Genomic DNA, 144,179 nt, shown 5'->3' on the forward strand with positions numbered 1-144,179 from the left:
GGGGCAAGCTTACGGGGCGGGGGAGAGATGCTAAAATGCCCCCAGCTCTCCAGAAGCCTAGGACTCCTCAGCCCGCGTGCTGAAGACAATGGGAAGCTGAGGCCTTGGGCTTGGTGGCATCCCCGCTCCGCCACTCTTGCCCTTCCCCCGCTCTTCTAGGTCCGCGGCACCTGCGGAACCACGCGGTTCTCCTCTGAGAGTGCTCCTTCGCTCTCGGGCCTTTGTATTCATTCAGTAACTAGACCAGCGCCCACAATGGGCCACACCCCATGCCAGGAGCCACAGTGGATCCCCGGGCAGGCATCGCCCACAACCTCGCAGGACGCGCCCATCGAGAAAGCGTGCGTTCTTTATTTTTAATTGTACAGGTTATGCACGAAGTGATTCTCTTTGTAAAATGTTCCAACATTGTATTTGCTACTGAGACCACTTGACTTTTCCCAGCCAGGTCCTCCCTCAAAGTACCCTCAGTTGTTCATGTGGTGCAGAGCTGTGAAGTATTTTCTGCATACGTACATCCTAATATGTGCACATGCAGAAATGTATAGCTTTTGCTTTGTTGACATTTAAAAAACTAAATCCAAAAGAGTACACAGTGAAGACTCCCTCTTACTCCATGCCCCAGCTGCTCAATACCCTCCCGGAACAGCTTCCGGGGTCACAGGTTTCCAGTGCTTTCTTCCAGATAAGCTAGGACAGAAGTCAGCAAACCTTGTCTGTAAAGGGCCGGATCATAAATATTTTAGGCTCTGTGGGCTTATGGTCTCTGTCACAACTAATCAACTCTGCCACTGTATTGAGAATGCAGCTGTAGACAATACATAAATGAATGAGCGTGGCTGTGTGCCAATAAAACTTTATTTAAGGACATGGAATTGTGAATTTTATTTATTTTATTGTATTTTTTTATTTTTAGGGGGGAAGGGTAGAGGGAGAAGCAGACTCCCCACCGAGCAGGGAGCCCCATGTGGGACCAATCCCAGGACCCCGGGATCATGACCCAAGCCGAAGGCAGACGCTTAACTGACTGAGCCACCCTGGTCCCCGGAATTGTGAATTTTATATCATTTTCACATGTAATGAAATATTCTTATTCTTCTTTTGATTGCTTTTCAAACATTTAAGAATCTAAACACCAGTTTTAGCTCCATGGCTACACAAAGACAGGCAGCAGGCTGGATTTGGCCCTTGGACTGAAGTTTGCCAACCCTGGGCTACACATACAAAAAACAAATACGCCTGAACATCCTTTCCCCTCTTCCTTACATGAGGACAGCACACGACACACATTGTTCTATGCCTTCATTTTCATTCCATACAGAACTTCTCCATTTTTGTCTTTGGCGCACTATCACATTTCATTCCATGCTAGTGCATTTATCACAGTTTCCTTAGCCAATCACTCGTCTGTGTGTGTGTGTGTGTGTGTTTTGAGCTTTATTGAGATCTAATTCACATACCATACAATTTATCCATTTTAAGTGTACAATTAAATGGCCTTTAGTGTGTCCGCAGAGCCGTGACACGGCAGTGGAATCAATTTCAGGGCACTGTCATGACCTCACAGTAAACCCGCACTCCTTAGCGATCAGCCCCTCCCCTCAGAGCTCCCCCAGCTGTAGGCAACTACTAATCTATTCTCTGTCCCTCTGCCCATTTTGGGTATTCCCGTAGAATCACACAATCTGCGGTCTTTGTGACAGGCCTGTTTCAGTTAGCGTGAGGTTTTCAAGGTTCATCCGTGCCCTAGAAGGCGTCAGCAGGCGTCGCGCCACAGAAGGTGTCATCCCTTCTTCCTGCACGGTGATACTCTGCTGTATGGCTGTACCAACATTTCATGTATCCATCGGCTCACGGACATTTGGGTGGTTTCCGCTTTTTGGCTATTGTGAATAATGCTGCTACAAACATCCGTGCACGGGCTGTTTTGTGAACATATGGTTCCATCCCTCTTGGTTATACATCTAGGAGTGGAATCTCTGGGTCATATGGTAACTCTATGTTTAACCATTTGAGGAACTGTCAGTATGTTTTCCAAAGTGGCTACACCGTTTTATAGTCCCAGAGGCAATGTATGAGGGTTCTAATTTCTCCACAGCCTCGCCAAACTTTTTCATTATCTGGGTTTTTTTTTTTTTTTTTTTTCCATTATGGGTGTAAAGCAGGATCTCATTGTGGGGCACCTGTGTTTTCAGCCAAATATATTGTTCTAGGATTTAAAAAATTCATTTCTAGAGCTTGGACTTTTCCCCATGTGATTACATGTAGATCTTTGTGCTTGTTAAATGCTATGTAGTATGCCAAGCACAGCTGGAGGCCGGTCCAGCCGATCCTTCTGATGGCTAGCTAGGTTGTTTCCAACTTTTTACCAGTACAAACAACAAAGCAATGAACATTCTCGTTGTGTCTCCTCGTGCACAGAGCACACATAGTCTTAGAAGTAGAATTGCTGGGGGGCACCTGGGTGGCTCAGTCGGTTGAGTGTCTGCCTTCGGCTCAGGTCATGATCCCAGGGTCTTGCATCCTGGGATCGAGCCCCATGCTGGGCTCTCCGCTCAGCAGAGAGTCTGCTTCTCCCTCTGCCCCTCCCCCTGCTCATGCTCTCTCTCTCTCTCAAATAAATAAATAAAATCTTTAAAAAAAAAAAAAAACGAATTTCCAGATTAAGGAGTATGCACATTTTTAAAAATTCTTGAAGATCTTATGAATTACCCTCTGCAAAAGCTCCACCAATTTATTCTCCAGTATTCATTTCACTACCGCATGCCAGCCCTGGATATTAACCTTTTTATTGGTGCCAACAGCCTTTTCCTCCCATTTGCATTTCCTTCATCCAGTATCAGGTTGACGAGGAGCCACATCCCAGCACATGGCTGTCCTCCTCTTTGGTGCTAGGGGGCTGCCCTTTTCGTCTCTGTGTCCTCCAGAGCTGAGAGCGGCAGCTGCTGATAAATGTGAGTGAGGCACTGTGATTTTTGCAGTCTTACATGACTAAAGTGTGTGTGTGTGTTTTAAGATTGTATTTATTTACTTGAGAGAGACAGAGAGAGCGACAGAGATAGCGAGAGAGAACATGAGCAGGGAGGAGAGGGAGAAGCAGGCTTCCCGCTGAGCAGGGAGCCCGACGCGGGGCTCGATCCCAGGACCCTGGGATCATGACCTGAGCTGAAGGCAGACGCTTAACCGACTGAGCCACCCAGGCATCTCTAAAGTGTGTTCTGAGACCCTACAAAATTCTGTAGTGTCTCAGTTCTCCAAGATTTCATTGTGAATGTTAAAGCTTCTGTCTGAGCTGTGTTGTCTTCTAAGCCTTAAAGAAATCAAAAGTCTTCAACTGGTCTAGGGAGAAATTCTTTAGTAACCAGCAGAATGACTTGAACACCTGGTCAGATTGGAACACTGGCACGTGTTTCAAAACAGGTCCTAGGATCCTGGGAAGCAGGTTCTTCTGCTGGAAAGTTTCTGATACCATCATCCAAATGGAACAACAACAAAAAAACAAAAAACAAAAACACCTTGGGGCACCTGGGTGGCTCAGTTGGCTAAGCTTAAGTGTCTGTCTTAGGCTCAGGTCATGATCCTAGGGTCCTGGGATCGAGTCCCACATCAGGCTCCCTGCTCAGCAGGGAGTCTGCTTCTCCCTCTCCCTCTGCCCCTCCCTCTGCTCGTGCGCGCGCGCGCTCTCTCTCTCAAATAAATAAATAAAATAAAATCTTTAAAAAACCCAAGCAAACAACCCCTAGGGGTCAGCTAAAGCCATCCCATTGTACAGACCGGGAGATGGAGGCTCCAGCTGGGGAGGTGACTTGCTCCAGGTCACACGGCTAACGTGGAACTGAGTGTGGCTCAGGTTCTGATTCCAGGTCAGTGGTCTTTCTTGAAAACACGTGGAATCCGAGGAGTCCCCTCCAAGCCCTGTCCCAAGCTCAGTAAACCGTGCCTGCCATTTTTTCCCTCCAGTTCTCTGCCTCTTGGGTGAATCAGGCAGGCTGGGGTGCCAGGTGGAGGCGTGGTAAAGATTAATTTATCACAGGCAGGAGATTCCCGGTTCAGACTCCATGCAGTTGGCTGGGTCGCATGTCTCCCGAACACTATTGTTTCACTTGGCTTGGCTTGAGTTGTCACCTCCTGAGTCATTGCTTTAATAAACTGCCGCTCACAGCAGAGGGACTGTCCACATCCTCATTTATCGCCGCTATGGAAGTTAGAAGGAGCTGAGAACAAGAGTTCCTTTGAGCTCAGAGGTTCTTTCAATCTCGGCTATCATTAGAATCACTTTGGGGAACATTTTAAAAATCCCAAGGACTGGACCCCATCCCCTCCCTTATCCTGATCACATTGCGTGGGATGGGGGCCAGGCAGCTTAAAACTCCCTAGGTGATTCTAATCGAAGTCAGGTGCAAGATCCACTGGTCTACATGAGTGGTCTTCAAACTTCACCATGCCTCCAAATCCCCTGGAGGGCTGGGTGCTGTCCATCCCATAGGTCTGGGGTAGGGCCTGTGAATCTGGGTCTCTAACAGATTTCCATGTGATGTCGATGCTGCCAATCTTGGAGTTGCGGGGGAGCACACTTTGATAACAGCTGATCTAGATGAATCTGAGTGGGCTTCTGGAGGTCCCTTCCTTCCCAGCATTCTTTCCCACTCTAGCAACAGCCCCTGACTTGTCTTTAGTGAACTACCCTACCCTTCTTCACCTCTTAGGCCATAGGTGTGAGTGGTATTCACTTTGCCTCTCAACGTTAGGAGCAGGAACGTGACCAAATCCAGCCAATCAGCAGAATCTACACCCTGGCTCCAGTGAGTGAGTGGTTCAGTGATGGGCATGTCATTTAATAGAGTCAGCCCTATGACTTTTGCTGGAATGCTTGGAAAGAGGCACTAAGTGGGCAAGATGTAAGCCTGGGGCTGCTGCATCTCACCTTTGCAGAGGAAGAGTCTGTCTGACGGTGAAGCAGGCCACGGAGAACAGAAGAGACGAATAGAAGGGCACCTGGGTGGCTCAGTTGGTTGAGTGTCTGCCTTTGGCTCCATTCATGATCTCAGGGTCCTGGGATCGAGCCCCATGTTTGGCTCCACGTTCAGCTGGGGTCTGCTTCAGATTCTCTTTCCCTCCCCCTCTCTTTCTGCCCCTCCCCCTGCTCCCACATGAGTCTCTCTCTCAAATAAATAAAAAAAATCTTAAAAAAAAAAAAGAAGAGATCAATAGAGACCAGGTACCATGACACCCTTGTACCCCCTGGATCCAGCCAAGCCCAACTCTAGACCTAAGTGTTTCAGCTACAGGAGCCAATCAATTCTTTTTCACTTAAGCTAGTTGGAGGTGGGGGTTTGCCACATGCAGCTCAAGAAGTGCCAAAACATGGGACATCTATAAGAGCCTTCTTGCCCAGAGTGGGATTCCAGCGTTCTTTCCTGGGTGCTGCTTCCATCAGGCAATGACCTTCAAAAACACCCCAGAACTGAACAGCAGAGCTCGTCATTTAGTTCCCATCCTCTGCTTGTTGATGTGGGGTGACCTGGGGGCCAAGACGGGCGGGAACTGGTCCTGAGTCATGCGTACAACAAAGCCAAGGGGATATCAGCCCTTGGCTCTGTCAATAAATCCACCCATACCAGTGGGACAATAACAGCCAGCAGTGCCAAGATGCTGAGCAGGTCCCCTGCTCAAGGGCACCCACGCCAGGACAGGGCTCGCTCCTTTAGCACCAGAAAGGGCTTCCTTGCCCTTTGCTCAGGGTCTCGGTTTCTCTGATTGCAATCGAACAAACACACTCATGAGTGTTGTTGTCATGATAAAAACCATAAATGGAGTGTATGGACATAGGAAACAATTTTTCAGGAGACAAAGATGAGCTGAAAGGGGAAAATGAAGCCTCCAGTAATCACCACCCCGCACTACCAGCGACAGCATTTGGGGAGCATATTCTTTTGTGTTTGTTTGCTTTTTCTATGAGGATTTCTATGAGGCAAGGTGGGGACCTGCCCTGGGGGACCCAAACTATCCTCTGAGGAAGGAATTGGGGTGAGTCTTGGAAGAGAAAGTCCATCCTTGGGGGTTGTGTCAGACAGGGTTGGTGGAGCAAGCACCAGAATTTAGAGAATAGGGACTTTTGGGGGGAAGGCCGGTGGAAGCTTATACAACAGATGAAAGACTAGAAGAGCAGGTTTGGGTTAGCGGGAATTAAGGGAACTCGGAGGGCCAAGAAGCAGGAAGTAGGAAAAGCAGCCATTGCCTTTCATCGGGACAGGGACATGGATGTTTTCGGCCACCCCAGCACTGCCTCTGCCCAAGTAAACTATTCCCTTGCCCTTGTCAGAGCCAAAGTCCAGAGAAAGAGCATTTTAGGTGGTATGTTCCCCACTGATTCACCCAGGTGAGTGAATCCCTTTGACTTTAACTGGAGGAGGCCAATGGAAAGAGGATGGAGCCAAGAATCACCCCTGCCCAAGACAGCCAGGGAGAGACAACTTCCCTTAATGAAACCAGGGAGGGAAAGGGTTTCCCAGTCTCCGGGCTCAGCTACAAACCAAGAGCTACCCTCTAGTGAGCCTAGAGAGGGTACTTCTAGGGACAGTTTGTAGCTGAGCCTGGAAACTGGCTCCAATCCGGCCCCCCCCAGGGCACTGTTGGCATACCTGGGAAAATAAATCAGTTGTGTTTGAGTATCTGTGTATAAATAAATAGTTGCAACACTGGATGTCCTGGTCTTTGTGTCATGGAGCGGCCATAGGCATGTGGGAGATGTCTTTTCCCTTCCCCGGTCCCCCTGAGAAACACCAGCAGGACCAGCCAAATGGAATGCACCTTGATCAAGAAAGTGGTCTTGGGGACGCCTGGGTGGCTCCGTTGGTTGGGCGACTGCCTTCGGCTCAGGTCATGATCCTGGAGTCCTGGGATCGAGTCCTGCATCGGGCTCCCTGCTCCGCGGGGGGTCTGCTTCTCCCTCTGACCCTCTTCCCTCTCGTGCTCTCTGTCTCTCATTCTCTCTCTCTCAAATAAATAAATAAAATTAAAAAAAAAAAGTGGTCTTGTCAGGGAGTAGGGACTGCACCTGGGGCTGGGCCGATAGTACTGTGGCCTGTATTTCCAGGCTCCTGCCAATGGTATTAGAGCCCTGGCACCCCACCTCAGCAGTAGGGCAAGATTTTTGATTCATGGACTCTTGAAAAGGAGTTGAGGGTGGAGGAGTTCTCCCCAGGTGGGAGACGGTTTGGAGGACTTGAGGGGACTGGGGGGAATATAATATAGTGGCAGCATATGATATCCATTTAAATGCAAAACATAATGTGCTGTCACCAAAATGAGTACAATCTCAGGCCGCATTAATAGAAGTAGGTCTTGTGGAAAGAGGGAGGAGAAGTCCTTTGCTCCACTCTGGCCAGCCCATATCCTATTCCAGGCAGTTTAACAGGGATGTAGACACAATTGGTGGCATCCCCAGACCTTCTCATCAGCTGTACTGGGTTTCTCCTCACCCTCATCATCCCTGGCCCCTAGAAGCTGCTGATAATCCTCAACAGTTCCTTTCTTCCAAGCATTTTCAATTATGCAGAACTCTCCCAACTGTCCCCTGGTGAGAGTGTGCCTGGAGGATGAGTCCTGTACAGGTCAAGAATCCCGCTTTATCAGAAGCTGCAAAAACATTAACCTGTTCCCGAGGGCAAAGCTTAGCCTGTTTGGCAACTCCCGGGATCACCTGGCCTCGGGAGATCGTGCATCCCCCAGTGGTCGCAGAGACTGGGTGGCCGGTCTCAATGTCTTCAAGCCCCGTGCCATGGTGTCTCTGGCCAAATTTCCCAACTTCATCTCCCATTACTCCCCTTGACACACATATGACTCAGCCAAAGGCGAGCACAGTTCAGCTTTTCAAAAACACATGCTATATTAGCTGTTTTTTTATTACAAGGGGCAGAATGCCCACTGAGACCAGGTTGACCAAGAAAGGAAAGGGCGATGTACAGGGTTGTCTGGCACCAGGCCCAGTTGGATCCAGCAGCTTAGGGTCTCTTGGTCTCCATCTCTTGGCCTTGTGTTAGTTTCATCCTCAGGCCAGCTTTCCCCTAGGAAGTTGCAAAATGGTTGCTGAAAGCTTGCAGCTCAACAACCCTGGTAGAAATAAAATTTCTCTCGCCTCAAGGGTTAGAGCCCAAGGCCCAGGAATTGACTTTCTGGAGTTACTGTCCATCCCAAATCAAGTCCTGTGGCAAGAGGCATTGAATACAGTGATTGGACAGGCCTGAGTCTCCTGCCCTAGGGTGCAGGGGAAGAGGTGTCCTAAGAGCTGGAGTTAGCGCAAGGATCAGCGTGGCTTACATCACATAGCTTGGGAGTGGGAGAGGGTGGGTCCCTAAGGAACAATGTGCATTCTGTAATTAGAAGCAGGGGAAATGGGGGATGGGCAGGCAACAGTACTTGCCCACCAGTACACATGCCCTATCCATCCTCGCAGCAACCCAGCCAACTGGTATCAGTCCAGCAGAAAGCCAGGGAAGTAAAGCCAGGCAGAGCAGCTCTGGGTGTTGGAGGGAAAGTCCTGTGTTTTCCTCAGGACGTCTTACTGGCTGTGGGAGAGGACAGGAAGAATGGATGTGGAGGATTTTGAACTTTGAAAATTGACGTTCCTGTAAGGATCATGCCTAATGAAAAGACAGATGCTTCTGGAGCATTCTGGAGCATTCTGGGCTTAGAATCAGGAAGGGAGACCCAGCGAGCAGGAGAGGAATTGTGTGGCAAACACTGCTCAACACCTTTGTCTCCTTCTTTCCTCCTGGAAGAGCCCTGTATTGTTCAGGTGTCTGCTCAGACCAGCTTCAGGGTGAATCGTGATTGGTCCACGCCCATTGTGATGTTCCCACCCCTCCTGCCAACCACTGGACTAGCTATAAACATGTGACGCAATTCTGACCAATGATAGGAGGGGTTTTCGGGGAACCATTTTTTTCACTGATGAAAGGACCCACAGAAGAAACAGACCATCCACCTGTGCTGGTCACTGTCATGTTTTTTGTTTTTGTTTTTCCTTTTTTGAACATTTTATTTATTTGAGAGAGAGAGAAAGAGCACAAGGGGGGGGAGGGGCAGAGGGAGAAAAAGACTCCCGGATGAACAGGGAGCCCAACCTGGGGCTCGATCCCAGGACCCTGTGAACATGACCTGAGCTGAAAGTGGCCACTTAACCGACTGAGCCACCCAGGCACCCCCGGCATTGTCATGTCTTCAAGTGTAGCAGCTATCTTGTAAACAAGAAGAAAGCCAGCTTGAAGGACAGTTGACACCCGAAGAGGACTGAGCAGAAAAATGCAAAGAACCTGAATTCTTGATTATGACACTGAGTCACCAAATTAACCTGGATCCATCCTACTTTGGGGCATCTTAGAATGTTGCCTGGGTGGCTCAGTCAGTTAAGCATCTGCCTTCAGCCCAGGTCATGATCCCAGGATTCTGGGATCGAGCCGTGCATCAGACTCCCTGCTCAACAGGGAGTTTGCTTCTCCGTCTCCCTCTGCCCCTCCCCCCGGCTCGCACTCACTCTCTCTCTCTCTCATGCTCTCTCTCTCCAATAAGTAAATGAAATCTTAAAAAAAAATGCAGTGTAATAAATTTCCCTTACTGTTTAGGTCAGCCATATTGGAATCCTCTCCTATTGTAGCCATACACTAAGTGACTCAAATAGGCTTTGCTTATAATGAAGAGAGAGGACATTTTCAACACCAGCTGTTGAGGCTCTAGGCAACCTGAATAACTATTCTGGGAAGTGTGGAATCCTGGAAAGAGGATAAGCCTCAGCTGCGTGCCCTTGAACACTTACATTCATCTCTCTCAGCCTCAGTGTTTTCATCTGTAAAATGGGAAGAACGACACATTCATTTGTCACTGAGGTGTGCTGAGGATTGAGACCACATGTACTATTCTGACATACAATTACAATGGCTATTTATGGAAGGATCACTTTTATCTGTACATCACTGGACCAGGATCTCAATGATGTCCAAACAATGACTCATAAGGTGGTGGCACTTTATCAGAATTCCTTTAGAAGCCTTTTGAAAAATCTGGATTCCTGGAATCCATCCAGGGAGCTCATGATTCAGTAGATCTGAGATGGGGGTCTATGTAGTAGTCAGGACTCTCCATTGCAAGTAGCAGAAAACCCAACTCGAACTGGCTAAAGCAAAAAAAAAAAAAAAAAGCAATTTACTGGCTCATGTATATGAATAGCCTAGGGGGATAAACTTCAGACATGGCTGGATCCAGGTGCTCATAACATGCCACTAGGAATGTTTGTCTGTCTCTCTCTGGTCCCTTGTCATCATGGTATGCCTCTGTGTTGGCTTTATTCTTAGCCAGGAGTTCCAAGCTGACAGCTACAGCCTAGGGCCTCTGAGAAAAGAGAACATCTCTTCCCCTACGGCTCGGCCAAAATCCTAGGGCTGCCAGAGCAACCATGCTTTGACCTGGGCTGACCACTGTCTGTATTGGCTAGGGAACATGCTCGCCCCTGGAGACCCAGGGGGGTCTCCACCCAAACCACACAGGGTTGCATGTGGGGTAGGGATGGCTCTCTAAGGTGACATCGGGGCTCTCCTTGTGGAAAGAGAGAATGGGTGCTGAGTGGGCAAACACCCGACAAGGCTCAGAATCTGTATTTCTGACCAAATCACCCAGTCGGTTCGGATTCACGGGCAGGTTTGCGAATGACTGCTGGATAGATTGCTGGTTTTAGGCCTTATTAGAGTCACGGAATCCCTTTCTTCCTAGGAACTCTTAAACAGGAGCCAATAAACAAGGTTGACCCCAAAATGGCCCTGTCCTAGCGGAAGGAGGGGTTTAGAAGCCTCCGGTTATTCCCCAAGCAGCCCCTAAGGCACTCCAGGGGCTCCCCTAAGCTCCCCCATCTCTTTGCTCTCTGAGGTCCCTTTGGCTCTGATTCTCCAGCCCTGCATTTGATGCAATGGGGGGATGGGGTTAGGGGAGAGTCTCAAAGAGCTCACCTAATGCAGAGTCCCCCCCTCCAACCCCTGCACCTGCGTTAGAAGCCAATGCCCGAGGAACAAATCAGGACAGGAGAGGCCAGGGGCTGGCTCAGAAGGTGCGTCAGACATGCCACATCGGATGCTTCTGGCTTTGAAAGCCTCTCCTGGCCCGAGGCCAAACAGCCTCACGGGCTCTGCAGAGTGCTGGGCCCTGGGGCTGTGTGGGCGTGTGGCCCGCCTGCCTGCCGGGGACAGAGGGGCTGCAGACGGTGCCGCACCCGTTGTGGCCGACCGAGATGCCCAGGGACACACTGGCTGGGAGATGTGGTGGAGGATGAAGCCAATTTCACACTTTATTAGTCAGTTCGGGGCCAATTAAGGCCATCCGGAAACGGGGCTGAGGCCCCTTCTCTCCCTCCTCCCTTCGCCAAGAAGAAAGGCCTGCATGGCCTGAAACGCTTCTTGTTGAAGGAGCACTATTTTTTTTTTTCTACTCAAAACCCCACAGTATTCAAACCAGGAGTCAAGATCCCTCTTACTCTGCCAGAGACTGCAAAGCAGGAGAGGTGAACAAATCCAGTGTGTGTTGGGTGCAGGGGGTGGGGGGAGAAGGGGAGAGGAGTTGAGCCATGTTGTTTATTACTTCATTTATTCATCCGGCATCCCTTCAACAGATGCGTACTGGGAGCCTACTATGTGCCAGCAAACTGAGCTTGGCGCTTAGTGTGATCAACCGTAACGTCCTCAGGGAAGCCTCATTCATTCCCCTGCTTTTCACTGAGCACAAGCCCTGTAGGACCCTTTGCCAGGCTCCAGGGGTGCGGTGCGAATAGGCAAACACGGCCCCTGCCCTTGTGGAGCTGACCCAGTGGGGGAGACCCTCAAGTAAAGAGGCAATTTCAACAGAGAGGGGAAAGGACCCCAGTTAGAGGTACACATGGGAGAAGCACCTGAAGCAAGCAAGGAAGGCTTCATGGAGGAAGTAACGTGTTCCTGAGACTTGAAGAAGGACTTAGCAGGGTGAAGGGGATGGGGAAGGGTGTATCACCCAGATGAAAGAGCGAGTGCAAAGGAGGCCAGAGAGGGCAACATATCCAGTTCAGGGAGAGTGCAGAGGTCAGGGAGGGGAAGGGATAAACAGGGGCCACACCATGAAGCCATGGTTGGGAACCTACCTGGGAAGGACCTTCCAAAGCTTGGCTTCAGGTCTGTGTTTCTGAAAGCTGGCCCTGGCAGTGGCCTTGTGAAGAAGAGAGGGAAGGCAGGAGGAACTGGAGGCGGGAGCCACAGTCAGAGGCTGTTACAAGATGGCAGGTGAGCACGTGGGGGTCCCCCCAGGGGCAGTGTTCAATGGCAGTGGGGCTGGTGAAAAGTGGGTGACTTTGGGAGATCCATACTCTATGGGGATTCTCGGTAGGTCAGAGGGTGAGTTCAGGGAACAGAGACGGGATTGGGAGTCAGATGAAGCTAGGTATAGAACCTGCTCTGTTCTTAACATCTATGTGGCCCTCAGCAAATCCCTGTACTTTTTCTCTCTTCCCTTCACAAGCTTCATTCTCATGGAATCATGTTCCCAAGATGTGGGACCATGGGCCTCAAGTAGGGTTACCAGCTAAAACGCAGGGCACCTAGTTAAATTTGATTTGCATATAAACATGAATAACTTTTTAGTATAAGAATATCCCATTTGGGACATACTAACACATACTTTGATTTAGGATTGAATAAGACCGATAAAATCCCTACCTTTGAGGAACTTTCTTTTTTTAAGATTTTTTTTTTAATTTTTAAGTAATCTCTACACGGGGCTCAAACTTATAACCCCGAGATCAAGAGCCGTGTGCTCTACAGACTGAGACAGCTAGGCACCCCAAGGAACTTACTTTCTAATGGGGGGAATCAGACAACAAACAAATAAACCAGAAAATAAGAGGGAGTGATAGAGTCTGTCATGATGGTAAGACGGGGTGATGCAGGAGTGAGTGACGGGGGTGGGGCGGGGAGGGCTGGAGGCCCCCCAGAAGGAGTGATCAGCAAAGGTATCACTGAAGAGCTGCCCTTCCTGGCAAGAAGTTAAGCCTGGGGCAGATCTGGGGGAAGAGCGGCCAGAGAAGGGAAGGGCCAGTGCAGAGGCCCTGAGTCAGGAGCGAGCTGAGAGTAACTGAGGGATGGAAAGAAGGAAAGCAAGCGCAGCCTTGTGCAGTGACCAAAGGGCAGGGAGGTCCGTGATGTGGTGGGAAGGGGGCAGGGGCCCATCACCCAGGCCTTTTAGGTCAGAGTAAGGAGTTGGGACTTTGTTCAGTTTTAAGCAGGGGCGTGCCATTCTCTAATTTACTGTTTTGAGGAATCACTCTGACTGCTCCGTGGAGAGTGGGCCGAGGGCAAAGGACAAGGGTGGCAACGGAGTGGCCATCAGGAGGCCCCTGCAGGAGTCCAGCTCCCAGTGTCACCGGACACTGGAAGTGGAGCAACTGCAGGAAGGTTGCCTGGCCTCGCTGAGGGGTGGAACGTGGGGGGCTGAGAGGAGGAGGCAGCAGAGGGAATATTCGGTACTGGGCGTGAGCAACCGAACGGATGGGGGTGCCATTCCCCGGGAGCAGAAGGCCGTGGGCTTTGGGGTGCTGGTTGCAGCCTAGGTACTTGTTGCCGCTGTACTTCATAAGGAGGCAAAGAAGTACGACAGTCTCTTGGGGAGGAAGTGATATAAGTCAAATTCCATATTCAATTTTATTAAAAATAACGTGGTACCTGCATACGGTGGTACATTAACAAAAAGCACACTATCATTGCGTTACGACTGCAGAAAGGAAATTTGCACCAAGAGTTTTTGGCTGGTGGCTGTGACTCTGCAGGTGGGGGTGGGACCACAGGACTCCCAAGGGGTGTGTCATTGCTTGGACTCTCTGTCCTGGGAGGGGGCCAGGGTGGGGTGTAAAGGAGAAGATAGATGTTGAGAGATTTTTCCCAAGTGTGTGTGTGTGTCATTGTGCTTGTATTTTTATTTTATGCTTGCTGTTCTGTCCCGTAGCTTTTTGGGGGGGGGTGAGGGGAGGAGTGTGGGGGGGTTGGGAGGAGGAGTGTGAAAAAGAATTTGAGGTAAAAACATTTAGGAGTTTGAAAAAAAAAAGGGGGAAGACATACTCGCCAGGGCCGGCTGGATCTGCATGGGCAAGGCTATCTGCCGCGGCTCCCACCGGCTGCCGGGGAAGCCTCCCCAGCGCATGAAGTAATTCAAGATGGCCGACTCCAATCACCACAGAGTATCTGAGGACGTGGTCCCAGTTACCTTCCCCGGGGAACAACCTTTGGCCTCTTAAGGCATCCCCTGGTTTTCAGTTTTGAAAGTGCTCACACAGTGAGGGGATAATTTTCAGAGTTAGAGGTGGTGAAGGGTCAGGAATACAGACATTAGAGGAAAGGTGAAGGCACAGGGGGTGTGAGCCCAGAGAAAAGAAAACTTGGGCGCAAGGTCACTGCCTGCCAAGTTTGGAAGGGATCCCATGGAGGGGGTGGCTGGTGTGCTCAGGGATCCACCACTTATTCAGCACTCAAGACAGTGCATCATCAGATACAGTGCCAGATGCTTCCATACCTTATCCCATGTCAACGTCCCAACAACCCTTTGAGGTAGGACCATTTCCTTATTTGCCCACAAAGAGGAAAGTGAGGTTTTAGAGGGACGGAGTAACTTGTTCGTGGAGGTCACACAGCTGCTAAGTGTTCGAGCCGGGATTTGAACTCGGGCATTTTGCAACAGGAAGCCTGGGCCCCTGACCGCCACCACCTCTTTCTCCTTGGTCCAGTCCACTGTGCTCACTAGGTCCAATTCTGCCCTCCGATAGGGGGGTTTCAAGCAGCTCTAGGCCAGACCCCAGGGTTCAACATCAAGTCCCAGGTGCTGCAATCTTCTGACCTTGAGCCCAGCTCTTAGTCCTGTCTCCTGCCGGGATCTCTGTATCCTTATCTGGCCTGATCCCTGAGTCCCCACAGCCTGGAACTTGAACCTCAACCCAAAGACTAGGCCCCTACTGCCCCCATCTCTGACCTGACCTTGATCTCTTTCCTGCCCAGGCGCTAGGAGATCGCTGTCCTCAAGTGCCCCGTGGAGGCTCTGAGCGCCTGCTGCACACCTGAGGTCTCCCCCACATCCCCCATGGAGTGTGCCCTCCCACCCTCACAACTCCTTCACCCAGTTCAACCCTCTTTCTTGGCCTGGCAGCTGGATCTGTGCTCCAGCCCTGGCTCTGTCCCAGGGGAGGAGCTCGGGGCTCAATCCTAACTAGGACACCAGTGTGTCTTGTGAAATGCCTACAGAATGAGTTCTTCAGTGCTGGCTGCTGGTGAGATTTGTGTTCGTGTTTGTTTGTTTGTTTGTTTGTATGTTTTTAGCCTGCAGCACTTGAGAGCTTGCTATGTGCCAGGCACTGAATTAATCATGTCGAATGGATTCCCTCATGGAACTCTCTAGCAGCCCTGTGAGTCGTGAATAGATGCTGCGGTGATTACTATTCATGCCCTGGTCCTTCCCCAGGCCAGAGGCTCTGCTGATATACTCAGAAGCCTTGAGACCCCAGAATCAAGATAAGCAGCCTCTTCCCTGGCCACGAGCTCCACCTCCACTTCCTATCTCCCTGACTTGGGGCTCACTGCCCCTCTTGAGACAGGACCGGACTCCAGGCACCGTGGCTGGAGGGAGGTGACCCTCTCCTGCCCATGGCCTGGCTTTGCTCTCATACAGCTAGCTGCCTTTGGGTATCTGTCTGCCTAGGGCCCTGCAGGAACACCCTCAGCTGGCCAGGACCAGGGGCGGCCCAGCAGATTCTTACAGCCACTGACCCTGTGCATCACCCACTCAGCTGCTGTCTGCTGCTGAGGACACTCCCAAGAGCTCCAAGCAGGAGGGCCGGACAGCCTCTTGAGCCAGGGAAGGTGCGGCAGGCCTGGTGATGGGCCCCATCCTCCCTGAGGGGCAGGGGCACCTGGGAGCCCAATACTTCCACTGCCCAGTCCCTGCCTGCACCCCTAGCTACTGAGCAACCCATCAGTCACTAGCTGGTCGGAAGGAGAACCACTCTGCATTTTGAACAGAAAAATTTAACATAGGGAGGAGGCTACACAGGTGCAAGCAGGCCCAAGAGCACCCCAGAGATTTGCAACAAACAGATGCTCCAGTCCTCAGGCTGGAGAGACACAGTGTTACGAGTGTCCAGTATCAGAAGCTACCTGACAGGACCTGGCCGCATAGCCAGGCCTGTCCAGGGGGACTGCGGACCACCAGGGAGGGCCCGGCTGACTTGTCCGGGTGCAGTGGAGAGAGGCAGGAGAATCCGGGCCGCGCATGCCCGTGAGCATTGCCCTGGATGGGAAACACGTGCACCCTGACCCAGCCTGGCAGCGCCATGGATGGCAGAGCATGGAAAGTTCCAGCAATGCCTTTGGGGTGTGACAGCAGCTTCTGAGGGAAGGGCTGTGCCCAACTGCAGCCAGGCCCTGAGGAGCCAGGGTCAGGGGTCTTCCTCTCCGTAGGCGAGTAGCAGGTCTTGCCAGCCTCCCACATACAGGGAGAAAGGCCCTAGGAAACTTCCTCCAAATGTCATGCCATCTCTGCTAAGGTCCCCATCAGAATGATAACTGTGTTTATTGAGCACTAATGTGCCCCGTGCCGGGGTAAATGATTTTATATCAGTTTCTCATTTATCCTTAGAAGAACTTTGTGGGATAGGTACCATGGAGATCCTCATGGGTGGGTCAGAAAATATGGCCCACAGATGGCCCACAATCTAATAAAAGTTTGAAGATGGCAATAGGAACATGAGCATAAAAGGAAGCAGCTCTCCGAGAGACCCAAGGAAGGGGGATTCGTGTCTGAGTAAAGTGGAGAAACATGAAGGCATTTCACAGGAAATAGAAAAATATGAAATGAATTCTTCAGAGGAGATTCTCCACCCACAACAGTCCACCCACACTCAGCCAGAAGATACAAAGGGAAGCCTGTCATGGCCCACACAATCCCTACACAGATTTCACATCAAAAAATAAAAACAGGGGCACCTAGGTGGCTCAGTCAGTTGAGCATCTGCCTGGGATCGAGGGTCCTGGGATCGAGCCCCACGTCGGGTTCCCTGCTCAGTGGGGAGTCTACTTCTCCCTCTCCCTGTACCCCTCCCCTGCTTGTACTTTCTCTCTTCCTCTCTCTCAAATAAGTAAATAAAATCTTTAAATAAATAAATAAATACAGACAAAACCCTGGTTTCTGGCTTCTCTTGAAAAATCAGAATGTCTGGCACCACTGGGCCCTCATTCTGATGTGGAATGTTGGCTGGAGCCAGGAAACTACTAGCTCCTTTGGACCGTGGGTGAGTGCTCTGGTCCAACGCAGTCCCCACCACTCCCTAATGTCTTTCACCTGGGCCTTCAGCTCAACTGCGCTCCCTGCCCAGCCCCACGGGCACTTCAGGCGGACCCTCAGCGGACTGGTAGAGCCCCGCTGCCACCTGGTGGCCGGAGCTCACACTTTCTGTCATGGCGCGGCAGTGAGGCTCCTGACATGCCGTGTCACCCATGACCATCCACACTGACTGTTCCATTTAATCCTCTCACCCACCCTGTGAGAACAGGAATTGCACCCATCTTACAGATGAGAAAACAGAAAAGGCAAGTTCAGAAATTACCGATGAGAAAACAGATGAGCAAGGTTAAGTGAATGGATTGTTCAGGTTACCTGTTCTTCCTGATATTGCCAGGAATGGGAATGGAATCCTGCTCTTTCCATAACCCCGGCCCCAGGTCCTTGCGGCTCCGTCCTGCCACAACAGGCCCTACAATGACTTCCACGCTGGAAGGGACGTCCCGGTGAGGGAGCCAGTGGCTCACTGGGATAAGCCAGGACTCTACAAGGAGGACTTTTAGAGGACAAGGCAGGCTGGGGACCCTCATCATACTTCCTTCGCATGCAGAAACCATAATACGTGCATTTGCTACCTGTCTCTGGTTAAGTAGGCCTTGAACTCAGGACTTCTAAGGCCAAGGACGGGGCCACCACCATGCTGCCTCCCTCGGCCCGAGAAGGCCTCTTTCCCTTTTGCTTTCCCCAATCCCAATTGTCCCAAAGAGCCCAGCACCTGCCCTGCCTCCTCCAGGAAGCCTCCCTGACCACCTCAGCCCCTAAAACTCCCCCTTACCTGAGCACCTACAAGCCTGGTCCATAGTACCACTCTGGGGCTGACAGCATCCTGCCCTGTGGTACCAGGTAACTGCCTGATGCCCGTGTGTCTTGCCTCTCCAGCTGGCGGGGAGATTCCATCGAGGCAGGGCTTCCCATCCCCTCTGGGATGTTCATATAAGCAATGTGCATTGAAAATCTATTCCTTGAGCCATGTGACAGAACCTTGGGGAAATTCCAGAATGAACTGGAGCTCGCATCCTAAAATACGACCCTGGGCATGTCACTCCTCTACTTCAATCCTTTTGGTGGCTCTCCACTGCCCTCAGAATACAGCTCAGAGCTCCTTCCCATGCGGACATCTCTAAGCCATCTCTCACCACACCTAGCACTCCTCCACACACCTTGTGTTCTAGCTCTACAGCATTTTGTTTCCCTGATGAAACATGCTTATGCCTACCTCTGGGCCTTTGCATGTGCCCTCCCTTCCACCTTCACCCAACCCAAGTTACCCGTTAACCCTCAGCTCCCATATTACTTCTTTCAGGAAGCCTTCCTTAGCTGCCTAGGGTCAGTTAGGGGCTGACCCCTCCACTGGACTCCAGTGGTACCTGCCATTGCCCTATTCTAATACCTACACTGCATGTAACAGATTACTGACTTGTCTGTCTCCCTCCCGAGACTGTGGGCTTTGGGAGGACAGGGCCCCCATCTGTCTGACTTCTCTGACTTCTCCCTGTATCCCAGCAGCTGAGGCCAACTCCTAGAGGCGTCAGCAGTGTGTGGTAGACCCTCCTCAAATGAACACATGAGGGGTGCCTGGGTGGCTCTGTCGGTTAAGCATCTGCCTTTGGCTTGGGTCATTATCTCTGGGTCCTGGGACTGAGCCCTGAGTTGTGCTCCCTGCTCAGCGGGGAGTCTGCTTCTCCCTCTGCCTCTCCCCACCCACCCCTCCACTTGTGTGCACGCGAGCTCTCTCTCAAATACGTATAGTCTTTTAAAAAAGAAAAAAATGAACGCATGAACAAATGAGGTCCCATTTTTATGAACAGTAGGTGTCCAGTGAGCACCTGTCACACTGGGGCATCTGACTATCCAATGGTTAGAGTTCTGCAAACTCCAGAGACATTTTCATCTTTGAAGTCCTTTATTCTCTGTGGTTCACGTCACTGATTCACCAAGCTAGAGCTCCTCACAGTAAGCAGGCGTTCATTCATCTTTCCTCCATACTGTAACCTTGTCCTCATGTTCAAACCTGAGCTTGGGCCCAAAAGGTTAAAGAGGACGCACCCTGTGGCAGGGAGCAAGGGCCACCCTGGGGATCAGCCTTGTTTGGTTCCCAGGCAAATACCTTAGCAAGTTTAGCATGTGGCAGCCCCGAAGTGCAATACATAAGACAATGCAATGGCTCCAGGCACCGGGGGGGGGGGGGGGGGGGGAGGGAGGCACATTACATAGAGGCCCCTGGAAAAAATCCAGGCCATTCTCTCTCTCTCAACATGCATTTTTCTCAGCCCTCCGTGACTCTGGACCTCCTTCCCTGGTCTACAAGAAACCACAACCCGTGTGCTACTGAAGACATTTTCATTTTCCCCTCACGAGATAGATGTGGTTCCAAGTATATTCCAGGTTTCTCCCTTCCGCCTTCAAGAACATCCAGTTTTGTTCAGGTCCCTCTTAATGGCACTTAATAAATATACATTCTGGGACCGACAGAACAGGCTGTCCTCTTTCAAAGCACCTTTAAAACTGCCTGTTCAAAACATCTGAGCTAGGACAGAACTCAGAAGGGGCACATCCTAGCTTATAGCTGGTGGCCGCTTCTGATCGCAGGCCTGTCTCGTCCACTACTGCGTGTCTAGGGTTGAGGTCCCCACTCCTGGTGACACACCAAAGCACCTGGGGAGCTTTCTGAGTTCCTGAGGGCCTGGCCACACCCCAGACCGACTCTATTACAATCTTTGCAGGGGGCAGGGGAACGGGCAAGCAGCCAGGTTGAGAAGCCTGAGCTGGGGTTCTAGTCCACAGGAAATTCTCAGTAAGCACTGAGGAACCCACAAACGGATTTCCTATGTTATTATCTGCTCCCCTATGCCTCCTATTTGTATTAGAAATCTGAGTAGGAAAAAGAAAGGAAAATGAGTCAAGAGCATCTTAAAGAGTGAATTTGGTGCCAGGACAGGGCCGGTGGGGACTGAGTTTCTCTTGCATGATGCATCTTCCCACTCTCACAAGCCGAGGAGTGAGGTGAAGATCTCACACAGGCACGTATGTATTTCTTCAAAGCCCTGGAAAGCCAGAGCTAACAGCGTTACGCACTACAGTTATAATACCATGGAGATGTTCTTGGAAATAAGTCTAAACTACCACTGGATTTTCCCCCACACTCTCCAACTTGGGTCGGTCCCCAAATATATAATTTGTATTACAGATCAGACTGGACCACCTTTTCCCACTTCTGTGAATCTTGAGATGTATCTTAGCCAAACCGACAACCCAGAGAGGATGATTCAACAGGGGCTGCACCCAAAATGGCCCCGTTGGGTCAGTCTGCCTTGAACAGGAACTGTTTTTCCATTTCCAGGTCCTAGAAAGGGATGACAATGGGTTTGATCTCACCAAGTTCAAGAGACTGGCTACCTAGAACGCAGCATGGAGAAGGGTCCTAAGGTGCCCCTGGGCTGAGGGGAAAGGTCACCACGCTGATTCCCAGTGTCCGCCATGGCCCGGGCGGGGCCAGCAGCAGCACGCAGGCTAGTCTGCAGCCGGGCCGCTGGAGGCTGGAGCCATCCTGAGACCACTTCCGGGTGCATCCTGCTACCAGTGGCCATTTACATTTTTATCACACTTCCCAATTTACAAGGAGCTTCCCTCAGGCCATTCTCACCACAACCCTGTGAGTTAGGTCTTTGTGGATGGGAAAACTGAGGTTGTGTCCTATGGCTAAGGCCCTACAGCCAACTGACATCACACTCACCTGCCGCCTCCAGGCCCTGAAACCACCTGGGGATCCCCCTGGCTCCCGACTTCCAGAAACAGGAAAGCAAACCAACACCCAAGCTCCCCCACCCACCAGGCTGTTGATCACCTGCTGCACAGAGTTGCCTAAGCAATTTGCATGCCCTTTGTTCCCTAGTCCAGAGAACACAACAGCCTCACACACCCCACATAACACACCCTCAAAATCTCCCGGTCCCTGGAACAGCCTCTGAATTTGCCTAAACACATTCCAGAACTGTGACCTGGCCACACCTGCTCCGAGACTCAGCCAAGAATCTCCTGAGAACCTTTCCGTTGCCCACAAGCCCTTTCTCCTCAGCTAGAGAGGGCTCCGAGGGGGTTCACTGCCCAAGATAACTCAGCTGCCAGTGTGGGTCGGCTGCGGTGTCTCCTGATGCCACACGGAGGGAGTGAACCGTTAGGCCAGGCAGCTCTGGACGTGTCCAGTGCCCCCCTCCCCGCAACCCCATCGCACACAGGTAACATTCACCTGGGTGACCCACTCTGGTGGGCAGGGCTGGATGAGAGCACAGCTAAGATGGGCCATAAGCTACAGCAAGTTCTCATCACCTTGACCTGCCATCCAAGCTGTTGTGACTTCAGATGGGAACCACCTTTTCTGCAGACCTGACGAGCGGTTCTGGCTGGAGCCTTTCATGCTCACCCATGCCAGGCACTCCTGCAAGGCCCACCCACCTCTTCTGCTTGCCCTTCACCCTACCTCGGCCTGATCTCCCCTTCCGCCCCCACAGGGTCCTAGCATCTAAGCCTCCCTGTCCCTTGGCAGCATGGGCTCCGCGGCGGGCCCCCTAGGAGGGCAGACCCCAGCCCCATGGAGCTGGGCTTGCGGCCCTGGCCAGGAAGCTGGAAGGCACATATCCCCGCTGCTCGTTCACTTCCACGAGGCTCCATTCCGGGTTCCCCTTCTTGTCCTGGGCCTCCAGGACAGTCACCAGCTGGCCCGCCTGCAGACTCACTTCATGGCTGCTTCTGGCCACAAAGGGGTACACTGCCACCACCTGAAACACATGGGGAGCGACACAGAAACGGTCAGAGCGGGCGGGACAGACAAACCCAGCGCAGAGACGCTATTCATCCTGCTCGCCCCCTGCCCCGACCCGACTCAGTCCCCAAGGCTGGGCAGTCGCCGCCTTCCAAGGACATCCTCGTGCTAAAGATGAAGCCTGCTGCTTCGTCTTCCGCCAGCAACACCAACTGCGTGCCAGGCTCTGTTCCAGGTGCTACTTGGCCTTGACTTTCGCAGTTCTATAATTCAATTTGCCCCATTTTTCAGATAAGGAAATCGAGACTCAGAGAAGTCAAAGAGCTTATTCAAAATCACATGGCAACGAAGCCAGGCCTGTCAGAATGGGTGCCCTCGGTCCACTGCTGCCACCCCACTGAGCAGAGGACATGGCACCCTCTCCCCCAACACCCTGCCCAGATCTGAGGGTGTCATCCGCCCAGGCCTGCTTCCCAACTTGGAGTAGAGACTGGGGGTTGGGGGACTTGGTTAATTTTTAGGGAAAGTAATTGAACTGGACAAAAAACTAGAAGGGAGGGCATTTATTAGGCTAATATTTCACTTCCCTGGCCTCAGTTTCATCATCTGCAAAATGGAAGTAATAACATCCTCCCCTCCAGGTAATTGTGGGAATTCAACAAATGATGTATGCCCGTGCCTGGTACATGCTCAGGGCTCAGTAAATGCAGGCTGCTCTGATTCTGTTTACCATTCCTGTTGTCAGAAGCTGGGGAGGACTGGGATGACCCCACAAGTGTGGACCCATGAACAGAGGAAGCAGCTGATGTGTCTGGGAAGATGGACAGCTGGGCTCACCCGCAGCAGGGTTCCTAGAGACGCTGCCCACACTGGGTGGAGCTGGGGCCGAGCTGGGTGGCCAGGCCCTCTGGGGAGCTCCTTGTGGGTCCTTTGCTGAAAGTCAGGAATGCCCAGCAGGAGGCAGCCCCGATGCACCACGTGTGGATAATGCTCCAGGCACTGGCCCTCGGAGCCTTCCCGGACACGTGCCGCAAGCCTCACACCTCAGATTCCACAGGCTTCTTGGCAACCCACACACCGCCCCCCCTGAGGCTCCTCCCTGGGCTATTCAGCACCAGCCTCTGGGTTCTGCCGCTGCTCCCCGCCACTGCTCCCCGCCACTGCTCCGGCCCTTTCTGCCGCTTACCTGTCACCGGTGAAGCCCTTTTCTAACTGGGAGCGTGGCTGCCGTTTACTGAGGCTCACTTTGGCCCCGCCTGGCCTTCCTATCTCATCCAGCCCTCACAGCGACCCCACGGAGCTTCCCCTCCCTCGAGGACTCCGTCCCAGCAAAGCCAAAGCCTTTCATGGCTTCCCATCACTTTTTGTTTGTTTTGAGACAGAATTCAAATACCGTAACAGTCATCTTTTCAAAGTGCACAATTCAGTAGTTTTTAACATGTTCAAAGGCTGTGCAACCATCATTACCAATTCCAGAACATTTTCATCCCCTCAAAAAGAAACCCCACACAAGATAGCAGTCCTTTCCCAACCCCCCACCCCGCAGCCAACCACTAATCTACTTCCCGTCTCTATGCATTTGCCTGGTCTGGACATTTCATATAAACAGAGTCATACAACACATGGCCTTTTGTACGGAGTTGCATGTGACAGCACGTATTGGCCCTCCCTTCTTTTTTATGGCTGAGTAATATGCCATTGTATGGATATGCCACATTTTGCTTATCCCTCCACCCGCTGATGGACATTTCAGTTGTTTCTACTTTCTGGCAATTATGAATAATGCTGTTGTGAACATGCATGTAGGTTTCCCATTGCTCTGAAGCGAAGGCTGACACCCTCTCCAAGTCCACAAGGCCCTGCCCACCTCTCTAGCAGTACCTCACCCCTACTCTCTCTCCCCGGCCACAGCCCCTTCATTCAGTTCCTCACGCACCCCTCCTTTGTACACACACACACACACACACACACACACATACACACACCCCGGCCCCTTTGTGTTCACTAGGCATGCTTTCGGGGGAGCTCTTCCCACTCACAGCCTGGCACAGTCCCTTTATCCAATTAATCTCTGCTCACCCTTCAAATCTGAGAAAAAGCATCATTGCTCTTAGAAAAGCCTTTCCCGAACCTCTCCCAGCTAGGGCTCTGGCATTTATCACTGCTCTAACTTTACAATGATTCACATGATTATTTTATTAATTGCTGTTTTCCCCACCCCCAGATTATAAATCTGAGGAAGGCAATGACCAAGATTTACTTTTGCTCATTATTACATCTCTCATCCAGCACATTGCCTGGCAAATACTGAATGAATGAATGAATGAATGAATGAATGAATGAATCCCACTTGCCCTGCTGATACGGAGCAAGGGTTTGTTGATGTGGCAGGGATGGGAGGCTCCTTTTCCCAGGTTCACTCCTGACCAGGACACTGGTGAGGCCACTGACCAAGACCGTGGCCTCACAGGATGGTAGCCTCTTCCAACAGGAGGGAAATCAAAGCCCCACTCCAGGTGGCCATGGGGAGGCAAACCCCACCCCTCTCCCAGACTCACCTGGGTCACCACTGGGACAGAGGGGACGGGGGCTGGTGTTAGGTGACGGGAGTCCTTGTGAGGCCACTCCTGCTCTTTGACCTCCTCCTGCCTGGGGATGACACGGTACAGCTCCAGTTTCCCAGCCGGCACATACCCTCGATGTCCTACAGGACATGCAGAACGTTATCTGGTTGCAGACCACCTTCCCATCCCTTTCAGTGATAATCAGCACCATTCAGGGATGTGAATACCTCCAGCACAGCTTCCCAGCACTAAAGAGGACCTGAAAAAGTCATCCAGGAAACTCACAAACCCACCCCTAACCAACCCACACTCACTGTTTCCAGCTTCTACTTGCACACCCCCGGTGACAGGGTGCTTATTCCCTACTGAGGCAGCCCACTCTGTTTTGAACAGCTTTGACAGACATAAGAAGTTCTTCCTTGGGCTGGTATAAACACAGCTTTCCTGGTGCTGGGCCCACTGATCCCCTTCCCCTTGAGCAGAGGCCTAGAGTAGGGCTGTTTCCTCACCCAGGACAGCCTTTTCCAGGAGGCAGCACTGCCTTTCTCTTCGCTGAGTGCCCCCAGGCCCTGCTCATGAACAGCTACCCCAGGACTGTTCTGGTCACTATCCCCGCCCACGGCCGACACCTCCCGAGGGCTTGCTAGGTGCCAAACCGGCATTCAATTGTCCAGTCTTCACATCAACCCTCCAGGTCAGTACTGTTGTTTCCATCTGATGGCCGAGCCACTGCAGCTCAGAGAGGCTCTGTAACTTCTCTGAGATCACACAGTTAGTAAAGTGGCTGATTTGGAATCCAAACTCAGTCCTCTTGACCCCAGTGGCCAGCCTGAATCCCCGTTCAGCTGTTTGTCAACTTGAGTCACGAGACTGCCCTTTCACAGTTTCTGCTGGATTTGTACTGTTTTCTTAATTTCTTTTTAAAAGTAGGCTCCATGCCTAGCGTGGAGGCCAACATGGGCTTGAACTCATGACCCTGAGATCAAGACCTGAAGCAAGATCAAGAGTCACCCACTTAATTTTTTGATAGACTCACTTTTTAAAACTTAGACTTGTTCTATTAATATTATGAATAAAATCACAGGTTTACGTACTAGCTATGGTTTCTCTCATATGCAGAAAAATATTTCAATAACAATTATGATAAACTGTCTGAAGGGGGAAAACTGTCTGCGGGTCCCCTCCCAATAATCCTGTGTGACCCTCATCTTGTGGGTCACAGGCCCCTTTTTGGAACACATGGCTGCGCCATCTCCTCTTGGGTTCAAGGTGCCACCTGCCTCCTGCCCAGTTACACTGCGGCACCCAGACCTGAGCGGCACATCCAAGGGTGGGACCAGTGCATGGGAGACAGGACCACACGTCCCTCGTTCTGGATACCAGATGTCTCCCTGCAGCTGGGATCCAAGCGCGCCCTCTCTGCCTTTCCACACCTTTCAGGGTGATGCTGGACTCTCTCCGTACACCTCTGTCTACCCCAACGGCCTGTGAGGTCCCCAAGGCACACAGTAAGTGCTGAATAACGGATGTAGCAATGTAAGACTCACTTCCTCTTTGTGGCATGTCACGGGCCACACTAAGCTGGCTGTGCCCCAAGCCCTGCACTTTCACCTGTGTCAATTCCCATCCTGGATTTGCACAGCCAGACCCCTGCCCACACCTGGATCTCCCCACTGGTTCCTGTTGGGGGGTTTCCCAGAGGGAGGGGAAGAGCCCATGAAGCCCCACGTACCCCCAGTGTCCACCAGCCAGCGACTACTGTTGCCTCTGGTGTCCTTGTTTTGAAGGAGAGCCACGATTTGGCCCCGCGGCAGGGTCAGGTCCAGAGTCCCAGCCCCACTGACGCCGCTCGTCACCTGGTACAGCTTTTCAGGGCCATACCTGCTCAGGAGAGCCTGCACCTGGCGCTCAGCCCCTGGAAGGAGTGGCTGGGGGGGGGGGGGGGGACAAAGAGAGACACACGTGCCTGAGTTGGCGTCTCAGAGCTGGTGCGCCAGCATATGCCCACGTGCTGACAGCCAGGAATCCCACGCCGATCCTACCTCTGCTGCCAGTGGGCAACAGTCTCCTCGCTAACAGATGGCTGGGTTAGAGGAAGAACACACTCTTGGGATCCAAATGGATCTCAAAACAAAACAAAACAAAAAAAAAAAAAACAACCGCACAAAACACCCTCTCATTTAACCTCTAACATCCCTCCTGGGTCTAAACTTCTGGGATTTTCTAAAATCCTAATTCAGGTTCCAAAAGTTCTCAGTTACAGAACTCTAGGATGGGGCCCTAAATTCTGGCCACAGCATCAAGCTAGATTATCCCACAGGAAAAAGCCCGGCACAGGTCTTTCGGCCTGAATGAGCAGGACCGTGAGCTTCACGCGGGCACCAGGCGTATGGCTGCTTTGAACGCTGGCGGAGGGTGACGCGTGCAGACCCTCCCTCACGTGTGAAGGGAGTGCTAGCTTTTATTCCACAAGTATTTATTGAGCACCTACTGTTTACAAGGCACAGTAAGCCTTGTGAATGGGGTAAAAGAAACACAGAAGACAGCTCTGCCCTGATGGAAACTGCCATCTAGCTGGGACGAATGACTCAGTGGCGCTGTCCATGCATCCAAAAATCTCCTGGCATTGCCTTTGTTTTCTTGTTCATTGCTTCCAGCAAAAGTATCACCAAGAAGAGACTCAGGGGTGACTGTCTCTTTTTGTAAAACAAAGAAGAAACTAAAAATGTTGAATATAGATTTACTATACACTCTCTCTCTGACTATATGTGTGTGTGTGTGTGTGTATATAGAGATCATATTCTATGTGGTTATTTCTGGGGGGAGGTGGTGCTTGGTGTAGGAAAAGCAGACAGAAGTGCCCTTCGGGGACGTCTGGGCACAGACTCTGCCATTACCCCTACTCCAATGGGGTTCACTAGTCAGGATCAAGAACTAGGAGAACCTGATGTTTCTAAATGGGCCCTTAGGTGGAAGTGGAGACAGGGTAGCTTTTTTTCAGAATGGAGGTGTTACCCTGCGTATGAAAGCCAGCGGTGTAGAAACATTTGCCTTCTTTCTCAAGTCTGAGAGGCCCCGGGCAGAGAACAGCAGTATTCCCTGGAGGGACCAAGGGGAGACATGGGAAAATATCACGAGGACTGCTTCTGTCTTAGGTGACCACCTCACTTCTGTGGGTTCTGAACCCTTAGCCAAAGTAGTCAGGAATTTATAGGAGGGGTGTGTGGGGGTGGGGTGGAAACAAAGGTGGAAAAGAGGGGGCATCTCTTCTCTTCCTACCAATTTGCAACACACACTGGGATTATGCTGTTCCCATTTGTTTCTCTTTTTTGTTTCTCTGTGTCTTCTCTTTTTTCTACGATCAGCATGGAATACTTTTCCAATAAGACAAATGTTATTGTGTCTCAAGTAGCAAGAGAGAGGAGCTTCCCAGGACTCATCCCAGTAGCTGCTCTGCTCTTTACTTTCTGCCCCATCCTCCCCCCACGCAGCAGGGCCCATGCCGCCCCCCCCCCCACCATGGGACTTCTGGCTGGGACAGCCTCGGTGTGGGGAAGGAAGGGGGATGGCTGTGGCCCAAGGAAGAGTCCACCCTCCTCCTGCATCCCTGATGGCCTTTGGCCTTCTCTGCATTCCAGTCAGGTGTGCAGGCCACCTCTATGGGCCAGCTCTGCTGGGCTCCTTTCCTTGTCTCTCTAGGTCTCTGGAGCCCCCTTCTCCCTTCTGGGGAATCCTGGCCATCTCCCGGTCCTTCACTTCACATTTCACATGTGACTGAACACACAGTTTCAGGATCTTCTCATCCAGGTCTGTCCCCATGTGGGGCCCCCTCCTCCCTTCAGCTACTTCAGTTCCACTTCTGAAATATACTACCCGGGGACATCCTTCAAGTCCACTGGAAGATTCCCTTTCCTTCTATTTTAGAGAAAAATACTTTACTGCAAAGAAGGATTTGGCCAGCCAAAGTCTGTAAACCATAATGCAGCTGAAATACTGTCTCTTGCAATTAAAAATTCCATAGCAAAAAGAAAATTTAAATGATTTGTTATTCCAACTTTTTATTCATCCTGAATGCTGGTATCTGAAGCCAGTTCAGTGAGATGGTGAGGAAACAGGGGCTTTGATTAAAAAAATGTGAAGTTCCAGGCTTGGGGATGCTAATGCCACTTGTCTGTTATTATGTCTAATTTCACTTAATATTCTACTGTTCTGCCCTTATGTTTGTTGGTCACGAAGAGCATGTGTGTAGGTGGTGTGAATCCCAACACCTCCTCCAGCTCACAGACAGAAAGAAGAGAGGGAAAGGGTACAGGGAATCCTGGGGGAGGAAAAGGAAAAGGAAACAGGATCGGGCCTGACCCCACTGGCAGGGGAAGGACTGGACAGTCTGCGGGGTGAGGAGACTTACTTGCACAGTGGGAGGTGGCAGCACTTTCTCAAAGTTCTCTTGAAAGGAGCGAAGCTGGTGACCAGTCTGGCCCAGTGCGTCCTCCACCAGCTTCCTGAAGGCCGGCTCCGAGAGGTGGTAGTGGGGCAGCTGGGTGGGACAGACACTGTTCTCAGAGCCATCTCCAGGAGAAAGGGGACAGAAAGACTCTGGAGCCTACATTCTAGCCCCAGATGTGTGGAGATGGGTCTTTATGACTTTGTCAGCTGTAGTTTTTGCCTGCTGACTGCCCCACTTGGTGTCCTTCAAGAAAGCGTCCCTCCGTGGGGTCCAGGAGTATTGCCCACCGTGGGGCGGCAGCCACAGGCCTGGCAGGCACGGCCTCCCTCTCCCATCCACCGTGAGCAGCCCATGGACTAGACAATGAACCAAAGCAAGGCCAAGCAGAAGCCTCCCGTCAGAGTTAGTACATGAAGGCTGAGAATGAGAGGAAAACTTTTCCTTTAGATGCTGAGGCATAAAAGCGGTCTCTCCTACCGTGCAGAAAAAGGTTGGCCTGACAATGAAGCCAGCCCAGACAGGGAAACAGAACTAGGAGGTGGAGTGAAAGCCAGAGCCCTGACAGCATTATTTGTACTGAATGCACCCTGCCTGGGGCTCGATCCCCTCCTGGGCCTCCCAGTTATGCAAATGAGGACGTCCTTCTTTATGCCTCAGCTGGTTTAGAATCCAAGGAGTTCTGAGTAATGCTCCATCCTGAGACCCTGGCCCTGCTAGCCATCTCCTGCATTCTTCCCACACAACTTAGGAACGAGTAAGACCCACAGCTAACAGAGACATGTCCTCTCTGCTTGTCACCAAGCTCGCTGCTGTCTGACTCAGAGCCTTTCCCCCTGCCCCCAGGATGCAGACAGATTGAGGTTCTACCATGCAGGCCTTTCCCGGGCTCCACAGGACTGGTCCAGGGGGATGGGCCATGGGACACAGACAAAGAAGCTGGCACCAATCACCGGCAGGCTCTAACATTCTAAACAACAGGCCCAACCAGGAAAGGCCCTCTTTCTGCTTTTATAAAGTTATCTTCCTGCTCCTGGCATCCTGCAACACTCCCCAGCCCCGCACATCCCATCCTGAACACAAGGGGCCTTGGCAGCCCTGGAGACGGAACTAGAGGGCGGGAAGAGGATGACAAGATCATCTAATCAGATTGACCCTCTGCCTTCAGGAAAGAGAAACGCTTCTTTTTGCAGATGGTTCAGGCTTAATTAAATTCAAAAAGGGTGTCTGAGACAGAACTCTGTACTAAATGCTTTGAAGGCCAAAAAGAATAAAAGCCTATAGTTCCAGCCCTCCTCAATAAGGAGAAACGGCTTCATCCAGCATCCCAGCTGAAGGCAGGCTCTGTGAAGTGCTTAGCACAGTGCCTCCTACGGGCTGTTGGAGTACGCACGATGGGGAGATGGGCTCTCCCAGCTGCAAGGAGGGGGGTTCTGAGAGCTTCCCGGAGAGATTCATTCATCTGTCACATATTTGGGGAGTTCCTACCATGCACCAGGCACTGTGAAAGGCATGGGGGGGCACTGGGCTGGGGGGCATTTCAGGCCAAGGAAGCAGTCTGTGCAAAGGGACGTGGTCCCACTCAGAAGCAGTGTGCTGCAAGTGGGAGCACGGGGTGGACTGGGACCAGGAGCCACCAGGGCAGTGGCGCATGTGCATTTCAGAGGAAGTTTCATGCAACACACTGCATGGGGGTGGCTCAGCTGGGGGCCACGAAGCCCAGGAGACAGCGGCTGGTATGAAGAGTGCTGGCCTGCCCTGGGGGCCAGGCCCACAGCCCCTCAGCTCTGACGCTGACATCAGAGACAGATCTGAAAGCAGCTTGGGCTTCTTCCCCACGTCAACCCCGGTCTTTTTCCCTGTGTCAACCCCCGTCTTCAAAGCTCTGAATTCAACGTTTGCACTTGGAAGTTTGTCCAAACTTCTTTGCAGTCTATTTCTGCTTTCAGCAGACAGCTCTTCTAAAATGCTGCCAAGCACTGTTCAGAGCCCAGGCTGTGGGATTTGAACTGCCAGGGTTCAAATCCTGCTGTCGGCTGTGTGGCCTTGGGCATGCTGTCTAACCTCTTTTGCAGTGAGGATGCTGATGATACCTACTCTGTAGGGTCAGCGTGAGGATGAGCTGGGATAACACAAGGAAGGTACACCGTACGCGCTCGCGAGGACGCAGCTGCTAAAAGTAGTAACAGCAGGGGGAACGCCAACTGGAGACACTGACTCCCGACTGTGTAGAAGGGGCCTGGCCTCTGTCATTGACTTCTAATACATTCCAAGGACGGGCCCCAAGGTCTGCTATTTTCCCAGCAGAGCCTCCTCTGCTTCTGAATCCCAGAGCCCAGGAATTGCCTGGAGTCCCAGTTCTCTCCTTGTTTGCATGATCGGATCCCATTGCTGGAGGGACAACTGGCACAAGAGAGGTCCAGAAGGTCCCCGGGGCTGCCTGCTGCGCACCCAATGGCCTAATGTCCCTCCATCCCAGCCCCCGAGAACAGCTAGCTGCAGGTGCCCTGAGGCCCCGCCTGGCCCTCCTGCAGGGGTGTCCCGGTCCCAGAGGCCTTACCTGAGCCAAGCTGCCCTCCGCCCTCTGCAGCACTTGCTGAGCAAGCTCCCTCTGGAGGCCCATGAATGTGCACAGGATCTGGCCCAGCCAGCGCATGGCCAACTGGTTCAGCTGTGGGAGCTCGGCCACTAGCAGGGAGTTGAGGGCCTGGTAAGTGTGTCGGGCCTCCTGCTCCTCGTATGTCACGCTGCCCACCTCCAACAGCTTCTCTTCCACCCTCTCGAAGTCCAGTAGTTTGTCCAGACGCTTCTTGATCAGGTTCTGAGGGCCAGCCAGGGCTTTAGCCAGGCTGCACAATGGCTGCCACACCAGGCCTTTCAGCCTCTGCTTCTGCGGGGAGAGGCGAGCTTGGGGTTGGGGAAGGAAGCGGCAGAGGCCAGGCACTGGGAGAAGGGGTTTTGGAGGGAGCTAGGACTGGGCTGTAGTCCCACCCCTGCCAACTCGCTGTGACTTCTTGCATGTTATCTAAACTTTCTGGGCCTCAATGTGCCCATCTGAACAATGGGGACAGTGCATGTATGAGCTTAGCAGAGGGCCTGGCACTTCCTAACATCTGTGCACAGCTCTTAAAAGATTTTGTAGAGAGGGGTGACAACAAACACAGTCTTTGGGGCTCAGATCACATCTTGCCACCGACCATCTGAATAACCTGGGAAGTCACCCTCTCTGATCCTCCACCTCTCACCTGCAGAATGGGACTCTTAACAGCATCTACCCCCTAAGCTGTGTTGTGAGGATTAATGGAGATGAAGAATGTAAAGGGCTGAGCAGCTTATCTGCCTGGCAGATAGTGAGGCACAGCAAACATCAGCTGGGGCTATTTTTATCAGTAAAATGCATTAATAATAATCTCCGCCCTGCTGACTACTCTGGGCGGTTATGGATACGACAGTCATATAAAGGGCCTGGCTTCTAAATATTATTCCTTTTTTTTTTTTTTTAAGATTTTATTTTTAAGTAATCTCTACATCCATCGTGGGGCTCGAATTCACACTGAGATCAAGAATTGCATGCTCTACTGACTTAGTCAGCCAGGAGGCCCCTAAATATTATTCTTTTTTTTTTTTCCTAAATATTATTCTTACCAGGCTCTGCCACCTGCCTCACAAAGAAAGGAGAAAGGAAAAGCTCCACTCACAAAGTATGGGAAGGCCTGGAGCTGGAGGTCTCTCATCAGGCTGCAGTACTGTACCACAGGCCCGCCAGGGATGTCCAGATCGTATTCCTGGGGCCTGAAGCAGAGGAAAGCCTGGACCCAGAGCAAATCAGAGACAGCCAATCAGGACCCATCATAGCCAGCTCACGCCCCCCGCCCCCCCGCCCCGCCCGGAAGAGGCTGTCCAGGTTCTCTGCACACCCACCATGACAGGGAAGCACTTAGCCTATTCCATCCTTGCACAACTTGGGTGATTAGAAAGTTCTTCCTGGCGCCTGGGTGGCTCAGTTGGTTGAGCGACTGCCTTCGGCTCAGGTCATGATCCCAGGGTCCTGGGATCGAGTCCCACATCGGGCTCCCGGCTCAGCGGGGAGCCTGCTTCTCCCTCTGACCCTCTCCACTCTCATGCTGTTTCTCTCTCACTCGCTCTCAAATAAATAAATAAATCTTTAAAAAAAAAAAAAAAAAGAAAGTTCTTCCTTAGACTAAACCAACATCTTTCTCCCTATTCCAGTGCTGCTCAAACTTCGTGTTTGCATAGCACCTCTGTGATTTTACTGCCATGTCTATATTCCACATATTCTATTAATAGCTGAAATCAACAAACCATTCCTATTTATATCAATGTATTTTTTAAAATCACCTTATGACACTACCATAATGGGAAAACCAGCAATAACTGCCACAAATAGGCATGTAAGAATAACTGCTATAAAAACAAACAATGTCATTAAGTTCTGTCTGGACATCCCTGCCTACAGAAGGCTCCCAGCCCAAGACTTGCTCTGCCTGTGTTAAAGACATACCAGCAAAAGCAGCTTCTCCTGCGCTCAGAGGATTAAAAGATGGAGTCACGTGCTTGCTGTGGGATTCCATGTCAACAACTGTGTTGTCACGAAAGCCTGCATCTGGGGGAACATAACCTAATACTTCCAAATATCTGTCCTACCCTGCAAAGCCAGATGGGTCTTCCACATGCCTCTGCTTTCTCTCTCATGGCTTCTCCATCCTCTCTTGCGCGGGCTCAGGGAGCCGCCCCTCCTGTCTCGCTGCACTGTAACAGGATCCTGCTGCCTTCTGCCGGGGGGGCCCAGGAAGGAGCCGGAACAAGCAGAGGCATCTGCCCCACACAGAGGGGCCTGCAACTACGGCCTCCTGCGTTTTCCACAACTCCCCTAAGACCACCCCAAATCCCATTATCCAAAGAGCCCATTATCATCTGACCAAGCTGCTTTGCGCAAATGGACATGACGGAAGACAAAACCACAGAAAAGGGACGGAGTGGATGGAATGAGTCAGCATCGATGACAACAGTGAAGGATTTTGGCACAAGGAAAATGATGTACCGGATGGCATGCAAACTGGTGTTCCTGTGGGCTGAATTCAGCCTGTAGAAATGTATTTTCTTGGGCCTGCATAGCATTTAGGTTTTCATTAAATTCGTTGCTCACGTGGACATACCATGAGATTTCATCTGAAAGGTTTTTTTTTCCCCCCCTAAAATCAGAACTGGCTATGCTGGGTCCACATTCCCAAACAGCAACAGCTTCTCCAAGCCAAGTAACAGCTGCCCCTTTCGATTTTATTCATCCATGCATTCAGTCAAATTCTAAATATCAGTATGTATTTAACTCTACTGAAAAGTTTCGTGAACAACCTGTTAGACATTAAGCCTTGGACACTTGCACATTTCACTCAATATTATTACCTGCCTGACTTTCTCAGGCACCTGAGTGTGTCACCTGCTCCAGGTGCCAGACTGGCACGGTCCCTCTGGAGGGCTCGGACCCCAGTGAATTTTAAGCCCACTCAGTGGGACCCTCACCCCCTGAGAGCTCAATGGGCTCAGAGGTTGTGGTCTGGGGAGTGCTTGCCTGTGGCCCTTCTTCTGACCCGCAGCCAGTGACCCGGTGACCTCTTCCCTTTGGGTTCCTGCAGCTGATGCGTTTGCCAGTTTGTCGGATGGGCCCCGCACGCCTCCTGCCTGGGGGACCCAGCCCAGCCCAACCATTATTAGGGGCAGGATCCTCACCTCCAGATTATCCAGGTAAACAGCCACGTTGTTCTTCATCTCGGTCACACACAGCGACACACAGTGGAACCTCTCTTCTAAATCATCAAATTCCTTGTCTTCTGTCTGAGAGGAGAGCGACATTTGTGAGAGCTGAGAATATCCATGCCCAGGGAGAGAAGGGAATAGCGTACGCCCACATCCCCGTCCCAGGCTCTCACTGGGAACCACCTTTACCACAGCCCTGCCCATCAGAGCCAGTTCCTCCAGCCCCAAAACTGAGTGGACCGGTTAGAGGCAGTGAGTGCTGCTTAATGGTTTTGTACTCAGATCATGGAATCAGATACACAAGCATCCGAGTCCTGGCTCCCTAGCTGTGTGACCTTGGGCAAGTGTTTCACCCTCCCTGAGCCTGTTTTTTCAGGTGCAAATGGGGTAATAAAAACACCTACTTTATTGTGTCGATCAAATAATGCCTGGGGTAGAGTAAGTACTCTATCACCCTGAGCTGCTCCTAGTGGCTTTTCCAAGCTGGTTCTTTGCTCAGACCCAGAGATTAGCTCTCCTATCTGCATACAAGGATACTCAGAGAAAGAGCACACAGGACGCAGTGGAGAGAGCCCTACCTGGCCCTTCAGAATCACGTGAGGGTGCCGACTCGGCCTCCTCCTGGCGATGCAGTGCTGAGAGGTTACTTTGGTCCCTTGGCGCCCGCCTCCTCATCTCTGAGAGGACTCTATGCCACCTGCCCCATCCACTGCCCAGTCCTGCCCCGTGGAACGGCTGGGATGCCACCCGTCCTCCACCTGTGCTCACCCTGGGCACGAGCCCCGCCTCCTGCTTCAGCAGCTGGCTCAGCCGGGTGGTCTTCTTGGAGAGGGTGTGCGTGTTGAGGCGGGCCAGCCGCTCCCGGAGGGTCAGCTGCTCCACTTTGGTGTACTTGGAGGCTGCACCAACAGAGGAGAGGGAAGGCACGGGGTCCAAAGCTGACCCAGGCAAGCAGGCATCCCGGACACCCCTGGCTAGGCGCCCGCTTGGGCCCTTTTCTCAAACATCAGCAGTACGCCTGTCTGAACGGCCGCTCGCAGAGGGAGAGCCCAGGTCTTGCTGCAAGGTGTGAGCCCTGGCTACACGGCTGCCCGCCTGCCCAACTTTGGCAAGGCGCCACTCGTTGGGCCTGTTTCCTCATTCATAAGTGAGACCAGCCACCTTATATGGTTGCTGGGAGGATCACATAAGATAGTGGGTCTGAATGTACTTTCTAAAGAACTCAGTGAGAGGTGAGTTGCGTGAGGCTCCTGGGCCAGTGTCATCCAGGCCAGGCTGGGAACCACACTCCCCTACTCGGGTGCAGGGCTTTCCACTGATCTGTCACCCCGGGCCTGAGTCTGAAAGCCAGCTCTGCCTCTCACCAGCTCTGGGATCTACAGCAAACGATTTAAGCTTTCATTTGACCTGACTGTGAGATGGCGCTACCAGGGACAGCCTCTGAGGGTGACCGTAAGGATCAAACCAGATAATGAATGAAAGATGTGTCACAGGAACGAAATTATCACTATTATACCATCTAGATCATGCAGTTGAGTTTGCTCTCCACTTGGGACGCTGCTTCATTTTCCAAACCTTTCTGTTTTGACAACCTGAGAGTTCCCCACCCACTAGTTGTCCTTCCCAAGGTGTATTTATATATACTTGGCCTCCTCCGTATTCATTTCTCTTCCACAGTATAGCAGCCATGTGGTTTGCATGGGACTGATCTCACTTTGGTTCAAAAGGTGGGTGCTAGCTGAGATAAGCCAATTCATAGAGTCCCAAACCCCTGGCCACAGTGATTGATACATAAGCCGGGCCCAAGCCAATTAGCTCATGGCATTCCCCTAACCATGGTAACTGGTTCAGGGTGAGCACATGACCCAAATGGGTCCTTTCAGAATGATGCTCCAATCTAATTTATGACTAAGGGGAGAAAGGCCCTGTCTTATCCTAGAGGGTATGGTGTGCAGATGTGAATCTTGGAATGGCAATAGTCATTTACTACTATGAGGGAAGCCAGCCTGAAGATGAAGCTGACACACAGTAAAGAGCAGAGATAAGAGAATTATTGGGAAATGGAGCCATCACCCTGATCAAACCCTACCTAAAGTCCATATTGCCTCTGGACTTGTGGTTACATGAGCCACTACATTTCCTTTATTAATGAAGATAGTTTGAAATGAGTGTTCTTGTAGCTGGAAGCATTCTCACTGATATAGTCCCTAAATTCCCCAAGTCCTTACCCACTTCCTTGCGCCTCTTGTACTCATTGATGTTGGTGTTCACGTCCTGGAGGGCAGAGACAGCCCTCTGAAGCACAGGGTAGGCACTGGCATCAGGGACTGTGTTCTCCAGGATTTTCTGCAGCAGCAATGGGTACTTGGTAATCCTCTGCAGAGGGATTACCAGTAAGAAACTGAGGCCAGAGGGCCCAGCTTGTGGCCTGAGGGAGAAGGCTGGCGTTAGGTAGGGAAAGCCCACCATTTCGGGCAACAGGAGTCCTGGACTCTAGGCCCAGCTCTGCCTTTTAACTCACTGTGTGCTCTCAGGCAAGTCACCCTCCTTACATGGTTCTCAGTTTCCTCATCTGTAATGCATGAGGTCTAGATGCTAGACAGGCACGGCTAGTTCTCATTGTACCCCTTTTCTGGGCCCTGGTTTCTCATCTGTACTAAATGCAATGGTCAGTTCTGTCCTCTGCTTCCTTGGCCTCTCAGCAGCAGACACAGCTGACTAGTCCCTGCTCTTAAAACACTTCCTTCTTTTGGCCCCAGAGATGCCCTTCATCCTGCTTTTCCTGCTCCATGGGCCATTCTCTTGGCCTCCTCTGCTGGCCTCGCTCCAATGCCAGAGCGCCCTGGGCCTTCCCTCCCCTCCACTCACTCTCTTACTGACTTCATTTAGTCTGATGGCTTTAAACACAGCCCCATACCCAGACCTCTGTTTCCAGCTTCTGTCCCGAGCTCCAGACTCACACAGTCAACTGCCTGTGTGACATGTCCATGGCTATGTCCCAAGCACAACTCTGTATGCTGGACATCCATTTGAGATTTCATTCAGTAAAATGGTTCTGTGGCTTTAAAAGTTGAAAGTTTAAAAAAATAATCACAGGAACTTTATATGTTTATAGAGATGCATTTAAATTATTTAAGGGTAGGGCGCCTGGGTCACTCAGTCGGTTAAGCATCTGCTTTCGGCTCAGGTCATGATCCCAGGGTCCTGGGATCGAGTCCTGTGTCAGGCTCCCTGCTCTCCAGGGAGTTTGCTTCTCCCCCTGCTCCTCCTCCCACTTGTTCTCTCAATCTCTCTCTCAAATAAATAAAATCTTAAAAAAAAAAAAGGTATTTTTTTAAAAAATGTAGTTAATGGTAAAAAGTCATGATGTCTATTATTTGTCTTTAAACAGTTTAGCATAAAAATAGATGAAGCAAAATATTAATACTGGTTAATTTTAGGTAGTGGTATATGTTTGTTACATTCTATTTTACTCCAGGTGTGAAAATTTTCACTAAAAAAAAGTAAAAAATAAAACAAAACACAAGAATGAGTAGTGTCAAGATCCCCTCCAGATGCACTATTCGATGAATGGATGACTTTTTCCAGTCCCTTTCTTGTTGATATCAGGGATTTGCAGAAAAACTACCCAAATCAATGGCATCTGGGAATAGGCTCCCACAGTTTTCCCTTGATCATGACCAGAAGCCCTCAGACCTGCCTTTCAAGAAGCCCACGAGGGTTTCAAGTCTCAGTGTCTAAGCATGCCTCATCCAAGAAGACTCACAGATGCTGCTCACAGCCCTTCTCTGGCCCCTCTCCATGGTACCCTTGCCTCTTGCTCTTCCTCCTAAGGAAATATTTCCAGACCAAATGTCCAGGAAAGATCAGTCATGAGGCTAAGAATAGGTAGAGCAGGTGGGTGCCCTCTCATTAGCTGCGGGGGGCTGTGGGGGAGGCAAAGGTAGGATTACCTGTCAGGACATGCCTAGTTGACCATCTGCTCTCACCACGGGTTTCCTAGCACTTGGCTGACCACAGGCAGGGGAGATGGAAAAAGTCACCAGATATTTGCAAAACTCTGTCCTCTGGGCTTACTTTCCATGGGAAAGGGCCAACTGCCTCATGGGAACAACTGTCCACAAATAAGAGCACAGGGCATCTTCAAAGAGAGGATCACAGCTCTTCTCCACAATTATCAAGGAGTCATGATAGAATTACAGCAGCCTTTTATGATTACAGCTTTTCTAAGGTAATCTGAAGGAAAAAAAAAAAATATATATATATATATATATATATATATTTTTTTTTTTTTTAAAGTAGGCCCAACAGGGGGCTAGAACTCACAACCCTGAGTTCAAGACCTGAGCTGAGATCAAGAGTCAGATGCTTAAGTGACTGAGCCACGTAGGCACCCCTGGAGAAAATTTTTTAAGTGGCCTTTCAAACAGGCAACAAAAATTGAAAGATAATCCCCCACCCCCAAAAAAAGGAGAGGGGAAGGGAGGGGAGGGGAGGAGGGGAGAGGAAAGACCAAAGCAAAGCAAAGCAAAGCAAAGCAAAGCAAGACAGATAATCCCCAGAGCTGGGTGGGTATGCGGAGACAGGCCCGCTTACATTTTCTCAGTGGGGGCCGTGATTGGTAAGATCTTTTTAAAGAGCAGTTTGGCAATTTGTAAAATGTACAAATCCTTTGCTCCATCAGTCCCACTCCAGAAATCTACCCACAGAAATGTCAACTCAAGCGAGCAAAGATAAAGGCAGAAGTTACCAGCAACTCTACTTATCACAGTGAAAAACTGCAAACAAGCCAGATACCATCAGCAGAGGGTTGGTTAAACCACCGTAGTCTGTGAGCTGCCTTGGAAAGGAACTCTGTGCAGCCATTAACAAGAACATGGTAGAACTATTCCTAGTGTTGTGAAAAGATATTCATAGCCATAGTTAGGTGAAAAAGTTGCTGGGGCACCTGGGTGGCTCAGTCAGTTAAGCGTCCGACTCTTGACTTCAGCTCAGGTCATGATCTCAGGGTCCCGGGATCGAGCCCCATGTCGGGCTCCCTGCTCAATGGGGAGTCTGCTTCTCCTTCTTCCCCTGTCCCTCTCCCCTGCTTGTGTCCCCCCTCAAATAAATTTTTTAAAAACTTAAAAAAATAAAATAAAATGAACGAAGATTGCCCATAAAGGAAAACAAAGATTATTTGCCTTCCCCAAACACTGCCTCAGCCGTCATTCTGAGATAGTGGGTGCTTTGTGCGGGACCGATCAGCCTCTGCAGGGCAGCCTCTTCCCCACTGATAGCTGCAGAGCTTCCTGCCTACTGCAAGGGCAAGCCTTTGATCCCCTTGGCCCGCAGGTGGGAGCTGCAGTAAGAGACAGGATAAACTGAACACCCTACCCACTCACCCACCCAAATAAAAGGGTAGCAGGCAGCATGCATTTTGGAATCACAAAGAATCCGATTAGTCTCATCCATCCTAACTGGATAAGAAGAACCACTTACAAGAACCACTTACTACTGGTTGGTCTGGTGATTCTAGTCGGCTAAGCTCCAGAAACAATCCCATGATCATAAGCACAAGAAGGCCAGGATTACTGTTTCAAGAGAGAGGAGATAGAAAGCGATGCTGGCAGGAAGAATGACATTCCTGGGGCAACATTAGACCAGGGGCTCTCATCGAGGGCACGGTGGAAACTTGCAGGCACTGGGCTGCTCCAGGCACTTAGTGGGCAGGGACCAGGGCAGCAGCCATCTGCAAGGACTAAGCACTAGAGTGCTAAGTCTCCTAGGTCCCTCTGGATGCGCACAGGCTGAATGAATGCCTCAAAATGTGCTGCAATTGCAAGAGCGGAGATGTTTTTGTGACACTCCGACTCCATCCAGTCACTTACCACAGCACTGCAAATTATGATGATGCTACCTTTCATAAACAAGACCCAGATCATCTACTAGAACATCATACGTCCTACTTCCTTACTTCCTCTGCCCCCCAGAGCGTAATGTTATCCCTATGTCATTTATGTTGTTGTTTGCTGCTTCTTATCATGCACAAGTAGGTCAAATTTGCTCTCATTGCTACTTGTCATTCTAGGGCACGCACATTCTCTGTTCTTTTTTGATACGCGTTACATGGAATGGCTTCTGACTCTTCTTTCCTTGAATCCAAGCTTATTTATTATGTGTAGGTGCCAGCGTCTGATTCCTTCATTAGGTCTTCCAGGGTAGTGGTGCCCAAACATTGGCACACTGAAATACATTATGACTTTACTAGACATTATTTTCCTTTTACTTCTTTTTATTACAGTTAAGCCATTAAATTTTCTTTCCAGTTCCATATACAGGTAGGATATTTATATGTATTTTGAGACTGTATGTCAGGATAATAATTTAATGTTTGTTATAAAAAAGGAGCATTGAGGAGCACCTGGGTGGCTCAGCTGGTTGAATGTCAGGCTCTTGATTTTGGCTCAGGTCATGATCTCAGGTCATGAGATTGAGCCCTGCATCGGACTCCGTGATGGGCGCGGAGCCTCCTTAAGATTTTCTCTCTCCCTCTCATTCTGTCCCTCTCCCCTACCCCTCACTCCCTCTCTTAAAAAAAAGAGTGGGGGTGCCTGGGTGGCTCAGTCAGTTAAACGTCTGCCTTCGGCTCAGGTCATGATCCCGGGGTCCTGGGATCGAGCCCCGCGTCAGTCTCCCTGCTCAGCGGGGAGCCTGCTTCTCCCTCTGCTGCTCCCCCTGCTTGTGCTCTCTCTCTCTCAAATAAACACTTAAAAAAAAAAAAAAGGAAAAAAAGGAGCATTGAAACCACTAGAGCCGAGAGCCACAGTGTGGTTTCAGAGAAATACAACCCCTGCCTAGTCAAGACAAGGATCATAGCGGGGGTTTACAGAGTGTCACTTGGGTACAATTGAGTCCAAACCCCCATGAGGTATAGTTATCACTCCCCCTTTACACATAAGGAAACCAGGTTCTGAGTCATGAAACGGCTCTGCTCAGGTGAGATAGGGGCACAGCCGGATTCGCCACTGGGCAGTGTGGCACCAGAGCCCATGGAGGCCAGGCTGGTCTGGCCGGGAAAGCCCAGAGTGTGGAAGGCGTGACAAACCGCAGCCTCTGTGCCAACCAGGGCCCCCCAACACTGCTTCTAACATGTCTGAGCTAGATGCCAGTATTTGGCACCTGGGAGATGTTATATCAAAGTTTCTGACTTCTTTTGAAAAATCAGAGGCTCCAGCCACACTGGACTCATATTCCTACATGGCAATTGAAGCGGATGGTTTGTAAAATAGGGCTGTAATTACTCTGCTCACAGTATGCACACCCTTTGTTGTGGTGGCTGCTGTATCCACTTTGAATAGGACCCCGAAGCCCCTCCCCTTGAGAAGAAGGGTCTATTTTTCCACCCCTTCATTCTGTCACAGAATGTCAATTCCCAGCCAAGACCTCCAAAGGCCTTCCCCTGTCCTCCACCTCGCTTTTCCCTCCCTCCTGCTCTCTCCCTGTCTCAACCCTGTGACCACCATGTGAGCAAGCCTGGGCCACCTGCCAGATGATGAGAGGCTGTATGGCCAGAGCTGAGTCAGCTCACATGTCTCAGATACACGAGAGAGCCCAGCCAAGATCAGCAAAGCTGACCTACAGCTGATCACAGGCATGTGAAGGTGCTCAGCCAGGGCTAGAAGAATCGTTTACTGAGCCCGGCTATATTGCTAACGTGCAGGAGAGTGAGCCAAATAGATGTCTGTCTTAAGCCGTTCTGTTTTGGGGCAGTCTGTTACACAGCGAAAGCTACTTGATAGAGCAAACATCAGCAGAAGCAGGGCTGCAGCTGCCCTCTACACAGGGTCTGTTGGCTCTGGTTGGCCACAGTCTACACTGCTCCCTTTTGCCCCACACGTGCCACCGGGCTTCCCTCATTTTCGTTACCTGCCTCTCTCATATTGACATGTATTTAGTGACCCTTGCAAAAGCCTAAATTTGTAAGACTCTCGGAAGGATGAATCAAAGGGGGAAGTGAATGTAGTTTTTTGGGGGGTAGAGGGGGCCAGGACATGGGTAACTTAAAAGGAGGCTTCAGGAGGTTGAGGGGATAGGCAAGGGAGAGGAGGAGGGGAGATAGCAGGAGCTCCCACAGGAGATAACATCATCTTCAAAGATCTAAATCTACAGTCTTTCTCTTGAGTGTAAAGGGAATGTCTAAATAAGATAAAATAATAGTAGCCTCTCATCCTCCTACACTATTCTGATTTCCAGAAAATGACCTTCATCTATCTCCATTTGGGGAGCTTGTCCTGGGGAAGATAGAAGCCTTTTTGAAACAGAAAAGAAGCAGAACAATTCCAGGCAAGGAAATATAAACGACTCTTAAATATACAAAGAAATGACCAACTTTAATCATGAGAAGTAAATGCAAAAGGAAACCACACTGAGACACCATCTGTCACCTCTTTCAGTTGCAAATATTCTAAAGTTTAATGACACACTCTGGTGAGGCTATGAGGAAACAGACATGCACACCTTGCTCATGGTATAGCTTTTATAGAAGGAAATTTTGCTATATTAGCAAAATTATCCAAACATACTTTCTTTGACCTAGAGAGTCTATGACTGGACATTCACCTTACAGAAACCCTTGCACCTGTGGGGCACCTGGGTGGCTCAGTTTGTTGAGCATCCAGCTCTTGATTTTGGCTCAGGTCATGATCTCAGGGTCATGAGACCAAGCCCCGCATTGAGTTCCACGGTAAGCATAGAGTCTGCTTGAGATTCTCTCTCCCTCTCCCTTTGTGCACACTCCCCCCACTCATGCACACACTCTCTCTCTAAAATAAATAAATAAAACCTTAAAAAAATATTTGCACTTGAGTAAAATGACATATGCTCATGAATAATCACTGAACACTATCTGTAATCTCCAAAGAAAAGAAGCACATCAATGTCCATTAATAGAGACCAGTTAAATAAACTGGGAAGCAGCCATGTGGTGGCAGAACATGCTGTTCAAAGGCTCACACATGTATGTATTGAAATGGGAAGATGTCCAAGATATATGGTAAGTGGAAAAAAGATACAAACGTTCTCTAAAAAGGCAGTAAAATGAGAGCATGTATTTGTATTTGCTTCTATATGCATAGAGGAACTCTGTAAAGATTCACAAGCAATTTACAAGTGGTTAGCTTGACTTTGGGGCTGAGAGTAGTATTTGGGTAGATGAAGGGACAGGATTAGACAGGACATGACAGGATTGTGCTGCATAAATTTGGATGTTTTAAAGATTCTGAACTACGTAACTGTTCTCCATTCAAAATTTTATTTAAAAAATATCTGTTCTACATATCTCTATCTAGAGCTTCTACCCACTGGTGCTAGCTCTGGGTGGTGAGGCCAGCCAGGGCAGCTTTGATCCCATTTCATGGGGCAGTTTTCAGCTCTCTGCGGAGAGGCCTTCCGAGGTGATCTGAACCTGCCTCATGCCACTGTGCCTACAGCATGTGGTTCCCCCCCAGCTCACCACCCTTCCCTTGGGAGACATGAGTGCTGTCCACCAAACGTTTCTGCTTTTCCACCTCTGGACACCCAGGCAGGGTGGCACACCCTGGCCTCTGGGCAGTTGGACAAAGTCATGGGATTTGTTCTGGCCCATGAATTATGAGAAGTGATGAACATCCTTTCTGGTCTGAAGCACCTGATTACTAGCATCAGACCCCCCAAAGCTCTCTCTCTCTCTTTTTAAGGATTTTATTTATTTATTTGAGAGAGAGAGAGAAAGTGAGAGAGAGCATGAGAGGAGAGAGAGTCAGAGGGAGAAGCAGACTCCCCGCTGAGCAGGGAGCCCAATGTGGGTCTCCATCCCAGGACTCCAGGATCATGACCTGAGCTGAAGGCAGTCGCTTAACCAACTGAGCCAGCCAGGCGCCCCACCACCCCCGGAGCTCTCTTGCCCTTTGCCACAGTTACTGGCAATAATCCAGAGAGTGGCTGCTCTCTGGAGTGAGGATGGCACAGAGAAGAGCCTCAGGTCACCCGCACTGGAGCACAGGAAGGTATAAACCTCTGTTACTGGAAGCCACCGAGAGTCGGGAATTGTGTGTCTCTGCAGCCTGATCTGACTGAGACACTCCTGCAGCAGCATGAGCCGCACCAAGGAGGGGTGGGACCTGGACAGCTCCTGACCCCAGGGTCAATGGCAGCAGGGGGGGGGGCGAGCTCACTGGTCTGCTACTCACAGCACTGCCTCGATGATGCTCTGAATCTCTCGCTGCAGCTCTGGCTCCCTCCGGTAGGTGTCAAGCAGCAGCAAGGCCTGGTCGTAGCTAGCACAGTACACTTTGTAGACTCGCTCCAACTCTTCGTGGCATTCCAGGAATAAGTTACCTGATGGTGCAAAAGCAATAAGGAGCCCTCAAAGGCATGTCTGCACGTCCCCTCACTTGGGACATGGAGGTGGTGAGTGAGACAGCTAAGCCCTCAGCTCGGGAGGGAGACTAGACTGATAGGCCCAACCAGTTCCGTCACTCTGGGCAAGTTACCTCTTCTTCCTGAGTTTCCATGTTTTCATCTCATTTCAAAAGGCTGCCATAAGAATTATGTGACAGAATGATGCAGAGCTCAGGCTGGTGCCCTGGGAGTCTTAATAAAGTGTAGCGATATTTACGGCAATAATATTCATAATTCTTATATTTGTACAGAGCTTCACAGTTCACAAAACATACTCATTGTATCTTTACAATCACCCTGTGTGGCCAGTACAACTTCAAACCCCTGGTCTACAAAGACACCCTCGAGTAGAGCACAGGTAGTCACAAGCATGGACCGGGAGTCAGAGAGAACTAGGAACAGATCTCCAGCCAACCCCTCCCCTGGGGCATAACCGAGGGCAAGCACTTGACCTCCTGGACTCTCCATTTCCTCATCCATAGATCGGAATAAAAATAGTATTCACCTCCAAGTGTTTTTCTGTTAGGACTAAATCAAATAATGCATGTAAAAATACCTGACGCAAACTTTACTCAAGAGATATTTACCAACTGCTTATTTATGGATTATACGCCAGGCACTCTTCTACGCTCTGTGAACAAAACAAAAGCCCCTGCCTGATGGAGCTTACGTTCTCGTGGCGAAGCCAGACAATAAGTAAATACATTACATATGTCAGAATGTGATGATACCAAGAATCAAAACAAAGCATTAGAAAGTAGAAGATCTATGTAAGGAAGGCCTCCATGAAGATGTGCATGTTTATCAGAGACCAGAAGTACCTGGCCCTGGGCATGCAGACTGGAGGCAGCACTCCAGGCCAATGGAAGGAAAATGCAAAGGGCTTTAAGCCTGAGGCAGGAGCGCACTTGGCATAAGGGCAACAGGAGGAAGGCAAGAATAGCCAGAGCAGAGTAAACAAGGGCACAAAGCAGAGAAAATAAAGAAGAAACTGCAGACAGATCACACAGGGCCTCAAAGTAGGTAGGTAAGATGGAGTAGTGTTTGGATTTTATTCTAATGGTGTCAGGAAGCAACCAGAGGGGTTTGGGCAGGGATGATCTGCTTTCTGTTTTAAATCGATCACTCTAGTACTCAATTTCAGCAGCACATATATGAAAGTTAGAATAATATGGAGAAGATTAGTGTGATCCCCTCACAAGAATAATAGGCAAATCTGTGAAGCATTCCATATTTTTATTTTTTATTTATTTTTTAAAGATTTCATTTATTTATCTGACAGAGAAAGAGAGAGCACACAATCAGAGGGAGCTGCAGAGACAGAGGGAGAAGCAGGCTCCCCACTGAGCAGGGAGCCTGATGTGGGGACTTGATCCCAGGACCCTGGGATCATGACCTGAGCCAAAGGCAGATGCTTAACCAACTGAGCCACCCAGGCGCCCCACATTCCATATTTTTAAATCAGAAATTTATAAGATTGGTTACCTGCAGCAGGTGGATGGGATAGGGTGGAAAGAATGAGGGAATGGGATAGGGTAGTAGGGATGAGAAGTGAGCATGGATTGGATGGACTGGAATTGTAGGTATCAGTATGAGCTCATGTTTTTAAATATATAAATACAGAGATAGATAGATAGATATAGAAAGAAATGTAGGGCGCCTGGGTGGCTCAGTTGGTTAAGCAACTGCCTTCGGCTCAGGTCATGATCCTGGAGTCCCAGGATCGAGTCCCGCATCGGGCTCCCTGCTCGGCAGGGAGTCTGCTTCTCCCTCTGACCCTCCCCCCTCTCATGTACTCTCTCTCATTCTCGCTCTCTCAAATGAATAAATAAATCTTTAAAAAAAAAAAAAAAAAAAAAAAAAGAAAGAAATGTAGATAAGTGTATATGCATACATTAGTGTGTGTGTGTGTGTGTGTATTTCCCAGCTCTATTACCTGAGAGGGCCTAGGAACAATGACATCCCAGGGGCAAAGAGCACACTTACAGCCTAGAGCTTGGTGTCTAAATACTATTCCCCGCAAATAGGAACCAGGGCTCCTAGGAGAAATGGTTGATTCCAAGGATGGGGCAGGGAAATACGAGATGAGCCAGGAACATCCTGTGGTGTCAGAAAATAAGAATGTGCTCAAAAATTGTTGGAGGCATACCAAAAGGACACAGGAACCAACTTGAAGGAGTTCTCAATGGCCAACACTGGTACAATTTGAACAAGAAAATAAATAATGATAGTACTGGATTCTGACTCATGGAATAAAGTAAATGTTTAAGAGTCCATAGTGTCATAAATAAATAATTGAACAAATGAATGGGCATGAAGGGACAGTTCTTGCTTATAGAAAAATTGCAATTAATAAAGGTAGAAGTGGGCGCCTGGGTGGCTCAGTTGGTTGAGCGACTGCCTTCGGCTCAGGTCATGATCCTGGAGTCCCGGGGTCGAGTCCCGCATCGGGCTACCTGCTCAGCAGGGAGTCTGCTTCTCCCTCTCCTGCTCCCCCCCTCTTGTGCTCTTTCTCTCTCTCACTCTCTCTCTCAAATAAATAAATAAAATCTTAAAAAATAAATAAATAAATAAAGGTAGAAGGAATAAGTGAAATTGAAATTACCATGAGAATACCAGTAATAATTATTGCGGGCAAGAACCACTGATGGATGCTAAAACTAATGGGTAAAAGTTAGAAATGAATTATGACATTTGCATAATATCAAAGTTTTTCTCCATAAGCTATTTATTAATAACAAGTGGGAAAAATAGTAACTTTATAGTGGAAAAACACAGAAGATATTACCTTCTATCAACCATGTGATCAAAATTAACATTATTCTAAGTAATAACATATAGCAACATCACATGCCCCTGTTCTGAGGCACTAAGAAGGACAGGACAGTGGCTATATTGCCAAAAATGTACAATGTCAATTTAAGAATGAAAATAATTTTAATTTCATAGATATATAAAATGTTTATAAAATATGCACTTTTATAATTTATAAAATATAGATTGTACATAAACTTTTATAAAATCTATAAAATCATTTTAATTTTAGTAACTTCAAACTTCAAACTGAGGGATATACTACAAACCTGGCTCAGACTCTTCAGAAGTGTTATGGTCACAAAAGACAGACAGACTAAAGAAGCCAAGAGAACATGCAATAAAATGAACTGTGGTAACCTAGATTGGATCCTGGGCCAGAAAAAAGACATTTGTAGGAAAGCAGGCAAAATGTGAATAAGGTCTTTAGAGTTAATAGTGTTGCAATAATGTTAATTTCCTGGTATCAACAATTGTACGATGGATATCTGAGATGTTAAAGTTAGGGAAAGCTAGATCAAGGGTTATATAGGACCTCTGTACTATTTTTGCCACTTTCCTATAAATCTAAAATTACTTTAAGATTAAGAAAGTTTAAAAAGAACTTTGAAGACATTATGCTAAGTGAGAGCCAAACACAAGAGGACAAATACTGTATGATTCCACTTCTATGAGTTTACCGAGAGTGGGACTATATGAGAGTTCCCTGTACATTCTACTTACTTTGTCTGTAATCCTAAAAGCACTCTAAAAAGTAAAGTCTATTAATTTAAAAAAAAAAAAAGATCTATACTATGTTGAGACTAAACTAGGGGTCAAAAGTGGTTACAGGAATGGCTGTTAGAACACTACCTCAACTATCCATAAGAGTCTTTGGTTGTCCATCCAGGGGGAAGTGGTGAGGATAAAGAGAAATGTGTTAGCCATTCAAAAGGGGGTGGGGAGCTGTGGACCACAGGAAACCCAGCAGACCCTACTGCCTGCTGAAGCTACAGGCTGGCCTCTGACTTGGACCAGACCTCGTCAGACACATGGGATGGTGCGTAGCCCAGTGTGGTCCAGCTTGCAGCCACCCAGTACTTCTTTTCCTCTTGCCTAATGGTCACAGACCAGGCTAAACAAGTCACAGTAGTGGAAAAGTTACTCTCAGCATCAAAAGAATACCTGTAGCTGGGATGAATCAGAAAGATGAGAAAGAGAGTCAAGATGGTCAAGAGTTAGGGCTCTTGACTCTGCCTGGTCAAGCTGTGTGACCTTGAGGAAATAAATTACTGAACTTTGCTGAGCCTCCGGTTTTTCTTTAGTAAGATAGAGACAGTAATAATAGTAATCAACAAGTCACAGCACTGTGAGAATGAAAGAGCTAGTCCGTGTTACTCAGAGTCGCGGCTGGCACGTTTCAAAGAGGCAGAAACTGAGGCTCAGAGACACGAAGGAACTGGTGGGTGGCAGAGCCTTGCCAGTCAGACTCCAAACCATTAGACCCGCACCGCCCAGATGCAGTAGTCACCAGCTACACGTGGCCTTTGGGCACTTGAAATACGAGAATCTAGACTGTGAGGTGCTGTCAGTATAAAAGACACTGGATTTCCAAGACTTAGTACAAAAAAAGAAGTAAAGTATCTCATGAATAATTTTTACATTGATTACATGTTGAAATATTAGTTTGGACATACTGGGATAAATCAAATATAATCATTAAAATTAATTTCACCTGCTTCTTTAATTTTCTAAATGGAGCTACTTAAAAATTTTCAATGAAATGTGTGGCTCGAATTACATTTCTATTGGACTGCACCATGGTGCCTTCTGGTGAGACAACCCGGGGTCGATACTCCTGTGAATGTCAGAGTTGTGTTGGACTCATTCGAAAGGACAAGGGACCTAAGTCACCTGGGAGGAAAAAAAGCCTGTTAAAGACAGCCATGCCTAGGGGCACCTGGGTGGCTCAGTCGGTTAAGCGTCTACCTTCGGCTCAAGTCATGATCCCAGGGTCCCGGGATGGAGCCCTGCGTCTGGTTCCCTGCTCAGCGGCAAGCCTGCTTCTCCCTTTCCCACTCCCCCTACTTGTGTTCCCTCTCTCGCTGTGTCTCTCTGTCAAATAAAAATAAAACATCTTTAAAAAAAAAAAAAAAAAAGACAGCCATGCCTGAGGTCCAAAAATCTTTTAAAATGCTGGGGCTACAGGATTGGGAGAAGGGCTTTCCTTGCATAGGAAGGCATGGGGGCCGGATCAGGAATACAGAGCTGGCAGAAGCCAGGGCAGTCTTGACCCAGCACACAGGGTACCAAAGAGAAGAGCCATGTGGATTCTTTGTGCCTCTTTTTGGCTAACCACAAGGGGCAGAGGATGAGAAGGCTATTTTCTGTAGACTCTATGAAGGTCAGGAAATAGGACTGCCAAATTAGAGGCGAAAAAATATACAACTGAATTTTAGTTAAACAATGAATACATTTTTAGTGTAAGTATGTCCCAAATGTTGCATGGGACATACTGATACTAAAAAAGTATTCATTGACAGGGGCACCTGCGTGGCTCAGTCAGTTAAGCATCTGCCTTCGGCTCAGGTCATGATCCCAGGGTCCTGGGATGGAGTCCCGCGTCGGGCTCCACACTCAGTGGTGAGTCTGCTTCTCCCCTTGAGAATTCTTGTTAATTTTGTGTTCACCTGTCTTGTATAGGCAACAGTGACTCATCCACATTGCTGTTTCAATAAGGAACTCTATTTTCAAGGGAATAATAAACACGTAACACACAGGCTCTACTCCATGGAAGCTGTTCAGTCCACAACTGATAGCACTGGCTACGGGGACCGACGGCCGAGCTCAGATCCTGGCTCTGCCACCAGCTGCGTGACCTTGGCAGGTCACGTCTCCGCTCTGTGCCTCCGTGTCCTCACCTGTAAAATGAGGTAACAGCATCTACCTTTCAGGGTTGTTGTGAGGATGAAATGAGTTAATACATGGACATCGGAACAGTGCTAAGCATTTAGCAAACACTCAGAAAGTGGGCTGTCTAAAAAATATCTGTCCTTGCTATTTTTAATCCCCATCATCATTCATGTCTCAGAAAGGGCAGACTGGTGATGTAAAGGCCAGGGAACTTGGGTGGGCCCTGTGCGGGGTGCCCTCCCCTCCTCCTCCCCTTCTCTACTCGGCACCCCTACACCTTACCTGCCTGACTCCACTCAAAAAGTGCTCGCTTCGGCAGCACATATACTGACTCCACTCAAAAACCCCTGACCCTGAGGTTCTGTCAAGTGACCCAGGGCAACAAGTGAGAAGAGACTGAGGGACACAGGTGTGAGGTTTATACCCACGCGTCCCTCCTCCTTTATGCTCTAGAGGGTCCTCCTGACCATTCCAGAATGAGGACACTCCCACCATCGCTCACCGGGGTGACAGTAAGGCCCCTGCCGGTCTCATGCTTCCGCGCTTGCCATTCCCTCACAACCCACTGTCCACAATAGCCAAAGAGGTCATCAAAAACATAAATGGTACCATATCGCTCTCCTGCTCAAAACCGCCCAATAGTTTCTCATCACATTCTGAATAAAATCTGAAGTCCTTACCATGGCCTAGAAAGCCCTACATGATCTGGTCCTTCTCCACCTCTTCCATCTTATCTCCTAACACAATCCCCTCACAAACTCCCCTGGAGTGACACTAGACTTCTTTCTGTCTGTCCTTCAAACATTCTAGGTTTATCCCTGCCTCAGGGCCTTTGCATAGCCATTCTCTCTGCTCTCCCTCCACATCCCATAGCTGTCTCCTTCCTAATATTCAGGTCTCAGCTCAAATGTCCCCTTCTTAGGAGGACTACTCTCATGCCTAAAGGTTACTACATTTGTTTCTTTAATTCAAATTCTAAATTATTACCTAAATTCTCGTTTATCTGTTTATTGTCTGTCTCTCTAACTTGTCAAGCCTTAAGAATGAGAACTTGGACTCACTTGATGCTGTGACCCCAGCACACAGCATAATGACTGGCAATGCTCAGTACATAACTAAGCTTAGTAAATAACTAAAGGCTCAGCTGGGTCACTGACCAGTTAGTCCCTCCTTGTCTCTGGGCCCCGGTCTCCTCTTCTGTAAAGTGATGGGATGGGCCTGGATATTATTTGAGGGTCCTACCGGCTCTGACATGCTGTGTTTCAGGGATTCCCCCAAACAAACTCCCATTGAGCTGCATTTCCCTGGAACTCTGGGGACAGTGCAGCAATGCCCACATGCTGAGGACAATTCCATGGGAATCCAGGGCTGACGATGGCCTTGTCTTTGCTCACCAATCAAGTGCACTTGTTCCTCCTTCCTGGATGCTGTCTCTTGCAGATCATGAAGAAATCTGCTGTTCACCTCGATGACATCATCGATGTTTGAGAACAGGACATCCAGATCTCTCTGGGGCAGCTAGAAGGAACAAAGAAACCATAGGAGTCTCTGGGAGTTGAGAAGAGTGACTTTATTTGCAGGCTTTGGAGATCAGTCCAGAACATTCACACCTTCAGGGTCCTATTACTCCTGGGCAGATTGCCCCAGTGGAATGTTTGCAAGGCTTTGAAAAACCTTATAACTTAGGTATAAATTAGGTGTTCTCATTACTCTACAAGAAGAGAGGAAGAGACGGAGGGATCAGCATGGAATGAAAGCTGAACTGGGGTTTTAGCCTAGATCTGCTGGCAGCCATCATGTTTCTTGCCTCAGTTTCCCTGTCTGTCATATTAGGGTGGAAAGCTGGACTTCCTTCCAGCTCTGACATACTTGGCACCTGCACTACCATTACCTTGAGATGTATTCTGAACTCCACTACTATAAACTGGCAATACCACTGCAGGACATCTATATATGTGCATGTGTGTATATGGGAGATTGTGTGTGTGTGTGTGTGTGTGTGTGACTATCCTGGATGCACAATCAAGTAGGAAAACCTAACTGTAGAAAAATCTCTAGAGTACGCTCTTATTTTTGTTAGAATAAGTAACAATCTGTAGTTGTTTGTTTAATGCCTATAGAGAAAAATCCTAATTTCTGGAGGGTAAAATATGAGAGGACATTCACCTTCCACATTTCCTACTTGAGTATTCCCTTCATTCATTCAAGAAACACTAATTGAAGTCTCTGATTTATGAGTCCAGAACTGGGGTTTTATTGAACTAAACAGTCTTTGCCCTAATGGAGCTTACATGCTAAGGGATACTTTACATTTTGTAGAGAGAGCCTGTATTATTTTTGAAATCAGGAGGAAAAAAAAGATGTAAAAACCCATCATAGTGATAACTTCTTCCTGTTGCCATCTCCTAAATGAGACAATTAGAATATAGGTCAGTTTAAGCAATCTGTTCTAAATTTGATAAAGGGCTACTTTATCCATTAGCTCACTTAATTCTCTGAGGTGACTATTCCTCTCTCCATTTACCAGATGAATACGCTAAGGCACCGATGTGTTAAAGGCCTTGCTGAAGGCTGCATGGCCAATAAATGGAACTACCCCGGCTTACATACAGGTGACTTCCAACCACCACACCTTCCCCTCTATCAAGCCTGCCCCTGGAAGAGATGTGGGGTCTCAGAAGCCAGGACCCACGTCTGCCCCTATTACGGGAAGCTATGTGCAGCCCCAGTACCTGCTGCAGGGAGCTCCTGATGTCGGAGGCACAGAGGCGGAGCACGTGCAGGTAGGAAAGCTCAGTGTCAATGAGCTCCCTGACAGCCAGCCTCTGATGCAGCAACAGTCTCTCCCCAGAGACCTGGCCTTCTCCGTCGGGACTCCCTGTCCTGGAGGATGGCTCATCAGTCCCAGGTTCAGCCATATCAGCAGGTTCTAGGAAAGGCAAACACATCCCAACTCACTTCCGGGCGAGCTACTGGAATACGCTGTCTCTAATCCAAAGACAACTACTCATCAAGCAGCCTAAAAACATCTCTAGCTTGCACACTGCAAAATGAACTGTGTATTAGCATCTGTGGGCAGTATCTGAACAATCTTAAAAGGTAGAACACAGGGTGCCTGGGTGGCTCAGACGGTTGGGCGTCTGCCTTCGGCTCAGGTCATGATCCCAGGGTCCTGGGATCGAGTCCCGCATCGGGCTTCCTGCTCCTTGGGAGCCTGCTTCTCCCTCTGCTTCTCTCTCTCTCTGTCTCTCATGAATAAATAAATAAAATCCTTAAAAAAAAAAAAAGTTAAAAGGTAGAACACGGCTCATAATTGTTGACATTTTCCAGGATTCAGATAATGTGTTTGCCTAGCTTTTCTTCTATTTTTCCCCCAGCTCTTGACCCAGATTTATTTGGTTCAGCCAAGTCTCTCCCACCCTCTCTCCCAGGGGTTCCCTTCTCTCTACCCCCACTACCCCACTCAGGCCTCACGACCCATCCCCTGGGCTCTTTCCACAGCCTCCAGGAGCACCTTTCCAAGTCTAAAGCCCTCTCCCTCTTGCTGCCACCAAGCATCCTGGAGGTGCTTCCAGCTTAAACTTCCTGAAATAAATTTTTTTAGATTTTATTTATTTTATTTGACAGAGAGATAGAGAGAGAGCACAGATAGGCAGAGCGGCAGGCAGAGGGAGGGGGAGAAGTAGGCTGTCTGCTGAGCAGGGAGCCCGATGCGGGGCTCGGCCCCAGGACCTTGGGATCATGACCTGAGCTGAAGGCAGACACTCAACCGACTGAGACACCCAGGCGCCCCCTGAGATAAAGCTTTTGACCTTGGCATTCCATGCTGTGAGGCTTGAACGGCTCCCTGCTTTTCTGTGGTCCGGCTCCAAGCTCATTTTCCCTTCACAGACCATCTTCCAGCCAAAGAGAGCTACATGTTTTCCTCCAGGCCTGCACGGTCATTTCCTGCCTCTGTGCTTTTGCACCTGCTGGGCCCCCTCCCATGTCTCTACCCTTGGACATTCATCTTCCCTTCCTTTTCCTGATACTCCCAGCCAGATGGACTTCCCATCCCTGAAACTCCCACAACCCCTTTATCTCTAGGCTTAAAAGTACAAGTGACAGTACTGTGGACAACATGGCCTGAAAACCCTCCCTGCTACAAAACATCCTAGACATGCTGGATCAGGTATAACCAACTTCCTCTTCATAGCCCAGCAGGGCTTGCAAGAGAGGAAAGGAAATAGCAGGGTCCCCAAACAGAGAGAACTGGAAAGCAGAGCAGGAGCAGCTGAGCGGACGTGGCTGGGGCCCGGAGCAGAGGGGTGGGCAGGGAAAAGGGCATCGCCAAGTTCAGGCAACCAGGGACTTGGGCGCAGGTGTTCAGGCAGGAACAGGAGATAAGCTTCTTTAGAGAACTGGGGCCCCCAAAGACTCCAATGAAATGGTGAATCAAAAAAATGTCCCCCACTCACACAGAAGATGAAGTCCTCTTGGCTTGGGTCCTACATGAGGACAAAAAGTCCCCTCTGAAAATTCATAAAAACAGGCTGGCCCTCACTGGGTTTTAGGTTCAAACTGATACTACACATGTGGCCCAGGTAACCCAAAGCTGAGAAATCAACAAGAACAGTTCTGGACTAATGCTACTCTGCGTGCTCATAGAAATAAAATGTCTCCAGCAGCTAACCCTGTGTCCTGAAGATGAGTTTGCAATCCAAAATTACAAGAACTCCACAGCAATGAGCAGGATTAGACCCCAAGAACATCAGAGAGTCAAACTATCAGGTAAAAACTAAAATAAGCAGGGAAAAAAACCCCATATTATAAAAAAAATAAAGACCTGTATGATTTTGATTTTTTAAAGCACCAAGCAGAACATATAGAAATTAAAAATTAAGCCTTTGAAATTAAACACTGAATAGGCAGATTAAACAGATATCTAGAAAAGAGAAATAGCAAAAGGGCATACAGATCTGAAGAAATTATCCAGACTGCTAAACAGAGAGAAACGCATGAAAAATATGAAAGAGAGTTTAAGGGATCTGGATACTGAAATAAGAAGGTTCATGCATCAAATCTGAGTTCTAGAAGGCAAGAATAAAGAAACTGAGGAGAGGCAATATTCAAAGAGATAAGAGTAAGAATTGTCCAGAATTTATAAAAAATATGCATTCTTAGATCCAGGAAGTACAAGTCCTTAGCAGGATAAGTTTTTTAAAAATCCACACCTAGACGCATTGAGGAGAAATTGCAGAACCTTGAAGGCCTAGAGAATTTATCTTTGTATGTTCCTCTTCTCAGGAAACTATGGGAGAATGTGCTCCACCAAAATAAAGAAATAGGAAAGAGGAAGACATAGGGTACAGGGGACTGGTGATTTAATGTGAGAGGGGCCAAGGAAATCCCCAGACAGGGGAAGGAAAATCCTAGGATTGACCGTTGGCTACAGGCAGATGGCAAGCAGTCTACAGTATTTCAGAAGGTGCTAGAACGTCTTGAGAACAGATTTATTGAATTGGTAAAGAATATGGTACATCTTTAGGGATAATCACACAGATCATACATACAAAACTAAGAGACAAACCATCAAACAAACACAAAACAATTGTTAAAAAAATTGTGTAGAAAAAATAAAAGTAATTGTATGTTACTGCCTGGTTCAGTTATAAATACGATTTACATACATTATAATGCAAGTGATCTAAACAGTATTATGTGTAACTATACTGGGAGAATAGGGTAATGGGAGGGGCATATATGTGTTGTAGAGGGGGAGTAAAAAACCCACTAAATCCTCATCTTCCGCAGCAGAAGGTCAAACAATACCTAAACCAAAAGCTCAACAAACAATGGTACCTGCATGCTCTTTAACGACATGGAGGGACGGCTGCATGGTGCTGTCGGCTGAGCCTCCAACTCTGGTTAAAACAGAATGCCTTATGTTCTCTCCAACTAAACTCCAGCTGATACAGGTATGGACAGGTAATTGACAAAGGAAGAAATTTAAATGGCTAATACACAAATGAAAAGATGCTCAGTTCACTAGTAACTAGGCAAATGTGAGTAAGTAAAACCACAATGGGGGCACCTGGGTGGCTCACTTGGTTAAGAGTCAGACTCTTGGTTTCGGCTCAAGTTATGATCTCAGGATCAAGGGATCAAGCCCAGCATTGGGCTCCATGCTCAGCATGGAGTCTGCTATGGACTCTCTCTCCTCTCTCTGCCCCTCTACCCTGCATTCGCATGTGCTCTCTCTCTCAAATAAATAAATCTTTTAAAAAAATCTTTCAAAAACAAAAAAACCACAGTGAGATACCATTTCATGCCCATCAAATTGACAAAATATAAAAATGTTGCTGAGACTGTAATGAACGGGAAGTCTCATGTATGGATATGGTAATGTAACTTGTTGCAACCACTCCAAAGAGCAATTTGGCAATAACTAGAAAAGTTAAAAATGCTCACAGTGTCAAGCCAATCAGTTCTACTCCTAGATATATCCTACCTTTAAGAAACGTCACCGATACACGAGGAATGGAGACAAGAATGTTCACTGCAGCACTGCTGATAACGACAGGAAATTAGAAACAAGTTAGATGTCCATAACAGGAGAGTGGGTTATTAACTTGTAATATATCCATACCATGGAATTCTCAACAACAGTGAAAATGAACAAACTACAAAATCATGTATCAACATGGGTAGCCTGACAAACACTGTAAAGAAAAAAAAGGGAAGTTCCAGAAAGGTAGATAGAGTAGAATACTATTTTCTTAAATTCAAAATATGTAAAACAGGGGCGCCTGGGTGGCTCAGATGGTTAAGTGTCTGCCTTCAGCTCAGGTCATGATCCCAGGGTCCAGGAATCGAGCCCCGCATCAGGCTCCCTGCTCAGTGGGGAGCCTGCTTCTCCCTCTCCCTCTGCCTCTCTCCCTGCTCATGCTCTCTCTCTCTATCTCTGTGTCTCAAATGAATAAATAAAATCTTTAAAAAAATAAAAAATAAATAAAATATGTAAAACAATACTAGATAGTGTTTAGAGATATATACATATGGAGCACCAGTATTAAAAATTTTGTGGACATGATTAACAATAAATTCAGGATGGTAGCACCCTCTGGAAAGGGAAGCAGAGAAATGGAATTGAGGACATATCAAAAGGGATTTAATGGCATCTGAAGGTGTTTTGTTTTGTTTTGAGTTACATTTTTAATTTTGAGATAGAGATTCACATGCAGTTATAATAAATAATACACTGGTTCCATGTACCCTTTACCCAATTTCCTCAATGGTAACATCTTGCAAAACTCTAACACAATCTCACAAGCCAGGATACTGGCACTGATACAAGCAAGATAGGGATCATTTCCATCACAAGGATCCCTCATGTTGCCTTTTCACCCACTTCCCTCCATCCCCACCCCATCCTTAACCCCTGGCCACCAGGAATCTGTTCTCCACTTCTATAATCTGGTCATTTCAAGAACATATGTGAACAGAATCATTACAGTGTGTAACCTTTTGAGGACTGACTTTATTCAATCAGCATAATGCCCTGGAGATTCCTGTAAATTGTTGCATGTATCAATAGTTCCTTCCTTTTCGTTGCTGAATATAGGAGAGGTTTTATTTGCTTAAAAATAATGAAGCACATCGGGCAAAAATGTTAAAATTAAACAAAGATAGGCGGTAAGAACGTGGTATTTGTTTCATTGTTCTTTGTTCTTTTCTGGATGGGTAAAGTATTTCCTAATATTTAAAGCGGCACACATCCCATTCAAACGTGGACTTGGTTATTTAGGGTAATTTAGGACCAGGCCTCAGATTCCTGGCCAGACACTAAGCGCTTAGAGATAAGATGAGCACCCATTCACCTGGTCCTTCACTATTCCTCACAATACCGATGATACTTGCATATATAAATGGTCCTTTGGGAGGGACTAGTAGCAGCAGAAGTTTCTGTCCTGGGCCATAAGCACTGTGGATCAGATGATCTGTAAACTGAGCGGGGAGAGCAAAGGGCCTAGAAAGATCCCGGAATGCATCTGTCTAGTGCACTGCTCTATTCCAGCTCTCGAACACTGTGGCCTGCTGACCTGTCCCTGGCCTGAGTCGCTGACACTCACCACCCTGTGCATAGGTTCTCTAGAAAGATCCCAATAGGCTTTCAGGAGAGCTACTCAGAACCGCTGCTAAATAAACAAAAAGCATACTTTATAGAGAACTGCTAAATATTTAAAATAGCATTAATTTGCCCTTAGGTTAATTGCAAGCTAGACCTCCAAGCAGGCCCAGCAAAACCTCTCTCTGTAACTGCATTTTGTTATCTTATAGTCTGTATAATGGAAAGAAACACACTTTTCTTCTTTAAAAATACTATACATTAGGGACACCTGGGTGGCTCAGTCGGTTAAGCGTCTGCCTTCAGCTCAGGTCACGATCCCAGGGTCCTGGGATCGAGTCCCGCATCGGGCTCCCTGCTCCGCAGGGAACCTGCTTCTCCCTCTGCCTCTGCCTCTCTCTCTCTCTCTCTCATGAATAAATAAATAAAATCTTTAAAAAAAATACTATACATTATTTGGCAATGAAGAGGACTGAAGTACTATGTGCTCCAACGTGGATGAATCTTGAAAACATTATGCTAGGTCAAAGCAGTCAGTCACAAAGGACCACACATTTTATGATTTGATTTACATGAAACGTCCAGAAGAGGCAAATCTGTAGAAAAGTAGATCACTGGGATCCTAGGCTCAAGGGATAGGGTATGGAGCATGGGGGCTACTGGGTATGGGTTTCTTTTGGGGGTGACGAAAATGTTCTATATTTATTGTGGTGATGCCTGCACAACTTAGTGAATATACTAAAACCACTGATGTGCCCACTTTGAGCAGGTGAAATATATGATATGAATTACAGCTCAATAAAGCCATTAACCAGGAAAATATTATATAGCATTAGCTGCTGGCAAGGATGCAGGAGAAACGAGATCACTCATATATTACTGGTGCGAACGCAGAGTGGTACAACCGCTCCGGAAAACAGTTTGTCAGTTTCTTTAAAAAAGAAACATACACTTACCAGCAATCATACCCCAGGGCATCTATTCCAGAGAAAGAAAACTTATGTCCATACGAAAACCTGTCCACAAATGCTCATAGAAGCTTTATTTGTAATAGCCAAACTGGAAACAAGCAAATGTTGTTTTAATAGGTGAGTTTAACAGGCGAATGCTTTAGGGGCACTGACTGGCTTAGTCAGTAGAGCATATGACTCTTAACCTCAGGGTCATGAGTTCAAGCCCCATGTTAGGTGTGGAGCCTACTTAAAAAAAAAAAAATTAAAAACAGGCGAATGTTAAAAAAAAAACAAAACAACTGGTAGATCCAATACAACTGAATACCCAAAAAGAACAGGGAATGAACTATTGATAAACTGCAATAACCTGGATGGCTCTTGAGGGTATTATACTCCCTGAAAAAAAACTAATCTCAAAAGGTCACACACTGTGATTCCATTTAGGTCATGTACAAAATTACAGAGACAGGGAACAGATTAGTGGTCACCTGGTTAGGGGTGAGTGTGAAGGGCAGGTCGGTGGGACTATAAAGAAAGAACACCAGGGAGGGACGCCTGGGTGGCTCAGTCGTTAAGCATCTGCCTTCAGCTCAGGTTGTGATCTCGGGGTCCTGGGATTGAGCCCTGCATCAAGCTCCCTGCTCCGTGAGAAGCATGCTTCTCCCTCTCCCACACCCCCTGCTTGTGTTCCCTCTCTTGCTGTGTCTCTCTCTGTCAAATAAATAAATAAAATCTTAAAAAAAAGAAAGAAAGAAAGAAAGAAAGAACACCAGGGAGAACTTTGTGGTCATGAAATAGTCCTGTGTCTTTTTTTCTTTTTTTTGTTAAGATTTTATTTATTTGAGAGAGAGCAAGAGAGAGTGGAGGGCTAAACTGATTTTAGTTCTAAATTTCCTATCATGGGGACGCCTGGGTGCCTCAGTCAGTTAAGTGTCTGCCTTCAGCTTAGGTCATGATCCCAGGGTCCTGGGATCGAGTCCCGCATCGGGCTCCCTGCTCAGCGGGGAGCCTGCTTCTTCCTCTGCTTGCCACTCCCCCTGCCTGTGCTCTCTCTGACAAATAAATAAAAATTTTAAAATAAATAAATAAATTGCCCATCATGGGACATGAAAGAGATCCCAGGACTGCACATGACTGGACTACAAGGAAAGCCACGTTTCCCAAGCTTGTCCTCTGAGACAAGCCTCCTTATCAGGCCAGACCAGGAAATGGAACAGGAACACCCAGCCTGCTCTCCCAGGCTTTTGAGCCGTACTTGTCCAGAGAGAGCTGCAAAGATAGTGGATAAGTTAAGCTATGTAATATTTTGTTTAACTTTTTATTTTGAAATACTTACAGACAGGTATAAGACTTATAGACTTATTCAACAGGAAGTATCAAGGACAGTACCAGAATTTCTGTGCACCCTTTACCAGGGTCCTCCGATGGTTACCTATTATTTAAATATAGCACAATAACAAAACCAGGAAATTGGCATCGGTATACGTTTCGTGAATGATTGCTTTATGCCATTTTATCACATGTTAGATTTGTGTAATCACCACCTCAATTAAGACACAAAACTAGGGGCACCTGGGTGGCTCAGTTGGTTAAGCGTCCAGCTCTTGATTTTGGCTCAGGTCATGATCTCAGGGTGGTGGAATCAAGCTGTGCGGTAGGGAGTCTGCTTGGGATTCTCTTCCTTCCCTCTGCCCCCCTCTCAAATAAAAACAAAGGAATCTTAAAAAAAAAAAAAAAGAAGAAGAAGAAAAGAAAATCAAAGGGAGGAAATGCCTATAGAAAGAAGAGTGGCCACACCGGGGTCCTGCCTGATGTGCCTGGTTTATAAAGACATATACAATAGTCAAGGAGAAGGGTTTTGTACAAAGAGCTTCCAAAACTCTAAAAACCCAGAAGGATCTGAGATTGACAAAATTATAACTTCCAAAGCTCTGCCCTGACTATGATTGCCATTTGTATTTTAAGACTGATGTTCAGAAAAAGTAAGAAACAGGCACACTCTTTGATGGCTTTGCTTTGCTCTTCTTAGCCCTACACGGGGACTTCAAGAGGCATTGTGAAGTCTTGGAGCCCACACCCCAGAGCCAGAAAACCTGATTTCAAATTCTCATTCTGCAATCAATTGGCTGGCTTTCCTGGGATAATTATTAACCTTCTTTACAGGGTGGTTATAAAATTTTATAAGATAATCCATGTAAAATATCTAACAGAGTCCTTGGTACAAGATAAGTTCTCAGTAATTGTAGCAGTTGCTTTTGTTACTACTACTATTAAACTGTAAAGGATAGCATTACCATGGATCCAATGGATCAAGAAATTGTCTAAGGACACTTGGCTAATCATATTCAAGCAGATGGTGAAAACAGCTGATCATGATGATAATAATAAGTAATAGGAATGACACACCAGAGCCTGACTCAGAATGCAGCTAACACCAAAGAAATGGAGCTAAGGATTGAGCCCTGATGACATTACTCAGTCCAGCCAGGATGGAGACTGACTGTCTTTGGATTTTTTAGAGTGGGGGGAGAGGGAGAGAGAGACTCTTTTTTTTTTTTTTTTAAGATTTTATTTATTTTGACAGAGAGAGAGACACAGCGAGAAAGGGAACACAAGCAAGGGGAGTGGGAGATGGCGAAGCAGGCTTCCCGCTGAGCAGGGAGCCCGACGCGGGGCTCTATCCCAGGACCCTGGGATCATGACCTGAGCTGAAGGCAGATGCTTAATGACTTGGCCACCCAAGCGCCCTGGAGAGAGAGACTCTTAAGCTGACTCTGACACAGGGCTCAATCTCACAACCCTGTGATCACGACCTGAGCCAAAATCAAGAGTCAGACACTTAACCAACTGAGCCACCCAGGTGTCCCTGCCTTTGGATTTTTTTAGGAGCCAATACATTTTCTTTCCCCACCCCTCTTTGGCCTTAGCCATTCTGAGCTGGGTTACTGCCATTTGAGTAAAACAGATAGCCCCTCAGCCTTTAGAAAGGGAAAGAGACATCACTGGGAACCAGCACAGGTTAGCAAAAAACAAAAACAGAATAACAGGTCGTACCAGACTATCCTCATTCCCTTACTGAAAGGCAACTAGGCCAGTAGATCAAAAGAATGCTGTATGCTAGTGTAACTGGCTCAGCAAGGTGCTGATGTCTTTCTAAGGAGTCTCTCTAAGGAGCAAGACTTGGGTGATGGAGGCGGAGAGCTAGGGGTGGGGGTGGAGGGGACCATAGGACAGTAATATGAACTAAAAACTGATAAAACTAGGGACGCCTGGGTGGCTCAGTCTGCCTTTGGCTCAGGTCATGATCCCAGTGTCTTGGGATTGAGCCCTGCATTGGGCTCTCTGCTCAGCAGGGAGTCTGCTTCTCCTTTCCCCTGCTCTTGAGCCCTCTCTCTCTCTCCCTCTCAAATAAATAAATAAAATCTTTTAAAAAAACTGATAAAACTACACTATTCAAAGAATGTTGATCAGGGTCAACCTCTGGGATCTGCCCAGTTTGATTAAGGATATCCATCAGTTTTCTTTCAGTGCTTTCCATCTCCAAGACCACCTGAGTCTAAACCTCTACCACCTGTCTCCTAGACTAGTGTAACAGAGTCCTGATTGGATGCACAGCAACAGAATGGAATGGTGTTTCAAAAACATGAAACTGACTGCTTTCCTTCTCTGCTTGAAACCCAGACAAGTTTTCTCTGATTCCCATTCCCCTTCCAAATAAGCACTCCTTTCCCCCAGTAATTATTTTTCTTATCCTATTTGTTTTACTGGTTCATTCAATAAAGGGTAAGCTCCACAAGGGAAAGGATCATGTCTATATTTTTTTAAAGATTTTATCTATTTGTCAGAGAGAGAGAGCTCACACAAGCAGGGGGAGCTGCAGGCAGAGGGAGAAGCAGACTCCCTGCTGAGCAAGGAGCCCGATGCGGGACTCAATCCCAGGACCCTGGGATCATGACCTGAGCCGAAGGCAGACGCTTAACCGACTGAGCCACCCAGGTGTCCCTATGGATCATGTCTACTTTATTCACCAACACATTACCTAGTGTCTATTTAGATCAAGCACATGGTAGGTGCTCAATTAATTGAATGAATGGTGTGGATAAACACTGGCAGATCAAATTGCCAATGACACTGTAACAAGTGGAGGTGGACTAATATAATCATACACAACTCTTAAGAGCCACCAGAAAGTTTAAGATCAGGGGAGTGACAGCAACTCCCCTTGAATTTTATATAAGTGGAATTATAGAGTATGTACTCTTTTTGGTCTGGCTTCTTCTCCTCTTTCTTTTCAGCAAAAGTATTTTGAGACCTATCAATGTTGTAGCAGTTCATTACTTTTTAATGCTGAGCAGTATTCAATTGCAGGGACATAGCACAGTTTGTTTACCTATGCACTGGATAAACAATTGGTTGTTTTCTACTTCTCTAATTCAATAAAGCCAGACGTAGGGATGAAATGTCTGGATCACATGACAGGTATATACTCAACTTTTTAAGAAGATGTCAAACTTTTAAAAAGTGGTTGTACCATTTTACATTTCCACCAATAGTGCATACAAGTTCTAGTTCTTCCACATCCTTATCAACGCTTGCTATAGTCAGTCTTTTTAATTTTAGCCGTCCTCATAGGTAGGAAGTGACATCTCAATGTGGTTTTGATGTGCATTTCCCAATTATCTTGAGCATCTTTTCAAGTGCTTACTTGCACCCATATGTTTTCCCTGGACATCATGGTTTGTTCAAATTACAAAAGAGGCTCTTACTCATTACATAATTTAGACAAACAATAAGGAATTTATAAGGAGTATATAGTCCCCCACTACCAATCCCCACCCCCAACACCCACACAGGTAACCAAAGGTGCGTAAGAATCACTGGGAGCACTTGTCAGGCATGCAAATTCTCGCCTCCACACTTGAAGATTCTGATTCAGGTGGTCAGGGATGGAGCATATTTCCACAAGCCCCAAGGTGATTCTTTTTTTAAGATTTTATTTATTTATTTATTTATTTATTTATTTATTTATTTGACAGAGAGAGAGAAAGAAAGCGAGCATAAGCAGCGGGGAGCAGCAGAGGGAAGGGAGAAGCAGACTCCCCACTGAGCAGGGAGCCCCATATGGGACTCGATCCCAGGATGCTGGGATCAGGACCTGAGCCGAAGGCAGATGCTTAACCGACCAAGCCACCCAGGCACCCCTGTTACTAGGTGATTCTGATGCAAGTAGTCTGCAGATAATTTCTTGGGAAATTCTGCTTTTAATCTCATCCTACTAAGAAATGTTGAAGGAATGAAGGCAGCGAGTCTGGAGGGAGAAACATGAAAGGGGTCCATGGGCTGCATTCAAATAAGGAAGAGCCTTGGCCTAAGAGAGTATGTTTGCTCTATGTCATCCTATGGAGCAACAAATGTTTAGAATCTAAAGGTCAAATTAGAGAAAACTTTTTAGGAGTACCTGGCTGGCTCAGTTGGTAGAGCATGCGACACTTAATCTTGGGGTCCTGAGTTCAAGCCCCATGATGGGTATAGAGCTTACTTTAAAAAAACAAAACAGGGGCACCTGTGTGGCTCAGTTGGTTGGGCGTCTGCCTTCGGCTCAGGTCATGATCTCAGGGTCCTGGGATCAAGCCCCATATTGGGTGCTCTGCTCAGCAGAGTCTGCTTCTCCCTCACACTCTCCCTCTGTGCTCTCTCTTTCTCAAATAAATAAAATCTTTAAAAAAATTTAAAAATAAATAAATAAAAAACAAAACAGGGATGCCTGGGTGGCTCAGTCATTTAAGTGACTGACTCTTGATCTTAGCTCAGGTCTGATCTCAGGATCATGAGTTCAAGCCCATGTTGGGCTCCCCACTGGGCGTGGGGCCTACTTAAAAAAACAAACAAAAAAACCAACAAAAAACCCACAACTTTCTAACAGAGTTAATGCGAAACAAAATCAGGCCACGGAGCCAGGAAAGGGAAGGAACTTGCCAAAGTCACTGAGCTTGCAGAAAGAGGACTTCTCTGGGTTGAGAAATGACTGGGTCAAGGGGAGGCAAAGAGGGGGCAAGAGACATCACACACATACACATTCTCTGTTTCTGAGGAAAAACTCCTTTATAAACACCTGGAGAGGAATGTAACCCACCAGACAGGTAATGTGTGTCTTAACCCAAATTAAATAGCAGCTATTTGCCCTAAGCCATATTTCCCTGACTCTATTTGCAAGGCCTAAAATGGCAGAGAAAGGAGACAACACAGTATTTTGTTTTTTGGTTTTTTTTAAAGATTTTATTTATTTATTTGACAGAGAGAGAGAGAACACAAGTAGGCAGAGTGGCAGACAGAGGGAGAGGGAGAAGCAGGCTCTCCCCTGAGCAGGGAGCCGGACGTTGGGGCTCGATCCCAAGACCCCAGGATCATGACCTGAGCCGAAGGCAACCGCTTAACCGACTGAGCCACGCAGGCGCCCTGACAACACAGTATTTTGTAAGAGCAGTTCTTTTTATAGGCAAGTAGACCTGCCCAGGCCCTCTCCTCACAATTTTGGATCAGCAGATTTTAAAACTCTTAAGCCTGGGGCGCCTGGGTGGCTCAGTCAGTTAAGCGGTCTGCCTTGGGCTCGGGTTGTGGTACCGGGGTCCTGGGATCCAGTGAGGGCTCCATGCTCAGTGGGAAGTCTGCTTCTCCCTCTCCCTCTGCCCCTCCCCGCCTTGTGCGCTCGCTCGCGCGCGCTCTCTCTCTCTATACATAAATCAAATAAATAAATAAAATCTTAAAAAAAAAAACCTCCTAAGCTTGTCAATAAACAAGCAATAGGCTTTGGACAATCAAGCTCAACAAATGCCATTTTGCTTCAGTTATAGCACTCACACACACACACCCCCATTGGTTAAATAAAAAGCCATTTATTTGACCTAGAACACAATCAACCAAGGCTCTGTTTACCACGACAAGCTGCTGATCCAAGAGGGATGAGAGCCAACTGCTAGCAACTCCTGTACCCTGGCAGAAAGTCAGCTGAGCCCCCATCACCTGGCAAGACTGGGTGTTGCCCAGGTCCCCACATACGCCCTCCTCTTTCCCCTCATTTAAAAACAAGCTATACAGGTGCTGGTTCTGTTCAAAAGAGGCAAGCAAGGCCCAATAAACAGTCCTTGTTAGAATGTTTGGTCGCTTCTGCTGTCAGCATTTCACCTTAGGCCAAATACTGATGTGGTGCACTGTTGCACTTTTATTTAGATGATCATCACCAACATCTGTGCTGTCGTTTGTAAGTCATTATAGGGCTCACTTTATAGTTTCATGTTTGTAATTTTTAAAATTTTGTGTTTTATTTCAGAGACAGACCAATTTTTTCCGGGTCATCATCTTTCCTAACTGGCACAGCTATGAGCCACTGGGTTCTGAGCCCCAGCACGTTCACTGAGCACTCCCTACGTGCCAGACACTGGGCTCGGCATTCATTCCCAAGTCTGACAATAACCTGAAGGATGGGAGCGCCTGGGTGGCTCAGTCGTTAAGTGTCTGCCTTCGGCTCAGGTCATGATCCCGAGGTCCTGGGATCCAGCTCTCTGCTCCGCGGGAAGCCTGCTTCTCCCTCTCCCGCTCCCCCTGCTTATGTTCCCTCTCTCACTGTGCCTCTCTCTGTCAAATAAGTAAGATCTTTAAAAAAAAAAAAATAATAACTTGAAGGATGAAACAGATAATCTTATTTCTATTTTACAGCTAAAGCCGGGCCTTGGACTGAAATGAATACTACACTATATAAATGAACTAACTTGAATTTAAATAAAATCTTGAAAGAAAAAAAACCAAAAAAAACCCAAAAAACTGGGCCTTGGAGAGGTTAAACAATGTGTCCAAGATCACACAGCTAGAGGGGTCAGGACACTGTCTGGACTGACAGCCGGTACTTCCCCCTGGCCTCCCTTTAAAAGAGCGCGAGGGCCAGCCTTCCGTCATTTCTTACAGCAGAATGCTTCATGTCAAATCTGAAACTGTGCAAGGCTATGTGTGAACCCCTCTGTGGGGAGGGTCCCAGATTTCTAAGGGGTCCAGGATCCCAAGAAGGTGAAGCCCGTGGGCAGGATGCTGTTTCTCTATCCCCCTCCAAGTTCTGGGCGCTCACTGTGCAGGGAGCCCTGTAGCCCCGGGGGAGCCCTGTAGCCCCGGGGGAGCCCGACAGTCAGGCTTCTGGTCCCCAGCTTTGACACTACTTTGCCCGGGGTCCTTGGCCAAGGCGGCTCAACATAGGGACTGCAAATTTCCTTTCTCTTTTCCCCTGGCCTGTAGTCATAATTATATGTTCCTTGGCAAGGATTCTTTAATATTGTTTGTATTTATCTTCCCATTGTTTTAACCTATGGGTTCTTATTAAAAGTCACCCCAAATCCTACACCGAAGCGGGCAGGGATAAACAAACCGACGCAAGAAATAAGTTTTTTCTAGACCACCTTACCTCTCTGGGCCTTAGCTCCCCACCTGTAAAAGGTCACGTGGATCAGGTTGCTCGCATTTCCGTCAGGCCCAGGACACAAAGCTCGACCGCGCCACCTGGGACCGGGACGTCGCGGCCCCCGCGCCCCCCCCCCCACCTCCCCGCTCGGCCCCGGGAGCGGCGGCGGCTTACCCGCGCCCCTCGGCGCCCTGCCCGTCGACCCCACCCCTATCGCCGCGCGGAGCTCGGGTGCCAGGGACCCGCCGCCGGGGCGGGAAGGGCGCCCCGCTCACCGACACGCGCCGCACCTGGGCCTCTGCGCCGCGGGTCCCACCGAAGGCGCGGGCGGGCGCGACTCTGCCCACGCTGCGTGCGTGCGTGCGTGTGCCGCGAAGGGGCGGCCCGCTCGCGCGCCTTTGTCAATTGTCTGCGGCCAGGTTTTCCGCTCGCTGCTCCCGGGACCCGGCCCGGCCCGGCCCGCGGTGGCCCTGGCCCGCCGCCAGCGCCGAGAGCGGCGGCGGCTCTGAGCGCCGCGCCCCGGGGAGGGCGGGGGGCACCCACCCGTGCCTTCTCGTTCAGCCGCCTTCTCGCCCGGACTCGACACCCCCAAAACACCGGCCAGCGCTTAAGCCACCCGGTGGGAATGTTGACCTCTGGGTCACTGAAAATCTGTATATCCGTGACCCTGCTCGAAGCACCAGATTTTAGGGCGGGACCTCGATTTCATTCCTAGGGTCCGCTGCCTAAGACTTCTGGGTTCTTACCCAGCTCTCCCATGAGCGCAGTCTTAGACAAATCTGCCAGTCTCCCTGCACCCCAGTCTCCTTTCCTGTGATATAAAGTATTCGTCCACTCTCTCCCTGCTGTGAAATGGGACAATGTTCTAGGCCCTAAGTACCACGGCAGACAAGGTCCCGCCCTCTTGGGGGGAGGGTGAGGGTGGTCAGACATTGAACATTGACATTGAAAAGTGAAAATTGCTATGAAAAAGTTTCCTATCAGGGAAGGCAAACCTTGTTTGTGGGGTGAGGAATCGACTAGACTAACTTCCCCAAATCTTCTTGGTTCTAATTCTTATTCTTGTTATTAGGGCTTAATATTTATTATTATTAGTGATAGCAATAGTAATATTGCTTCCTAAGTGCCAGGCGCTATACTAAACATTTTACTTGTGTTTTCTCATTTATCTCATTCACAACTTCTCTATAAAATAGGCATGCTTCTTAGCATTACTGTTACTATTATCCTCATTTTAGGAAAACTGAGGCCAGAAAAATGAAAGTAACTTGCCCACTGTTAAGTAGCTACTAAGCGACAGGATCAGTATTCAAATTCAGACGGTTGGAGGCCTCTGTCTCCTCCGTTGCTTAACCACTATTCTACACCCATAAAAACATGAAGACCAGGGGCACCTGGGTGGCTCAGTCTGTTAAGCCTCTGCCTTTGGGTCAAGTCATGATCTCAGGGTCCTGGGATCAAGCCCCCCCCTCCAGCTCCCTGCTCAGAGTGGGGAGTCTGCTTCTCCCTCTGCCCCTCCCTACCGCTTGTGATCTCTCATGTGTGTGCTCTCTCTCTCATAAATAAAAAAAAAATCTTTTTAAAAAACCCCCCAAAACTAAAAAACATAAAGACCAAAATAGGGCTGTGTCTTGAATGTGATGGATGAAAACAATAGAAGGGGAGAGGGGTGGTTTAGTCTGTAGACAAGAAAAGCAAAGAAAGTTGAGAGCATTCTGATCCATGGAACAGACTTCATGTGTATGACCTGAGAAGTCACTAGCATGGGGAAATCTAGAAGGCCCACACTGCAACATGTAAGGAAGAACTTCTCTAACAGAACATTTCAAAAGTGGCATCAGTGCCTGGAGAGAGCGAGCACCTTACCACTAAAGGTCAACATTCAAAATATAACACTGCAGGGTGCCTGGCTGGCTCTGTTGGAAGAGCATGTGACTCTTGACCTTGGGGCTGTGAGTTTGAGCCCCACGCTGGGTGTAGAGATTACCAAAAAATAAATAAATTTTAAAACAACAAAACCCCAAATATAACATTGCATGTCAACTATACAATAATAATAACAAAAAAAATTTTTTTTAAGTCCGCATTCAAGGGATGCCTGGGTGGCTCAGTGGGTTAAGCAACTTGCTCAGCGGGGAGCCTGCTTACCCCTGTGCCTGCTCCTCCCCCAGCTTGTGCTGCCTCTCTCACTCTGACAAATAAATAAATAAATAATCTTAATTTTTTTTTTTTAAGTCAGCATTCAAGCAGAGAGGCTTATCAGGAATGCTTCAAAGAGGGATGCCAGAGGTGGTGGTAGACCCTCATCAAATGAACACATGAGGGGCGCCTGGGTGGCTCAGTTGGTTAAGCATCTACCTTCAGCTCGGGTCATGATCTTAGGGTCCCGCAACAGCTCCCTGCTCAGCAGGGAGTCTGCTTCTCCTCCTCCCGCCCCCAACTCATGCTCACAGTCACGCTCTCTCTCTCAAATAAATAAATAAATAAAATCTTAAAAAAAAAAAAAGGGATACTTCAAAGAAGAGTCCCATAAAAGATTGGTTTAAGGATCTCTAGGTTTCTTTCCCATTCTGTAGGAATTCTAAAGGGAAATGGAATCCTAGAGTGGTTAAGTGACCTATCCAAAGCCCCCTAGGGAGTAAAGACCTGACCCCAAAGCAAGGCTGATTCTAAATGGGCTTCCTGTTTGTGGGAAGGATCTTGAGTGTTCAGCACCTCAGTTCTGCTCCTGTAAGGTGTGTGTGTGTGTTGGGGGCGGGGTGTGACCAGTCTTTTCTTGGGAGTATGGAATCATCTGCTCTGCCTGTTTCACTTTACATTACTAATGTGTGCCCTTCTTCCTTGCTCGTGTTGAGTATTCTGTGATTTCAGACACAAGTGCCAACACTCCCAGGGCAATTGCTATATTACTGGGGTTCCAGAGGTAGCAGGGTTCCACACCCCCAAGAAGTACTTATTTGGTAACTTAAGGAAAAGGAGACAAGCTGGCTAGTATTTTCACTTGAAACAGATGTTTCTTAGATTCTGTTTGAGAACTCTGGGTTATCTTGAATTAAATTCCCAAAGTACTAACACTAGTGCCCCATCTCTTATCCTAGTCACAAATACTTTGATGGGTAGCAATCTAATGGCCAACTTCAGAAAAGTCATTCTTTTCTAACTGGAAACCTCTAACAAAGGAAACCAATTATTTGGGGGGGGGGTTGGTTTCTAGAACATTTACGAAGAAATGGACATCACCTTGCCCCCAGTGACACAACTCAAAGATAGAGTTCCTCTTCACTTCTACCCTCCACAGAGTGATCAAGTTTTAAATTTCTTTTTTGAAAAGAAAATACATTTACCTGGTTCAGAATCCTAAAGTATACTGTGAGGTCTCCAGCTTATCGATCTTTGGGCTCCTCTCAGTGCCTGGCATCTTGCCTTGTATACAGTAGGTGCTGAATAAGTTTTTATTGACTGGATGGATGAATGAGTGTGAATTAAGAAGTTGTGAGAGACAGGGGCACCTGGGTGGATCAGTCGTTAAGCGTCTGCCTTCGGCTCAGGTCATGGTCCCAGGGTCCTGGGATCAAGCCCCGCATCAGGCTCCCTGCTTGGCGGGAAGCCTGCTTCTCCCTCTCCCACTCTCCCTGCTTTGTGTGCCCTCTCTCGCTGTGCCTCTCTCTCTGTCAAATAAATAAATAAAATCTTAAAAAAAAAAAAAAGAAGTTGTGAGAGACAGAGGAAGAAGTTGGCTTAGGATGGGACAGCAGACATTGTGCCTGAGATGCATGGACTTCAAGGGAGCCCAGATAGAACTCCCAGGCCATTTGCAAATTTGACCATGACTTTATCCAAAGATCTGCACTAAAAGCAGTGACATCAGGGGCACCTGACTGGCTCTGTCGGAAGAGGTTGCAACTCTTGATCTTCGGGGTTGTGAGTTCGAGCTCCACCTTGGGCATAGAGATTATGTCAGTAAATAAAAACTGAAAACAAAAAATCTTAAAAAAATAAAAAAGCAGCAGCATCAGACTCTTGAGTTAAGCATTACTTAAAGACTATGTGCCCCCCACCCCCGACAAAAAAAAGATTATGTACCAGCCTGAGTCTTTTGGTTGCAAGCAATAAAAACTAATTCTGGTTGACTGAAGCAAAAAAAGGAATTTATTGAAACAGTATTGAGCTCAAAGAATCAATGGACAGGCTGGAGAAGCAGGCTAGGCATAGAGGCAGGCACAAAGGGAGGCTGGGGGCCGGACCCACAGAGGAAACACACCGCAGGAAGAATGCTGCTGTCGGACACTGGCAACACATGGAGGATGGGGGCCCTGGTTGCCCCAGCTGCCCCAGCTGCCCCAGCTGCCACCACATGCCGCGTGCTTCCGATCCCGGGGTAAGTTTTGCACATTGCCTGCTTCTCTGGGCTCCTATCTCCTGAATCACGATCCAGGTGGGACTGACTGAGTCCCAAGTAGTCAGTGATCAGGGAAAACTGATACCTGTGCCTTTTGGCTTCCATGAGTGAGATGCAGGCCCACCTCACACAGTGGACTGTACTCCAAACTTATAAAGGCAATTTAGAGGCTGAGCAATCAGGAAAATGATAAATATCCACTATGTAGTTGTCTACTAATCATTTGTAGGCCCCGAACAGAAAGAATTAAAGAGCAGAATCTGTATAAAGTGCTGTATAATATAGCATCTGAGCTGAACTCTCAAAACCAGAAGAGGTAGCTATTATACTTGTTACTCAACCTTCCATTTTTTAAAAATTTTTTTAGAGTAAGCTCTATGCCCAACATAGGATTTGAATTTTCAACACTGAGAGCAACAGTCGCATGCCCTACTGACCGAGCCCGCCAGGCGCCCCTTACCCAACCTTTTAAAATTTCATCTACTCAGAGAACTTCTTTACAGCACCAGTATTTTCTTCCCAAGCCTTTCCTTTTCTTTCTCTCTGGAATCACTTATAATTGCACAGTTGAGCAAAGAAAGGTTGAAAAGAATTAAATTTGTGCCAAATTTGTACTTAGCAGCACAATAACAGCAGTGCCATGAGCCTAATAAATACGATTTGGTTTACCTTTCTTTTCTTTCTTTCTTTTTTCTTTTTTTAAGAGAGGGAGGCGGGGGAGGGGCAGAGGGAGAGAGAATCTTAAGCAGACTCCACGCCCAGCATGGAGTCCAACACAGGCTCCATCTCACAACCCTGAGACCATGACCTGAGCCAAAATCAAGAGTCAGACGCTTAGTTGAGCCGCCCAGGCACCCCCCAATTTGCTTTTCTGATAAGTTTTTTTTAAAAAACTACTTACCTCTTTTAGAGAGTCCGTCTTAAGATCATATCTATTTTTTCATTCAACTTTGTGAAATCTACCCATCTGATTTCTACAGTAATAATAAAAACAGGTGCCCCTTACTGAATGCCTAATACATGTCAGAAATTTCTCACAGATGATCTCTAATCCTGACAATCACCCTATGTGATAGATATTATTATTTGCGTTTTACAGTTGCAGAAACTGAGGCTCGGAGAGATTAAGTAACCCATGCAAGATTACACGGCTCATAGATGACAAGTCTATAGCCAAGTCTACCACTATACCATTCTGTCTCTCACATGGTTGCTTTCTCCAAAGTTTCTCATCACCATTCCAAAAAAAGTTCTACTGGGGCACCTGATGGCTCAGTCAGTTAAGGGTCTGACTTCAGCTCAGGTCATAATCTCAGAGTGCTGGGATCGAGCCCTGAATGGAGCCCCCAGTCAGGCTCCCTGCTCAGCGGGGAGTCTGCTTCTCCCTCTCTGTCCCTCCCCCTGCTTGTGCTCACTCACTCTCTCAAAGAAATAAAAAAACAAAATCTTTTAAAAAAATTCTACGAAGTCTGAATGTCATTATTTATTTTGTCTTTGAAGATACTAAATCATCAGAAAGACAAGTCAAGAAGTTGTTAGTTGCTGTGTCTTTAGCAGAATTAACCTTTATCACATTAACAGGCTAGTTTAATAACCTCATTACTAATGTATAAAAAATTTTATAACAAGAGTGTCTGCTTTATTGAGCCCATATTATAAGCCAGTTACTATGCTAGTTAGCTCTAAAAGATAAGTTCACTGTGCTCTATCAATGAGAAACCTGAGATTTTCAGAGACAGAAACTCGCTACGGTCCTTGCTGCAAGGAAGGGGCAGAACTGGGACTGCTATAGGCCTCCTTCCATCGTCCGGAATGTCACACCATCTCTGGGCCAGTTTTATCATTTGTACTGAGCAACACCACTTAGCATCTCTTCTGTCTCTTTCTCTTCCTGGTTTCCAGGGGCTCCCACCTGTGTTTCTGGCTTGTCACAGGCATCATCACCCTTCTTTAAGACAGGGCTATTTTCTCTTCCCTTCCAGGTTTCCCAGCTCCCTTTTCCCCCAGGCAAGACCACAACCTTCTCACACAGACTCAGCCCCGAGCTCTGTAACAGTCCTGTTCTTAATCTGTAGAAAGATGTGGAAACTTAGCTTCGAGGTTCAGGAGATACCCTCTCGTCTACTTTGCTGGAATTCCATCATGAAATAAGTGCCTCAGTTCTAGAAATTGACCTTAACACATCACCGTCATGATTTTTTAGCCCGGTTTCGGGAAACTTGTTTCGCTTTTACTATACCACACTCCTTGTATCAGTCAGTAGTCCTTTGGTTCCAGTGCCAGAAATCCAACTCGTCTAGAAATTACAACGTCCATTAGAAGACAAGACCATCTCTGTCCAAGTGTCTCTTCAAGAGAACAAGCCCTCCAAAAAGCTCTCCAGCAGACCTTTCCTCTTATCTCATTGAGTAGAACAGCATGTCCATACCAAAGCATACCTAAACCAGTCACTGACTGGCTTAGATGGATGAGGACCCAACACGGGGCCAGCCCCCTCTGAACTATATAGTCATGTATCCTGAACAAAATTGGAGTCTTTTGGGGAAGAGGAAGGACAAGGGGGAATGCCATTGGGTAGGCAGCCAAAAGCGTCTGCCGCAGGAGGGAGTGGGCAATCTACAGGGAAGATGGGCAGCCAAAGATAAGGTGACCCTTCCTGCTGAGTCTTTAAAGAGAGAATCCTTACCAAGCAGATAGGCGTGGAAAGTCATGCCAGGTAGAAAGGACTGCAGAACATGTGCATAACATGCACATCAATACGCAACTCCCTTGTGTTTTCAGAAAATGCAATCACTTCGTTATAGCCGCATTGAATGCTGTATGTCGGGCGGTGCTGTGACAGCTGTCAGCAAATACCACGTTTGGGAAGGCGCGTAGGCCATGCTGAGGAATTTAAACTATTTCTGTAGGCGATGGGGAAGTCATTGAGGAATGGGGACCACGTGCTATTATTTGAATTTTAAAAACATCATCTAGTAGAAAATGGTGTCAGCCTTCAAAAGTGTGCGAGTTCAAGCTCAGCTGAAAGTTAAAAACCAGACCCTGATAGAGCACCAAGTTGCAGAACAATATAAGGCTGAAGGCGGGAGACTAGTTAGAAAGTCGTAGTATCCAGCCAGGGGAGAGATAATTAAGGCCTCAGGTTAAGGCTGCAATAATAGCGAAGTAGAAGAGGAAAGGATAAGAATAAAATGTTGAAGGAATATCTGATGACCTACAGGATGTAAGGGGATGGAGGGCCTAGGCCAACTTGGAGATTTTTATCTTGGGCCACCAGGTGCATGGTGGGATCTTCACTAAAGAAGGGGCATCCTAGAGAAGGAATATGTTTGGGGCAAAGGTTTGGGGGAAAGTAATGACAGCACTTTTAAACTAGCTGACACCTGGAGCAGCTCCAAATGAAGGTGTCTGGTGGGGAGATGGATATAAGGTTCTGGGAGAGGGAAGTTGGGATGGGTAACCCAGATTTGGAAGTCACTGGCAAAACTGTTTTACATGAAGCTATAAGAGCGAATGAGGTTGGCCTGGGAAAACAGGAAGGACATGAAGAGAAGGAGGCCAAGGATAAAGACGTGTGAGCACAAGCAAGGGGCAGGCAAAGGAAGGGGAGCTGGCCAGAAGGTTGGGGCAGGGGCAGTAAGAGTGGGGAGGTGAGCCGGCCTCTTATTAAACTTCCTTGTGAACAGTTTCTTTCGACTCTTGTGCTTCAGTCTGGTCCCACACCACCAAGTCAAACCACAGTTAAAATATTTGGCTAGTACCCTTTCATTCAAGTACTGTTTGAATTATTTTAATACCTGATTTTTATTTATTGGTTTCTAGTTAGAAGTCCCCTTGGTCAGTGCGATGCTTTCCTGGAAACTGCATGAGAAAAAAAAAGGTCTGGTGAGAAAGGGAAAGTCTTTCTCCTGCGATGTTCATTTCCTGCCCTGGAATACAGCCTCAAGGGCTTGTTGCTGCACATTTAAGGATCTGTGATTGCGTGCACAAGCGTATAAATGACTTGTAAGACTGTAAGTTGATAAAACCTTTGTGACTCAGCAATTTCACTTCTGTTCATTTATCTTATAGAAATCCACACACAAGGGCACCTGGGTGGCTCAGATGGTTAAGCGTCTGCCTTTGGCTCGGGTCATCATCCCGGCGTCCTGGGATGGAGTCCCGCACTGGGCTCCCTGCTCCTTGGGAGGCTGCTTCTCCCTCTGCCCCTCTCTCTCTCTCTCTCTGTCTCTCATGAATAAATAAATAAAATCTTAAAAAAAAAAATCCACACACAAGTGCACAAAGACACATGCATAAGATTGTTTATTGTGACTTTTAAAAAAATCAAAGTAAAGATCTAGAAATAGCCCACATAATTGTCAGAGGAGATAGTTAAATAAATTCCAGTGTGTCTACACCGTGGACTACTATGCAGCCAAGAAAAAGAATAAGGTTTATCTATAGGCACAGGTATGTAAAGATGTCCATGTTACAGATATTGTTATAGATGTTGTATATTAACTGGAAAAAGAAACAGGTTTCAGAGCCATATGCTTAACATGTACATAGGTAAATCTACATAATGCATATATATAATCCATTAGTCATTCGACAGATACTATTGAGTCAGGCACTATTCTGGGGATTCATTAGTGAACAAGACAGAAAAAGTTCCTGTCTCAGTGAATGAATGTTCTACTGAAGGAGGTTAAGTCAAAAAGAGTAAAACAATAAATATATAGATTTACACACTAATACGTGCTATGAAGGAAAATCAAGTAGGGTATAGACCTGAAGAGCCGTAGGGTATGGTGAGGAGATGTGGGTAAGGGGTTATTTTAAATAATTTAGTCAAGAAGAGTGTTTCTCAGGAGAGAACATCTTATCTGTGATCTGAATGAAGTATGGGAATGTACTAGAGTTCTCCAGAGAAACAGAACCAACAGGGATGTGTGTATGTGTGTGGAGACAGTGGGGGAGGGAGAGTAAGAGAGAGAGAGAGAGATTTATTTTAAGGAATTGACTTATGTGATTGTCCAAAATCTGCAGGGTAGGTCACAAGCTGGGGACCCAGGGAAGAGTTGCAGTTTGAGACTGAAGGATGTCTGCTGGCAGAATTCCTTCTTGCTTAGGGGAGATCAGTCTTTGTTCTAGTAAGGCCTTCGGTTCTTTGGATGAGACCCACCCACGTTGTGGAGGGTATTCTGCTTTACTCAAAGTTCACCCATTTATATGTTAATCTTATCCAAAAAACACCTGCACAGAAATATTCAGAATATCATAACGTTTGACTAAATCTCTGGGCACCATGGCCCAGTTCAATTGGCACCTAAAATTAACCAACACAAGTCCATCCCTTGTCAACTTGGCACCCATCTGCATCTCCTTAAACCATGCTGAGTCTCTGAATACACAATAACAAGGTCACACTTCCATCTAACAGGACACAACTATCTTGTGTACAAAATGAAAACATACTCTCTAGCAGAGGATACAAAGTTAATAATAATGCAGTGTTTGATCTTGTTCAGAAAGCACCATAGGTTCGCTCAAACTCTTGACACTTGCCTAGCCCCTCAAATGTTATTCTAAGTTACCCGATTCCAGCCCTTTCCTGGGCATTTTACATTTGATTGTTCAGATTACGCTGGGTAATCCTGGTCATGCATTATGCTAGGCTACAGAGGTCGGCTAAGTAATAGAAAATGACTACATCCACAAGGTGGCAGTATTGTATAAGTATTGAAAACCATGACGCAGCATGTGCTCTTGAACATCCCCTTCTGTGGCATATTCTGTGATCTATTAAGTGAATGTCTGTTTTTATATCTTCACTTAATCTTGAAATAAATGAGCAGTTTCCTTCCCAGGGTGTTTTACAGTTCTGAGATGCATGGGCTGGAGAAATAAAAAAGCAGGGTTTTTTGGAATCAGAAAAGTCTGAGTTCAAGTGCAACATGCACCCCTAGCTTATTTAATGCACTTGGGCAAGTTAACTGAGAGCTCAGATTTACAGATCTGCCTCAGCTGCCCTATCTAAATATTTAGAACAGTTGGGGGCAACTGACTAGCTCAGTCGGTAGAGCATGTGACTCTTGATCTTGGGGTCCTTCGTTCAAGCCCCATGCTGGGTGTAGAGCTTATTTTTTAAAAAATGTAAAACAATGAAGGGGCGCCTAGGTGGCTCAGTTGGTTAAGCGTCCGACTCTTGATATCGGCTCAGGTCCTGATCTCAGGGTCATGATCTCAGGGTCATGATCTCCGGGGTCATGAGATTGAGCCGTGCATCAGGCTCCACGCCTAGTATGGAGTCAGTCTGCTTGAGATTCTCTCTCTCCCTCTCCCTCTGCCCCTGCACCCCCTCGAATAAATAAATCTTTTTTTTAAAAAATAAAACAATGAAATTACTTCTTCCATGAAATCTTTTTTATGACATAAGATAATATAGGTAAGAATACTACTATACAAAATGCCATATAAATGTTAAAAGTAATTATTATCTTAGCATTGGAAAATCAATCAGGGTAGATGTCATCTGAAAACTCAGTATCTTCAAGTTGATTCAAAGAAAGGTTCTGAGGCCTTTAGATTAGCCTAGAATATTTCATTTCTGTTTCCTGTGATACATCTTAGCCGGCGGTGACCTTGTCAAAAGTAATCATCTACATAACGAGATCAGTTGTGGTACTGTCATAGTTATTACACTTCTCTTATTTTTGGCTTTGGACAAGAATTGTGACGTTCCTGTTTCAGCTGACAGCCTATCTCCTTCCACCGGGAAGGTTAGCAAAAGTCACCTCTGGCTTGAATTACCTAATAATAACAGCAGCAGGGTATATTTGTATGAGGTTTATGGCTTAAACGAAGTACTTCTACATATCCTATTTCAACTAGGGCAGAAGCTATGGCAGTCAGTGATACAGTGTGAGACAAGAGAATATAGGCTAAGAAGGTCAATAGGATTTGAAATTCTAAGCAGCAAAAGAAAATATAAAAATAATTGAGTCTTGGGACACCTGGCTGGCTCAGTCAGAAGAGCATGTGGCACTTGATTCTTGGGGTCGTGAGTTCAAGCCCCACGTTGGGTGTAGAGATTACTTAAATAAACTATATATATATGTATGTATATATATATATATCTCATGTAGGTTAAAAGGAGCCAAAAGGTAAGTAGAAAGGGTGTATGTGTATCATTTGCCTAGCATAGAGAACACAGAAAAGAAACAGTCATGGGAGTTCAGATCAGGTTCAGGGTGCAACAGGAAGTAAGGAGAGGCTGGAAAGTCTGGTAGATAGCTAAGATTTAAATAAGTCAATTGGCTTAAGAATCTGAAAGGGAAAGAGGCAGAAGAAATTCACACAGGAATTAGGCAGGAATAAACTGTTGTTTAAGAGGGATGGCTGATGGGGCCAGGAGGATGGAGTTAATAACTGAAATCAGGTAGCCAGGATCAAGGAAGCCGCTAGAGAGCCAGGGACTACTGGGCATGGAGGAGATGGGTGTCAGTCTTCAAAAGTGTGGGAGTTCAGGCTCAGCTGAAAGTCAGAAACCAGACCCTGATAGAGCACCTAGTTGCAGAACTTCAACATTGAGAGGTCAATTGAGCTGCCGATGGGCTGGGCCCACCTGCTGGAGGGGGATGATTGCAGTCAAATGTGAATCTACTGAGGTAGACCTATTGCTAATTGCTGCCGATTCAGATGTAGAGCAGGCTCTGGGTTTTGGACCTGACATGCTCACTGTGAAAGTGAACAGGCACTCATCATAGAACACGGGTTTGATTGTGGGGAGTTCTCAAAGGCTGGTGGTGTTGGGTAAATCACCAGAGCTTCACCTTCCTCACACACAAGATAAAGTAACAATAGATGCTCTGATACAGGTCATGAAAAGCAATAGTGCATCACAAAATACTTTATGAACCGGGCGCCTGGGTGGCTCAGTTGGTTAAGCGACTGCCTTCGGCTCAGGTCATGATCCTGGAGTCCCAGGATCGAGTCCCGCATCGGGCTCCCTGCTCGGCAGGGAGTCTGCTTCTCCCTCTGACCCTCCTCCCTCTCATGCTCTCTGTCTCTCATTCTCTCTCTCTCAAATAAATAAATAAAATCTCTAAAAAAAAAAAAATACTTTATGAACTGTAATGGGCTATATAAATACAATTTGACTTGCTTTGCCCTACAATCCAGAGTTCTTTTTTTGTCCAATCAGGCCTCTGGCTCTGCTCACTGCAGGAAGACTTTTTGCGGCCTTGGGCTTGGCCAGGATCAAATGGAGCAGCTATGCTATTTTCTGTGATCAGTATCGGTACTTCCTGGCATTAGCATGGGGAGTTGAGAGTTAACAGGATGTGTTTTAGGACCCACTCTCCTCAGGAATGGCAACTCAAGCATCTTCCACATTTAGTCTCACAAAGGAGAGTAGATTACTATAGTGAGTAATAATGAGTCACTGGGAGCACAGTTTCGTGCCCTTGCCAGTGAACAATACAGAGGAAGAGAGCAGGGGCTGAGAAAAGGAAGGGACATAGAAATGGCAGAAACTCCAAAACATAAAATTCTTCCAAATAAAAATAGCCAACACAAATATCCCCAAATGTGATGCATGACAGCACATTTCCAGGAATTAATGGCTTGTGTGATTAAAAGAGAAATTTTGAAATATAATTTGATTACCAAAATATTGCCAGGTCAGACCCACTGGACCAGAACGAGATAACTTGGGTGGAATGGGGAACTTGGGGGAAACTCAGGCATTTCATCTCTTCAAGTCCTGCCCTTAGTATAGTTTCCAATGAGTACATGGAACATAGGTGATTTGAATTTCCTCCCTGGCAGGACATATCCCTGGCATTTAAATATGACACTGCAGAATGTTCTTTGCAGACAAATGAGTTACAGCCTCAGGCATTATTTCAAAGCAACTAGGAGAGGAAGGGGTGGTGCTAGTGGAAACAGTATTTTAAGAAGACAGGAAACAAGCTTTGCTTGATTTTCACTGTTGAATCTCATTCCTAGCCAAGAATAAGACTGTGTTGAAGAGTAAAATCATTTCATGATTTCCTTCTATGAGAATGTGACGGAAGGATTTTTTTAGGCCAAACAAACAAACAAACAAAACCCAACATCTACAGAGGTCATTTCACTGAGGCCCTTCCCCACCACTAGGGAGAGCTCTACCTAAAACTAAGATTCAATTATTGCCTTTCTTAAATACTTTAGAAGATTATTTCCCAGTCTCTGATTTGGGAGCCTCCTCTAATTTCCAACCATGTATCTATTGCTATATTTCACTGTTAGAGAATCTGATTTTCCTGACAAGTGTTAAGGAGCACAGGAAAGAACCTACCCATCCGAATTTTATGTATTATCTGAATTTTAAGAAGCTGTAAAAGAAAAAGAGCATGCACATTTCCTTCTCTTTCAAAATGTAGGAGTCATTTTCAGTAAATAGCACAATATATTTAAAGCTAGAAGGAAACTTAGAATCTGACTTTTCTTTTAAAAGATTATTAACATTGAAGCCTAGGAAAATATTTAAGGTAGAGTTACAACTAAAATTCAGATTTCTCTGACTACATAGGTCAGGATACGTTTCCTCATATCATTTAACCTAGTCCTTAAACACCCTACTTTTGTTTCTCCTCTCCCACCCCAACTATTTTTTAAGAATAAAATTATTGGGGGCGCCTGGGTGGCTCAGTTGGTTAAGCGACTGCCTTCGGCTCAGGTCATGATCCTGGAGTCCCGGGATCGAGTCCCGCATCGGGCTCCCTGCTCAGCAGGGAGCCTGCTTCTGCCTCTGACTCTCCCCCCTCTCATGTGCTCTCTCTCATTCTCTCTGTCTCAAAAAAAAAAAAAAAAAAAAAGAATAAAATTATTGGGGCACCTGGGTGGCTCAGTCGTTAAGGGTCTGCCTTTGGCTCGGGTCATGATCCCAGGGTCCTGGGATCGAGTCCCATATCTGGCTCCTGGCTCAGCAGGGAGTCTGCTTCTCCCTCCCCCTCTGCCTCTCCCCCTGCTCATGCTCTCTCTCTCTCTATCCCTGTGTCTCAAATGAATAAATAAAATCTTTTAAAAAAAAAGAATAAAATTATTTTCCGTTACTCTGTTATTGTTTCCATGGGCTTTTGCTTAAAGTTAGGGAAACTTCCAGGTCTTCTATTACTCTAAATGTAGATGGCAACGATTTACATAGGTGAAGAAGGACACATTCTCATTTAACCAAGTACACTGAAATGCCTAACTTAAGCATTTAAAAGATTTCTGTAGTAAATTCCAGGTTAATCTAAGTTTTAGAACACTGATGAGTTGAATTCTTCCCCATCTCTAAGACCTTGCACACTTATTTTGTGGGAATACTTGAGCTCATGCAAAATATGGGAGATGTGAAAATATACGAGATTATTCTGGTTTTCCTATTTCGTTAACTGCAGTCTTGATTTTGAGAGGCCTTTGACCTCATTCTCTCTTACTGGAAACTAATCTTCCCCTCTCTTCAACTAAATCTAAATATCTGTAGAATAGAATTGCTTCACTAATGGCCGACAAATGTGTCTTGTTAGCTGTGTCCATAACCGGGCCACTTTCAGTTGTATGAGCACATCCTTGTACCCCACAGACTTGAATTCTTGAGATTTTGAAATGGATGGGGAAAGGAATTAGAGAGCTGCAAAGAAAAGGTATCTTCTAATTAAATTTATTAGGTTTTACAACAACAGGTGGTCAGAAAAGAAAACCTAAAACCTCTTTTAAGGATAGACTGAAAAAATAAAGATTTAAATTTGTAAAGATAAATATAAGAAATGAGAGGATAGCTCACGATTATGGGTTTAATCATCACAAACTGTACCAAAACAGAAGATTTTGTGATACAAGGGGTTTTAAGACTCATAGTATTTCTAGAAATATATTGCAATCAATTAATTTTGGATGTGAGCAAAGATTTAGCTACACAAATATTCATTAAAGCATTGTTTATACTAGCAAAAGTTTGGAAATAACCAGAATACTCAATTGAGATTGGTCAAATGCTGGTCCATCAATACAATACATACTTACAGGTTTACGTTAAAAATGATTCTTTGGGGTGCCTGGGTGGCTCAGGCATTAAGCGTCTGCCTTCAGCTCAGGTCATGATCCCAGCATCCTGGGATAGAGATCCCGCATCGGGCTCCCTGCTCTGCGGGAAGCCTGCTTCTCCCTCTCCCACTCCCCCTGCTTGTGTTCCCTCTCTCCCTGTGTCTTTGTCAAATAAATAAAATCTTTAAATAAAAATAAATAAATAAATAAAATTTAAAAAAATGATTCTTTGGGGGGAAACTGGGTGGCTCAGTTGATTAAGTGTCCAGATTCTTTATCTCAGGGTTGTTGAGTTCAAGCCCTATGTTGGACTCCACCCTGGGCATGGAGCCTACTTAAAAAATAATAAACAAATAAATAAAATTTAAAAAATGATTCTTTGGAAGATTATTTAGTTATATGTGTTAAAAAACAAAATTCAACCCAGTAAATTTGAAGATCTAATTGGCTTTATTAAATGACTCATGAATTGGGCAGCATCTCATCTACCAAGCAGAGGGTAGCTCTGAACAAAATGGAAGGCTTTTATAGGAACGAGGGTGGGGGAAGAAAATTACAAGCAAAAGAAAAGATTGTTTCAGGAGGTATCACCTTCCCTGAGGGGGAGGGGGAGGGGTCTTATTATACAGATTACCTCATGGTCCTTTGGGAGATAGAGGAGGTCCAAGAGACAGTTTATCTCCTTGGTGGTGGTCATAAAATTCCTGACTGACGGGTTAAGACTTAACATTTCTGAGGGAGGTTGAAATTACAGTTAGATTAGGTATTAAATCCTGGTCTACTGACTTGGCGACTTAACTCAAGAGAGGTTATTTTGGGCCTGCAGTTTTCCTTTTAACCTATGGAAACGTGTCCAACAAATGATTAAGTGAAAAAAAAAAAAACAGGTCTCAAAACTGAATGTGCATTATGGCTACTTGTTGTCAATTTTAAGGAATAAAATTAAATATATGTATACACATATTTGATAGATATATATACATCTAATACACACATACAATATGCATAGAAAAGGACTGGATATTTATACACAGCAAAATGTTAACATTTGGTGATTATTTTGTTTTCTTTTTTTTTCTGATTTATCTAAATTTTCTAAATCTTTCAAATGAATATTTGTCACTTATTAAAGTTTTCTTTTGGTTGCCTGGGTGGCTCAGTCGGTTAAGCGTCTGCCTTTGGCTCAGGTCATGATCCCAGGATCTTGGGATCAAGTCCCACATCCCACATCAGGCTCCCTGCTCAGTGGGGAGCCTGCTTCTCCCTCTGCCCCTCCCCTGGCCTGTGCGCGCTCTCTCTCTCTCAAGTAAATAAATAAAATCTTTCAAAAAAATAAAGCTTTTTAAATTTATTTATTTAGAGAGCACACGTAGGGGTAGGCCTGATGCAGGGCAGATCTCATGAACCTGAGATCATGACCTGACCTGAAATCAACAGCCATAGGTTTAACCAACTGAGCCACCCAGATGCCCCAAATATTTGTCACTTATATGAAAAAGAACAGTAAACATTTTATATGTATATATGATTAAAAAGTCATTGGGTAGGGGCACCTGAGTGGCTCAGCCGTTAAGCGTCTGCCTTCGGCTCAGGTCATGATCCCAGGGTCCTGGGATCGTGCCCCGCATCGGGCTCCCTGCTCAGCGGGAAGCCTGCTTCTCCCTCTCCCACTTCCCCTGCTTGTGTTCCCTCTCTTGCTGTGTCTCTTTCTGTCAAATAAATAAATAAAAATCTTAAAAAAAAAAGTCATTGGGTAGCATACAATGGAGCTTATCAATCTTCAGGATCTTGAAGCCACATGGGTGAAAAGCATAAATAACTTCAAAGAATGAAGTTAACTGAAATAAATTTACGGCTAATGACTCCATCAAAAGTAAGAAATGGGGCGCCTGGGTGGCTCAGTTGGTTAAGCGACTGCCTTCGGCTCAGGTCATGATCCTGGAGTCCCGGGATCGAGTCCCACATCGGGCTCCCTGCTTGGCAGGGAGTCTGCTTCTCCCTCTGACCCTCCTCCCTCTCATGCTCTCTGTCTCTCATTCTCTCTCTCTCAAATAAATAAATAAAATCTTTAAAAAAAAAAAAGTAAGAAATGTTCACAGCATGTCTCAAATGTGGTTGAAGTAGCTATCGTAGGTAGCTATCGCAGACAGGTACTTCATAGGTATCATAAGTGCAGCAACCCACTTTTACAAAACCTCATGAACAATTCCGAGGGGGAAAAGAAGAACTGAGACAAGAAAGGGACACAGAAATTGCTGTCATTATCAAGGACTGGAAAAGAGACTAAATGGGTTATCACTCTGATCCAACAGGACATTTCTGATGGTCTTCTTTTCAATTACTCCACTAACTCACTTATCTGATACTGATTGTGCACAAGGCAGTATAACAATTGAACAACACCTAAGACAGTGTTTGACAGCTTCTAAGACATTCCATTTTTTCTATTTATTTGTACTAAACAACTCTGAGATGGGCAGACCACCATTGTTTTCATTTTCCTCCTTACAGCATCTGTCTATAATTGTTGTGCTTGTCTTTATCATTTTACTCAAAATGCACTCTGGTTACCATTGATCTTTCCTTGGGTAAATACTGTGGCTTTAAAAAAATGTTTTCAATTCATCTTGACCTCTCCATGAACATAGAAGTAATCACTAGGGCATGATTGTCCCAATTTTCATTCTACTCCTTTTTCTAATTCCTTTGGTTAGAGGTTGGGGTTCTAGTCCTTTTTTTGCCACTAAGGCTGGTGTGATCTTGGACAAGCCTCTTGTGTCCTACAACTGATATGTGTGAAGCCACTCTGTACATTGCAAAGCATTTAAAAATATGATTATTGAAGTAGATGATCTCTAAATTTCCCTCAAGGTCTAAAATTTTTAGTTTATATTTTTGGTTATATTTTTAGTGAATTCATGTGATCCAAGAATTGCATTTTGGCACATTTTAGAAGTCTCCTTCCATTACACCAAAGCTGCTGCTGATTCAATAAGTACAGAATGATTTAATAGTAGCACCAAAAACAGTTAATTCTTCAGTTGCTGAGGTTGAAAATTACCAGAAATGATGCATGATTTTAAGGAAAAGACTGAGTCATAGTCAACACCTAAAAACTTTATTTTCTATGTTAACCACCCCCTAACTTTTGCCCTTCTAAAATCTGACAAATTTAAATCTTTTTTTTTTTTTTGACAAATTTAAATCTTAAGATGGAAGCAACTGAAATCACATGGTATGCTCTCACACAGCACTTTTTTTTAAAGATTTTTATTTATTTATTTGACAGGGAGAGACACAGCGAGAGAGAGAACATAAGCAGGGGGAGTGGGAGAGGGAGAAGCAGCCTTTTCACGGAGCAGAGAGCCTGATGTGGGGCTCGATCCCAGGACCCTGGGATCATGACCTGAGTTGAAGGCAGACGCTTAACATCTGAGCCACCCAGGCGCCCCCTCATACAGCGTTTTGAGGCATTTTGCTGGATATTGTCAGTGTTGGAATAGTGACTACAACAGGCAGGAAACAAATGAGGAGGTTCATCACATACACACATAAAATCATCGTCAAATGTCAGAGTTGGAAGGACTTCTAAAACTCATTTAGACTGGTGGGTCCTGGAGTGTTTGATTTCAGAAGCTTATAAAAGTTCAAAATAAACAGCAACAACAAGAGGAGGGCAAACGTAAAAATGTGTTTTTAACTTTGACAAATAAGGATACCAACAAAAGAACAAAACAACCATCTTCCATCAGCACCATTTTATAAAAAAGGTCACTTTAATGACATGTGTAGGACGATAAAATCTCAGAATAAAGTACAATTTGAAATTAAATAAATGAAGGGGCACCGGGGTGGCTCAGTTGTTAACCGTCTGCCTTCAGCTCAGGCCATGATCCTAGGGTCCTGGGATCGAGCCCCACATCGAGCTCCCTGCTCATCTAGGAGCCTGCTTCTCCCTCTCTCTCTGCCTCTCCCTCTGCCCCTCCCTCTGCTTGTGCTCTCTGTCAAATAAATAAATAAAATCTCAAAAAAAAAGAGAAATTAATGAAGAAAAATGCATTATACTGCTCTTATTTTTCTAAAATCTTTATGGAAAACTGTTAGACTTGCCCCTGTCCATACACAGACCTTTGGGAATCCCTAATCTAGTCCATTCCATGCACACCTTTACCCCCCCATCCCATCTCCCACAGTGCAGCAATTGTAGCCTCACCACACCAAAAAATCCCTTTAAATTTATCCCCCACCCACTGTGGGGAACTCCTCAAGCTGTGGAATCCATTAAATTTTGGAGTCTGTGGTAGAAAATTAGCAGAAGAGCTGCTGTCTCTGGGAACTTCAAGATGCTTACACTTGGCTTTTTTTTTTTAAGACCAGAATCTAACTGCAGAGAATTTTAAGTAGGCCAAACGTGCCTTAGAGTCACTAAACGAAAATGTCTAATAGTGCTGATTTGGGAGTCAGGCAGCCTGGGTTTTGATGGTGCATCAAAACTCCATTCTAAACCTTAGGGGATCTGTTTTCACATTCAACACATCTGGATTAGAGCTTTATGAATACAAGTATTTAAGTCGGAATTAGAGTAACATGGAGGAATTTTAGTTACGATTATCTTTCGGGCTGAACTCCATTACTAATTACTTGATCAGCTTTCATAGTTGTAGTTAAGTCTACATTTTTTTCCATTTCCATTTTAATGAAATTATTTTGAGAGATTCCGTTTAAATTTTTACAACTGAAGTTTGATTCATACTACAGATGATAGCATCAACTACAGAGCTTTCTTTTGTGATCACTGCTACCAAGCCGTTTCCTCGGGTCAAATTTTGTCAACTAAAATGTGGCCAAGATTTGATTTTTTAAATCAATTTTTAGTAAAAAAAAATTACTGTATAAAGGTTTACAACAACTTTAACGTTTACTTCTTTAAACGTTATCGATTTATTTTGTAATAGTTATTTCCATCCTGTATTTTTTGGGTCAGTACTGCAGTTTTCAACATGACCAAGACATGATTATGGAGGGTTTTTTGCGGGGGGTGGGGTGGGTGGAATAAATAACCTCTACGGTGCAGTTTTTTCAGGGTTGTAAATTCTATTCTCTGTTGACTCATCCGCCAATAAAATCATGAATCGGGTATTAGGGTTTTTTCCCCCTGGGGACCAAATGTATCAGTGGAGCAACAACACAAAAGCATGAGATAATTCTACTTTCCCTCTTTTCCCTTCCCGTAAAACGAGATTCTCCAACACTCCCTAGAGCGCAGAATCCTAATTCTTAAGACTTCATCAGTTACACTGCTAAAACCCGGAGCTCTGACCAAACCCAGCCCGGCCAGGGCTGCTTTTCTCTTCCTCTCCACCAGAGGCGATAGCCTCTCGCAAAACAGAATTGGGCTGAACAGGCCGGTCTGAGGGAGTGGCCCAGGGAAAGATCAAAGGTTAAAAATCGCCTCAAAGAGCAAAGGTCAAAACTCCCAAGGAAGCCAGAAGTTCCCGTCTTCCACGAAGAATGAAGGTGACTCCGCCCTAACATGCTCTCGGGGCCCGATGTCGCGCGGCCTTTCAGAGACCAGGCGGGTCCGACGTGACTAACAGGTAGCTTGATCCGAACAGCGAACAACCGGAAATGGAAGTGAGCCCCGGGCGGGGGTGAGGAGAGGCCACCGCACGCCTGCGCAATCAGCAGGGTTACAGTACGCATGCGTATTTGGGCGATGACGGGGTGGCGCTCGGAGCGTGGGCCGCGACTCTCACGGATCCGGTTCCGCCCTCCCTCTCGTTGCCGACCCTCCGGGGCTAGCGCCCGAGATCCCTTTCCCAGAGTGCTCTGCGCCGTGAAGAAGCGGCTCCCGGGGACTGGGGGCATTTTGTGTTGGCTGGTGCCGGAGTAACAAGATGGCGGCGTCGGCGGAGTGACAGGGGTCCCTCTGGGCGGGAGCCGGCGGCAGTGGTGGCAGCGGTATCGCCGCCCTAAACCACCGCGCCCCTTTTCCAGCCCGCGACGTCGCCGTGAAAGCGAGCCAGCGGCGGCCGCCCAAAAACAAGTGGCCCAGCCTCGTAACCGAGGGAACCCACTCACAAACTGCGGCCTGGCGAAAAGAAGCCTGATTGAGCGGCGGTGATCAGGTTCCCTTCGGCCGATTCTGGGCCCTGTAACGCCTTGAAAGAGCCAACGTTTTTCGTTTCCTGCCGCCCCCCTCCGCAGCCTTGTTCCGCGGACGAGCCCCTGAGGCCTCAGTCCTCCCCTCAGAGGTGTCGGGGCTTGGCCCCAGCCTCCATCTTCATTTCTCAGGATGGCGAGCAGCAGCGGCTCCAAGGCCGAATTCATTGTCGGAGGAAAATATAAACTGGTACGGAAGATCGGGTCTGGCTCCTTCGGGGACATTTATTTGGCGATCAACATTACCAACGGCGAGGTAATCACCCGGGGTGGGGTTCACGACCACGCTGCGCCAGTCCTCACCCCCTGCCCCAATCCCCGAAGTGCTGGGGCTTTTCCCTATCACAGGCACGTACTGGGGAGGGGAGTCCAGAGAGGGAGCCAGTTTTCCTGGCTTTAGGAGCCTCCCCCGCTCTCTTTCCCTAAAAGGCAAAGAACCCGATAGAAGGGTTGGGAGAACCTATGAAGTTTCCTAGCTTGTTAAAAATGTACCTTAATCGAACTTTTTAAGCTGTCGTTTTAAGGCGAGATCGGCAAAATCGTATTTCTCTAATCCCCATGTTTTCCCCACTATATGGATTTATTCTACTGGGGTTCTTGCTTTCGATCGTCAGTTTCCTTCAAAATCTCTCATTACGTTTTCTGGATGAATCATTTTCCTGCACCTTCGAGGACGTGCCGATTTCGTCATTACCCCCTGAAGAGGCCTTTGAGGCTGGTTGCCTCGTTTTATAATTACAAAGAGAGCTTTCTCTTCTGAGCCTCTCACTTCACCTTCTAGTCTCGAGTTGGAGCTTTGCTAATGTCTCCCCTCCTCTCCCAAGTGACATTGAATTCTTAAGGATGTTGATGCCATCATCCCCTCTCTCCCCTGCAGGAAGTGGCAGTGAAGCTAGAATCTCAGAAGGCCAGGCATCCCCAGTTGCTGTACGAGAGCAAACTCTATAAGATTCTTCAAGGTGGGGTGGGCATCCCCCACATACGGTAAGACCCCGTGAGCAAACAGGCGGTGCGCCGAGGGAAGTACGGCATGAGGGAAATGGGTAGAGGAAGGCAATAGCACCAGCTGATTGGGGCCTTGGTATCTGAGTTACCTGGGTTTACTATAGCCGGTGGTTTCCTGAGAACCGTAAGACACCACAGTCACTGAGTAAATTTTTAGTTTGCCAACTTCGTTTAGAATTTCAGTTTGTTACACTGCTCCATTTAGCTTCCCTCATTCTTCTCTCGAGGCTTTCATTTGCAGTTAAGTTAGGCGAGTCATCTTTGATCCCTACGCGGCTTGTCTGCTGCTTTCTTTACGCCGACACCTCTGATGTTCTTAGGTTTATCCAGTGAAGTGGATTTGAAGGTGCCAAGTGACCGGGTTCGGCCAGTTCGGGTTGCTATTGGAGTTGGCTTGGGAAATGGCTGCTCTTTTGTTGTGTTTTTGTTCCAACATGTCTTCCTCCTCCGCTTAGAAAATGGCGGAACGACGTGACTCAACCGCATATTCCTGCCCTTTCCTAGGCTTGGGTTCACAAGTTACTCTTCCTTGCTTCCCCCTTTAGCAGCTCTGAGTGGATTAAACCTTTGAAAAGCCAAGAATAAAGGTGCGGGCGGCGGTGGGGTTCAAGGAAGGAGATGGCATAATGACAGTCTGTTTGTGATCCCTGCAGCAGATGCGACATGAAATGAAATTATACTATGCAAAATCCCTCACAGTCCCTTTATAAGTGTTAATTATTCTTTCATGAAGGGTAATGTTGGCTACATTTCAGCTTGTGTACTAAATTTTGTAATGGCAAAGGCAGTCTGACCACTACTGTGTTGAAATTGACTCAAATCAGTTGTATTAAAAAGAGAGATTAATCTCGTAACCACAGTGTGATGAGTAACTTTAACCTGTTGAGTTACTTGATCGGTAACTCCTCACATCAGGGAAATTGTGGCCTTTTGGGGGGATGGGATATTGGTGAAGGCAAACAGCAATAGTAATCAGGATAAAAGAGGACCACATAAAGACATTGGATATTTTAAATGGTTAACTTTAAAGGTTGTGTTTGACTTTGAGATTAAAAAGCATCTTCCTGGAGTAGAGGCTAAAATGTAGTGTAAAGCCAAGCCATTTTTCAACACTTAAAAATAACATTCGTAAAAAAGAACCAGAGACAGTTAAGAATTAAGTGGAGTGATAGTTAACGTAATTTCTTTTTCTATTCCAGTTTATATTCCTTAAATCTTGAATTAAGTACTGAATTGCATACATTAATTCAGCTGTGGAAGCAACCCAAGTAATACTATCCTTAAAAAATCTCCAGTGCTGATAGATGTTTTTAACGGAGAAGTTGAATGATAAAATATTCTCTTGGTTGTGAGAGAGAAATTATTTAGAAGAAACTTCCAGGTTTATTTTGTAAGGTAGATTAATGTGAAATCTAAGATGATGGGGAGATTTTAAATGATTCCTATCCCCCCCCAAAAAAAAAACCTCCTGCTGGGAAAATGAATGTTACTCTGGAAGAATGAAAAAAAATTTTTTTAAAGAATAAAAGTCTTTATTAAAATGTCTAGCTTTTTATTTCGTCAAAATAAAAAGTCCATTGCGTTAGCCAAAAAATTTAAAACGGCTTTCCTTTTGCCTTTAAACATATCTCTCCACCCCTGGCCCCCCCCAATTTGCTTTCTGTACTGTAGTTTTTCTTAGAATTACACATAAAATGCAATCATACAGTATGAGGTCATTTGTGTCTGACTTCTCTCACTTACCATAATGCTTTTGAGATTCATCCATGTTGGGAGGTTTTAGAAATTTCACAAATTATGTTGAATTTAATGTATTAGAAATAATTTTCAAAAAGCATTAAGCATCTGGCATTTTCATTGCTAAACCCTTTTATCTGGTAGCTTTTATTTAAAGGCAGTGCTGATAACAGACCAACAAGAGCCATAGGTAATATACTGAATAAGCACATGAATAAATGAAATTAACTTGTGAGCCCGGAATAACAGGCATCTATTATAAGATGTTGAGTGCAGAGAGTTGTAGTTATTAACTGGGTGGAGCTAAAGAGAGATTAACCTGGCTTTCAAATTAACGCTTCCTGGGAGAAGAGATGGGATTTCAGGATCCGGATGTAAGGAAGAAAGCTTGGGGGCGCCTGGGTGGCTCAGTTGGTTAAGCGACTGCCTTCGGCTCAGGTCATGATCCTGGAGTCCCAGGATCGAGTCCCGCATCGGGCTCCCTGCTCAGCGGGGAGTCTGCTTCTCCCTCTCCCACTCCCCGTTTGTGTTCCCTCTCTCGCTGTGTCTTTCTCTGTCAAATAAATAAATAAAATCTTAAAAAAAAAAAAGGAAGAAAGCTTGGTTGAACTGGTTGGGGAGGGCATCCAAGAATACAGTGTGGCTTCTGGGAGTAGTCTCTAATCAGAAGGTAGTAATTGGATGAGGGTGGGGAAAGAGTAAATTTGTTTTAGGAGTGGTGGAGTCTGGTACATAGAAACAATAGTGGTTCATTGGTTGTAAAGTGTGAGAGAACTGTTTTTCTACTGAAGTGAAAAGGGTAGAAAGACTTTACATAAGCATTCTTTATTTGGGTGGCAACGTCTTCCCATCCCCTCAGTTTGTTCCCCACTATTTCCACATCACCTATATATAGCATACAGGTAAATATTTGGTAAATATTGAACTATTTTGACTTTAGTTTATTGAGATTTAATGAAGCAGTCTATGTGTTATCCATTGTTTTAGATGGATGTAAATATATTTAGATTTGGGATGCCTGGCTGGCTCAGTTGGTAGAGCATGCAGCTCTTGATCTTGGGGTCATGAGTTCAAGCCCCATGTTGGGTGAAGAGATTACTTTTAAAAAACAATTTGGAGGGGCGCCTGGGTGGCTCAGTCGTTAAGCGTCTGCCTTTGGCTCAGGTCATGATCCCAGGGTCCTGGGATCGAGTCCCACATCGGGCTCCCTGCTCTGCGGGAAGCCTGCTTCTCCCTCTCCCACTCCCCCTGCTTGTGTTCCCTCTCTCTCTGTCTCTCTCTGTCAAATAAATAAATAAAATCTTTAAAAAATAAAAAATAAATAAATAAAAAACAATTTGGATTTTGCTGTAATTACACTTAACTCCATCTTCTCCCCTGCACTCCAAACCCCTTGAATTTACTAAGATACTTTCGGATATCCTAAAACAAGGGCCGAAAATGATCTAGCCCACATAGCCGACCTGACTCATTTTTACTTGGTAAGGGATCTGTTGTTAATGCAGAAGCATGGCATTCAGGGTAAAGAGCGGAATGAGGGTGGCGTTTAGTCTCCATGTTTTTAAGAAACTAGGGTCATTCTTTAGTTAAGAAACTGAAATCGTTAATTGACTTCTGGAAGCTCATTAAAAATTATTTCTGTTACAATCTTCTTTATCTTTGTGGTACTCAATTTGAATCGAAATAACGTGATCTCTAAAGAAGCACTTATGATACCAAGCTCTAGGTCTATCATGTGGTATTGACAATGATCTTGGGTCAGTCAGTCCTTTAACCTCTTTGGGTCTATCAGTTAGTTTGCTCATCTGTGAAATGCAAAGAGGACTTTACCATGTTAGTAATTTTCTAATTCTTTTGGAATAGGAAAGAAGAATACTGGACAGAAAAGTTTAGGGTTTCCTACTCTTCTAGAAAAAGTTTTGCATACTGAGCTTTCAGGTAGGGTTTTATTTGAACAGAGTTTCCTGCTTAAATAAGTCACCTGCCTCGTTGGATCGTAGAACTTCTAGCTCTGAAATTTTGAGACTTCTTTTTGGATGATGGTAGCTAGAAAGCATTTCATCACAGTTTGATGTTAGGTCTAGATCTTACCTGACTCAGTACAGAGACCCCTCTCAAGACTCTTAAAAATGCCATCTGCATCAGATAAACTGTCAGTTACCATTTAAAAGGAAGTAAATTAATGGAATATATTTTTATAGGGAAATGAATAGAGAAGATGGGAGGGGCATGGGAGAATTGTTGCCTTATTTTCAACCACTTTTTTGCCCTCTCTGAATGGCAAGTATTACAGAAGATATTTATAAAGTACTAGTTAATCCTTACTCTTCAGTGTTAAAAGCAGCTTAAATTTTAATCTTAGCTTTTTGGCACTGAGCATATGTCTTGCAAGTAAGTTCTAATGCTGTTATCAGAGAACAAAGATGACATCTGCACTGGATACGTCTTTATTTATTACAGATTACTGGGTGCATGAGAAATGTGATTTTTAACTCGTAGAAACTGAATCTATATATACTACTATATATACATACGTATTATATGCATGCAGAGTATACTAAAGGTACTTTATATCGGTTTATAATGGATTTCTAGTTGCGGAATAATGTAATGATGCTTAAGTAGCATTTGTGAGCTAAATGAAACCTGAATACAGCCTAATATCTCACAAATTAGATTACTGAGTCTCTGAAGGGTTACTAGAGTCTCCTAACTCCTAATTTCTCTGAGCCATTTTCACCTTTATGTCAAGGTCAGCATGCCTGCTCACAAACCCCACACCTTTTCATTTGATGCTACAGAGCCATACTATGCCTCCTTCACTTTATGGCATTTGGCCTCATTCAGAGAAAGTGAAAACCTCTTCTATAAATGTAAGTAACTTTATTTGACAGAGAGAGAGCAAGAGCAGGAGCACAAGCAGGGGGAGTGGGAGAGGGAGAGCAGGCTTCCTGCAGAGCAGGGAGCCCGATGAAGGGCTTGATCCCAGGACTCTGGGATCGTGACCTGAGCCGAAGGCAGACGCTTAACAACTGAGCCACCCAGGTGCCCCATAAGTAACTTATTGTTTGTGTTATTATTTAACTAGATGCTTATAAATTTTTTTTTTAAAGATTTTATTTATTTATTTGAGAGAGAGAGAGCACATGAGAGGGGGGAGGGTCAGAGGGAGAAGCAGACTCCCTGCCGAGCAGGGAGCCCGATGCGGGACTCGATCTCGGGACTGCAGGATCATGACCTGAGCCGGAGGCAGTCGCTTAACCAACTGAGCCACCCAGGCGCCCATAAATTTTTTTTTTTAAAGATTTTACTTGTTTATTTGACAGGGAGAGACACAGCGAGAGAGGGAACACAAGCAGGGGGAGTAGGAGAAGGAGAAGCAGGCTTCCCATTGAGCAGGGAGCCTGATGTGGGGTTCGATCCCAGGACCCTGGGATCATGACCTGAGCCGAAGGCAGAGGCTTAATGACTGAGCCACCCAGGCGCCCCTAAAAAGATCCATTTACTTTAGAGAGAGAGCAGGGAGGGGCAGAGGGAGAGGGAGAGAATGAGAATCCCAGTTAGACTCCCTGTTGAGCGGGAAGCCTAATGTGAGGCTCAATCTCACAACCCCAAAGCCATGACCCGAGCTGAAACAAAGAGTCGGACACCTGACTGAGCCACCCAGGTGCCACCCCTTAATAGTTTTCAGAATATAAGTGAATACCTAGTTAAAATGATGGTGTTTTTTTTTTTTAAGATTTTATTTATTTATTTGACAGAGAGAGCGAGAGCAGAAATACAAGCAGGGGGAACGGGAAAGGGAGAAGCAGGCTTCCCACCAAGCAGGGAGCCCGATGAGGGGCTCGATCCCAGGACCCTAGGACCATGACCCAAGCCGAAGGCAGACGCTCAACCGACTGAGCCACCCAGGTGCCCCAAAATGATGGGGTTTGTTATTGTATTTGTTTCTAAAACAATCTCAGGTGGCTCTTGAAATTTAAATGACCAGTAGTCACATAGCGTGGATGTGTTTTAATTTTTTTTTTAAATGACATGTGATTTATATACAGTGAAATGCACAGCTTTCAGTGTGCCATCAAATGAATTTTGACAAATGTATACAGTGATATAGCCCACGCTCCCTACTGAGATAAAGAATATTTGATTTTTTTGAATATAGCTAGTCCGTGGTAAGCTACATTTTGTGGCAAGATAGGTTTTATTTATTTATTTTTAAGTTGGTCTTTTGGATCATATTTCCATAATTATATTTTTCTGGATATGATGTTGATTTGCCCGTATGCAAGACTATAGGTTAATAATGTTTTTATCACCATGAAGTACACTATACAACTTGCCTAATAAAATGATCAGGTGGGGTGGTGAACAGTGAGTAGCAATTGAGATCTTTGCCTCATTCTCCTTTGAAGAACAGGAATACTCCCTTTTCCTTGCCTGAAAGTCCTCAGTGGGGTATGTTTTAATGGGGACTTTGGAAGTGTACAAAAAGATTCAGCTGGAGAGTACATTCTGATCCTCAATATAAAAGGAAATGGAAAGAGCATTATATGAGTGTCAAAAGTTAGGGATCCTTCTGCGATGTCATGTAGATTTGAACCTAGAATGAATTCTGTAATTTGTAATGTCAGCTTTCATTTATAAAAGGGATTTCATAAGATTAATTAGGTCTTAAGAGTTTTTTTTTTTAATAAGATTTTATTTATTTGACAGAGATTGCACAAGCTGGTGGGGGGGGGAGCGGGAGAGGGCGAAGCAAGTTCCCCACGGAGCAGGAAGCCCTGGGATCATGACCTGAGCTGAAGGGAGACCCTTAACCAACTGAGCCACCCAAGTGCCCCTTAAGAGTTTTATTTTTTTAATGCATTATGGAAGTTGATGAGATCAGAGGCACCTGGGTGGCTCAGTCGGTTAAGCATCTGCCTTCAGCTCAGGTCATGATCTTGGGGTCCTGGGATCGAGCCCTGCATCAGGCTCTCTGCTCAGCTGGGAGTCTGCCTCTCCCTCTCCCTCTGTGCTCTCTCCCACTCTCTCTCAAATGAACAAAATCTTTTTTTTAAGATTTTATTTATTAGAGAGTGCGAGCAAAAGCAGGCGGGGCAACAGGCGGAGGAGGAGAAGCAGGCTCCCCGCGGAGCAGGGAGCCGATGTGGGGCTCAATCCCAGGACTCTGGGGTCATGACCTGAGCCGAAGGCAGACGCTTAACCAACTGAGCCACCTAGGTGCCCCTCAAATAAATAAAATCTTTAAAAAAAAATTGATGAGATCAGTAGGATAAACTATGGCTCTTTCATTCTCTGATATGGTAATAATTTGTTCTAACTTTAATGTATAATTGCCTTTTATTATGTTAGTACATACTACTGAAATAAGTGAGTAGTTGGTTGAATACAGTGTGGCTAAACATTCATTTTTCCATGTATGTGCAAGAAAGAAAAGTAGAATTGACCATTATTCAGACGTTGCACATGGTCTTATTTAATCATTACAACAATCCTGTAAGTTGGGGTTTCCTATAAAGTGAGAGTCAGAATAGTTAATTTGCCTAAACTCAACACATCCAATGTGTTGTTTAAATAGATCTTACTGCATCTTCAGACTGTGCCAGTGGTTCCCACACTTTGCCCATTGGAATAACATGGAGAAGTTTTAAAAAAAAAAAATGACACTTGGCTCTTAGTCTTACATATTTTGATTTGATGGGTTTGGGTATGCCTTAGGCATCAAGAGTTAAAAAAAAAAACTCCCCAGGTGATTCTGATACATGGCAGAGTTTAGGAACCATTTTACTGTGCCATATTTCAAGGTTATAATTGTTCTTTCCTGCCCATACCCACCAACTCCCATCTTTTCTAGAACTGCAATTTGGTAAGGCTGGTTTCTTAACTTACCTCCTCCTATGAATTAGGAGGTTAATTCAGGAAATCTATACCAGGAAACATGGCACTGGAAAGTACACTGTAGTCCCATATAATCAAATGCTTTGATTTCTGGAAAGTAACACCAATATCTGAAACCATTTTTGTACTCCCATGTTCCAGATGCATTCCTGTAAGAAAGCATTCTAGAAATTCCTTGAGGGAAAGAACCATGTCTTGCTGATAGAGGTATCTTTTGTTTTTTAGCCTAGTGTTGGCTAAAAAGGCACTAATGACTCAATAAGGAAATTCTTTTATTTTATATTCATTCATTCATTCATTCATTCAGTTTTTTAGAGAGTGAGCAAGCAGGGGAGGGGCAGAGGGAGAGAGAATTTTAGGCAGACTCTGTTCAGTGTGGAGCCCAGAGTGGGGCTCCATCTCACGACCTGAGCCGAAACTAAGAGTTGGGCACTTAACTGTGCCACCTAGGTGCCCCTATCAGTGTACATTTACTTTTTTTTTTTTTTTTAAAGATTTTATTTATTTGACAGAGACAGACACAGCGAGAGAGGGAACACAAGCAGGGGGAGTGGGAGAGGGAGGAGCAGGCTTCCCGCCGAGCAGGGAGCCCGATGCGGGACTCGATCCCAGGACCCTGGGATCATGACCTGAGCCGAAGGCAGACGCTTAACGACTGAGCCACCCAGGCGCCCCTACATTTACTTTTTAATGGAACCCTATAGAGAGTTTGACTTCTTTTACACATTTATAGAACTTTGGGAGTACCTGATGTATGCATAGTTCCTAATGGGAATATTTATCATCTCTGTAGTATTTAGTATTTCTTGAGTATTCAGCTGAACTCACTAGCTGGCAGCAAATTTACAAATGGAAATGTGGCTGTACTCGTTCTTTAGCTTTGAAAGCTGGTATAAAAATACTGCCATATCATTAAATGCTAACGTCCATTAATTTCACAGTGAAGGCTTGCTATTGTGGACATTTAGCAGCTTAAGTATCTATTAGCATCTCTTAGTATCTCTTAGTTGTGTTGGCCTTTGGAATTTCTTTTGGTTCTTGTTCATCAACATCTGGAAGTTGCAACTTTTGTACTGGAGATTTTTTTCTTAAGGGAGACAAGATGGTGACAGTGGCTAAGCATACATCATATTTGTCATCCATATGTTTCATTTGTGCCATCATTAAGTGTATAGTAGAGAGGTGTTCAGATTAACCTGAAATTCAGGTTATCCTGTATTTCAGCTCATCTGGAAGCTGCTTTAAGTACTTATTTATTAAATTGGCCTACACTACCAGACTGTCCTGTCCTTAAGGTGACTTTTATGGAAAGGGGAGTGTGAGATTTGATTATAAATTGCTTTGTTAGAAGGTAATAGCATGAAATATTTATAAGTTTTAAGTTTCACATTTTCCAAGTCTTAGTTACATTAGAAGTGTTTAATACATTGTTCTTGGTAACAGCTAAAATAATGAAATTCTTCTAAGGAAACTGGGATTTATACCTTCACATAAATACCATTCTTTTCCATTTCTTTACTATGCTGTTCATTATGTATTTAGGTTAGATTGTTTTCTTTTTGGCTGTTCTTCCTTGATTAAAATTCTTTTTTTTTTTTTTTTTAAAGAGTATTTATATGAAGGGGGGTGCATTGGGGAGGGGCAGAGGCAAAGAGTCTCAAGCAGACTGCTGAGTGCAGAGCCTGACACGGGGCTCAGTTCTATGACCCTGAGATCACGACCTGAGTTGAAACCAAGAGTTGGCCACCCAACGGACTATGCCACCCAGGTGCTCCTTGATTAAAATTACTCTTACCACTGGGCTCCACTTACTGAAATCCTGGTGTTCCCATTTTTGAACCTCCATAATATTAATACCTTGTATCCCTCCGAGAGAACAGAGTAATGTTAGCTTCTCTTCCAATGAAAGCTCAGATGTTCAAAAGTGTCTTAGAAACTTAATATACTTTACAGTACCTCCTACAGTACTTTCTAGAGGATAAGCGAGTATTTCTTTTATTCAGTCAACAAACCTGTATGAGTGCTTATTATGTGCCAGGCATAGTTAAGATACTGGGCATATTTCAGTGAACAGAAAAAATTTTGTGAGACTTTCATTCTTTTTGAGCACATGCAATGCATCTGGCATATAGTTGTGAATTCATCTCTCTTACTGAAAATTAGGAGGAAAGATGTGTAAATCTCAGACAGTGTGAGGACATGTTTCCTTAACATCAAAGGGATAGTATCCTGAGTATAAGCCCTAAATAGTACCCTGAACCATCTAGAGACTGCATTGATTGGTCAGGTCAGTGGGACCCCATTATGCTTCCCTGTGAATACTTATTTCTCAAACATTAACCATGCATAATAATTATCTACAGAGCTTGTTAAGGGTGCCTATAGCACTTACCTGCAGCTTCAGGCACATAGGTACAATAAATATTAAAACAGAGATTGGAGAAACAGATTTTTTTAATTTTTTTATTTTTTAAGATTTTGTTTTTGGGACGCCTGGGTGGCTCAGTCAGTTAAGCAGCTGCTTTCAGCTCAGATGATAATCCCAGGGTCCTGGGAACAAGTCCTGCATGGGGCTCCTTGTTCAGCAGGGAGCCTGCTTCTCCCTCTGCCTGCCACTCCCCGCTGCTTGTGCACATGCGTGCTCTCTTTCTGGCAAATAAATCTTAAAAAAAAAAAATTTTTTTTTTTTAAGTAATCTCTGTACCCACTGTGGGGCTCATACTCACAACCCTGAGATCAGAAGTCTCACACACTACTGACCGAGCCAGCCAGCTTTCCCTGGAAAAAGATTTTTTTTTTGTAACAGCTTTAAGGAGAAAATTGACATACATAAATCATCACATTTAAAATGTACAATTCATTGGTTTTTAGTGTGTGTACAGAGTTGTGCAACCATCACCATAATCTGATTTTAGAATATTTGTTAACTGGTAAACAAGGAAATAAAGTGATCTTGTTTCACTGTGTCCCAACCATGCTGGCTTCTTTTAAGTTTGTTGTGAATACCAAACTTCAGGCACACTAACTCCCATCCACCCCTTTACCTGGCCATCTTCCATTTTATACTTCCAAGAATTAACCATGCTTCTTCATCAGAAAAGCTTTCCTTAATGACTCTCTCTAAAAGATAGATTGGGTTGCCATCATCTGGACCCTCTCAGCACTGGTCTCTCCTTCCTCACTTCTGTTTGTTTCTTTTTAAGTAAGCACCATGCCCAGTGTGGAGCCCAGTGTGGGTGGAGCCCAGTGTGGGGCTTGAATTCAGGACCCTGAGATTGAGACCTGAGCTGAGATCAAGAGTTGGCCACTTAACCAACTGAGCCACCTAGGTGCCGATCACGTTTTTTATTTGCATGCGCACACTGCTGTAAGCTATGAGAGCAGTAATTAATTTAGTTTTGTCTTGTTAGATACCATAAATATTGAATGGATCAATAAATAGTACCTTTAGTACTGGATAGTGATGTGGTCATATATAAGGCACATTTTTTGGTTTTGTGTTTTTATAATTTTTTGGATTAAGGAACAGTTATACATCTTTGAAGGCAAACGGCAAGGAACAAGGAGACTAAGGAACTTGAAAATGTTACAGCATTAATTCAAGGCTGTATTGTGATCAAAGGATTTAGTAGTAGCAGTTTTGGAGGATTAGGATGAAGAAGGAAAGCAGATTATTTTAGTTGATGGTAGTATTGCTAAATAAAACATATATTTGTTACCCAACTCTCAGATCTTACTCTGTGGTCTCTTCACCTTAAAAAATTAGTTTTGAGGATGGGGGATAAGTGATGGGGATTAAAGAGTGCAATTACCATGATGAGCAATGTATAGAATTGTTGAATCATATATTGTACACCTGAACCTAATATCACACTGTATGTTAACTGACTGGAATTAAAATTAAAAACTGAATTAAAAAAATACAAAAAAATTGGTTTCGATGGGCGCCTGGGTAGCTCAGTCGTTAAGTATCTGCCTTCGGCTCAGGTCATGATTCCGGGGTGCTGGGATTGAGCCCCGCATCGGGCTCCCTGCTCGTTGGGAAGCGTGCTTCTCCCTCTCCCCCCCACCCCCGCTTGTGTTTCTGCTCTCGCTGTGTCTCTGTCAAATAGATAAATAAAATCTTAAAAAAAAAAAATTGGTTTCGAAGCAGGGATTCTTAACCTGGTAGGGATATAACCTCCCAAGGGGGGGATAAGAAAAAAATTACATCTTTTTTGTTTTCTTTTGTTTCTTTTTTTTTAAGATTTTATTTATTTGAGGTGCCTGGGTAGCTCAGTCGTTAAGTGTCTGCCTTCGGCTCAGGTCATGATCTGGGATCGGGCTCCCTGCTAGGGGAAGCCTGCTTCTCTCTCTCCCCCTGCTTGTGCTCCTGCTCTCGCTCGCTCTCTGTCAAATAAATAAATAAAATCTTTAAAAAAAAATTTTTTTTTATTTATTTGACGGGGCACAAGCAGGGGGAGCGGCAGGCAGAGGGAGAAGCAGGCTCCCCGCTGAGCCGGGAGCCCGATGTGGGGCTTAATCCCAGGGTTCTGGGATCACCTGGGTTGAAGGCAGGCGCTGAACTGACTGAGCCACCCAGGCGCCCCTACATCTTTATTTTCATGAACTTCTAACTGAATCTAGTAAGATGGTCCCAGACTTAGGATGGTTCAATTTATGGTTTTTAGACTTTATGATGCTGTGAAAGTGGTATGCCTTCAGTAGAAACCATACTTTGAATTTGATCTTCTCCCAGGCTGGCATATGTGATGTGACACTCTCGGGAAGTTGCTGGGCAGCAGCGCTGAGGCAGCTCCCAGTCAGGTGATCATGAGGGTAAACAACTGGTGTATTTACAACCATTCTACTCCGATACAGCCATTCTGTTTTTCCCTTTCAGTACTGTATTTAATAAATTACATGAAATATTGAACACTTTATTATAAAATAGGCTTTGTTAGATGGTTTTGCCCAAATGTAGTCTAATTTAAGTGTTCTAAGTACATTTAAGGTAGGCTAGGCTAAGTAATGATGTTCAGTACATTATGTGTATTAAATGCATTTTTCACGTAGAATATTTTCAGCTTAGGATGGGTTTAACAGGATATAACCCCATGGTAAATTGAGGACAATCTGTATTTCTATTGTAAATGGAGGCAAGAAATCTTCACTAGTTTAGCAGTACCTCTGGCTTTATCACCAGTAGAAATCACAGGTATTTCTCCATAACACATTATTGTTGCAGGTATCTCAGAATATTGTTTACACTCCTAACTGCTTCATAATTAATAGTCCTAATTAGATCTGCTCTTTTATCTCATTAATAAAGAACATGTACTTTACTATATCAAAATTAAGTAATCTTAGTGTGGCTGAATTTCCCTATAATTGTTTTCCTTTATAATGCTATGTATTTTATTCTCTGCATTTAAAATATTCTGAGAAGGAATCTATAGGCTTTATCAGACTACCAAAGGTGGGAGATCTGTGGCACCAAAAAGATTAAGAAATGTTGATGTAGGAGTTACTTCACCTCCACTCCCCAAATCGTTTAGACAAGGTCTGTGGCATTGTGGCTAAATACATTTGATGCAAGGTTGGTCACTCATTTGGTAGGTTCCCAATATTTATTTTCTTTTCTCTTCCTAGCCTTGTTTTAACTCTCAATTACTTACATGCTTGTTAATGCCCTCCCTAGGCATGTGAGATTGTAAAGGTGGGAAAATCAGTTAAAAAAGGTTGAACGGTTTGGGACGCCTGGGTGGCTCGGTCGGTTGAGCATCTGCCTTTGGCTCAGGTCATGATCCTGGGATTGAGTCCCGCGTCGGGCTCCTTGCTCAGCGGGGAGCCTGCCGCTCCCCCTGCTTGTGCTCTCTCTCTCTCTCTTGCTCACTCTCTCTGACAAATAAAATCTTTAAAAAAAAAAAAAAAGGTTGAACGGTTTGAAGAAAGATTTAAAAGTTTGAATTAATATATCTAAAATTTCTTGGTATCACATTTATCAGCATTATTACTTTGATTGCCATCCCTACAGCTAAAACTGTGGTCTTTTCTCAGTTACTTTATGTCTAAAACAGTTGTCAGTATGGAGAAATTGTTCTAATCTGTGTTTGTGTTTAAAGTTCTAGGTATTCCACAGTGTCTATTAAACCTGATCCTCCACTTCCTTACAGTAGCCAGATTGCATTGAGTGTCTTTTCTTTAGTGAAGATGCCCTGAATTTCAAACCATTTCAGAGGTATTTCTGCAAGTTACAAATCCCAGGGATTATGGATAAAAATTATGTTACTGACCTTTTAAAATCTCAATTGTATTTTTTGCTTTTTATTTTTTAATTTTTTTAAAGTAGGTTTCATGCTGAACGTGGAGCCCATTGGAGGGCTTGAACTCATGACTCTTGAGATCAAGTTGGATGCCTAACTGATTGAGCCACTCAGGCGCCCCTGAATTGTATCTTAAATGTGAAGTTGCAAGAGAAGGAAATAGATTGATGCTCTTAAATTTTTGATGGCAGGAGAAATTAAGTTTAGGTCATTAAATTCTAGGTACCTTGTATTCAGAGTAAAATAGAGGCCACAAATCTAAGGAGCAGTTATGGGCAAAGAAACTTAAGGAAAACAAGAGTTACACAGCAGTCTTGTTTATCAGTAATTAATAGAAAACTAAGAGGTAAACCCATATTAAGTCCTGTTTCTAGTTCTCTTTCAAAAGGGCTGAAGATTTACCCTGAATCAGAATGTGGTTGAAACTATTGTGCATTATTGGTTGTTTTCATAATGAATGCCATTAATAAGATGGAGCAGGGCGCCTGGGTGGCTCAGTTGGTTAGGCGGCTGCCTTCGGCTCAGGTCATGATCCTGGAGTCACAGGGTCGAGTCCCGCGTCGGGCTCCCTGCTCGGCGGGGAGTCTGCTTCTCCCTCTGACCCTCCCCCCTCTCATGCTCTCTGTCTCTCATTCTCTCTCTCTCAAATAAATAAATAAAATCTTAAAAAAAAAAAAAGAAATGGAGCTTAGTAAGTACTGACAGTTTTAGGTTAGAGGTTACAGTGTCGAAGACTCAAGGTCTTAGATGTCTGCAGCTTCCAGAAGTAATCAAATGAATGCAGTACCAGAAGGATTTGAGACTCAGGTATTTAAATTGAGAGTAGGGGGTTCTGTTGTGGTTGAGAGTACTCTTCTGTTAAAGTCTGGTAATTTAGGAGCTGGGGGGGGGCGGCGGGGATCAGCTAGATTGTACTAGAACAGATCTTATTTTCTACCCTCATAAAAAGGAACATAAAGATTGGATGATGATGGCTTGGCAAGAAAGTTTGAGAGACAGTGTCTTGAGAATGGAGATGCTATTATAGCACTGATTCAGTGCTCCTGCTTTTTAGTTGTTCAGTGAAGACTTTGATATTAATGACCTAAGGACGGGAGGATAAGCGGCACAGGAAGAAACATGTACCGGTTAAGGATATCACTTGTAAACTTTTATAATTACTTGGCTAATTTGAATCAAAGATGAATAGATGCTTCCAGATGATTTTATACTTGAAGTACAGAGTGGTTTTGTTTTCCTTGTTTTGTTTCCCTTATGTGCCAAATCAAGCACTCTCCAGCCTGTTAGAGCCTCTAATCTGACTTTTCACTCTTTAATTCAGCAAATGTTATTGAGCATTTCCCACGGGTAAGGCATTGTGCTGGATGCCTGGAATATAGAGTTGTGAATAAGACAAATACAGTGGCTGCCCATGTTGTATTAGTCAGGATTCTCCAGAGAACAGAACCAATGGATATTATATAAACAGAAAGACATTTCTTATGAGGCATTGGCTTACCCCTATGGAGGCAAAGAAGTACCAGTTTGAGGTGTGCAAGCTGGAGGCCTAGGAAACCAGTGGTGTAGTTTTGGTTCCAAGTCTAGAGGCCTGAGAACCATAAGCTTGGGTAATGGAGGGCAGAAGATGCATGTCCCAGCTCTAGCTGACGAATTTTCCCTTCCTTTGCTTTTTAGTATTAGTCCCTTTTCTATTCAAGCCCTCCACTTTGGGGAAGGTGATCTTAGTCTGTCATCCAAGTGCTAATCTTGATTCAAGTGCTGATCTCTGGAGACACCTTCACAGACACCCCAAAGTAATGTTTTACCAGCTATCCCATCATCCTTGAGCCCAGTCTGATGCATAAGACTAACCATCACGGGCGCCTGGGTGGCTCAGTTGGTTAAGCGACTGCCTTTGGCTCAGGTCATGATCCTGGAGTCCTGGGATTGAGTCCCACATCGGGCTCCCTGCTCAACGGGGAGTCTGCTTCTCCCTCTGACCCTCCCCCCTCTCATGCTCTCTCTCATTCTCTCTCTCAAATAAATAAATAAAATCTTTAAAAAAAAAAAGATTAACCATCACACCTATCAAACTGATAGTCTGAGGGGAGGACCTACATTAAACAAGTCTTCCATTATTATTGTCCTAGTCATAGAGATGAAACCTATTTGAGTGCTTTAATCTTAACTACATACTTATTATTTATTTGTTTGAGAGTGAGAGAGCACAAGAAGGGGGCAGCAGGGGAGAGCAGACTCCCCACTGAGCTCGATCCCAGGACCCTGGGATCATGACCTGAGCCCAAGGCAGATATTTAACCAACTAAACCACCAGGTGCCCTGAACTGCATATTTATGATAATTATTCTGATTTATGGTTCTTGGAAGTCCTTAGGCCTCATAGCAATACTTAAAATATTTCAGTCATTTTATTTCTTTTCTAAGGTTTTTTTATTTTCATGAAGAGATTCTCAGAGAGAAGAAATCCTAGCATCAAGTCTCCAACTATAATACTTTTTTTTTAAGATTTATTTATTTATGGGCGCCTGGGTGGCTCAGTTGGTTGGGCGACTGCCTTCGGCTCAGGTCATGATCCTGGAGTCCCGGGATCGAGTCCCGCATCGGACTCCCTGCTCGGCGGGGAGCCTGCTTCTCCCTCTGACCCTCCCCCCTCTCATGTGCTCTCTCATTCTCTCTCTCTCAAATAAATAAATAAAATCTTTAAAAAAAAAAAAGCTTCGAATTGTTTAAAAAAAAAAAGATTTATTTATTTATTTGAGAGAGAGCATGCGAAAGCACTAGTGGGAGGGGCAAAGGGGAGAGGGAGAGAGAATCTCAAGTAGACTCTTTGCTGAGCATGGAGCCTAAAGCGAGGCTCCATCTCACAACCCTGAGATCACAACCTGAGCCAAAACCAAGGTTCGGCCACTCAATTGACTGTGCCACCCAGCACCCTTCTAACCATAACACTTCTAATTGGTCACCATGTCATTGTCTCATCCTTCTCCCACTCCCCAATTTCTACATTGCATATTGATGCCAAGGCTAATCTTAAAATGTTGATTGAATTGTATTATGTCCCCCACCACACTGTACTGGTAGTTCGCCCAGTTATTTATAGAATTTAAAAGCTCTTTAGCCTGACCTTCAAGAGTCTATAATATAGCCCTGAATTATAAGCCACCTTGACTTTCCTCTTATAGTTTATAAGTTTATTCTTACCCCTGCTAGCATGCCCTTTACTACCTTCCCAATCAAAATACTATCCCTTTGTCAGGATCTGACTGGTAATAGACCATTTTCACAAGGCTTTTTTGGATAAATTTAATTACTGTTGATCTTTTGGTTTTCTGAATTCTTTTAGCACTTTTTGTCAGCCCCAATGACTCTTGTATTGTCTTAAATTCTGCTTTTCATGTGTCTTAATTTTTTAACTAGGTTTAGTTTGGGTATGGGTTTAGAGGAAGGGAAATGAGAGCAAAGAGGTGGACCTTGCCTTAGCATCTTCTTTAGAACTTAAGGTAGCTTTCTTATGCTTTAAGTAATGACAGTTATATAAATTTCAAACTCATTCTTCAGTCTACGACGTCCTTGATTGGTCAGGCAACTCTTAAGTCTGAAAGCATTGATTTAAAACAAGTAAATGGAAAAATGAGACCCTTGCACTTTTTTTTTTAAATTCATCCATTAAATTACTTGCTTTTTCTGCTTGTTTTGAAACTTAGTAAGAATAAGGTCCAAATCAAACCAGAGTTCTTTCTTTAATCTCATAGATAAATTTGAGTACCTACATTGTGTATGTACATCACTTTATTATATTGTACTTACTAGCAACATATACCGCACTCACATAAAAGAGGTCTAAAGATAATATCTGAGTTTTTGTGTTGGTTGGTTTCAGATTGTCTGCAGACTTAAATGAACTCAGAGAATCAGGTTAGTGCTTGCTCATTACCCAGGTTCTGTGAAGATGATTTCAAACAGACAGTAAGGTCTTACTCTACTAGGTGTGGAGACAGAAACACCACAAAGTGGCAGCACCTGGATACTGTATTGTCAAGGGGTTTGATTGTGGATACAAGCAGTAGTCAGTGGCTATGGGAATTCTATCTGAAATGGACCAGTGTGGAACAGGCTACTTAAGATTTCTTTGGTGTCTGGGTATTAGGACATTGGGGTTGAAAGTAGAGAGTTAGAAGCTCATTTAGAATAGAAGTGGAAAACATGGAGGTGAGGGTAGAAAGTGAATAAGTACGGTTTGGATAAGTAGTAGACTGTTCCTGGCTTCTAATCTTTGTGTACTAATGTCTGGATGAGTTAGAGAGGTGGAAAGCACAGATGGGGAGAGTGAGGTGTTAACTTTATATATTCCTTGAGACCAAAAGGAAGTATGAAAGATAGAAACACCTGTCACTTAGGTTTAAGAAGTTTCAATACCAGTCTCTATACAGCAGGAAGACCTAATATAGAAATGCATGGTTTTTCTGTGGAGAAAAGTGCCTTTGAACATTTCTATTTTAGCTGCTTTCTATGGACTGTTTATCTTTTTGATGTTGAGAATAGCAGATATGTCTTACACACTTATGCAGGTAAGGAGGAAAATGCCCAATAACTTGATTCTTTTCTTCAGCATGTTTCTAAAATTCATCTAATTCTTTCCAGTTTCTCATTATTATGGGAGTATTCTGCTAAAGGCTTATTTTGCAGATGACTTCTCAGAAAGTTCTTTTTGAAGTCCTGTGTAATTGCATGAAGATAGGAAATACGAATTTGTGCCTTTTACATTTCATGTTTGTATTTGGGTTAGATGGATGGTTGTAAAATTTGCTCAACTGTTGTAGTTAGTGAGGCATCCAGTGGAAATCTGTCCATGGAGAGATGGCATGTGGTCTGAGGAGAGTTGATTTTTGCTTTCCCTTTTCACGTTTGACTTTTTGTGCCTTCTCATTGCCTTAGTTCTTTCTGGATTTGGTGGGGGTTTTTTGTTGTTTTGTTTTGTTTTTGTTTTTGTTGCAAAAAGATGGTTTATTAAAGCATGGGGACAGGACCTGTGGCAGAAAGAGCTGCTGCCTGGATTTGGTGTTCTTGTATAGCGTATTTCTTTTTCTTTAAAACCTAGATAAGTTAGGGGCTCCTGGGTGGCTCAGGTTATGGTCTTGGGGTCTTGGGATCAAGCCCCGTGTCAGGCTCCCTGCTCTGCGGGAGGCGTGCTTCTCCCTCTCCCACTCCCACAAGCAGGGGGAGGGGGAGAGGGAGAAGCAGGCTTCCCGCTGAGCAGGGAGCCCGATGCGGGGCTCGAACCCTGAGCCAAAGGCAGACGCTTAAGGACTGAGCCACCCAGGCGCCCCTCCAAATTGTTTTTTAAAAGTAATCTCTTCACCCAACATGGGGCTTGTGTTCCCTCTCTCGCTCTCTCTCTCTGTCAAATGAATAATTTTTAAAAAATAAAAAAAATAAACCTAGATAAATTATATTAATTTATATTAATATTAATATTTTAATTTATTTATAATTTATAATTATATTATTAAGAATCTGCTAATTTTAGTATTGGGTATTTATAATGGCAAGGATTGATTTTGAAGTTCTGACAACTCCCTAGCACAGATTTACCTCTCCAGTTAAGAAGAGGAAAAATGCAAGAAAAAGAAAATAAACAGGAAAAAGGAAAGAACATACACCTATTTACTTTGTTCATATTTTACCTTTTAATATTATTATTAGATTTATCCATCTCTTCCTGTGCCTATCTCCAGCCCCAAAAACCCACCTCTGTGAGTCTTTCAAGTAAATGTTTGAAGGAATGTCAAGGGTGTTGAATTCCTATATGGAAAACAAAGGCTGGAAGAGGGAAAGTAACAGCTGCTTTGTATACAGTTTAGGTACAGTAAGTTCTAGACCAACTCTGCCATTGGCATTTCTGTTGCTTAGGGTAGTGGGCAAGATCTCTGAAAGGTTAAGCAGAAACTTTCCCATCAGGGTACCTTTTTCTGCAAAAGGGTGTGAAAATTGATTCCTTTTTGTGTGTTTGGTGGCAGTTATTTATTGTGTTTGTAAAGTAGTTCTCAAGAACAGTTGGAACAGAAGTATAGGAAGGAGGGTGAATTTTTTTTTTTAAGATTTATTTGTTTACTTTAGAGAGACAGAGTGAGCCTAACCGGGCAGGGCAAAGGAAGAGGGAGGGAGTATGGAACCCGAAGCAGGGCTCCATCTCACAACCCTGAGATCAGGACCTGAGCTGAAACCAATAGTCAGATGCTCAACCAACTCTGACCTACGTGCCCTGAGTGTGAACTTTTTATACTAGTTCCTTTTTTTTTTTTTTTTAAGATTTTATTTATTTATTTGACAGAGAGAGAGAGAAAGCAGAAGCAGGGGGAGAGGCAGGCAGAGGGAGAGGGAGAAGCAGGCTTCCTGAGCCCAATGTGGGGCTTGATCCCAGGACCCTGGGATCACGACCTGAACTGAAGGGAGACGCTTAACCTACTGAGGCAACCAGGTGCCTCTATACTAGTTCCTTTTTAATCTTTTACTCTCATAATATAATATTAGGGAGCATATTCCTTGTATCTGAATATGGGACCACCTATGTAGTAGTTTATTTTGCATTTCTTAGAAAAATATTTAAATATTAACCCCACATACTCTTTTTTTTTTTTTTTAAGATTTTATTTTTTTGAGAGAGGGACAAGTAGACTCTATGTGGAGTGGGGAGCCCAACACAGGGCTGTATCCCAGGACCCCGAGATCATGACCTCAGCCACCCAGGTGCCCCACACACACTCTAATTTTAATTTTGATTTTCTTTTAAATAATTGGCTTATCAACAAAACAACATACTAGAGCAAAATTTAAAAAAAGAAATAGCACTAAACATTTACCCACTAGACTAATGATTTGTTAATACTTTTGCCATAGATTTTTTTAAGCCTTTTTCCCTTTTCTGAATATTTTTAAAACACAAACTTGTCAAAAAGTGGTAAATCTTGGTATCAGTTTTTGTTGAAGTTAACAAATTACTCCACTCTTTTAAAATAACTTTTTCTTAAAATTTTTTTTTATTGGCCAATTTTCTTTTCAAGCAGAATCTTATTTTTATAGGCATATAGAATCTTGAAATCATTTATTATAGTGATTCCTAATCCTTGGAATCTCTAAAATTAAAAGTTAGCTATTCCTTGAGTTTGGGGGGGGACAAATAGTATATTTACCCACAGTAATAAAGCATTGGATAATTAAAACAGGGCTCCAGTAGAAAGCACATGTCATCTTTATGGTAATATTGGTTATTTTTGGTAATCAAACTAAGCAAAACTGTGACTCCTTTTTTTGAAAAAGAACAAGTAATTATTGATTAAATACAACTTGGTAGTAAATGGGACAGGAGTTCTAACAAAAGGGATCTTTGCTTTTTAAGATTGGTATAGTCTCCTTCATTTCTTAGGAATGTAGTTAGGAAGTAGTATCAGGTGAGATTAAGGAATTTGGCAGAAGTCATGGGAATCAGTGGCAGATGGATATAGAATTCAAATGCTCTGGTAAGAGGAGTGTTAAGGTTACTGTGCAAGTTCTATCTTAATATGACAGTGGGGCCACTTGACAGAAGAAACTCTCCTTACCCTTAATTTTGTGTTGGGCAGTATAGTCAGTTCATGGACTCATCATCTGAATAGAGGAAAACTTTAAACCTTAAGTAAAACCTAACTGGGGCACCTGGCTGGCTGTCAGTGGAGCATGCCACTCTTGATCTCGGGGTTGTGAGTTCCAGCCCCACAATGGGTGTAGAGATTACTTAAAATGTAGATTAAAAAAATATATGGTACCTTTATTTATTTATTTATTTTTAAGGATTTTATTTTATAAGTAATCTGTATACCCATGTGGGGCTCAAACTCCTAACCCCCGGATCAAGAGTGGCATGTTCCACTGACTAGTCAGCCAGGTGCTTCTATGGTAACTTTGATAAAATAAATAGATAAGGAAAACTATTTTACTATTAGAGCTTAAGAATTTTAGAAATTTAGTGATACTAAGTGATAATCACCTTTTCCTAAAGCTCTCCCTTTTCCCCTTTTATTTTGTTAGGTGGTATGGTCAAGAAAAAGACTACAATGTGCTAGTCATGGATCTTCTTGGACCCAGCCTTGAAGACCTCTTCAATTTCTGTTCAAGAAGGTTCACAATGAAAACTGTACTTATGTTAGCTGACCAGGTATGTGAAATTTTGATGAAAATAAAAAAAATTGAGAATACTCATAATTTAATTGTAATATAAATTTTTATAAACCAGAGTATGTATAATCCTGTGCTTTGTAACCTTAGGTTCAGCAAAAAATAAAAAAGATATAATAGTAGGTTGTACTCATTCAAGAGTACTACTTTAATAAGATTTAATAGAGGTTCTCCTGTGGCATAGGACAGAAATGGATTATATTGGTACCCAGTAGTTTTCAAGTTGTTCATCAGATGGAGTCTGTTTTAGTGAAGGTTATAGAGGTTTCTTTATAAGATTTTTGAAGAAAGCGCTCAATATATAAAGATGCTGTGGAAGAGAGTAACATTTTTAACATTTAGATTGGATGTCAAAATAAAATGAGATGATACACTGGCATTTGAGTTAGAATTTTTAAAAATATAAATTCAAAGGATTAGAAAATAGTGTTCATTCTCTGTAATCACCTGGTATTCTAGTAAGATTAACAAAAAAAACCTCTTGAGTGGTTCAAGCAAATATTAGCAAATTACATTGTTTTATTTGTGGTATGTTAAGAACTCAAATGCTGAAGGTTAAGATCCTCCTAATATGTTTTAACTAACATGTGAATGAATCCTACTAGAAGAGTTTATATTCTGTAGGTTCTGTAACACATAGGTATTAACAAGTGAACATTTATTCAGGGCCTTCTGCTTTACTTAGAACTAGAGGGTGCAAAGAAGAATAAGAACTCTAGTCCCTTTCCTCTGGGAGTGTACAGTTCAGGAGAGAAAAATGGAAAAAACTACGTTCAAGATTTTGTGATAAAAGTCTATCTTGGGTACACTGGTAACAGAAAAAAATGTAGTTCAGGGAATGGGGTTGCATTAAAGCAATGGTTTAAGGAGGTAGCTGCTAAGTCTTGGCTCTGTAGATGATAACACTTGAAGGTAAGTAGTTGGGGCCATTTATTATCTTTTGCCACACTTTTTCCCAATGAATCAATGATCCTGGTTTAATGGGTATCACTTAGACTAGGACAAGTAAGTACATTAAGTGAGAGAAATGTTTTTTTCTTCCTTTAATAAAGTACAAGTTGCTGCTATAACTAAAGGTGCTATTTGGACATTGTATACATCTATTTCCTTGAAAGTATAAATAGTTTGATTATAGATTTGGCTTTAAGAGACATTTGTCAGAGTTCAGAATTGTATGGTAATAAAAGCTCTAGGGAAAGTGGGGACGAATAAGTAGAATCCTGACACATACTACTGAGAAGAGCAAAAACATATGTATGGGTAGAAAGATAAAGTTAGTTGAAAACATTTTCAAATACTTTTAAGTATCTTACAGAAAAGATAGACATTTGATAATTTGACAATTAAAACTATTCTAGAAGTGATGCCATAGTAACGACAGTTTTTTAAAATTTATTTACATAACAAATGACAGAAAAGATGGTTATATGCACAGAATTCTTAAAATCGGTAAGAAAAGGACAAGCCAAAAGAATAATGGACAGAGGTACAGATTGGCAGTTCCAGAACAGTAAATGAGCAGACTTTTAAACTGTTAGTGAAGAAGTGAGGTCAATACCTGTCATATTGGCAAAATTTAGAAGGAACTAAAATAAGTTTGCCAATGGGAAAAGAAATACTCTCAAATATTGCTGGAAAATGAATTGTTAGAGCCTGTTTTTAAAGACAATCTGGTGCCACCTATCAAAATGATAGCTACTTCGACCCAGCCACTCTCCCTACAATTGTATAGGGTTTATAGCCCATAGAAATAAAAGCACTAGTACGTAAGGATGTATTTAATTGAAATATGTTAACAGCATTATTGTTCACAGTGAGAAGATGTTGGGAACAGTGGGAATAATGGTTGGGGAAAACTTAATCTATACCATTTATTTATGACCGTTAAAAAGAATGCTAAGACTTAACACCATTTGACTTGGCAGAATTTCCAAGAAATTAAAAAAAGGTTATTAGAATGATATCCTTACTATTCAGTTTTTGAATGTGATTACTTGTGTGGAGGAAAAAACAAGGGAGACTTCAAAAAGCATCTAAGAAATGAAACATAGCATGTGTATGTTCCCATGTTTTGTGTTTATGTTGTATGCTACTAACTTCCAGGAATGTTTAGTTAAAAAGAAGCAAAGAAGAATAAAATGAATAGGATGCTTTTATTGCAGTTAAAACAGTAACAGCTTGTATTTTTCAGTTGGTCAACATCTCCATTCCCAATTACATGAGTTCATACGTGTGTGTAAATAAGAGTATGGAAATGGGTAATGTCAGGCTATTGTAACACAGGTTACCTCGGGGCAGAGAATTGGGTGTGGAAAGTTGATGATTAGCTCTAACTGAAACAATTCTAAATTTACTACTTTTGTAATTTAAAAATTGCAAACACCAGTTCTTCCTACCAGGTTAGATATTATGTTTATAATCAATACTAGAACATGCCAAAGAATGGGGCAGGTTTATGCTTCAGTATCCATGCCCTTTACATTTAATTTTTGTCTAGCACTGTCTTTGTGAACTCTAAATGAAGTTGTTAAAATATATCTGTGATCTTGAGAAATAATTGAGAAATAATGTGTTGCTGTCTTGTATCACAATTCAAATTACATAATTATCTCTCACCCCCTCCTTTTTTTTTCCAGATGATCAGTAGAATTGAATATGTGCATACAAAGAATTTTATACACAGAGACATTAAGCCAGATAACTTCCTAATGGGTATTGGGCGTCACTGTAATAAGGTTAGTCAAATGTTCTTTGCATGAAAGAACAAAGAGTAAAAACTCCAACAATTGCTTTGATAGACTTTCAGTCTTTAAGAAGTCATAGGAAATTGTATTTGCTGTTGATGATTGCTTTAAAAGATTGTGCTAGAAGGGTAATCAGCTAACTCTATTAACTTAGTAACTTGAAATAAATTTTCTCCCAACTTACTCAACCAAGGTTAATTATCTATATGGAAATACAAAGTTCCCAAGGGCTTTATAATGAAATGTAATTATCTGTTATTTAATTATGAAACAGTTGTATCTATTTTTCACTCATTCAAGTAGTAAAAAACCCCATATACTTTTTTTCCTGAATGCTGAAATCAGATTTTAACCTTTGTCTCTGAAGTGTGGGTTTTTGTAATATATGTGTTCGTGCCAGCGTGGGAACCACTGACCCATCTGTCACCATGGCGTTAACATTTGCTGACTGAGCATGATCATAATGAGAATTCTTCAGTCCTTGGATTTGTGTATTCAAAAGGATAACTTTTGGGCCTGCTTCAAAAGTAGTTGACAGTTTCTTACTTGGGTGCCAAGTTGGGTGGATTCTCCATCCTTCCTTCCCCTTTCAAAGGAAAATATATAGTCAAGTGAAATGAATATTCATACAACAAAATTAGTATTCATTGGGGTCTCAGAATGGTTAACATACGGGGTGATTGGGTTTTAGCTAGTGACGCATGACTGCAGTTAGAAACTAATTGTGTTGAAACTTTATCTGCAATGATTAGTTTTATTGAGTGAATTGCTTTATTTATCGATTCAATGTTGAGCTCGGGCAGACAGGCAGCATTGGCAATGCACTAAGCATGTTATGATCTGATGATCTGATAGAAATTCTCAACTTCAGGACAACTTGGGGCTTTTTGGTTTTTGTGGTTTTTTGTTTTGTTTTGTTTTTGGAAGGAAGATTCCCATTTGTTTTATTAAATCATTAGGAAATGTTTGGTGTTTTTAGGTCTGGCTATAAATGTTTACCTTCGTTTGCCTGTATGAATGCCAACTTGTAGCCATTACCATTAGAACTGGTGTTATTTGTTAATGTGTGAGACATTAATGTTGGTCTGACCAAGTTTTAGGAAATAAATTTTTTTTTGTTGAAAGCTAAACTTTAAATAATGAAAGTTGTGTATATCGACATATAACTGATCTTGCCATTCCCAAATTGCATCTTTTTTTTTTTTTTTTTTTTTTAAATATTATGTAGCTTCTCTCTCTGAAGCATCCAGGTGCTTAATTGTTATTGCAAAACCTGGTAATTGAATTGAAAACAAATTACTGGTCTTAATTTTTTGGGCAATTTTGTCAGTTTGACCCTGATCTTTTGGCCATTTCCCAGCCCTCCTTCCCCATTTTCTTCCTGCTAAAGACCCATTATCCTCTTGTGATCTGTGTTCTGCATGTCGACATTGCAGTACATGGTTTTTGTCTTAAAATTAAATGATGACCTAGATAATACCTCTTTGCTCCCCCTCCCTTTAAAAATAGCTTGTTAATTACATGTTGTGTTAGGATGTCCAATTTGCCCCATGATGAAAACCTTTTTAGGATCTTGTGTCCTCTCTAGAGGTAATAAAATACTGTGGAGCTGCTTGCTGTTAATACGGGTCAGAGACCCTAGGGTAGAAGTGCAGTGTTTCACTTAACAAAGATCCAAATTCTAAATGTTGTTCTTGAACATTTTAGATTAGTGTTTTGTTTATGTAGTTGGTTTTTAGTGTTTTCCTTCTGTATTGTAGTTTGAAAAAAATGCCAGTTTTATGAGACTGGATTCTTTGGTTAGCTTGTCGTAGTAGTTTTCTATTAATGGGGGAGAAAGAGTGGGGGGGGGCTTTTGAGGTTTTTTTTGTTTTTTTTTAAGTCAAATTTCTTAATTTGGAAAATTGTTCTGAATTTGATATTTAGGAGTGACCACTCCAATCTTAGTGAATTTGTTCATCTCTTCCAGTAATCAGCCCTGCATGCTTATGAAAACCAATTTTGAGGTGACTAAATGCCTTCTACCTCTTCCTTACTGAAGATTTTTTTCCCCTGTACAATCTTTTTTGGGGGAAGGGCAGATTGTGATACCAAATATTCCAGAACCAAATTCCCCAGTTTTGATTAAAAAATTAAAGAGCCAAATGTCACCATTGCTATCCCTGATTCAGGCAGTGACACAATATAGTGGCATTAAAAACTTGAGTATTTTCCAGAATTCAAATGTTCTTGAGCATGTGATTCTTATTTGGAAAACTGAGAAGCTACAGTGCTTGGTGGAAGAAGGATGGCATTTGGCTACCCTGTTCTTTCTCTAATGCCTCGGTGTTGCCTGTCTGCGCCGGCCATTGTTGCAATGTAAGCAATACTGTTTGATGCACTGCCACCCTCTATTGTCTGTTTAGTGTTTAGAATCTCCAGTGGGGAAGAGGAAAAGAAGCATGACTGTTAGTACTTCTCAGGACCCATCTTTCTCAGGATTAAACCAGGTCTGAAACTGTCTCCTATTCCAACCTCAATCCCAAATTCATGTGCTTTTCTTTTTTATTGTTTTATTTTGATTATTTTTGTTTTGTTTTAATTCTGGAGAATGTAGATCTTGCTCAAGCATCTCTTACGTTGGCATTATTCAGACATACTTGGCAAACATATAACATTACTAAGATTTTTTTTTTTTTGTGGCTTTTGCTTAAAATTTGTAAAGTTTAGAGAAAACCTAAATGAAAACAGGATTATGTTTAGATCTCTAACATCCACATGAGGAAATGATATGTTGGTCTAGTGTTGAAATTCTTTGTCTAATGGTAAACTTGAGATAGACTGTTAGTTTTTAAAAATGTATTTGAAGTTGCAGAACTTAATGCATGAAATACATCTAAATTCAGTGCATCAGTGCTGTATGATGAATATATTCTGCATCAACTCTCTTCCCCTTCCCTAGTGAACTTCAGGTAAGTGTAGATCAGATTTGAGATCTAGTGTTTGTAGAATTGATTTTCCTCAATCTGTGAATTCTCCCAACTTCAACCAAATGGCGTGAGATGCTGAAAGAGCATTATATGCTCTGGAACTAGGAGACATTGCAGTATAACAGTAACATCATTGAAGCACTTATCAAACAGTTACCAATTAATAACACATAAGATAAAGGAATGCATAACCTGATGATTTAGTGTTTGGCAGGCCAAGTAAACACCCCAGTAATTTTCTTAAAAAAATTTTTTTATGTAGGTGGAACTCTAGAAGTTAGTGAGCTTTGTTAATTAAGCTCTTGAGCAAATAAATGAATCATCATTCAATTTAGTATATACTGAGAAAGGAAGTATTGGCATGAGTAATCAAAAGAGAAAAGTTGTATTTGGTGTATGAACATACTTTGTAGTTTCAAAGTATGTTCCATACTTTGTACCACATTCATCATCTGGGTGATCATTTAATTCTTTTCCATACTGCCCGGCGTTATTCCAGGTACCATCTTCTCCTGCTGTTAAATAGGTTTCCGAAATTCAGACTTATTTTCATTCACAAAGAAATAACAATTGTGACTGATTCTTAGTTGGAGCGTGGGAAGAGGGGTTGCTGGGTAATTAGGCACATAATAAAGCACCTAGTGCCCCATTTTTGCTTATCCATTCATTCACACGTTTAATTTATATTTTGTAGCATAATCATTTAATAATTTCCATAAAATTGTTTATTTTCTCTGCATACAGGTTAGCTGGGTTGTGAAGAAAAGTGAACTTGTGAATTTTTTGGAAGGGCAGGGAAAAGTGGCCCCTGGTTAAGAGAAAAATTGCTAGATATACTGAAAACTAAAATTAGCTTTAGTGTTTTCTGAGGAAGGTGCACCTCTGCTGGATGGAGTTACCCCAGTATATACAACATTAACTCATTACTACATGCCTTTGAAGAATAGGCTGCATTCTATAAAACAGGCAAAAATTTTACTTGGAACACAAAACACAAATCCACAGAAAAGCAGCTTGGCCCACCAAAGAAATTAGACTTCTTTTTGTATATGCAGACCTGTAAAAAATACATTATCTTACGACTTACTGAATATTGACTTTTCCTTGTTTGATTCTTTATATATTTGCGGCTGTTGGATGTATCTTTGTTATCCTGTGGTGTCATGTAAACACTTCTATTATGTTTGTATTCATTTTTAAATTCAAAACAGAGGGCTACTAATGAAACTTGATAGGTTCCACCAGAAAATGATGAACTACCAAGAGATTTAGATTTTTTTTTTAATTTTGAATAATCTTTCTCTTCAGTTGTTTGCTCATAAAATAAGATAGCTTTGTTTAGCAGTGAAATTATTTTTCCTGACTTACTCTCAGGTTTTGTAAGAGAATATTTAGAGTTGATTGGCTTTGTAGTTTTTTGTTTCGATATTAAAGTTTGAGATATTTGAGAAGATAGTGTTTGTTTTCTTAATAAACTACATTTCATCCTTTAGAGTTGTGGAAGGAAAGAACTTTAGTAAACACTGAGTTTTTATAAAATCTTAAAAAGTTGTGAGAAAATGTCTGGTTATTGAGTTGCAAATGGAGCTACTGAATATAGACTTACGAATGAAACTATCAGGTATAATATGTCAGAGTTCCTATCTTCTCTATTTTGAAGTATTAAAAGAAGCAATCCCAGAAAATATCCTTTAGAGGAGGAGAGTCTATGTCCTAATCACCTTTTATTTAGAACCCACATAATTCTTAGGGGTATTTTTAAAAATACTATGAAGCTGGATGTCCTTTTTGTGTTTGTTTTTGCCTTGTTTTCTTTTCAATGTGACTCTGCAGAATCTTAAGTCATACTTTTTGGTTTGCTTCACAGAAATGTATTTTGCTCATTTTAATATTTATATGCTGAGCCCATTTTCATATCAAGAGAAACTTAAGAGTGTGAGCTTTATTTCTCTTTGTGTTTTATAAGACTTTCTCATAGACGTATAATAATGTGATTGCTGAGGAAGTGAATTTAATCTACTAGAGAGCTCTCCAGTTAAATTTTACTAAAAATGTAATCTTCCTTCTTTTATAGTAGACCAGGTAAAAATAAGTATCTCATTGTTACATTGGTGACATAAGCTCAAACCTCCATGTCTTTCCCATCCCGATGTCCAGTTAAGGCCAGGGTACAGTGCCTGCCTGATATAAGTGTTTTTCTTTTTCTTCTTTTCTTTCTCTCTCTTTTTTTTTTAAGATTTATTTATTTATTTAAGTACTCTCTATGCCCAACAATGGGGCTTGGAACTCACAACCCGGAGATTGAGTCTCATGCTCTTACAACTGAGCCAGCCAGGTACCCCTCGATAGAAGTGTTTTTCATCCTCCTAAGAGAGGCGTTTGATCACATCTTTTCACCTAAATCATTCACTTTATTTATTCTTATACAAACTCTAATAGGCTAGGTGACCAGTTTCCTAGGACATTACAGATTATAAACTGGGTAGAAGGGACCCAAAGTCTTACTTAATGGAAAAAAGAACTCTAAAATGTAGGCATAACTAGGGGGAAAAAAGTCTAGGGCTCTGTACTGTAATGCCACATAGACCTGCCTTGTTGGATAATCTTTGTAAACATAACTTTAATAAGTGAATTTATGATCAAGACTAAAAATTGGAGTAAAGATTATTTTGCTTTAGAAGGTAGGTAAATATGAATATATTTTGGATTTTTTCTTTTTTGATAAAAAACAGGTTTTTTCCTTCTTTGAAGTGTTAATCATGGAGAATAAATCTCAGTTACTTTTAAAAATTAGCTACATTATAAATGAATATCTTATTCCCTGTGTACCATATAAATAAGACAGCACTAAACATTATTTTGTTCTAAAATACTAGTGTGGTTTTTAGTTAGCTCCTTTAAACTGCTGATTGTAAGTTATCTTGATATAAGTAAATACTAAGTCCTTTTTAAAAAGATTTTTGATCAGCTTACTGTATTTCCCAGAAGTTTAACCTGATACATGGATAAATGTCAGTGGGAAGTAGTAGAAGTAATGCATGCTTTAAAAAAAAAAAAAAATCTTTATTTTTTGTTAATAAAAATTTTGGGTTTGTTGTCAATATCAAACTTTCAGAGTTGTCTTATTTTAAATAATGAACATTCTGTTGGCATACTGAATGAAAAATGGCCTTTATAAAATGGAAGAATTCCAGATAGTTTATGTTTAGTTTTTGAAACCTCATGCTTGTTTACCAACAGTAACAGGATGTCAGATTTCATCATGGCACACAGCACACTTGTCAACTCTGCTATCAAACATGTATATATTTTTCCACTACTTTTCTAAAGACAGGCTCCTGAGTGTATAGTAAACTGGGCCTGTGAAGTTGGTTCAGCTCACAAGGATCAACCACTTAACTGTATTTTTTTTTAACTTGATTTATTGATGAGGACTAGTAGAAGCTTATTGGAGTGTTGTTTGTTCATGTTTTCTGCCTGTGATACTTTATTTTGATATAATTGAACAAGATAGTATAAATGCCATTTAATGAATAAGAAGCAGTTCAGTTGAACAAGGTTGGAAGCCTAATATCCCTTTATTTTCTTTTAAAGTTATTCCTTATTGATTTTGGTTTGGCCAAAAAGTACAGAGACAACAGGACAAGGCAACACATACCATACAGAGAAGATAAAAATCTGACTGGCACTGCTCGATACGCTAGCATCAATGCACATCTTGGTATTGAACAGAGGTGAGTTTGAAAAATGAATGTGTTTATCAAATCCATAGCAAAAGTCACTAAAGAATTTTTGAAATATTTTAACTAGTTTCTTATGATATATAAAGACGTCTCTTGGCTGAGGATTTGAGGAAACATGTTAATCCTTTTACCTGTTGGCTTTAGTTAGTGCTGAGAAGCCAATTAAATGAGAGACCTTTTGTTTTCTTTGTTGAAGGTTGTCTCTTGGGGAGAAAATACTGCATGATGGAAAGTTAGCATACAAGCAGTTTTATCTTGTTTATTTTTATTTTTTTTTTGCAACTGAAGACAGTACTTATTTTCTTAATGCTGATCTTGGACTTTCTATATTTTAGTAGTATAAGTTAAATTTTGGAGAAGAATATATTAGTTATTTATTTTTACAAGGAAAATGTTATTATCTGAGTCCTGATGGACCAAGAGGGGGTTGGTGGGCCATCTCATGTTCTACCCTTTCACTCCTACATAAATTAATAGGATCTGGATTGAGGTAAACATTGTCATGATCTCTTTGCCTTTTCTAGGTCTTCTGTTTTCTTTTTTTTCCTGGTTTTTCATCTTCATCTTTTATCAGTCAGTTTTGCTCCTTAAAACAAGCACAGAAATGATAAATGATATGCTTCCAGGTTAGGGCGCTTCAAGAGAAGAATTTTTTTTTTTTTTAAAGATTTTATTTATTTATTTATTTGAGAGAGAATGAGAGACAGCACGAGAGGGAAGAGGGTCAGAGAGAGAAGCAGACCCCCTGCTGAGCGGGGAGCCCGATGCGGGACTCGATCCCAGGACTCCAGGATCATGACCTGAGCCGAAGGCAGTTGCTTAACCAACTGAGCCACCCAGGCGCCCTCAAGAGAAGAATTTTAAGCTTAGGAAATGTTCAGTGTTATGTGTGTGTATATATTCATATAGATGCTTAATTAGCTTTAAAATATTAATTTATTTCAGCATCCCTCAAGTTCTTTTTTATAAGCTTCTGCAAAACTTAAAAGTATCCTGCTACTTTGTTCTTCCGTCTTTATTAACTTCATTTAGAAAGTTGTTCAGCTAAATCCTTTTTGCTCTTTAGAAATTAAATTGCAGACTGTGTTGGATTTTATAATTTTGTATTCTGTGAGAAAATTTTGTTAGACATAACTCTTTATGAACTTTTTAATTTTTTAATTTAATTTATTTTATGTTTTTATTACTTTAAGTACGTTCTTTCACAAGCCACCAAATTGCTTTTTCTCCTTGCTTGGGAAAACTTCTTGTGTACCTGCCTTTCTTTCACATGTTTTCCATAATAATTCCAGCTCATAACTTTACATTTTCTTTTCTAGTCGCCGAGATGACATGGAATCATTAGGATATGTTTTGATGTATTTTAATAGAACCAGCCTGCCATGGCAGGGACTAAAGGTAAATGAGACTCCCATTCCCAGTTTTTTGTTTTAAGAATAAAAGTACATATTGGAGATGAACTTTAAGATCCCTTTCAAACATGAGGCTTTCTGAGAGTGAATTAACTTTATTTTTTACCTTTTATTGGGAAAGTAAAATCTGATCATTTAAGAATTAAGTTAATAGAATCCCGGAGTCAGGCCTAAAGAACAGTTTCCTTTGGGACAGTAAGCAGGTACCCATTGGTAACCAGTAGCTTTATCTCAATGGAAATTGACATGGGCTAATTAAAGGTGGAGGCTTTCTCATTTTGATGTGTTCCCAGTATGTTGAAAATGTATACTTTTATGTGTAGTAAAACTGGTTCTTCTAGTAATACTAGCTATCTTAATTATCCTAACACTTGTTTCTATTAATTAGGAGTTTCACCCTGACTTTTGTGAGTCTGTTAATGATAACTCACCGTGTCCTAGAATTTAAAGGCTACTTTTGATACTTTATTGGTCCTTTAAAGGAAAATGGTCCCTGTATTTATTGAGCATCCGTGAACTAGACAGTTGCTCAGTGCTTGTATGGATAGTTCTATCCAATATGAACTATTTTTACATTGGAAAAATATTTTGACTTCACTTAATAATGTTACTACACTTTATATAGTGTTACTAAATGGTGGGCACTGTTTTTGTTATTGATCTACTTATACCTTTGCCCTTGTGTTGAATATCGGTTGTGAAAACTCATTTCAGATTTAACTTCACCCATTAAATCATGTTCTTATTAGACTCACCCTTTCTTAACAGCTAAAAATGTTTTTAAAGTAGAAACTCCTATAAAAAACTAACAGTTTAGGGTTGGGAAATTTTGGTATATTGTACTTTGATTTATTTTTTATTCCAGGTTATGATTTCTCTTGAATCTCAAGTTTACATTTATATCTGGTGGGTTAAACTAACAAGGTTCTTATTAGTATTGAATAGTATTATTAGTATTGAATATGTCTATGTGGTTTGATTCTTATTTTCCACAGGCTGCAACAAAAAAGCAAAAATATGAAAAGATTAGTGAAAAGAAGATGTCCACTCCTGTTGAAGTTTTATGTAAGGTAAGTGTGCCTGATGGCTTTTTTTTTTAATATAAAAAATCCAAGAAGTCTGGAATTTAAACATCCTATTAGGTAGCTATTTGCCATTTTAAATGTATGTTTTGATAATTCTAAGTATCTTTAAGAGTGGCTTGAACATATGGGTCATTTTAAATAAGCATTTTATGTTTCTGGTTTGTTTGGGCCCTATAATCTGTTAAAAATTAGAGGAAGAAGATAGGGCAGGTTACGTTTTCTAGTGGAACCTCACCAATTTATGACAAAATTAGGAAATATTCTCCTTATCTCTAAACCGGTGCCAGTAAAGAAAGGATCTTAACGTTTGTCAGGGACATCAAGGAGTAGAGAAACGAAGGCAGATCACAGCAATCCAAAATAGCCAGTGTCCAACAATATAGATGACCGTTTGAGTCAGGCTTGTTGCCCTGAAATCTCAAACTTTGTTAGAGAAGCCTGTAAGTAGAGAATGGAGAAGTAGCTGTGTCATGATGGATAACCATGGTCTTTTCCATTGAAAGAAAACCACACGGTCATCTCTGAGACAATTGTGTACCCGAAATTATTAGGAAACAGTATATAATTATATAGTATAGTTGGGTGTTAGAAGGGGGAAATGAACATGGTGTTGAAATAGTACTTTGTGGAGGCGGGGAGAGGTGATGTTTTTATGTCTCCCTGTCCACAAATTTGCTTTTCCATTTTCTCTAGATCTACAGTAAAGGAGGGGTTGGGATGGGTAAGAGACTATCATCTTTTCTGAGACTCTTGGGATTTGTTTTAAATTATGAAATACATTTTAGGTGAATGAATAAAACGTGTGTTATAGTGCACCCAAATAACTTTGAAATCTTATACTTCTGGAAGCAAAACATGTTTTCTGTACACTACTATTCCATGCAACATTATGATTGATTTGGATTATTGGAAAAGTCAGCCATTTTTACAGGAAAAGAAAGGGAGGGTTAGTACATTGTCTGCTTCTGGGTTATGTCTTAATTTTGATCTAGAAATAATGAACCTGGGTCTTTCTGGATTAGCCACATAAAACTAATCTGAGGGTGCAGTGAACACAGAAGATTAGTATTACTGTAAAATAGTGAGATTGTTTTCAGTCTCATGGTCCACTGGTAACTAGTTATTTCATATCTGTAATACTTAGGATATTGGTAATTTTCTTTTGTTAATAAGGTTTTGCCTGTTTTCATAAGGTAGCAGTGCATGAAGTAAACTATTTGACTTTTAGTTCGCAGTTGTTTAGCTCTATTTATAACACATAAAAGCAAGTTCATTTGGTATATGCTGCTTACCATTAACACAGACCATGAAAATATATTAAAAATTTTAAAGTCATGTTAAGAATTTAAATAAAACGTACAATATATTTATCACTTAAGGTTTCAGCTTTCCATCTCGAACACAGAAGTAGCATAAAAATTATATCTGTATCAATGCAGTGAGTAAAAATAAATGTTGCAAGTATGTCCATTATATCCCACCTTAACCTCCTGCATGTGAGAAATTTCTCAAAATTTGAAGGTTGTGGGAAGAGACTGTCTTTTTAACTTCCCACCCTTCACATTTACATATACTCGAGGCAGGGTGTAGGGATTTTTGTTTAAATTTTTTGCATTTCTACATTCCTACTGGCAAAATCCTTTTTGGTGGTTAATATCTATAGGCTTAAAGATGTGCTTTATGCATTTTTGAGAATCTTTCCTTTAAGAAGCTGAGCATGTAAAAAGTTTATGCCCACAGGTGTACTTATTAATACTGTTTATGAAAGAAAAAATTTCATCGCCTAAATGTCCAGTTATAGGGAACAAGTTAATTATGATGTATTCACTGGTTGGATATTATGCAGCCATTCAGAAGCTTATGTTGGAAATAACACAGAAGGATAATTGCAATATAATGTTAGTGGAAAAACAATATGTTATGTATGCAGTATAATAACAATTACGGATAAAAGAAAAGGCAAACCCAATCTTTCCGTAGGACAAAGCATTGGATTGATCTGTATCACAGCAGTGGTTGCACTGTATGTTTGTACTCTTGGTGATTTTACTTTTCTGTTTATATAGGTATATACTATTTCCCCAAAGAAGTAATTACAGAGTTGGGGAGAAAATGCCAGTTCACTGACCTGTTGTGGCAAAGAACCTTACTGGCCTCCATTTGGTCATTTGTTCATTGTTGCCATTAAAGTATTAGACATTGATAAAATAATAACAAGTTGGATATCCAGATTACTTAAGAGTGTAATACTGTAGGGAAAGGATCCATGTTTCCCCTGCCAATATTAAAAGATGTACATGATGAGGTAGTCAGGATTTATGAGGATACCAAGTCATATTATAGTTAGTTTAGTTCTCAGATCTTATGGCAAAGTAGTGAAACACTCTCCTCAAAAACAATTTTTACTTGTATTTAAATACATTTATTTTTCTGTCTTAAATAAATTTTTTTGTTTTTTTTACTTTGTGTTTTAACTCTTGAACTTTAGGGGTTTCCTGCAGAATTTGCCATGTACTTAAACTATTGTCGTGGGCTGCGCTTTGAGGAAGCCCCGGATTACATGTATCTGAGGCAGCTATTCCGCATTCTTTTCAGGTCAGTTTTTAAGGTGTTTTTAAGACTGTAGACTCTAGTGAGGGAAATTAGTTAAATCCACCCAACACATCTGTTCTGACAGGTAGCAAATTAAAGCGGGTCTAAACCCATATGAATAAAATCTTAAGAAACTGAGTTTGGAAAAAATAATAAAAGAAAGAAACTGAGTTTGGCATGTTTCCATTTGTGGTGCAAATGTGCTTGAAATTATTTTAGTTTGGGATGGAGAAACAGTTGAGTCAGACGCAAAGTAGAATCTAACTTTTCCACGATAATTGCCATTCATACTAGATAGAAGTGATTATTGGTGGCCCTTGGAACTCTCCAGCTTTGCTACAGAACCCTATTTAATAACAAAATTAACAGCAATTAAAATAGTTACGGGGTCTATGATTGTGTGGAGACAGGCCTCAGACTCTGGGGTTCCCTAGGTGCAACCCAGAATTGGTCTTGAGCAGAGGGGGAAGTAAAGTACATGTGGCCCGAAATCTTAGTTGGAAGAGGATTAAGAATTGGGGGTAATTCTCTAACCCCAGAAGAGTCTTCTTTCCAAGCCACCAGCATACACATCTCCCCCACAAGCTTACATTCTTATACTTACTCTGATTTGTTCTTAGAAGGTACCTCCTATTTGGATGGTTCCCTAGATAATTGACAGCTTGACTCCATGTTTTTGTTCATGCTGCTGTTCATTCCCACTCCCCTGCCTCTTTCAAGAAAGTAATAAAGTCGGCTTCTTTTTTGAAAAAGGAGATGATTTATTCTTAATGAATACATCAGACCGAAGTAGTGACATCATTTTCCTTCAATTGTGACTTGTAAAAAGTGGAATTAATGAACTGAACAATTAAAAAGTCATGTATATGGAATGAAATCTTTTAGAAGTTACCATACTTAAGAGAAAACACTACCATTTCCTTAAAAAGTGCCTTCACCGTCTTGAAAGCTCAATGGAGTATTTAACTAGACTGTATTATTAAAGGATTAACATATACCATACTGTGTTTTACAGGACCCTGAACCACCAATATGACTACACATTTGATTGGACAATGTTAAAGCAGAAAGCAGCACAGCAGGCAGCCTCTTCAAGTGGGCAGGGTCAGCAGGCCCAAACCCCCACAGGCAAGCAAACTGACAAAACCAAGAGTAACATGAAAGGTTAGTAGCCAAGAGCCAAGTGACGTTACAGGGAACAAATTGAACACAAAATTGGGTAATTCATTCATTTCTAACAGTGTTAGATCGAGGAGGTGGTTTTAAAATAAGTAAAAATTTGGCTCTGTGTTTTTAAAAAAAGACGTCCTTGGAAAATTTGACTACTAACTTTAAACCCAAATGTCCTTGTTCATATATATATGTATATGTATTTGTATATACATATATGTGTGTATATATATTTTATCATTTCTCTTGGGATTTTGGGTCATTTTTAACAACTGCATCTTTTTTACTCATTCATTAACCCTTTCCAAAATAAATATTTGGTGTTGGGAATATGGTATAATCAATCAATCCAAAATCCTAGACCTAACACTTGTTGATTTTTAATAATGAATCTGGTTAGGTATGGTATTTGGACTTTGTTTCAGACTAACAGTGTTAAGAATTTTTTTCTGCATGTTAATGCTTTAGCATTTAAAATGGAAAAATGTGAACATGATCTAATTTCCAGAGGTGAGTCTGGCATTGCCCCCAAAGTGTCTATCTTCTCAGTTGCAGAGCATCTCATTTGCGCTCTTAAATGCTCAAATAACTGAAAAGCTCGACACATCCTTCCTAGTCAAAAACCAGATCTCTCGTTTAGTTGCGATCTAACTATGTAAGGTTCTTATTTGTCTTGGGCTTTATTTTATAAAATCTTGCAAATACTCAGGTTCTGGGGGTTTGTTGTGGAATTGAATTCTTCAGTTAGGCTTTGCAAATTGGGGGAAAAAACTGGGGCAAATGCCACTGAATTGCTAGTCTATTTCCTTTCTGTCTCTGGCACTCTTGGTGCTACTAAGGAGTAGAACTGTTAGGGCACAGCTCCAGTCTTGTCACTGTTGCCGTACAGTTCGACTTCTGTGTTTCATGGTTTTTGTTTGTTTTTCTTCCCCCCCTTTCTGGGGCTTACCTCCTGATACCTGCCTACTTTCTGGAAGTGGTGGGCAGGTAAGGTTTGGTCTTCGGTTTCTAATTATTTAATTTCTGAATGACTGCTCTAGTCTGAACTTAGTCGTCTTTGGTCTATATTTTTAGAATTGTATTTTAAAAATTTTATAATTTAAAAATAGACTCTAATCTGAGGATACTTTTCAAGAAGTATAATTCACTGATGTCATCCTCATCCCAGCAGCTCATCTGTTAGGAATGAAGTTGAGATTCTTCTCTTCCATGTTTCTGTATTTGGGAAGGATTCACAGTTGAAGGCTTAATGTAATGGGGGTTCTGAGATGATGAAATTTCAGCTCAGGATAATAAACACTAATGCTTGCCTCTGCGTCTCAGTTGGGACTTAAACTTGTCCCTTGAGTGTTTTAATCATTGTATGACTAATCACAGTGCCATGCCCTTAATGAGGTAGGTTGCTAGCTAGTGTCTCTGAGAAATGGTCCTACCAATGTAATGTTCTAAACTTAGGACTTTTATTATACCTGAATCTATAGGGTATTTGCTTCTTTTCATAAAATGAAACCAATTTTTGCCTAAAGCTAGCTGGGATAATAGGATCATCACGAGTTGCAGTTTCTAGAACTAAAATTAGATTGAAATCTCCTCTGACCTAGAACATTTCACTTCAGGCATTCAGCAGCTTTCAGAAAGAATTCCCTTATTTTGAGTTAGTTCCATTGTTAGTTTACTGTGTGTCTCTTTCTCAATAAACAAGCAGAATTTTTGTCCTGCCTTATCTAGGTCTTAAAGATGAGAAGTTGGATCCACTGAGTTAGTATGTTTCCTTGGAAAGAAATTGTAATTAAACTTAAGTTTAATCCTTAATTTTGTAGTGTAACTATTTTTCATAAAAGCAACTTAAAAATCTTAAAAGATGTTTGGGGAGCCTGGCTGGCTCAGTCAGTAGAGCATGTGACTCATAATCTCAGGGTCATGAGTTCAAGCTCCACATTGGGGGTAGAATTTACTTTTTAAAAAAAGAAAGAAAAGAAAATCTTACAAAATTTTCATAGCAGTGTTAGACCCAGGGTTTATACCAATTATTATATAAACACCAACTTGTAAAATTTTGAATAATTGGACTTTCCCATAAAATGTACTTATTCAGAGAAACATTTTGAGGTAGTATATTTTGATTGCAAGTGAAATACTGCTTGCTCCTAAAATGTGCCATGCCATAGAATACAAACAAAGTTGTATTTGATCTTTGACTTCTCGAAAAGATTTATTTTGGTTATAGAGTTTAGTTCCCCAAACAAATACCACATGAAACCCCCTATGTATAAAGCTGTGACAGTATAGCAGGTTTGAGAGTGGCATGAAATGAGTATAGGGAGCCTGTTTCTCTAACCCCAATCCCATTATCCATGTTACCTGTTAAGAAATTAATTCTGGAGTTCGAAGACAGTTGCTCTAGGTTACTTATTTCCTGATTTTCAATCTCTAAATAATAAGGGTATTTAAAAGCATATTCTCTCAGGGTCCACTACAGTAGTTTTTTATTCAGGGGCATGCAGCTCAGCTATTTGCTGATTCCAAGAAATCCTTTCAGTGATGATGATAACATTATAGTACATTTTTCTAATTAAAATTTTAGAAGATGCTTTTTATTTTATTTTATTTATTTTATTTATTTATTTTTTAAGATTTTATTTATTTATTTGACAGAGAGATAGCGAGAGCAGGAACACAGCAGGGGGATTGGGAGAGCGAGAAGCAGGCTTCCTGCTGAGCAGGGAGCCCGATGTGGGACTCGATCCCAGGACCCTGGGATCATGACCTGAGCCGAAGGCAGATGCTTAACGACTGAGCCACCCAGGCGCCCAGAAGGTGCTTTTTAAATACATCATACCAGTTTTCATTCACGGAGTTACACTCTCAGAGGTTTCCCACAGAGAATTGAGTTTCTTAAATGAATCATCAACAGATAGAGCTATATATTGCAGGAATATCTATTCCTGGAAAAATCCCCCAAATGGTGGTATCGACTAATATTTTATATTATTATTTCTATTTTTTGAAAAATGTATATCAAATGGTTCTTCCATGGAAAAGTGTAAGTTGTTTCAGCAGTTCACTGAGAATGTCCAGAAAGACTCTTTAAAGTCTGCCTTACTCAGCTGAGATGAGCTTGTTGTGTGTAATAGACTTCTTTCCTAATTACTTCTCTAAAGAAAAGGTCTTTTGAAATATTCCATTCCAAAGCCTATCAAAAGACTAAGAAACAAGGCATTTCTCATATAAAGCCCACTATGATCTGTACTAATTTGCAGTGCTCATGTGCCACAAGATTATAATTACTGTTTTTATGCATATTAAAGAGAAAAATAAAAGATTCACATCTGAGGCACTTTCAAATTCATTTCACTTCCTTTTCTTCAACTATATGTGATTATCAGGAAAGTACCTTTCAAGACATTTAAGAAGTACTAAAGGAAAAGGAAATATTTTTAGGACTTCAGAATCCAGTTAAGATCACCATTTCTTTAGTTGAGGTCAGAGATGGGGAGAATTTCCTAAGGTAGTGAAGCCAAAGTTGGATCCTCACATTTCTTTTCTCATCATCTTAATCCATCTGTTCACTACTCCAGCCATTGATACAAAGCATAATTTTATCATAATATATGTGGATGTCAAATTGTTAACAAAAGATAGAAATATTTTTCCATCACATTCTCCTACCATGTCCATGGTCCTCCTTGAATTACCTTCCAGTATTTACTGGGATTCACCTACCATTTCTGTCTAGCTTAACTTTTTCTGACTTCACCAATTGCTGCTAGGAACGTGGCTGGTCACTCAGCAACGTAACCCAAATCACAGGGGAAGACCTTGAAATATCTGGAGACTGATCTTCTCTGAATATACTCAATCTAAAGAAGTGCCAGGAAGCTGCATCTGCTTGCTGAAATTTTTGTCAGCTTTTGTCACGGTGGACAGTACAACTGGAGAGAAAAGAGCTCAGTACCCCAACAGGAAGTGAAGAGGAGTGTGCAAGAATTTGATTTGTGGTTATCTGAAACCCACATCTCCAAGGCTTGCTGGACCTATCAAAAACTTCAACTTGTCAGATTGGATGGATACCACAACAGTCAGAAGACCTAGAAGAGCACAGTGTTGCTGTGACTCAGTGATGTATAATGCAGACCATCTACCAGTTGGGAAAGGAATCAGTTGTAACAGGTATTTTAAAGTTCAACAACCGCAGAATTCTGTAATAGGGAAGACGAAAGGAATCAGATCATTAGTCTGGTTTTCTTAAATGCAGTTTAGCGGTAATATGTATCTTGTATACTTAAGTTGTCATTGATTTGTAGTGATAAAAATAAAATCTATTTTCTTTCTTTCCCAACTTTTAATACATTTTTAGTTTAGTTAGGAAAAGTTATTGTAGTTGTTTTTCTTTAACTTTTATAGTGCCAGTCTGATTCAGAATTGTCCAAGCTTGATTCTGATTTTTGTGTAACCAAAAAACCCACACAGGCATGTTGTGGAAAAGTTTGCCTGATAAATGACATTGCATGGTGAAGATGGATCTTGTCTTCACATTACTTTTAAAAAGCTAGTTTTCTACTGTGAAAGGATCCAAAATTTTCAAAAGCCCATCACAAACTTCTAAGCCATACTATTATATAAATAGTTCTTTGAACTAGTTTGTGGTTCTATTTAAAAAAAAAAAAATCAAGGACATCTGAAGTGAATTCACAAATAAGAGCCGATATATAATCTTCAGATTTTGGAGTAAGGGGGTAGACTCTCATTAGTTAAATAAATATAAACATTTTTTTTTCTTTTGCAGATTTGAAAAGAAACGTAAGTGTAGCTATTAACTCAGTGGTCCCAGTGATCAACTCTGTTTTAACTTTGTTTTTCCCTCTTTTTTTTTAGGAACAAAGGGATCCATTCCTTATTTTAACTGTTGTTGCAGTGAAGATGGGTTTTGGGACTTTTAAAAGCCAGAAGCCAGGAGAGACCACCTAAACTACAAGATAAAAACCAAGGACTCATGCACACTGGGAAGAAGAATGCTTAGCCCTTGAAGATTGAATGTTGAATACCTGCTGAATGCTCCCACTGAGATTTTTCTTAAACTTCAGTAACATCTTAGGACAAATCACTGGAGAAACATTGATCTCTGGGTGGAGTATCCTACCATTGGCCGATCTGAAGAGTTAAATCTGGATTTGACTGCTCTATTCTACCGGGAATATTTTTAGGCTAGCCTTTGTCTGATCCCTAAGCAATTGTAATCATTAATTGACCCAGGAATTTCTAAAATACCAGATTAAAAGATGAACCAGATAAAATTCTTATCTAGATACAATTTTTATCCCTATTAAAGACACAAGAGTTTCTAATATTTTGACTGACAATATAACTTAAGCTTTCTTTTTAGTTAGTGACAGTGGTTTCCATTTTAAAGCTGTTTGGATATTCAGCGTAGTAATTAAATGGCTCAGTATAATGTAATTGCATAGCAAGCTATGATAAATCATTTTAGTTGCATAAACATTTTTCTTTATCGTATTTAAGAATAATTGCGGGACTTCAAATGCTCATCAGGGTAAGGGTCATTACAGTTTAGCTAATTCATAGTTTTAATCTGCTTTATAATAATCTGTATTTTAACATTGGAATTAGGTTACAGAATATGGTCTTACTTTAAAACTTAATTCAGGTTTGGTTTGACAGCCTTTTCTTCTTATGCTTACCTTGGTATTTCTGTTTAGTAATACATACCAAATAGATAATACTCCTTGTGGCGAAGCACATTTTTAGAAAGTTTCGTTTTTTCATTTTTGGCATTTGCTTTATGAATTTAGTACTTGGACAGGCAACAAAGGTCTATTTTGTACCAGCTCTGTTAGTCAAGGTAGAGAGAGAAAAGTGTACGACGCTTGTTTGTCCTCAGGTCTTTAGCCCAATATGTTTTTAAGTGGATGAAGATGACTTTCTGCCCTCAGATGGAAAAACTCGTAGTTAACAAGTGAGACAGTATTAACCAAGAAATGACATATCAATGTGTGGTATTATCCTGGAAAAGGGGGGCATTTATGCATGCAAAGCAAATTATAGAAGCATATTATTTATCCCACAAAGCCCATTGGAGATGGTCCAACAAATGTTTGAGAAGCACAAAAAAGGGAGAAATTTATGATTAACAAAAACATGGTTTCAGTGCTGAAGAAGTGAGAGATCAGAGTGAGCTAGAAAGAACAATAATGAGGCAGCTATAAGAGTTTGCAAGGGGGTGCACCAAGGGGCACAGACACCTCGAAGGATGGCTTTTGGTGAGAGGAGGTGGTACTGATGGGATTTTCATGTTGAGAAGTAGGCGTATTTCCTTTCTGCTTTTAGCCATAGATAAAGCTTGTAGGTAATAGAGATCAGCATTTCCTCTAGTGGTCTTTAGCCACAGATGAGACATGCAGCTATTATTACCTGAAGCTGTTTTCTATTCAAACCTGCCTGGATGTGGAAGTGTTAGAGTCTAATTGTGTGGGAGGAGGGTAGTAGTTATATGGTGGGAAGGCTTAAGAAATAAATAAAGCCAAAAAAAAAAAAAAAAAGCCTCACTTGTTTATATTTTCAAATCTGGGGCAAAACCTCACCTTTTTAATGTAATTGATGGAAGTAAAGAATTTTGAAAGATACATGGTTTCTGTATAAAAATCATACACTTAACCAAGTTTGTGTTCTATGGAATAATTCAGTTATGTGTTGAGTACCTTTATTACTAAAGCTTATTGTTCCTTATTTGTATCAGAAATAATGTGCAGAAAGGTTCCTGGACATAGTATGATTAAAACATATATACTTTCTAATTTTTAAGGCAAAGCAATCTATTTTTCATTCATTTGATAAATATTTGAACACATAACATGCTCTAGGTATCAGAGATACGGAAGTAAACAAAACAGGCTCATTGGACTCACCAGTAATTCTCTAGCTTGAGAATTGTATGCTGACTGGGAAGACTGATTGACTGTATACCACTCCTACCTAAAGGCATCTAGAACAGAAAAGGGTTTTTTCTTGTTTTAAAAAATTGACCTAGTCATTTTCAAATAGATGAAAATAACACAAGTCACCGTTCAAAAGTAATTATTAGCTCAGTTTCACCCAATTTCCCAATTTTGGGTGTAGTTTTTAAAAAAAATACATTTTTTAATTTGGAATTTTAACATTCTTCTTTCTGTTTTGATTTTTTTTTTTTTTAAACAGGTTTCTAAGCATGAATCGAGGAACAGAAGAAGCAGAGCAGATGATCGGAGCAGCATTTGTTTCTCCCCAAATCTAGGAATTTTAGTTCATATGTACACTAGCCAGTGGTTGTGAGCAACCATTTACTTGGTGTAAAGAACTTAATTTCAGTATAAACTGGCTCTGGGCAGCATTGGTGATGCCGTGTCCCGAGTTGTAGCCGCTGTAATTGTGAATATTAACTGAGATAGTGAAACATGGTGTCCAGTTTTCTATTGCATTTTTTCAAGTGGAAAAGTTAACTAAATGGTTGACACACACAAATTGGTGGAGAAATTGTGCATATGCCAATTTTTTTGTTAAAATCTTTTATTTTGAACTATACTGCTTTGAGATCTCATTTCAGAAGAACGGCATGAACAGTCTTCAGCCACAGTTGTGATGGTTGTAAATGCTCACAATTGTGCATTCTTAGGGTTTATCCATCCCTGGGGTTTGCAAGTTGTTCACTTAAAACATTCTTAAAATGGTTGGCTTCTTGTTTGCAAGCCAGCTGATATGGTAGCAACCAAAGATTCCAGTGTTTGAGCATATGAAAGACTCTGCCTGCTTACCTGTGCTAGAAATAACAGCATCTAAAGTGAAGACTTAAGAAAAACTTAGTGACTACTAGATTATCCTTAGGACTCTGCATTAACTCTATAATGTTCTTGGTATTAAAAAAAAAAACATATTTGTCACAGAAATTTAGTTAACATCTTACAACTGAACATGTATGTATGTTGCTTAGATAAATGTAATCACTGTAAACATCTATATGATCTGGGATTTTGTTTTTATTTTGAAATGGGAGCTTTTTTGTTTACAAGTTCATTAAAAACTAAAAACTGTTTCTGTAAGGAAATGAGATTTTTTTTTTAACAACAAAAATGCCTTGCTGACTCACTATGAAATCAAAATCTCCCCAATTTTTTAATAGACTACTTCAAGCCATTTGTTACATACTATTCCTTTGCAAATCATTTTAGATTTAGTGTTACAACTTTTCCTCAGATTTTTTTATTTAATTTTTTTTTTTTTTTTTTTTGTGGTCTGAAGGGGAAAGGCATTCTTTCATTTTTCCTGTTTTAGTGACTTGCAGGCACAGTCCCTAGTGCTGCAGCTGCCAGGGCTTGGTGGTGTAACTCCTGCAGCCTCAGACTACACAGCTGGACTGATTTTGATTAAGAATGAAAGCGTTAAAGGGTTTAACTACCATTTTGTAGTTTTTCTTTAAATTCCTTGTTAATTGGAGTTGAGCAGGTTGATTCTTAACCTTGGAGAGCATCCCACCAGGTGAGGTTCATGTGATTGCTGACCCTCCCTAAGCCCCTGTTCTTTTCCCTCAGTTATCTGCGCTTCCTCTCAATCTTAAATGCACTCTTTTCTTGCCTCTCTCTGACCCAAGAGAAAGAAAGCTTACTGACAGTAATTCTTTAAATAGTGTAATTTATTCATTTATAGCATGTCAGGATAAATTAAAAGAACCTTTGTCTGAAAATGCTGCCAGAAGCCTGTTGTGTAAATGTAGGTATTTTGTAAAAATAACCTTGAAACTGTACATTGACACATGTTTGGTCAGATTGTGTCAGGTTTAAGTTTTATTTCTTTTTTCTTTTTTAAAACTACTTTAGCAATAATTAATCCCATGATTACCACATTCTGCTATTAAAGGGTCTGTTAGCACCATCACACTGCAGAAATCTTAATGAGTGCGAACTTTTGGGGTAGGCAGCTTATTTCTTTTCTATCCACCCCTGTCAGTTAAGGTATTTGTTTCTTGACTAATAATAAACCCTTTGATACTTTTAGCCAGAAATCAGTCTCATAAAGCTATTTTTGAGTATAGTTTGTGTAAAATAAAAATGTTTAGCTTCGGTAATAACTTTTCCAAGCTGAACTCCCTCTAGCAAGATATTTTTCAGTGCTTTTATTTACTATGCACTTAGACTATGCACTTTTTCTGAAATATTTTTGTAACACTTAACTTTTTTGTATTTTTGCCATTTGAAAAGGTTGTGGTGTAGTTGGTCTGTAATTAAGTTGCAGATTTAAAACTGCTGTTAGCTTTGTAAATCAAAATATAGGTGTTTTTGTCCTGGTATATCTTCATTCCATCTGCAGCTGGAGCTGGAATCCCATTGATCTTCTAGCTACCATTCATTTTCTTCACAGTTCACAAAAGAAGAATGTGAAATTCAGTGAATGCTGTTACTAATCCTGTCGGGAGATGAATCTCATTTCACCAAAATTAAATTATGTTTTTCCACTACAATGATGATACAAGTTGAAGACACATCACTCTGAAATTGGAAGACCTCACCACTTAAGGCTCCGCAGTGGCTTACCCAGCTGAACTCTAGGTTACTACTCTACTTTGTTCACCCATTGGGGGGTACAGTTTTTTTTTAAATGTTGGGAGATGGCCATTCTAACTACTGTTGAATGTCTCTGTTTTGGGAAGGTATAACAAGAAAATAAAAAAGAATATATATGAAGGGAGAGACTGGTTATCTCCTCCCATATGGTTGTGCTCATGCTCCTGTGGCCTACAAATGACATTTTGGAGGTTGTGTTTACTATTATTTTCATCAACAAATAGCAAGAGATTTTCCTATTTCTACTAGTCCTTGCAACACTATTAAAATGAAGCAGAGAATACTGTAATAATTATAAACTTAATTACATTGTAATAAAAATACCAAGCAAGATTTTAGAACCCAAGGCAATAAGCTAGTGTTTCCTAACATTTGCTGAAATACAGGGTTCTAGCTTAAGTAGAATGAACCGTGGGACTTCTAAGAAGGGTGCCCTAGACTCCCAGCTCTTGAAAATTCAGTCTGATACAGACTCTTCCTGAGCAAACGAATATGTAGCAGTATTTTAGGTTTTCTCTGTTTTTAAAGGGATAACCATTTGATCAAAATGTGAGTAGGTCTGTATGAGGTGTAGCAAAGTGTCAACAATTTATCTCATATGCTGTCCCCCTTTAAAGTGAGACTGTTGAGACTATACCTTGACAGAGTTGTTTTGTGCATTTTTTGAAATGGCCGAAGATGGTGATGAATGAAGAGTAAGTTGATCTAATCCGGCTGTGCATTACCAAACAGCACATTGTTGAAGTGAGATGACTTGTTTTCTCAAGTGACTTGTTAGATCAGTTTTGAGGACATAGGCAAAAGTAATGAAAATATTGAGCAATGGGAGAGCTATTAAACTTAGCTGACCGAGGCCTGTTTCAAGTTGTGGTCAAATGGCATTGTGTCTTGCTGAGGCTTTGGACCCACAGTGACTAGAATTTCACAATGAGAAGGAAAAGCAAGTTGGAGAGATCTGGGAATTCACACTTCATTCAGTTGTTGGGTCTCTGCTCTTTTTCAGCCTGGCAGGGTGAACTAGTTCATTCTACCCTTTGCCTTTACCAAACCAGAGCCCTTGAAGAGGTTTTTTTTTTTTTAAGATTTTATTTATTAGAGAGGGAGCACAAGGAGGGGGAGAGCTACAGGGAGAGGGAGAAGCAGGCTCCCTGCCAAGCAGGGAGCCCGATGCGGGGCTCGATCCCAGGACCCCGGGATCATGATGTGAGCCGAAGGCAGACGCTTAACCGAACCACCACTGAACCACCCAGGCGCCCCTGGAAGAGGTTTTTTGAGGAACTGCTACTATTGGCACAGTGTACACCTATCTGGATCAAAAATTATGAAGATGTGTTTGTAATGGTGATGGTTTTAAGTACTGGGAGCAGTTCATTGATGTCAGTACCACCCAAGACCTGAGCCAGAGCACCTGACTCCTTAAATGACTTCTGAATGGGAAGAAGTGTAAGGTGGAGATGGATGAAGTGTTAAGTGATCAGTAAGCTAGATCCATGTCCTTCATAGTGAGAAGGCCAACCAGGGTATGTATGAGTTGTTGTTAAAAGAAGTGTAGATAAATGAGGGGGGGGCAGATCACTGGGGAGCAGCAAATGAAAAATCTGAAATACAGGACTAGGTACAGAAGGTAGAGAACTGCTGCAGGACCATAAAGGAATGGATACAAATCAAGTGCTCTTTAGAAGGATCAGAGAGTACTCTGAGGAATCAAATGGAGGTTGGCAACACATTTAAGCTGTAGGGAGACCAGGGCCATTCCATGAAAGCAAAAGGGTGTAGAAAACCTGTGAATAGGAAACTTACTCAGAGTCCAGGTAAAGAGACTTTTACAATTCACTTTGATACAAAAACTGGGGGAGGATTAGATTATCCATTGGTAGTGAAAAAAGGGTAGTGTGGAATCTGCAGGTTATGCCCTATTCTGTCAAAATCATGAAAAATCCTGAAGCATCTTACTTACCAAAGGAGACATTTCAGAGGAATTTATGGTTCAGGTCCAATTCTCAGCTCTCCCAACATAGTGTCTTATTTGGAAGAAGTGGGGAGAGATTCCATATTAGGATGAAATTTAGCAGCTGGTGTGAAACTACAGAGTCCTGATGCCCCAAAGCCACTTTTGCCTATAGCAAAATTTAGGTGTGTTTATATACATTTCTTTGATGCCATTAAAGATTTATTTTTTAGACTGGGAGAGTCTTAAGCAGACTGACTGAGCGCAGAGCCTGATGACAGCTGTAAAGTTCAATCCATGACCCTGAAATCAGGATCTGAGCTGAAACCAAGAGTCCTGTTTAACCAACTGCGCCACTAAAGATAATAATACAGGGGCACCTGGCTGGCTCGGTAGAGCATGTGGCTTTTGATACACAGATTGTGAGTTTAAGCCTACCATGTTGGGCGTAAAGCTTTAAGAAAGTTAATACGGGTTTTAGCTTTAGTCTTGGGTTTTTTTTTTTTTTTTTTAATTTATTAGGGACACAGCGAGAGAGGGAACACAAGCAGGGGGAGTGGGGAAGGGAGAAGCAGGCTTCCTGGTGAGCAGGGAGCCCAATGCGGGGCTCCATCCCAGGACCCTGGGATCATGACCTGAGCCAAAGGCAGATGCTTAACGACTGAGTCACCCAGGCACCCCTTTGTTCTTGAGTCAAGAAAATTTTTGTTCCTTTTCATTGATAAAACCATGACTCGCACAGTTATCCACTAAATATCATGGTTCAAATATTAAGGCCAGAGCTAGGTCATCTCAGTGAACTTAATCAATACCTGGGTTTTATGTAGGCCTTTAGTCTACAAGGTGCTTCTTTTTTTTTTTTTAAGGATTTTATTTATTTATTCATTAGAGACAGAGAGGCAGAGGGAGAAGCAGGCTCCCAAGGAGCAGGGAGCCCGATGCGGGACTCGATCCCAGGACCCTGAGATCATGACCCGAGTCGAAGGCAGACGCCCAACCATCTGAGCCACCCAGGCGCCCTACAAGGTGCTTCTTAACCTTTTGTTTTTGTTACTTCTGTATCATTTAAGGGGCACCTGGCTGGCTTGGTCTGTAGAGCATGCCACTCTTGATCTCAATTGTGTGAGTTCAAGCCCCACGTTGGGCATAGAGTTTACTTAAATTACAAGAGTAGTACAGAGAGGGATGCCTGGGTGGCTCAGTCGGAAAAAAAAAAAAAAGAATAGTACAGAGATACCCCATTGTGCTCAACATTGTTTACATTGTTGTTTACATTGTACCCCTTTATTGTTCCTGCATCTTCTCTTTAAACCTGCACTTCTAACATTTTTATTTATTGTAGAAAGAGCCGGGGGAGGGGGGGGCGCGATGCAGAGAATCCTAAGCGAGCGCGGTGCCCAGTGCAGAGCCCAATGTGGGGCTCCATTTCATAACCCTGAGATCACGACCTGACCCGAAATAAGAGATGCTTAACTGAGCCACCCAGGCACCCCTGTACCTAAATATGTTAATGTAGATTTTTTTAAGAACAGACATGCTCACACTAACCATGGTACAATCCTCAAAATCGGAACATTTTAAGATTGACCCAATGTTCTAGTCCAGCCTGTTTCATCAGTTATCCCAAGTGTCTTTCATAACACTTCTTCAAATTGTCCAGGATCGAACACAGGGGCCATTTATTGTAGTTAGTTGTGTCTGGGTAGTGTTTTTTCATTTGGAACAGTTCCTCACCCTTTTGTCTTTCATGACTTTTTGTATTTCATGTGTGTGTGTGTGTGTGTTTTGTTTTCCAGCTATGTTCACTGAGGGCCTGGAACCCCTGCTACTACGGTAGCAGTGAGCACACCTGAGCACCCAGATCTTGATTTCTAAATGCTGAAAGGAGCCATGGCTCCTTGGAGAAATGTCCAGCTCTAGGGCTGGGGTAGAGAAAATAACAAGATGAACTTGGGACATTCTGATTTGCCAGGAAGAAAGGAAATCTCAAAAAATGATGAGTGCATGTCAGAACACTGGAGCCACTCAAAAGATTCTTACTGGTCAACTGTGTATCAAGTCGATTATGAAAGTATTGATTACAGCTATATTCATATAAAAATGAGCAGGGAAAGCTTTTAAAAGAACATCAACTAAGAAAATAATGCATTTGAAAAATCATTTTACTAAAGGGAGAAAGTGCAAGTTTGATGAGCAGGAACATTTACATTGTCCTAAAAGTATTAACTTGACATGTAATAATATGCGTTACTTGCCAGGGGACATTCTAAAAAATCCCCAACCTGGACATTTTAAAGATTGAAATACTAAGTTTCATAGAATGTCTTTTAAAATTAAGGAATTTGAATCCATAAAGAACTTTACAGCTGTCAAAATTCTGTGCATCATCTGACCATCTTTTTAACAATCATGAAACAGTTACTATCTTTCCCATTAGAAAAGAATTGAGAAGGGGGGCGCCTGGGTGGCTCAGTTGGTTAAGCGACTGCCTTCGGCTCAGGTCATGATCCTGGAGTCCCGGGATCGAGTCCCGCATCGGACTCCCTGCTCGGCGGGGGGTCTGCTTCTCCCTCTGACCCTCCCCCCTCATGCTCTCTCTCTCTATCTCATTCTCTCTCTCAAATAAATAAAATCTTTAAAAAAAAAAAAAAAAAAGAATTGAGAAGGGATGCCTAGGTGGCTCAATCAGTTAAGCATCTGCCTTTGGCTCGGGTCATGATCGCAGGATCCTGGGATCAAGTCCCGCATTGGGCTCCTTGCTCAACGGGGAGCCTGCTTCTCCCTCTGCCTTCTGCTACCCCTGCTTGTGTCCTCTCTCTCTGACAAATAAAATCTTAAAAATTAAAAAAAAAAAAAATAGAGAAAATGGTTACTCAAGATACCACATCTGTTAAGTTTTACAGAGCCAGACCTGAAACCTGATTTCCTTTAGTTTTTTTATGGTTAGACTTGGTGTTCTTCCCTTTTTAAATTTTATCACCATTTGAAAACCAGAGGTTGCTAATATTAACCATCATTTATTGAATGCTATATGCCAGGCACCTTTTCAAGTGTGTTATGTCTATTAATTTGCCTAATTGTCCTAGCTTCCCAATGAGGTAAGTCTTGTCTCCGTTTTACTTTCGTGGATCCTGAAGCGCACAGGGCTGCAAGGGGTACTTCCGTTCTCGAATTCTCGAACTAAGAACTTAACTTCCCCCTTTAAAATAATTGATGTTGTCTATGTATCTTTATCAGATAGGGTGGCAGCCTAGGAGTTAAAAAAGTCTAAAACAATGTCATAAAGGTTTTAAGTCCTCTCTCAACTTGGGGTGTTAGTAGAGTTTGCATTTAGGACTTAACTACTAGATCTTGTTTTTCTTAAGTGTCTTGGAAATCAGTTGATGGAAGTGAAGCCCATAAAGATGTACAGATACGCTGAAATTACCACAACCAAAACTAGAACGCAGGTCAAAAAGATTTTATTTTTTTTCCCTAGTGGCACTGGCCATTAAGCCAGAGCAGTTCTTTTATATATTGCGTTTATCAACCAGCTTTTACCTAGTTATCACCAAGAACCTCATCTGCATGCTAAT

General features: G+C 43.7%; 2 protein-coding genes and 1 non-coding gene across 12 annotated transcripts; 2 read left to right on the forward strand and 1 right to left on the reverse strand.

Moving 5' to 3' along the window:
- Window positions 1-19,182: 19,182 nt before the first annotated feature.
- On the reverse strand, window positions 19,183-68,991 carry ARHGEF37 (Rho guanine nucleotide exchange factor 37). 5 transcript variants are annotated; one of them, XM_021700784.1, is made up of 14 exons: window positions 68,846-68,991; window positions 57,543-57,601; window positions 53,785-53,981; window positions 52,447-52,570; window positions 45,136-45,283; window positions 37,156-37,355; window positions 35,696-35,826; window positions 34,901-35,005; window positions 32,851-32,961; window positions 31,713-32,042; window positions 29,117-29,245; window positions 26,441-26,636; window positions 24,703-24,848; window positions 19,183-22,160 (listed from the first exon to the last, which is right to left on the reverse strand). In XM_021700784.1, the coding sequence occupies exons 3-14, from the start codon at window positions 53,968-53,970 to the stop codon at window positions 21,951-21,953; spliced, it is 2,016 nt and encodes a 671-aa protein (XP_021556459.1). In that variant the 5' UTR covers window positions 53,971-53,981; window positions 57,543-57,601; window positions 68,846-68,991; the 3' UTR covers window positions 19,183-21,950. The 5 variants fall into 5 exon arrangements, with proteins under 5 accessions (XP_021556459.1, XP_021556485.1, XP_021556449.1 ...); XM_021700810.1 differs by having other exon boundaries at window positions 68,831-68,991; XM_044917152.1 differs by having other exon boundaries at window positions 22,076-22,160; window positions 24,703-24,793; window positions 68,831-68,865.
- LOC123325398 lies at window positions 46,477-46,584 on the forward strand. Its single transcript, XR_006540407.1, has one exon. It is a non-coding gene; the product is annotated as a U6 spliceosomal RNA (small nuclear RNA).
- A 20,746-nt stretch (window positions 68,992-89,737) lies between the features above and the next one.
- On the forward strand, window positions 89,738-138,782 carry CSNK1A1 (casein kinase 1 alpha 1). 6 transcript variants are annotated; one of them, XM_044917154.1, is made up of 11 exons: window positions 89,738-90,430; window positions 91,052-91,158; window positions 113,187-113,313; window positions 115,970-116,068; window positions 118,483-118,566; window positions 122,641-122,780; window positions 124,109-124,187; window positions 125,197-125,271; window positions 127,775-127,881; window positions 128,894-129,042; window positions 136,261-138,782. In XM_044917154.1, exons 1-11 carry the CDS (start codon window positions 90,308-90,310, stop codon window positions 136,266-136,268), a joined length of 1,098 nt encoding a protein of 365 aa, XP_044773089.1. In that variant the 5' UTR covers window positions 89,738-90,307; the 3' UTR covers window positions 136,269-138,782. The 6 variants fall into 6 exon arrangements, with proteins under 6 accessions (XP_044773089.1, XP_021556407.1, XP_021556421.1 ...); XM_021700732.1 differs by lacking the exon at window positions 118,483-118,566; XM_021700746.1 differs by lacking the exon at window positions 118,483-118,566 and having other exon boundaries at window positions 128,894-129,006.
- Window positions 138,783-144,179: the final 5,397 nt, after the last annotated feature.

This window comes from Neomonachus schauinslandi, chromosome 7, assembly GCF_002201575.2.
Source record: "Neomonachus schauinslandi chromosome 7, ASM220157v2, whole genome shotgun sequence".
Lineage (NCBI taxonomy): Eukaryota > Metazoa > Chordata > Mammalia > Carnivora > Phocidae > Neomonachus > Neomonachus schauinslandi.

Excerpts from the sequence above, each read along its gene's own strand:
- ARHGEF37 (XM_021700784.1), bottom strand. The coding sequence starts at position 53,970 with ATGGCTGAACCTGGGACTGATGAGCCATCCTCCAGGACAGGGAGTCCC. Across the intron at positions 45,284-52,446 it reads GGAACAAGTGCACTTGATTG|GTAACTTATTCCTGGAATGC; the intron begins GTGAGCAAAGAC and ends TTGCACCATCAG. Across the intron at positions 32,962-34,900 it reads TTTACCTGGATAATCTGGAG|GCTTTCCTCTGCTTCAGGCC; the intron begins GTGAGGATCCTG and ends CTCTGGGTCCAG.
- CSNK1A1 (XM_044917154.1), top strand. The coding sequence starts at position 90,308 with ATGGCGAGCAGCAGCGGCTCCAAGGCCGAATTCATTGTCGGAGGAAAA. Across the intron at positions 90,431-91,051 it reads TCAACATTACCAACGGCGAG|GAAGTGGCAGTGAAGCTAGA; the intron begins GTAATCACCCGG and ends TCTCCCCTGCAG. Across the intron at positions 125,272-127,774 it reads CTGTTGAAGTTTTATGTAAG|GGGTTTCCTGCAGAATTTGC; the intron begins GTAAGTGTGCCT and ends CTTGAACTTTAG.